The 121896-nt window shown below is 37.0% G+C and overlaps 16 protein-coding genes, 1 long non-coding RNA gene and 3 pseudogenes across 22 annotated transcripts; 9 read left to right on the top strand and 11 right to left on the bottom strand.

Annotated features, from left to right (window-relative positions):
• Positions 1-4168: 4168 nt before the first annotated feature.
• Positions 4169-5220, bottom strand: LOC110757591 (uncharacterized). The gene is made up of 3 exons (XM_088252650.1): positions 5132-5220; positions 4952-5005; positions 4169-4715 (listed from the first exon to the last, which is right to left on the bottom strand). Exons 1-3 carry the CDS (start codon positions 5215-5217, stop codon positions 4538-4540), a joined length of 318 nt encoding a protein of 105 aa, XP_088108776.1. The 5' UTR covers positions 5218-5220; the 3' UTR covers positions 4169-4537.
• A 2073-nt stretch (positions 5221-7293) lies between these two features.
• Positions 7294-7949, bottom strand: LOC148295115 (uncharacterized). Its single transcript, XM_088252803.1, has 2 exons — positions 7757-7949; positions 7294-7650 (listed from the first exon to the last, which is right to left on the bottom strand). The coding sequence occupies exons 1-2, from the start codon at positions 7849-7851 to the stop codon at positions 7440-7442; spliced, it is 306 nt and encodes a 101-aa protein (XP_088108929.1). The 5' UTR covers positions 7852-7949; the 3' UTR covers positions 7294-7439.
• A 1476-nt stretch (positions 7950-9425) lies between these two features.
• Positions 9426-14955, top strand: LOC110757564 (gamma-glutamyl hydrolase 2). Its single transcript, XM_021959218.2, has 10 exons — positions 9426-10094; positions 10605-10691; positions 11373-11462; positions 12042-12136; positions 12554-12614; positions 13047-13136; positions 13265-13327; positions 13881-13969; positions 14461-14553; positions 14644-14955. The coding sequence occupies exons 1-10, from the start codon at positions 9768-9770 to the stop codon at positions 14696-14698; spliced, it is 1050 nt and encodes a 349-aa protein (XP_021814910.2). The 5' UTR covers positions 9426-9767; the 3' UTR covers positions 14699-14955.
• Positions 14956-15336: 381 nt separating this feature from the next.
• On the top strand, positions 15337-20410 carry POLD3 (DNA-directed DNA polymerase). The gene is made up of 8 exons (XM_021959199.2): positions 15337-15551; positions 16103-16158; positions 16237-16361; positions 16854-17013; positions 17764-18197; positions 18362-18901; positions 19245-19344; positions 20010-20410. The coding sequence occupies exons 1-8, from the start codon at positions 15483-15485 to the stop codon at positions 20131-20133; spliced, it is 1608 nt and encodes a 535-aa protein (XP_021814891.2). The 5' UTR covers positions 15337-15482; the 3' UTR covers positions 20134-20410.
• A 1348-nt stretch (positions 20411-21758) lies between these two features.
• On the bottom strand, positions 21759-26238 carry LOC110757596 (uncharacterized). Its single transcript, XM_021959255.2, has 4 exons — positions 25924-26238; positions 24526-24648; positions 22485-22604; positions 21759-22027 (listed from the first exon to the last, which is right to left on the bottom strand). The coding sequence occupies exons 1-4, from the start codon at positions 25958-25960 to the stop codon at positions 21963-21965; spliced, it is 345 nt and encodes a 114-aa protein (XP_021814947.1). The 5' UTR covers positions 25961-26238; the 3' UTR covers positions 21759-21962.
• Positions 26239-28833: 2595 nt separating this feature from the next.
• LOC110757588 (NHL domain-containing protein) lies at positions 28834-33787 on the bottom strand. Of its 2 annotated transcripts, none has more exons than XM_021959248.2 (7): positions 33469-33787; positions 33062-33133; positions 32783-32950; positions 32341-32511; positions 31826-32035; positions 30225-30313; positions 28834-29753 (listed from the first exon to the last, which is right to left on the bottom strand). In XM_021959248.2, exons 1-7 carry the CDS (start codon positions 33551-33553, stop codon positions 29106-29108), a joined length of 1443 nt encoding a protein of 480 aa, XP_021814940.1. In that variant the 5' UTR covers positions 33554-33787; the 3' UTR covers positions 28834-29105. The 2 variants fall into 2 exon arrangements, with proteins under 2 accessions (XP_021814940.1, XP_021814941.1); XM_021959249.2 differs by having other exon boundaries at positions 28834-29750.
• A 1069-nt stretch (positions 33788-34856) lies between these two features.
• On the top strand, positions 34857-38105 carry LOC110757567 (uncharacterized). Its single transcript, XM_021959222.2, has 7 exons — positions 34857-35014; positions 35233-35599; positions 35933-36160; positions 36301-36655; positions 36749-36876; positions 36989-37124; positions 37445-38105. Exons 2-7 carry the CDS (start codon positions 35256-35258, stop codon positions 37682-37684), a joined length of 1431 nt encoding a protein of 476 aa, XP_021814914.1. The 5' UTR covers positions 34857-35014; positions 35233-35255; the 3' UTR covers positions 37685-38105.
• Positions 38106-43832: 5727 nt separating this feature from the next.
• Positions 43833-48723, top strand: LOC110757568 (protein GRAVITROPIC IN THE LIGHT 1). Of its 2 annotated transcripts, XM_021959224.2 has the most exons (4): positions 43833-44106; positions 44290-44361; positions 44537-44686; positions 46724-48723. In XM_021959224.2, exon 4 carries the CDS (start codon positions 46724-46726, stop codon positions 48257-48259), a length of 1536 nt encoding a protein of 511 aa, XP_021814916.2. In that variant the 5' UTR covers positions 43833-44106; positions 44290-44361; positions 44537-44686; the 3' UTR covers positions 48260-48723. The 2 variants fall into 2 exon arrangements, with proteins under 2 accessions (XP_021814916.2, XP_021814915.2); XM_021959223.2 differs by lacking the exon at positions 44290-44361.
• Positions 48724-49303: 580 nt separating this feature from the next.
• On the top strand, positions 49304-52241 carry LOC110757587 (uncharacterized; annotated as a pseudogene).
• Positions 52242-52664: 423 nt separating this feature from the next.
• On the top strand, positions 52665-54285 carry LOC110757550 (uncharacterized). The gene is made up of 2 exons (XM_021959202.2): positions 52665-52958; positions 53483-54285. The coding sequence occupies exons 1-2, from the start codon at positions 52809-52811 to the stop codon at positions 54119-54121; spliced, it is 789 nt and encodes a 262-aa protein (XP_021814894.1). The 5' UTR covers positions 52665-52808; the 3' UTR covers positions 54122-54285.
• Positions 54286-54421: 136 nt separating this feature from the next.
• Positions 54422-58083, bottom strand: LOC110757584 (F-box/LRR-repeat protein At4g14103-like). The gene is made up of 4 exons (XM_021959244.2): positions 57912-58083; positions 55722-56704; positions 55306-55452; positions 54422-54787 (listed from the first exon to the last, which is right to left on the bottom strand). The coding sequence occupies exons 2-4, from the start codon at positions 56685-56687 to the stop codon at positions 54494-54496; spliced, it is 1407 nt and encodes a 468-aa protein (XP_021814936.1). The 5' UTR covers positions 56688-56704; positions 57912-58083; the 3' UTR covers positions 54422-54493.
• A 4694-nt stretch (positions 58084-62777) lies between these two features.
• On the bottom strand, positions 62778-64484 carry LOC110757583 (F-box/LRR-repeat protein At4g14103-like; annotated as a pseudogene).
• Positions 64485-66161: 1677 nt separating this feature from the next.
• Positions 66162-70642, bottom strand: LOC110757573 (uncharacterized; annotated as a pseudogene). The gene is made up of 8 exons (XR_015835326.1): positions 70513-70642; positions 69266-70208; positions 68979-69125; positions 68573-68880; positions 68305-68451; positions 66843-67589; positions 66614-66760; positions 66162-66507 (listed from the first exon to the last, which is right to left on the bottom strand). The product of XR_015835326.1 is annotated as an uncharacterized LOC110757573 (transcript).
• A 598-nt stretch (positions 70643-71240) lies between these two features.
• Positions 71241-73715, bottom strand: LOC110757594 (F-box/LRR-repeat protein At4g14103-like). Its single transcript, XM_021959253.2, has 4 exons — positions 73556-73715; positions 72109-73093; positions 71861-72007; positions 71241-71780 (listed from the first exon to the last, which is right to left on the bottom strand). The coding sequence occupies exons 2-4, from the start codon at positions 73069-73071 to the stop codon at positions 71445-71447; spliced, it is 1446 nt and encodes a 481-aa protein (XP_021814945.1). The 5' UTR covers positions 73072-73093; positions 73556-73715; the 3' UTR covers positions 71241-71444.
• A 2383-nt stretch (positions 73716-76098) lies between these two features.
• On the bottom strand, positions 76099-78530 carry LOC110757555 (F-box/LRR-repeat protein At4g14103-like). Its single transcript, XM_021959208.2, has 4 exons — positions 78322-78530; positions 76921-77917; positions 76640-76786; positions 76099-76496 (listed from the first exon to the last, which is right to left on the bottom strand). The coding sequence occupies exons 2-4, from the start codon at positions 77896-77898 to the stop codon at positions 76185-76187; spliced, it is 1437 nt and encodes a 478-aa protein (XP_021814900.1). The 5' UTR covers positions 77899-77917; positions 78322-78530; the 3' UTR covers positions 76099-76184.
• A 12709-nt stretch (positions 78531-91239) lies between these two features.
• LOC148295114 (uncharacterized) lies at positions 91240-92477 on the top strand. The gene is made up of 3 exons (XR_015835063.1): positions 91240-91605; positions 91698-91910; positions 92010-92477. It is a non-coding gene; the product is annotated as an uncharacterized LOC148295114 (long non-coding RNA).
• A 1510-nt stretch (positions 92478-93987) lies between these two features.
• On the bottom strand, positions 93988-94852 carry LOC110757542 (uncharacterized). Its single transcript, XM_021959194.2, has 2 exons — positions 94302-94852; positions 93988-94174 (listed from the first exon to the last, which is right to left on the bottom strand). Exons 1-2 carry the CDS (start codon positions 94626-94628, stop codon positions 94148-94150), a joined length of 354 nt encoding a protein of 117 aa, XP_021814886.1. The 5' UTR covers positions 94629-94852; the 3' UTR covers positions 93988-94147.
• Positions 94853-98086: 3234 nt separating this feature from the next.
• LOC110757569 (ras-related protein RABA1b) lies at positions 98087-101144 on the top strand. Its single transcript, XM_021959225.2, has 2 exons — positions 98087-98524; positions 100452-101144. The coding sequence occupies exons 1-2, from the start codon at positions 98304-98306 to the stop codon at positions 100882-100884; spliced, it is 654 nt and encodes a 217-aa protein (XP_021814917.1). The 5' UTR covers positions 98087-98303; the 3' UTR covers positions 100885-101144.
• Positions 101145-103752: 2608 nt separating this feature from the next.
• On the top strand, positions 103753-111356 carry APC6 (anaphase promoting complex 6). The gene is made up of 16 exons (XM_021959197.2): positions 103753-104110; positions 104526-104660; positions 104976-105049; positions 105299-105338; positions 105725-105770; positions 106018-106097; positions 106265-106446; positions 106546-106671; positions 106926-107000; positions 107746-107871; positions 108690-108759; positions 109047-109129; positions 109941-110054; positions 110334-110433; positions 110662-110697; positions 111064-111356. The coding sequence occupies exons 1-16, from the start codon at positions 103865-103867 to the stop codon at positions 111148-111150; spliced, it is 1620 nt and encodes a 539-aa protein (XP_021814889.2). The 5' UTR covers positions 103753-103864; the 3' UTR covers positions 111151-111356.
• A 1755-nt stretch (positions 111357-113111) lies between these two features.
• Positions 113112-117831, bottom strand: LOC110757590 (receptor-like protein 2). 3 transcript variants are annotated; one of them, XM_088251402.1, is made up of 2 exons: positions 115798-117831; positions 113112-113393 (listed from the first exon to the last, which is right to left on the bottom strand). In XM_088251402.1, exons 1-2 carry the CDS (start codon positions 117822-117824, stop codon positions 113183-113185), a joined length of 2238 nt encoding a protein of 745 aa, XP_088107528.1. In that variant the 5' UTR covers positions 117825-117831; the 3' UTR covers positions 113112-113182. The 3 variants fall into 3 exon arrangements, with proteins under 3 accessions (XP_088107528.1, XP_088107527.1, XP_088107526.1); XM_088251401.1 differs by having other exon boundaries at positions 113113-113245; positions 115635-117831; XM_088251400.1 differs by lacking the exon at positions 113112-113393 and having other exon boundaries at positions 113397-117458; positions 117578-117768.
• Between the last annotated feature and the right edge of the window lie 4065 nt (positions 117832-121896).

The following is a 121896-nucleotide window of genomic DNA, read 5'->3' as shown; positions in this document are numbered from 1 at the left end:
TTTGTTTTCTGAAGATGTTTTCTAATTAATCTACTAGATGCATTTTCAATTCCTGAAAAATCAAATTTGTTTTCTTGTTTTCATTCTCAGAAAACGTTACCAGACGGGCCCTAATTATTTGATCTAATCGTTAGACCGTCTCTATCTTGCATGGACGTAAGATTCAATTAAGCCACAAGTCCACACTGCTATACGTATCACAACTAATATGCTGAGCCTCTTTTATATATTGTCTTGCCAATTACAACTACAATAATCTTGGAGTCTCATGACTTGGTTTATCAATTGACATTCCTCGTCCTTACATATGTCAGTATCTTAATTGTTAAAAATTATGTTATTTTTTAAAAACTATGTTAAGAATGTCCCATATTCATGATTAAAGTTTACGGTAATCGAAACTACTTTCCTCCTCCTCTCTCCTTTATCTTTTTTCCAAACCCAAACACTAAAATTCCCACACCCACTTTCTGCTCTACCTCTCCCTCCTCATCTATCACTCTCTCTCTCTCTCTCTCTCTCTCTCTCTAGCTATGGCTACATGGTCTCCAAGAAGAAGCATGATTGCTTTGTAAGTATCCTTTTCAAGAATTCAATCCCTTATTTCGTATTTGGGTTTTCATTTTTATTTTTGCAGAATCTGGGTTGGTTTGTCTCCTCTCTCCCTTTTAGAGTAAAATTTTAGGAAGACTTAGCAAATGTAAAATAAATTTTAAGAAAGTTTTTGCTCCAATCATCCAATCAATCACATACACAATCTTTATTTCAAATCATCATAAATTGACGGAATCAAGAAATACAAAGTTTATTGGCAAACAAAATGAAAAAAAAACATTAAAAAACAAACTGGGGAATTACAAAAGGATGCAAAAAAGAAAATAAAACAAGAAAGAAAGACTATTATTCTTAGCTAGTCACAGCTATTAAAAGAAGATTCCGTTACTCTGAGATTTCTGCTTGTCTTGCATGACTTGATTTTCAATTTGAGTCAGCATATTACATATCCAAATGTTCTCTTATACGGTTGAGAGTCTAAAAACTCAAAGATATATAAGATTACCATTGAATTTGTAACACAAGACTTAGATTAAAAGTCAACCAACAAGCAAGAGAACTATACCCTTAATCATATCGAGGTTCCTCAGAACTTATGCTGGAATTGGTTTCCGATCTTCTTTGAGGTACTTGATTGGTTTGTGGAGGGGGGCCTGTGGTAATACCTGGCCTGTCCTCATCCGTCACAGCGTTCGTTTTAGGTGTTTCATTGGTTTGTGGACCGGGGCCTGGAGTAAGATCTTCCCTTTTAGGTCCAGATGCACATCTTCTAAACAAAAGAAAAAGAAATGAAAGGGAATATTAGTGTAAGTAATTATATGTAAAATGGAACTTAAAGAAATGAGAATTACATATTTTGTGGTTCGAATTGGACTGGATTAGTGTGTAATGGTCACTGTTTAGTGAACTTATAAATATTGAGACTCATAAGGACTGGTTTGGACTCAACTCCAATCCAGTCCAAACGGGGTAAGAAATGTCAACCTCCTTACTCAGATGACCTTTAATTATAAATAACTGTGTAAAAAAATTATGGTTTTCCAAGCTCTAAATAAGAGGGGGAAATTCACCACCAAAAGATAAAAGAAAATATGTGGGAAAAATGACTATGTATAGGAAGACCAATCAACTTACACAGTCGTAAATTTCCATTGTATGGTCTTCAAAATGGGCATTTGGAGCATGGCCTTTGACATGAAGCCTCTAACAACAGCCATCTTAGCAAGTAATTAGAGATATACAAAGTTTGCTATATCTTCAGTTGAGCCCGAGGGGGTGATTTATAGGCTGCTACTTGGAATGATTTGTAGCAGATCTTTGGGTGGCAACTAGCCAAGGCCACTAATAAGACAACACGTAATAAATTCCCAGGACCAGGAATAGTGACTTAGTTAGTCAAGTCACAAGTCCACGCTGCTCGAAATTAATATAAGTATCACAACCAATCTGCTTATTATCAGCCTCTTTTATTTGTTGTCTTGTCAATTACAATTACAATAATCTTCGAGTCTCATCATGACTTGGTTTATAAATTCAAATGTGAATTCCTGGTCCATGACATGTGCGTGCGACTTTGATTAGTCTTTCCCAAGCTTTTTGAATCCCACAAATAGTGACTTGATTGTTAAGGAGATTAATTATATTTGATCTGATCGTTAGACCGTCTCTCTCTTGTATGGACGTACGATTCAGTCAAGCCACAAGTCCATACTGCTATATGTATCACAACTAATCTGTTGAGCCTCTTTTATATATTGTCTTGCCATTTACAACTACAATAATCTTCGAATCTCATGGCTTAGTTTTTCAAATGACATTCGTCGTTACATACGTCAGTATCTTATTTGTTAAAAATTATGTTATTTCTTCACAATTATGTTGAGAATATCCCATATTGACGATTAAAGTTTACGGTAACTAAAGAGCTTAAATATATCCTAATCCATTAATTTCCTCTTTTGTTTTCCCTTCAACTGAGTTCCTACACCAAGAACGACTTTGAAACTTTCCTATTTGTGTTAGATTACATGCTTATATATAATACATGTATGTGTGTACAGTACATATTTTGTGTCTAGCTAGCTTGATAGCTACATGCATCGAGAACTTATTATTATATTTATGCTATATATGTCATTCATATTATTTATATGATATTTCTAGAAAGCTATTATTATTATTATTATTATTATTATTATTATTATTATTATTATTATTATGTCAACAGGAAAAAGTCACTTGAGGAGTAGGTCAGACTTCTCAAATTTGGTTTCCAATCCTTTGGAGAAGTCAACAGCAACAAAGTAAATTACATATATGTAAAAGATTGTTTTAGCATTTTTCCGTTTAATATTCATATTATATATATATAGAAATTTTCTTATGCGGACATCCGGATATTATTATTGTGCGGACGCCATGTATTTTGTACTACCCCTCTCTGCTTTCCTATCTATTTACAATAGAATCCGCACGATAATAACATGCGGACATCCGGATAAGAGAATAACTGTATATATATACGTATTTTTCAATAATACTTTTATTTTTGGTACACGTTTTAAAGACTCGGTAAAATACACGTTTTAAAAAAATTAAACATACAATACACGTATTAAACACATATGTATGTATTTTTCACATTTAATACATGTATTTTTTATTATAAAATTTTGATTAATACAGACAAAAGTCACAATTATACACATATTTTTCACATATTATTAAATAAAATATTATATAGTGGCCGAACTTTGTAGTTGTATCTCTTCAAAATTTTGCCGAATAAAACACGAAACACATACTATTTTATTCGTACCTTTTCCGTTCCGTTATTTACTCATTAAACTACTAATTTTTCATTTTCATTCTTTAAAGTTAAATATGTAGAAATTGGCATGTAACTTTTCATAATTGATAGTAAGACTAATAATATTAAGACCAAGTCAACGTGTGGATGACCCTCTTTAATCCAATAATTTTTGCTTTTTGGTTTTTTGTCCGGATTAGTGGAAAACTTTTCAGAACTTTCATATTCAATGTAAACTACTGTAATACAGACCGATCCAAGTCAACATAATTAAGTTGGCATATCCCCTACGGTCCTCGTTGTTTTCCCATTGACGACCAAAGTTTTTTAAACCATGCATGGACTGGGGAACTGATTAACAGAAATTCAGTGGTAATCCTATTTATTTTTATTTATGATTATGACATACTTGCATTCCAAGGTTGCATATTATCGTTGTATATGTGTGAATTCATGATCACCAATGTGTGTGAGTTTTGTGTGGTTTGTTTTGATTAGTCTTTCCCAAGCTTTTCAAAAGCCCCATAACATTGACTTGACTGTTAAAAGATAATTAGATCTGGATCGTATCTTTGTGCATGGACGAGTCAGTCAAGTACAAAAAGTTTTTATATTCTGTGAGGGCCTCGTAAGTATGAAAATTCCGAACTTTTTTATATCAATCCTACAACGTGTTCTTCAAATAAATTTATTTCAAAAATTCCTCCATCGAAAAATTATATATCATTGAGAGAGAGGAAGTTCATTGTACTCGGCTAAAACACTTCACTAATCATATGATTATTACTTATAGGACATGCTTGCAAAGCTAATTAAAACACTTAACTCTCAAATTACAAGTAACAAATTATACGAACAGGTAAGAAAGAAGAATATATAGAACACTATATAGATTCATCATGGTCGCAGCTAGCTCGCTAGCTAGCAACCATTAAACATACAGTTATGCATACAATATGCTTTCTACCATTCATTGCCATATCCTTCTCAGACATCTTTGAGCTTCGCGTTGAGACCGGATCGAAGGAAGACTTATGCATCTTACTCACAAGCTACTCTCTTTATTAAAAAGCTAGCTATTTTAGAATGTTATATATATCCCAGTTCTTCTTTGCATAGCACGTCGGTTCTTTATTAGAAGACGGATTATCAGAAATTGTCGATAATATGTTTTCAATCGGTAGAACCAGTCTTTTTTGGAGTAGCAGTGACATCTTCTTTGCTTTTCTTGCCATCTTTCTGATCAGTCTTTGAGCTGGTGAGATCAGAAACATTCTGCTCCCTCAACCCCTTCGTCCCATTAATTTGTCCACCTCTCCCTGTGCTGATCCCTGGCCTTTCAGCTCCACATCTTATGGACCAACAATATACAATCCAAGATCAGTGATCAGTCAAATACAATAATTAACCAACAAATTAAGATGTTTATTTCTCTCTAATATAACACATATTTCCACAAATCATCATCATAATATTTATTTTATAGATAAAAGGGTCTAAGTGGAGTAATTTATTAGCGCGATGGTAACCAGGAAAAATAAAACTAAATAACTCATATATGCATGCAAATTAAGGAAACCACCGTACATTATGGAGTGACTAATATTCCTGGCATGCATACGGTCGTGGTGAGGCTGCAGCCTGCACATATATAAACCAATACAATCATAATTAGCAACACACTCAAATGATTTATATTTAATCTTTCAGAGATATAAATAAAGGTAAACGCACAAATTAGAAAACAAATTAAAGATGATCACTTACATAATCATGGCTTGATGTTGGTAGGACTTGCAACTGGGAATTGATTGGACCATGTTCATCTTTGGCATGACCATTAAGCCAGGCATACTTAGAGCATCTCCAACCGATATGTCAAAAGTGCCACATAGACATTTAACAGCTAGAAATAACATCTCACACACTCCAACCGATGTGTCAAAGCTGATGTGGAATGAAGGCTGAAGATTGAGATGTTATTTTTGACATCCCAAAAGCAAGATGTCAAATGAATATTTTATTATTTTTTCTTTTCTATTCTTTTTAATTAAAAATAAATCAACACTAAAATGTAATAAAATAATAATTTAATTTGACATATCGGGTGGAGTCTAAAGCTGTGTAAGAGCATCTCCAAGGGAGATGTCAAATACCAAACATCAAATTTAAATTTGATGGCTGATGTGGCAATTTGACATCTTACACAGCTTTACACTCCACCCGATATGTCAAATTAAATTATTATTTTATTACATTTTAGTGTTGATTTATTTTTAATTAAAAAGAATAGAAAAGAAAAAATAATAAAATATTTATTTGACATCTTGCTTTTGGGATGTCAAAAATAACATCTCAATCTTCAGCCTTCATTCCACATCAGCTTTGACACATCGGTTGGAGTGTGTGAGATGTTATTTCTAGCTGTTAAATGTCTATGTGGCACTTTTGACGTATCGGTTGGAGATGCTCTAAGATGTCAAATTGCCACATCAGCCATCAAATTTAAATTTGATGTTTGGTATTTGACATCTCCCTTGGAGATGCTCTTAGAGCCATGATCCGCGGATCGATCCATTTTTGAAGAAATTAACTCCCTATCTCTGCTGATCTTCTCAGTAATTTAGAGTGATCAGCTTACTAATTGCATGTGTATATTCTAAGTGAGAGAAAGTCTCGGATTTATAGAGAGGGCCAAAGTGAATATGCCTGGCTTCTAGTGTAGTGGTGCAATAATGGAACTTGAACTGGACCCTTCGTTCTGCTTTCCTTTCCTTTCCCTTTTTTTCCCTATTGGACACAGATAAAGATAAGGTCCTTTCTCTATGATTAAGTTGGGTGTACGTATATATTCTCCTATATATTCATGGGCCACCTCTGTTGATTAATTAACAACAATTAGGGGGCTTCCTTATTAATTATTTCAGGATTATCTTAACTTCATCATTGCCCCTGCAATGATGAACCCCCTATTGTTGGTTTTTTTTTTTACTTTTGGAAATTTATCACTATAGAATGCAATGCATGGTATATGATACATACATATTTTACCTTCTTTTGCAGAAGCAACAACTTTTAGATAATAAAGAACAAAAGAGCTAGTGCATCAATTATTTTCTCAAACTATTCATGAGAGACTAATTTTTATAGGCAAAATTTCAACAAATGGTATTTGGTATGAGCAAGTTGGGCTTGATTTTGCTTGTGATTGGAACATCGTCATGTAATGTTACATGTAAGATGTGTTATAATATGGATGGACTGATCGTGTATAAAATCACACCAGAAAATTACTTAACATAAGAAATTTCGTAGAGTGTCTGTATATATTGGTGTAGTTCATAAATAAGTTGACCATTACTTATTATGTGGTGATCAATGTTCATGAATTCTGTACTCAAGCCAGAGGCAAAAAAGAAAATGAGACAAATAGGATAGTAAACAAATATATAGGAAAGGTTGTAGGTGGTTCATTCACATTATTCACGTTGGGTAATAATAAACACATTTTATTTGTTTTAATTTGCTAATGGTGGAGACCTGTCCCCATCTGACCTGTATGATCGATTGAACTACTATCAAACATTGCTTCAGTACTACTTTTTTAACATTAAAAAAATTAACTGATTATGACATTCACGTTATGATGTTGCTGTAATCATTAGTGAATTGGGTGTAGAGGCAAGGATTGACCAACTCGACTAACACACGTTTACTCGTTTTGTAACTTCTCTGATGTGGCATCGGTTATATTTTAGTTTTTATCGTTTAGAAATTGACAAAAACAACCTTAAAATTACGATTTAAACTAGAGTGGCTCCTCTGGCTAATTAATTTGGCCCACATTTTGCTTACATGAAAACCAAATCGTTTGCACATATAGATTCATCATGGAAAGCTAAAACATAACATATTATTATTAAGAAGAACTTATATATATATATGATCAAGTACATAATGTGCTGACAAGTCACACACACTCAGCCACAAAGGCATGCTTAGCCACCATAATATTATAACTACGAACCTTCCCTGCAGATTAATTAACCTATTAATAACCCATATGCATATATTATTAATCAGTGGCATCATCAGCAGTCTTGGTTGTATTGTTAACCTCATCAACAATGGCATTTCCTTCCTTTGTTTTTTGATCTTCTCCAGTCAAGCTGCTGCTCCTGAGGCTCACCTGCTCAGCTCCCAAACTCCGGCTAGTGACGCTAAGTACCTGGTTAGTTTGCGAAGGAGGCCCTGTAGTGATTTTCCTTCTCGCCGCCGCGCATCGTCTGATAATCAAAGATTCATATTTGTTAGAAATCAAACCTAGCTTGAAAGAAGAGAGAGAGAGAGAGAGAGAGTCTAGAGGGAGATATATATTCATATATCACTCACATAATCACAATCTTATTGTGCAGGCTGCAGGGCTTGGAATTAATGGGCATTTGGAGCATGGTCTTTGGCATGATGAAGCTGTTAACCAGAGCCATGGTGAGCAAATTAATGAAGAAATATATGTATGTTTTACACCTTAATTTGCTAAGTAAATCAAATTAAGCCTGATACCCAGTAGGTTGTGAGTTCTAAAATAGGGCGCCATGGTTCAATTTATAAGCTCAGTGTGCATACGTGTGGCGGGTGACTCTTTCTTCGAGCTGGTCAAACTTAGACAGCTAGGAAACCAACACCCCGGAAAATCTTAAAAAATATGACTTCTTCCTTTTTGGTAATTTTAATGCTGAAACGAGTATCATAGTGTTGTGGACATTTGTGGTCGATTAAAAGTTGGTATATATTCCTTTCTGGCTTTTCCATGGACTTTGGGTTTGAACCTTGGGACTTGGGGAACTAATGGAGTTGCTGTTCACATGGTTTCTATTTTATAGTTGAGGATGAGCCGTAGATGTAAGACTTACTCACTTTAAAGTGCATTGCAAACTTTGACTCTGATACAACACGTCAGGGCCTTAACTTACAGATAATAGATCTTAGATTTAAACTTCTATGGCATCATTTGTGTGTGATAAATCTCACTCCCTTCTAATTTAAACTATCTCTTGTACTGAAAAAAAAAAAAATTATGAGCGAAAATAACACTACATGACATACTGACACGGTGTTACGAGTTAAAATCTCATTAATTACAATAAAATTAGAGTAAAATGACGAATATGGTTATTAAATTAAAATACATAGACCAAATTAAAAATTCGAGCAAAACACATAGATTAAAAAAAGGTATGGGTCCGATCCTTTTCTTCAAATCCATGTTATCCCATCTACCCAAAAAGGGCCAGGTTGGAGTGGACAAACCGGGCCTATGACATAATTTGTTGAGGTCCATCCATGTCCTAATGAGCAGTGCTAAGGTAAGTTGCTCCCTTGTGTGCGTTATGGGAGTCCCATCGTAACATTCTTTTTTTTGGGTCCGACCGATCGTAACATTCTTTCAAACTTTAGAAGAAGTATTTTTCTTCTCTTTTTAATGATCAGAAGCCTCTCTTTTTTTCGGTCGAAGATCAGAAGCCTTTAGTCGTGCACATACCACCTCCAGGTCGGATTTGTCCCATTTCTCTGTCTCTCCAGCATCAAACAAGCCTTGAAGAAGCATCGCGACTTTGGCCCATCTAATTTGTTCGAGTTTGGCATCATGGACGCTACAATGAGGGGTTATATTAGCGAGGGGTTGTATTGAGGGGGTCGTTAATAGTCATTCGATCAAGTACAAAGTTTTTATCGGACTAATGGATTGAACCCCCTCCAAAAGCCCCTTACTCGGAACTTCGTAAAAGCACAATGAGTAGATAAAACTTTTTAATGTTAATCAAATTTCAAGACGACAACCACTTTTATAGATGAATCTCACGTCAATTTTGTCAACTATTTTATTTATCAATATGGAAGATCTTCAAAAAAGCATAATCTAATGTATATATACATGGGATTACGGAGAGAGACTTATTTATATCTCTCGTTCGATGGAAAGTTCTTATCGTGATCGTGCGGTCAGAAATAATTCCCCCCCTGTGAAACACAATTCATAATGTGACCACTGACCATTTGCCTCCGCATTTTTCTGTTGGGTTCCTTTTCACGTAACTTCACAATCCACCCCTCTTTCTTCCTCCTCTTCTGTCTTTTCCAAATTGCCGTACTATAAAGCACTGAGCTGAGCTCCCTCGCTGCTCCTCCCGCACGTTTCAATTCAACAAACACTTCTTCAACTTAACTTCCCCCTCCTCCTCCTCCTCCATGTCAACCCCAACCTCCCCATTTCCTCTTTCCCAATATACCCTCTCATTTCCCAACTAATCCCACTTCTACCCCAACACCCAACTCCGACCACCCAACCTCCTCCTCCGACAACCTGAACGCCACCCGATCACCCAAAACGACACCTTCAGAGATGTGGAACTACCTCTGGATTCCTTTCCTGATTTCCTTGTCCAAGGAGCTCAGCTCGGCCAAGGCCCAGTCCCCGATTCTCTTGCCGAGTCAACTCGGAGTCGGCCCCTCCGACTCGTCCTCCACCAGGTGTACGGCTCTAGACCCCAAGCTCAATTACCGGCCGGTGATCGGCATCCTCAGTCATCCCGGCGACGGGGCCTCTGGTCGGCTCAGCAACGCCTCGACGGCGTCGTATATCGCTGCTTCCTATGTCAAGTTTGTTGAATCTGCTGGGGCTCGTGTTATTCCTCTCATCTACAACGAGCCTCCTGATGTTCTGTTCCAGGTGATCACCCAAAATTTTAAATTTGGAAACTTTATTTTATTTTTTCTTGACAAGAATTTGAGCTGTTTGGAGAAGTTGCTTCTGTGTTCTTTACGTTAGAATTTGTGAGAATGAACGGAACAAGAGATGTACGTTACGTTATGTGTTGAGTTAATTTTACTCTTATCTTGCAAAAGATCATAACTTTTCAAAAGCCAAAGCAAGTGCTAAAATTGGCTTTTTTTCTTCATAAGCTGGAGAAAAAAATACAAAGTAAAGGCTGTGCTTTTATGTTGGCATTGTCATCAAAAGTTAAAGATGGTCTTTGTGATATTGGGTTTTTTTTTCTTTTTCCCAAAGGCTGTGAATATTTTATATACGCTTTGTTTTGACTTTCAATAAATAGAGATGTATTACTAGCTATCATTTGCTTTAGTAATGTGAGGCTGAGTTTCTTATTTCATCACTAAGGCAATCTGCCCTCTCCCAGTGATTTTGTTATGTTGCTTACTATATACAGCTGCATTGCAGAAGCTCAATCTGGTCAATGGCGTGCTTTTCACTGGAGGCTGGGCTAAAAGTGGTTTGTACTATGACATTGTGGAGAGAATATTTCAGGTATTGATACAATCTTTGCAATATAATCATTTTAGTCCATGATATACATGGTGACTTTTGCTAAGTAAGTTTTCATGCGCATATAGTCCTGGCTTTCCAGGCGGCCCAATTAAGTCCAATTAAGTCCAACTTTTATATTTTCTGGGGCTAGTGTTCTGTTCAACAAACAGAAGACTGTACTCCTTGATGCGCTCGTAGTTGCTCATCTGGGCGCAGCATTATGCAATACTACTTTGCTACCCTTTCATGCAATATCATGGGGTGAATGGTTAAGATACCATTCGCTAAATGGATTGATCTAGATTGTTATAGGGATAAGTGTCATGATGCTTATAAGGCATTGACATGATACTGAGCTTAGTATCGTGTAACTGTCCAAGATCATCAGCATCAAGTATCATTCTCCATGTACTCTAGCCAACACTGGACAAAAGAAATTTGAGAGGTACAGGTTAGAGAGAGTGGTAACCCTAAAAGTTAAATGGGATTTTAGAGGTCAAAGTCCAGGACTGTGTATTGCAACCATGGCATAAGTTGTCATTGTTGGCTAACATCAAAGGTTTCAAGGCTGTTTTGCATCATAGAGATATCCAGTAAATTGACTTTTCCTCAGGATAGTTTCATTGCTTTCTGAAGAATACTTCCATGTTTATGAGCTATTCTGTTCCCGCTTTTGTGCAGAAAATTATAGAGAAGAATGATGCAGGGGACCATTTTCCTTTATATGCCACCTGCTTAGGTTTTGAACTTCTAACAATGATCATCAGCAAGGTAAACTTACCCCTCCCTTAATTCACTGCTTTTCCAACAGCATTCAGTCCCTTGTCATTCAAAGTGCATATTTTTTCTCCCTTTTTCAATACTTGAATGTCTAAGTAGCCACTTTCAACAATCAATGTAGTCAATTTTGTTCTTCCCAAAGGTGGTTTAAATGATTCAATTTTTAAAGGAAGTAAACTGAGATGCCATGTTATTTGGGCACATGCCCAATCAGATATTCTAACTATTGTATTGCATGTATGCTATTCCTGCTTTTTTTAATGGCCTTTCTTGGTTTTTTAGGTTGGCATACAACTTGAGACTATTATATAAACACTCTGTTAATTAGCACTGGAGATGAATTTACAACTTTGCCTTGAACATTGAATTATGGAATGATAATTCATTCTCTTTTCTTAGTTGATTACTTGTCATAGTCGCCCTTTCAATTTGAATCACCTTTCCTGTCAGTTAGAGGTAGTATTTTTTTTTTAACTCTTCAGTCTCTTATCCTTATAGATGTTTCAACAATTCCTGCTAATATAGTTGTCTCGATTTTATGATTGACGCAACTTTCTTTCTTTCTTCTAGAACAAGGAAATTCTTGAGTCTTTCAGTGCAGAAAATATGGCGTCAACTTTACAGTTTACTGAGAACACGATTATTGAAGGAACTGTGTTTCAAAGGTATATATAACATGTAATATGGTTTTCCAATTCAATTTGTATGTAATTGATGAGGACTTTAGTTCTCTTGTGTAAAAAAAAAATTCTTTTGAAGAGAGTCCTACATTTCTGTTTTATTGCCAGAGATGTATGTAATATTTTTTTTAAGAAAATTGTTCACTGAAATGGCACATTTATGAAATTTAATAAATATGATAGAAATGTATTTATATTTATCATCACTGTTTGATATTTTGGACATCTGTACTAAAGGGGTGGATGGTTGATATTCTCTGAGTTGTATAAGTTTGCCTTCTGTATCTATAGTTGTTACTTATAAGATTTATTTTGGTAGGGAAGTTTGTGTCATGTCATGTTACTGCTTATCAAAGGGTGATTTAATTCTGAAGCCACTAACGTTAGCACATTCTTTTGCAGATTTCCTCCAGACTTGCTTAAAAAGTTGAGTACAGATTGTATTGTAATGCAAAACCATCATGTAAGTTCTAATCTAAAGGCTCTTTCATTCAAGTATTAAACATAGTTATCAAATTTATCCTTCATGCTTGTAAATTGTAATCAGGCATGGCCTGATCCTGAACAATCAATTCAAAAAAAATTATTTGGTTAAATCTTACCATTGTTCATTTCTTTTTCCAAAGGCAAACCACTTCAAAACATACATCATTAGCTTCGTTTGAGAAAGTCTAGATTGTTTCATTGTGATTCTGAGGTTTGGCCAATCATCTGACAAAATTGATGAGACAAAAGGCTCCATTTTGAGAATGTCTAATATTATGCTTCTTAAACTAAGAAATTTTGGGTTAAGTCAGTTATGCTTTAATTTATGTGGTTATAATCCTTTGCGTACAAAGAGAAGAATAGGTTTTCTAATTGAACCTGAGTTTTTTTTTACGATCCAATGCAACAGTATGGTATCTCACCAGAGAGGCTGCAGGAGAATCCCAATCTGTCAAGCTTCTTTAAGATCTTGACGACTAGTACTGATAAAGATAATAAGGTACTGAATGTAACTATCTCACTTCATTATGTTTTTCATCAATTCATGACACAGTTCTCTCGTATCAAGTTTCAATCTCTATTTTCTTCCCCTGAAGATTCTAATTGTGGCAGTAACAATAATACCAGGTCTATGTCTCCACAGTGCATGCATACAGCTATCCTGTGACTGCCTTTCAATGGCATCCCGAGGTATTACTGTAATATTGTTCAGTCTTGTCTAAAAATGTTACTATTAATTTCAAATTTAGCAATACAAGCAAACAGCACAGTAAAACAATGCTTGAAAATGGAAACATCTTGAGGCTCTTATGTGAATAGGTGTCATCAAGGATCTCTGCTATAAGAGTATAACTGTATAACTCACAACCTTGTGAAGGATAAGCTGTTATTGTGGAATCATGAACAAATGGTTTTGCTTTATTATCCATCTTTATATGAAAGATTTAAGACAAAGACCACAATAACTATTTCCACTTAAGACATTTGTAATGTTAATATATTTGTGGTCTAAGAAATTTTTTTGATAATTATTTCCATAAACTTGTAAAAGAAGTTGTATTGCACAGAAATATTTAGCCACATTCTACAGATTAAGTGAAGAATGGTAAATGAAGAAAAATTGAAAAGCAAAAAGACTAGAGTTTGCATAGAAAAAAAGTCATCTAGGACTGGGTGTATTGTGCCTTTTGCCAATTTCAATGGATCTGTTTCTAATTGGGAAGACTAACCAAATGCGATGCAGAAAAATGTTTTTGAATGGGGCTCACCAATGATTCCGCACTCAGAAGATGCCATTCAAGTAACCCAGCACATCGCAAACTTTTTGGTCAGGTTTGCGCTGATGCTTTACCCTTCTGTATCTGTTTCTTTTAGCTCCAAGTGAACCACTATGGTTTTTGAATTGAACTTTGGCTGAAATGTTGAGGAGCACTAAAAAAAAACTCTTTGGGAGGGCGAAGATATTGCAAAGTTAGGCTCAGAGAATCGCATTATTCCTTTATTCAACATTTTGGTATTATGTCTAACAACTTTCAAAGGTGTCATATTTTAGAATAGGGTGATGATTTTCCCACTCCCCTTTTGTCCACTTACACTCCCTTTTTTTATATTAATAGTTTTTACTATAACAAAAAGGTGAGTGTACGTGGACAAAAAAGGAGTGGGAACACACAATTTTTAACAAAGGGAGTGTAAGTGGACAAAAGAGGAGTGGGAAAATCAGCTCCCTTTTAGAATATACCTCTAAAACTTACCCCACAAAGTTTATTCAACAAGAATGATAGCGAAGCCTAAACTTACTCCAAATTGAATTTGTGGTGCAGTGAGGCAAGGAAGTCATTAAACAGGCCACCTGTTCGTAAAGTCCTTGACAATCTCATCTACAATTACAGTCCAACTTTCTGTGGGAAGGCTGGGTAAGCCTGAAGTGCCTTTGAGACTACATTAATATTTTGGATTTGTGCATGAACTTATTAGCTTAATTGTGACATGCTTTCTTACTGTAGGACGGGATTCGATGAAGTTTACATCTTTACTCAACCGTCACTCGCTCATCTGTAAATCAAACATGTACATGGAAGATTGTTTATGGAGATTGGGTAAAGAATGTTTGAAATGTAAACATATTGTATTTATAAGACAGTGGCGCTCTCATGAGTCTAAATCTGTCTGTGCTTTTGTCCGGCGTTGTCTGCAAGGCTCTTGCACAGCTTTCATTTAGAATTGGCACCTTTTCTTGTGCTATCTTCCCCATTCTATTTCAGCTTTGTAAACATATAATACTTGGAATGAAGAAAATAAGCATCTGTTTAGCGTCATATTATTGGAAGACCTGTTCATTTTTATTCTATTCAATGGAGATGAGGCAAGAGCTAAATTCTTGCCCATAAATGTGAAGGTAAATGTTTTACCTTTGAAGCTTACAAGTTCTGGCTTAACAAAAATGGTAAAATAACATGGGATATTTCTTGACAAACACCATCGATCATTTTTTTTTTTTTTAAAGTATAAGTAAATTGGAATTTTCATGACCTAAAAATGAAGAGGAAAAAAAAAAGGAACTTTGCATGATTGCATCAATCGAAGCAGAGTAGGGAAGGAAGAAGAAAAAAAAAAAGAAAAAAAAGGAGAGCAAACCCTGATTATGGCTTCCCAAATAAGCACGTGCCTATGTGACCTACATAACATAAGTTATAGCTTGTAAGTTGTAAGTGTAACCACTCAGAGAATGGCGGGAAAAGAGGTGAGCTTTGGGAGGGAAAGCCATTGAAGATCTATTTTTCACGGGCTCTTATTGTTATTCGTAGAGAAAATTAACGACCTAAGTTTTTCCTTTTTTAAAAAAATGACCCAAATCGAAACCCTAGGAATCATCCAAGACATCGAAACCCTCGTCTCCGATCAACTTCAAGTGGTAACAATCCATCCTTTCTCAACCTCTCGTTTTTCTTCTTGTTTTTCACAATTTTGTAACTATTATCTTAATTCACTGTGATATTGATACAGCCCATCATTTTTGCAATATGAATTTCACTTCGAGTTTCTTTGATTTAGTATTTTTTGCTGCTGAATTACTCTGTTATTATGGAGCTCTGACAAGGGTTTTGCTGAATTTCTCTTTGTTTCAACTAGTTTACTGTTATCTTGCTATAAGTGCCTATATTGATGTCTGCTGCTATACGAATCTTGTACTTGCCTCAGCAAGCTGAAAAAAGTTTACTTTTTTAAGATTTTTTTTAAGGATATGGTAATGGGTTGTTGCAGAATGAAATAAGCTAGAAACCCTCTCATTTTGATTTGGAGATTGAACTGTGACTTGCATGTTTAGTTGAAAATAGATAATCCTGAAGTTTGTTAAAGATGAACAAAGAAAATTTCTCACTAGAACTTGAGTTGAGATTTGTGGAACCTCATAGGAATTCATAATATTGTCTAAAGAAATCTACTTTCAATGCTGATGGGTAGGTTTCCTACAAATGGCTGAGTCGGAATTACTTGGTGTCTTCCAATGCTGCGAAGAGGTAGGAACTGTCTTAACAGCTTCTGGGTTGCTTTTTTTTTTTATAGGTTTACATGTGATTGACAGTTTGTGTATATAGGTTACTCCATGAGTTTGTTGAAAAACATGGAAATGGGTTGGAAGTGGTGTATGTTTTGGCTGGCTGGTTGAAGAGCAATCCTTTGAGCTACCATATAAGGCTTGTTTCTGGGCCTAAACTTGCAGGTAACATTTAATTATAGAATAGTGTGTACATATACTTATGCTGATATCTTTTTCACTCTATGTCAGAGAGGAGCAGAAAGAATATTATGTTTTTAAATCACTGGAGTTCATCCTGGTCTTATTCGATGCAACATGGGAGAGAGAGAGAGAGAGAGAGAGAGAGAGAGAGAGATTTCCAATAGGATGTTTTGTACTTTTTCCGCAAACCTTATAACTAGTACACGCTTAGAATTATATACGCAGCATATGTACTTGAGCTATGGTTCCGCAGTTTGGAATAGATGCTATTATATCTTTTGAACTTATTCATTCTTTCATGAGCAATATACCAACATTGGTTTCACTTTTTAAAAAATATTTGTAATTGTTGAATCTAATATAACTGTTCCGTCTGTGTCTCATCATCTTTTTAATAAGACTTGGTCTGTCTTGTTATTAAACATCAGGTAAGTGGAAATATTATGGAACTCATGTCTCTCAGCTTTTATGCAGAAGCAAAAGAAGAATTTGAAGGCAACTGTTCAGTTGAGGTTTATAGTGTGCAAGCTTGCATCCCAAAGGATCCAGCTGCATTGTGGAATGCTGAATTTGTACAAGCAGAGGAGCTCTTCAAGCAGGCTCCATCGGTTGAAAATTGCTTGAGGGATAACAGGTATATTTCCTTTCATTGTACATCTGTATATAAAACGTATGCTTTTTCTTTCTGAAAATTTAGGAAGTTCCAGTGCTGTAAAGCACTAAGTCTGGTGAATCTGAACAGATTTTTTTTATAATTCTTCTGCTCAGTAATGATTACTTAATAGTTTGACCGTTTATTCATTGGAACCTTTTCTAGAAAGTGCAGAAAGATGAAGAAAAGTGAATGAAAAAGATCTCACTCTGAGTTTTTAATTTATTTGACTGATTTTCTGCTTATTAACAATATTGCATTTTAGTTATCATATAGAAAAGGCTCAGATTAGTAGTTCAAAATGATCTATCACTGTATGCTCTTAGATTCAGACCCAAAAAAAAAATTTCTCTTAGATTTTAAAAGATGAAATTGTTCATCTCAAGGTAACAGAGAGAACTTAATCAAATTTTGTTCTTTTTCTCTCTGATGGGAAATTACAAAACTGCATTTTTTGTTTTGCATCAGATGTTCCTAAAATTCTGAAAATTCTAGGAGAGGACATTTGGCTTTTATACTTTGCAAAATACTAGAGTTTATGTTTTCAGCACTCATGCATGGTAGTGTACTCAGCTGAGAGGGAACTGTTCCGTTCATATTTTTGTTTTCTTTGCTAGAATTTAATGTATTATTTTCACAGGACTTTAATCTATTTGAGAGATATAAGACATATTTATACAACTATATATGTGATATTTGGCTTCCTTGATTTTCGATGCTCCTCTTCTTCAGGTTTTGTGGGATTTCCAATTCCTTTGTTAAGCGTAATGTGGAGGGAGCGCCATTGAGCATTGAAGCTCCACAACTTAAAACCAAAGCAGTCGTAGGGCCATCTGAAAGCAGTTTAGCTCATCAAAATATTGCATTTCCAAAACATGTCCAGAATAAAGGACAACAATCTAGCCCAAAAGTTGGTTTACAGGCTCCCAATGTGGTAAAAGATGTCAAAAGTGAAAGCAATGGAACGGGAGCTTTTGATCAGGCTAACAAACCACCAGCAGTCAAAGATAAAGTTCCTCCTGTGCCTGCTAACAAAAAGAAAGTCCAAAATGATAAAAGCTCTTCTGCTTCTGGAGGTTCATTGGCAAATTTGTGGGGTCGTGCATCTGTCAAGCCAAAGTCAAATACTCTATCAGAAAATAATAATTCTATTCCTAATGATACTGGTTGGTTTCATTTTGCTTTATCTTTTTACCTCTTGCCATGATGGATAAGTTGGGAATTTAAAATTCTCTGAGAAACATTTTAGATGCAATAGGGGTGGTTTTGTTTTGCTAAAAAAATGTATTGCTGGCTGAAATGTATCTTTGTGTCCTTCCTCCCATGTCAGGAGCTAGTGCAGACGCTCAAGTTTGTGCCCAAGAAGCAGTAGCCAGTGTCAGCAGCGACGATGATGGTCACGAAGTCAATTTCAAGAGAGCTTCCAATGGGGAAGGCACTAGGAAAAGGAGGGTTGTCTTTGATTTCTCAGATGATGATGAAGATGAAGATGCAGTTAATTTAGCATCACCAGATAATCCAAAAGCGCAATCATGCCAAGATCTGAAAGAAAGTAGCAAAGTTTTGGTTCTGGAGGGAACCAGTTTGAACTTTGACGAGCAGGTAGAAGATAAACCCAAGGTAGAAGATAAACCCATGGTTAAGGAAGAGGTTTCAGTTGATCGAAAATCTAACCAATCTTTCCGAGAAGATTCTTCAGTTTCAGGCATCAGCAAAGGGATAAATGCTGGGATTATCCTGAAAGAGAAGACACATAGCTGTATTCCCGAAAAAGATCTTAACAAAATGGATAAACCGAACAACGCTGCTTCAAGTTCACCTAAAAGAAGAAAAGTTTTGAAGACAGTGATTGATGAACGTGGAAGAGAAGGTACGCTGTGGTTTAGATGCCTCAGTTTTCAAAGAGTCCCATTTGCAGTATGTTACTTGGCAAATTAGCATGGCTGTTTCTGCTGTAAAATTTAACCTTTGCTCTTATTTAACCAAATATAGTAAATTACGATGGACTTCATAGTAACTGTTTGTAAGTAATTTTCCTATGTAATTAAGTTTTTCTTTTGCAACTTATGGTAACTGTTTAATATATAGTTGAAATCAATCAAAATTAAATATTTTCTCACTGTGTGAGGTAATCTTCTCCTGTATCACTTTGAACAAGACATTTATGTCTATTTTTATCTATTACTAATTTACTTTTAATCTGATTTATACAGTGACTGAGGTAATCTGGGAGGGTGAGGAGACAGAAGCAAAGAAAGCCGACACTAGTATAACTAAGAAAGCTGATAAAACAGTTGCCAGTGCTGTCAACAGGTTAGTTTAATTCGTTATAATTACTATTACGATTATTACTATTATTATTGGTATTATTATTTCTGTTTTATCCATGTTACTTGTGTTATTTATAAGGACCAGTCTGCTTAACTTGCAAGTTTATCCATGTTACTTGTCTAGGATGCTTGTAAAGAAAAAACATCTTCTCTGGTTTTCAAGCTCAATTCTTTTTCACATCATGTGAATTCTTGATCAGTGGGATTACAAACATACCAAAAAAGTTCACATCGTATTCAACTGTGCCGATTCCAACTCCCTGTAAATTTGTGGGTTGAAATAATGTGGCAAATGTCATTGGCTTGTGTTAGGGACGGTTAATTGCATCTGATGTTGCAACCAGGTAGTGCAGGCTTAAACAGCTAGAATATTGAATAATCATTTTCTGGAGATACTGCATCAAATAGTGAGATGTTAGAACAACATGTAGATCCGATGCCGTATATCTCAATTGTTTTGAATTCTGATCATCACAGTTGGCCTTGTATACTTGTACTAGTAATTGAGGCATTCATGTGGTTTCTTCTACTTCCTAGCTTGGATTATACTTCGTTTGTGCCAAAACATTTCATTTCGTTGACTTTTTTTTGCTGAAGTTTTAGCTTGTGCCTGGTGCCTGAACTCTAATGTTGGATTTGTTAATCCAGGCCTCCTGCAGCTAAGAAGTCAGTGGTAAACACTGCTCCAACAAATGGCAAAGCAGGAAGCAAAAAGGGTGGAAACAAGGACCCTAAGCAAGGCAATATTCTTTCATTCTTCAAGAAGGCCTAAGCCCTTTTTCAAACCCCAAGTATCCCTGCAGCAGTGTTTGATTATAATGGTTCTTACATCTTGTTATATTTTCAAAGATGACAGAGAGAAGAGTGTTTGCTTTTCTTCTCTGCTGCTAATCGAGGGCTCGAATGTGTATATTCTCTTCTTTCGGATTTATACTCTTGATTTTCAGCATTAAACCATCATGGTTTATTTTTGTACTAGCAGAGTGCAGACATGGGGCCATTTGGATAGTCTGATTACTTCAAATTTAAATGTGCCTGTGTTCATATTCTACCTTGGATCATGAATGCAGGTAGGGATGACATATTCTACGTTGTGGTTGACCGGCCATTCAAGTTTACCATCTACATAAATGAAAATTTTATTTATTAAGAATATGACCACCATATGAAAGATTTGTTGAAGTGAACCATTTAACTTCATCACATTGAATAAACTGTTTCGACTCCAACTGAAGGTATTTTTTTTATTTGGGCAGCTAGACCCCAACAGAAGCTAGAACAAATAGTATTTGCCTTGTTTCTTTATAACCAAAAACCAAAATTGGGATTTTCGGCGTACCTTAACTACAAGCAGAGATTCTTTGACACAATCACGTCACTCATGTATGTACCTTAACTACTACAAGCAGAGATTCTTTCCTTAACTACAAGCAGAGATTGATTCTTTGACACAATCACGTCACTCATCTGGTCGCACACAAAAAGGGGGATCTTTGCCTTGAGTGGGACCATTGTGCTCCCTCTTATTTAGTGTGTGAACCGACGAGTGATATGCTTCACCCCTCTAATTCAAGAATTTATCTTGAAGTTAGAAAGGTGTGTCGCCCAGCTTACTAGGGTGCCACCTTTTTAAGTTTTTTATTTTTTGCCACCTTTTTAAGTTTGCTTTGGCTTTTCAATGTTTTCGGTTTCAAAATTTCTTTACATGATGCCAAAGGGCATACTTTTCTTGTCCCAATAGCTCTAATAACGGCTAGTTTTGGGGATAAAAGTAATGATGACTTAGCCAAATATGTAGAATTGGACTGAACATGGCTGAGTATTTTGCAGGTTCATTGGTCTACAGACTTCGTTATTTGTAACAATTTGGGCAATGTTGTTATAACTTTTTTTTTTAAAATAAAAAATAAAAAAAGATTTTTTTTTTTCGGTGACAATAAAAAAAGATTTTGAGCAAAGTAAATAATGAAGCATCAACAACAAAGTTACAGAAGTGAAAATAGAAGGGTGCACTCAAGTAACATCATGATTATCTGTTTTTTGGGCTTAACTATATTTTGGTCATTATTGGGTACTTATAAAAGCAGCAATGATCTCTCCTCATGGGGTTCACTCACACTATTCATTGAATTGAATTCATGTAAAAGGAACTCATAATGACACAATTTGAAGCAGTAAACGAAAGCAAATTTCAAATACAAAGCATGGCGCTAAAGCCTAATAACCTTTGGCTTATGACAGCGTAGAGCTCCAACAAGAGTCCATTGAGTCTTAACTACTTATAGAAAATGAAATTTTGAATATCACAAAATATGTTTATCTGCATCTTGTTGGCTCCAAAGATTTGGTACAAGCTAGGGGTTTTCTTTCGGGGGGAGGGGGGGAGAGAGAGCGATGGAGAAGGAAAGAGTGAGATAAAATAAGTCCAAGCATTCCTGTCCAACTGAAGATTACAGCAAACTAGGAAGAATCCAAGTGAATGCAAATGGAAAAGCATAAAAAGTGACCGACTCTATTAAAGATATGGAAGAGAATGAGAGAAAAATATACATGATTTACATTCAATCTTGTGAACAAAGTTTGTCATATCTTCTCCTTCAGTCAACTCTCTCGAATCAAGTTGGTTGGCTCACTCAAAACATACTTGGGTAGTTCATATTTTGCACCTGCGAGAAGTCATGTAAGGGGGCAAGCCAAGAGGATTTGAAAATAAAGAGAACTTGTGAAGGTAAATTTGGCCATTATATAAAGATGTAACAAGTTTGTCCAAAATTCATCCACAAGCGCACACCCCAACACCTACACACACAACATAAAGCAGTACAAGGCATACTCATACTGGATACTGATACGTCTACCGCTCAAGTACCCTAAGTCAAACACCAATAAGGTAGAAAAATATAAGATACCCACACACACTCGCCCGCCCAGAGACATAAGCATACGCGCCCATACACAGCACAAAGTACTGATAATTTTAGCCCTTCAGCACCACTGAATCCTAACAACCTTGAAAATATACAGTTTTGGTAATTTTTAAAAATAAAAAATAAAACCTGCATAGATAGGAGTGTTTTGGAGGCAGCAAAAAATTGTGAAGACAAATGCGAATTGGATAAGTACCTCTTTCATCATAGCAAATTGTCAAATCAGCACTTTGAACAATGACCCCAGCACTGTCCACAATCGCTTGTGCAAGGCTTAGATCTGCTTCAGCAGCAGCTCGAAGTGCATCCCAAATCTCTAAAGTCCAGTATAAGTGAAATTTATGGTTCAGATATAACATGTGTGAAGAATGAGACTTCAAAAAGAGGAGGAAAAAAAAAAAAACCCCCCACTGTAGCAATGCAAAGTCAAATAAGAACTTGATCACAATAATCACTTTTTTTTGAAAAGACCCTTCTTTATTTTTCTATCAGAAGCGTGAGCCTACAACACCACTTCCTATTACAAAAACAAACACATCAAAATATAGGGAATTGTTTTTTTAGAAGACTTGTGTGAACCATCGCTGGGTGGCATGTGATCATTGATAATATTTGCAACATTCTGATATTACATTGGTAAGGTGATATTTGAGGTCAGAGGTGCCCACTAGTGAAGAACTTATTCAACTAAATACAAATCCCACCCTTAGATATTTGGACAAGACGCTAATCTTTTTTAAATCTGGATAAGATGAAGCATAATCCTTTTCAACCATAGTACCCCATATAGGTTGTATTTTATTTAATAATAAGCCATCATGTCCTTCCCATGACAACCAACACTCTTTTAACCTTCCTATGATGTTGTAGTTTGTCCAATTCACAATCCATATTGATGCAGCCATTAGCTACCATTGCATTCACATGATGTGATCATCTCCAATCTTGGTTCTCCCTTATTCCTACCCTGGTTTGCATTCATTTAACAATTTATCCTCACTCGTCTTGACCTTATCCACTAACAAACTATCATTTAAGTTACAAGACCTTCTATAGAAAAGTTCCTGGGTTACTCAGTATACCTTACACTAAAATTACCCCCAAAAACAAACACCTTCTATCCAATTAAGACATTTCTTAGGCAAATACTAGTTCTGAATAAAACAGATAGAGCCATCATAGGATCTCCAAACTGAACTAGAAGTTTAATCTTTAGAATGGTGAGAGAAACTCCAAACTGTCATAGGAACAACACTTTAAAGGGATAAACTCCACCCACCCCTCTTTCAAACTGAAAAGGGAAACACAGCCAGCACAAGACTAAAGCATGCTTAATTATACAGATAATAATACAAACATGCTTGGAGCGCTGCTCCAGAGCACACAACAGTACATGAAAATCAGATTCCCCTATACTATTAAGAATGCTCAGGGTCAATACCAAGATTCGGGTATCTTTACTATTCATTTCTATACAGAACTCATGAATTATTCAGGATGATCATAAACTTACAAAAAATTTATCGTTTAAAATCTTGTAATCAAGTTCTCTAGAACATTTATGCACCTTAATGGTCATTCAATCTCAAATGAGTGCATATAATGGTAGAATTGATACATCAACAGACAATTAGAATAAAAGCTAAGAGTACTACAATTTAGTTTGTGGATTGAATTCAAACAACTGAAAGGAAACCCGTCTCAAACCAATTGTTGAATATCTAAAGGTAACTACAAAAGCAATAAAGTATAGTTTTCGTCCTGTTTTCTCAAGTCAATGTTCGCATGATAAGAGCTTCTATTACCCTTCTTACTGTGTGTGTATACAATCAAGCTCACTAATCATTACTGATAGGTTTAAGAAAATGGCTGTCCTGATTAATTAAATATGGTGGATCATGATGAAAGATATAATTATAAATTGCAAAGATTTCCAGATATCTTCCCTGGTTTTCCATATATGAACACATTCTGTTGTTCCTTTGTTTAGTTGCCACCCCTTGGTTTTCTTATGATTTTCACAAACGTGAAAGAACTGTTTGTGTTATAGAAAAATATTATCTTAGTAGGAACTTAAAAAATGTAAAAATAAAAAACACTATGACTAAGTAATTTCATACCAGGTAAGCTTAACCTTAGGTAGACCCCAAAATTCAATCCAAAGAAAACAAAAAGAACCCCAAAGATTTTCTGTAATTATTAATTGTCATTATATATACATTCAGAGGAAATATTACCTTTCCTGCCTCCATAGTGAGGAGCAGTGTCCCAAAACTCTTCACGCATCTGCAAGAGCTGAGACTTTGTTAATGGCTGAGGATGCTTCCAAGGTTTTGGCTTCCGAACCTTTTTCAAAGCCCCTGTTTAATATACAAGTTCTAATTATTGCCTCTGAAATTACGAGTGCCTTTAAACTCCAACGATCAACCACTTTTTCAGCGCATTGAAAATGATCAGAATATAATCAAGGATTTATTAGTAGAAAGAACAACAAAACAGTGACAACTTTATTCCATCAACTGAAGCCCCCAACAGATGAACCTACTTCTTTCCTTTCCCTTATTTTCTTCTGTGAACTAAAAAGAAATACTTAAGCAATATAACCACAAAACCCCATCCAATAATAACCTAAAGTAGTTCAATAAACTAGTCTAGAAAAGGAAAACTCATGATTTTTTCTGGATTATGCATGCCTTCCAACTATGACATTCATAAGTTCAATAAGACCTAAATTCTCTTTCCAGTAGTACTTCACAATGTAACAGATGGCATAATAAACTAAAATTTTATCTAACGCATATCATTGCACAACTTTCAGCTTGTGATCAATAAAGAAAACGCAGATCACACAGATGCATTCAGGAACATGCAGACATGGGCATGAACACAAGGGTAAGAGAGAAGAGGAAGATATATACTAGACTTTCTGAATTTGGGGCTAAACTAATAAAACCACCTAATGCTTTTCATTTATGATCACATAAACGTACAACATACAGGCTGGAAACTAATGCCAACACGCACACATCGATGTTAAGATCAGAAAGATAATAACAGTAACAAAATTGTCTGAATCAAAGAATGCCCAATACCATCTTCGGCATAAATTCTAAGTCTGGCTTTTCAATGCACAGCTTGATGGTTGAAAGCACATTTAAAGGCCTAAATCGATCTCTACAACCTCAAATTTCAGATGTTTGATTCTTCAGCTAAACGGAATGCCAGTGCTTAATCCTCTTTCTAACTCTTATCTATCAAAATGCAAGAAGGTTCCCTGTTCTTTTTCTCAAAAGAATTCCACTGCTTCATCCTTTCCAGCATTGGTTGTCAAACAAGAAAGCATATGAATCTTGCAAACCATATTAGAAATTGATTGTTGAAGTTAAAATAACAATAATTCATAAACCCCAATTGCATGAACAAAATTTCAGGGAAAACAAAGAATTCAACAGTTTGACTCAGCTCAGCTCAGCTAAGCTCAACCTTTCTCTGTAAATCATATCATTATTTTACAATCACTTCAAAGATTTCAACTTTCGTTTCCTGCGTTTTCCAAGCAGCCAAACGGAAGCCAAAGCATCAAACCTAAAAGAAAAACGAAAAAACTGAGGCAGAGAATGATAAAGTGACCTCACCGTCTCCTTTGGTCTGTGACGATCCAGCACAACCCATTCTACAGAGAGAGAGAAAAACGGAAACGAGAGAAATTGAGAGCTCCGAAAGAAGCAGAAGAAGAAGCAAGCAAGCAGCTTTGAGCTTTGAGCTTCGAGCTTCAGCTTCGTGAAGACGCAAAGTCAAAAGTGGAGAGACCCGACCCGACCTGACTTCCGGCGAGAGAGCCTGCGGTTTTTCCGGTGACAGATCGAGAGTTGTAATAGTAAAAGTCGGAGGCTTTATTAGATTTTTTAAGATTTTTTTTTATGTATTTATGATTTAATTAATCATTGCTCAATTATATACGAATGACAGGAAACATCTTATACTTTTTCTTTATTTTACTTTTTAAAAATATTTTAATATTTTTCTACAAATAGAGTATTAGTTGGGTTGGTCTCGGTTTTTGGTGTAGTGATGATTCAGAGAAATACTTCCATGAAACGCGAATGTCACTATTTTGATGTCTCACGCCAATAACATTATGACACAAGTAATAATACTTTCATGTGACATAGCATTATTGACCGATAATAGTAAAATAGTGTTATTCTCATTTCAACTAAATTTTTTTCCTATAATATTTGTGTGTGTGGTTTCTCCTTTTCTTTCTAATTTTGGCAAAAATTTTTTTTTTTTTTTTTATATATTTTTTGGTGTCTAAAAAGAAAGGACTAAGGGACATTTTGACATTGTTGTGCTGTGAAAATAATCGCTGTCAAAATTGCTGTGAGAGAAAGCAGTTTGGCGTTGGTAAACTTTTTGTTAAAAGTGTTGTTGGTACTGATTCCCGCATAATCAGAAAATGATTGTCGCGTAATCATTAAACCCAGTGTTTCTTCAAAATTGATTCCTGCATAATTAGAAAATGAAAGCACTTCATTAGTTGTTTTCCCTTATGGCTTTCTCTCACAGCAATTTTTAATAATAAGTAATTTTCTCATAGTTTACCAAACAGGTTGGGCTTCAGTGATTTTTTAAAAAAATCACTTATCACCTCAAATAAGCAATGCCAAACTTCACTAAGAGTTTAGTAAGAGAGTAGTGGTGAGTGGTTCCCTCTTGTTTGGTAATTGTGGAGTTGTAAAGGGTGTTATTTTTCCTTCTTTGGAGTGGCCATGTATGGCAACGCTCCAAAATACTTATCAAAATTAGAATTTTTATTTGAGCATCTCCAAGGGAGCATGCAAATGAAACAGGCAAAATTATACTATAATAATTTAGGTGGCATGTTGCCTACCTATTTGCCTCATGAAAAAAGTTAGTCACTCCAAGGGACTAGGCAATGCAAGTCTACAAACCATTATTATATTATTTATTTTTATCTTTTACATTTACTATTATATTTTATTATAAAAAGCAAGTAGAGCTCAATATACCTCTTCATTTTGAAGTAGGCATTATTATCTTGTTGGAGAGAGTATGTATATTTTGTCTACCCATTTGCCTCTTCTCTTAGAGCATGAAAATACTGATATAGCAAGACAAATGAAATTTGCTTACTTTTTGCATCTTCCCTTTAGAGATGCTCTGTATAAATAAATAAATAAATAAATAACCAATTGGTAGTTACTATCGACCCAATGAATTCTCATTTCTTTTTTACTCGTATTTATCATTCTGCTTATTTCATCTCTCACTCACTATGTCAATCGTGTTCCCAAACTTTTTTCATTTAGTATTTATATTAGGTGAGTCTCAAAAATAAATATATTATATATGTGGTATACATATTAATAGTTATATGTGCTATTTTTTAGTTGTGTATTGGTAAACTATAATGTAGCATCTGAATGTAATGTATTGTGCTTGTATTTCTGGTGACATTCAACATTTTATTTTCATTTTTAAGAGAGAGGCATCACCGTCTATTTAGACGAAATATTCAAAGAAGTTAATGAGTTCGGGCCGGAAATATTTTTTATGTATTTTGTACGATAATTCAATATTTAAATCAACATTGCACTATGCCACTATCTAATCTCCCTCTTCTATTTGCTGCTTGAATAACTCTCGATGCTTCTAATCTATCTACCTATCTATCTACATCTATCTCAAGGTGACTTGTGAGGTTGACAGGAATGTTTAGAAACCAAACCAGCGGGCTGTGGGGACTTTTTGTTGTTCAAGACTTTTCGTTTTCATCTTTAAATCCTTCAACAGTGGCCTTTTGTCATTCTAAATAGACCTTCACCTTTCTAGAGCCAAATCAATCCTTGAAACCTTTTTCTTTCTGTTTTTCTGATCATGTAAAAATAGTTTTTAGGTTTACCTACATACTCATCCTACTGGTAATTGGTTCAGTGAACAATAATTTATTTTGGTTTGGTTGTTTCCTAGTTTCCTTTCAATACAGCCCATCTATCATCAACTTTTTTTCATTAAGGGCTCATTTGAAAATGATTCTGGATAGGCCAACATGCACTTCTATGGAGAATCACTTCTCTATATATTCACTTTAAGTGGTTTTAAGTGATTTTATGAAGAAACACCTCTTCTCTCCATAAGTGATTTTGGCATATCCAGAATCACTCAGACCAGTAGTCTCATGGTGTGAGAATACCCCCCTCCCCTTTCCTAACTTTAGCAACAACAAAAATTTATGTCCAGATCTCTTTCCAAATCAGACCTCCTTTGAAAGACACCCTTTCAGATTTTTTTTTAGGTCGACACCCTTTCAGGTTGAATGCATCTATCCATCACCGTTCTACCAATATCCACCCACCTATTATAAATGTATGATTATGACACCCTATGCCTAGAAGGCAATTTCACTAATACATTTACTATTTTTCGAAATACTTGCAAATTTATTAATTTTTAACGATATCAACCTGATTAGCGTATGAGTTTCCAACCAGTGACCATATTATGCAAAACAAAAGAAGAAATTAGAAAATATGCAAAACCATTCTGCATGTCGAGTTTCTCATTAACTTCCTAACAAAATGACAGCCGTGTTATGGTCCCTAAACTAGAGAGTCATATGTAAGATAGTGCTTGTTACACCATTGTTGAGTGTCAGCTAAGCCATCTGTATTTTTCTCTTTAAAACACATCTTCGGTTACAGACTAGTTCAAAATGAAATACAGGATGCACATTCAAGATAGGGCAAAAACTAGCTGAAATTTGAAGGGCAGCAATCACTAGGTCACAGTTTGATCAAAAGCGGTACGAGCTATCAGGTCCGTACCTGCTCCTGATATTGTAATTTTCAAACTTCGGATTGTCATAACCTGCTGGCTTTATATCCATGGGTTTTGGTTCTGTCCCAGCTCCAAAAACTACCTCGCCACTCTTATCTCGTTGGCGGTGCCTTGGTCTTTCTTTCTGGCTCTTAGACCTGCTATAAGAAGAAACCTCACCAGATCCATAGAATTCTGCAGAATCCTGTCGCTTTGAAGACCGGTGCTTGCTTGACAAAGAGGGATCTTTAAAACTAGCTGACTTCATCTTTGGTGGCTTCATTTCTGAATATTTCTCACTTGCATTGGGAGTATGGGCCTGTCGAGTCTCAGATAGAGGAGCAGGAGCACTTTGTCTCTGAACTAATGGGGTCTCAGCTTCATCTTCAGGCATCCTAAGAGCATCTTTTAATGGTGTGAGGCCTTTCTGGGAGCCACCAGGCATAAAACGGGAGGGGATGAAGTGAACAAATATGCCAGCCAATGCTTCAAGCCCAAGCTTGGATAGATCAATGATGAGCTGTCCAAAAGATGGCCATCCTGGTTCCTCTTTCATGCTCTCCACCATTGGAGAAGATTTCCCATTGCTTGGATGCTCTTTAATTTCACTCTTTAAAGGTGGCTGCTACACAAGTTATGCATTATGTTAAGCGAGGAACACAACGTGCACCAAACAGAATTTACCACAATGGGAAGCATGCACAGCTCTATTACATTGCAATAAAGAAAAAGATGGATTGACTTGGCAAGACCAAGGAAAAACTTTTACAAATGGTAAAACCACAGAAGCATACTTTTCCTTTCCATGAGAAAAGGCGACTTCAGAGATTAGCGAATGCTTTGAAAGAAAAAAGAAAAAGGAAAAAGAAAGAGAGAATTGTGAATACTGAAGCATGCACAAGCAGTAATGAAAAAAAATAAGGGCAGAAATATTTGACTAAATAACATGTTTTGCTTGTAATGCATTTATTAGCTGAGATGGGTGGAAAATGAATCAAATTTTGGTAAAATTCATGACTAGATCAAATTTTGGTAAAATTCAAGGACAAGCTTTGAAATACAATGTTTCTGCATTAGTAGATCATAAGAGGTATACCGTTCTTGAGAAGAAAGAAGGTCCGTATCCCTGCTGAAGCATGCATGTAGCATACCCTACCAAGACAGCACCAACAACCATAAGCAAATCTGCCAAAAAGACCCACAAATGTCAGTCAGAAAGAGGCAGCACAATCTGAAGTAGAATTTGAAGCTCTCGTCATCATGAAACATCATAAATATCAGATATTTTAATGCCGCATATAATGCAGGATTATAACAAGCTTATTAGAAACACTCAAAGAGAAGCAAATCATTAACAAAATCTGTGTCTTTGAAAGAAACTGAACACACTACATATATCTTGTGCAAAAAGGAGAATGTCAAACAGAATCATATCCTCTATACTGGTTGCACAATACAGTGGTCTCAAATAGGTTTCCCGATTAGTGCTTCCTCCTTACATATACATATAATGTCTATATTTGTTTCACACAATGTAAAAACTTGATGTCTATTTGCGGTTAAGTTACACAATATGAACATAATTTTGAATTTGATAATGTTTAATGATAGCATTTGCTGAACTGTAGCTCTATGTCAGTCCATTTTAATCTGTTCAAAACTTCAAACCAACCATAACCCTTCATTTCCACCCATACTTACATATTCACATGTCACATGTGCCATGGGATCTAAATATGCACCAGGAAATATGATTGAAATTGCAACCTGATATGATGCTGGGCCAAGGAAGTGTCTGATTTCCAAAGCCCCCTACCATCAGTACAATAAAAGCTGAGTGTATGACATTGATGAAGATGATGAGTATAATGTTATATGAGCAACGGTCTAGACACCAGTAAACTACTTCTCTAAGCTCATGCCCTATTTCATTTGGCTTCTACTAGCATAGTGATGCTTATTCCTAGCTTAGAAATGAATTTACTTTCTTAATATCCATATAACTGTCTGCAAAGGAAACAATTTTAACAAACATATAGAGACATCCTACACATCAAGAATTACAATGAAGTGAACACCCAATCTTCATAAAGAGTATTCCTCAATCCAGATTACATCCAGCCGACACAAGAATTCATCAAATTGAACTTTTAATTTTATGTCAACAAATGTCAAATGGCTGCTATATCTCTGCTATTTTATGTCCCCATTGATCAGTTAATGGCCATATACTACATTTGAGCTGATAGGGCAACTTATGGGCCATCATCTTCCACACATTCTGCTTCTTAATAATAAGAACTTTAAAGTTTGACCATAACAGCATGGTTTTTCTTTGGATACTCCAAGACATAGACCTTCTATTTGACATCTCTCTCATTTACAGTATCAAATTAAATATTACACAATGATAAGCATTTGTCAGCAAAGCTAACTGATCAAATCATTGTGCATGTTCATCATAAAGTAGAATATGTGAAATCACACTTGCATAAACTAAAAGGAAAAACAGCTATGCATATCCTATGCAAATTCTAGGGATAGTACATATGCACATGAAGATCAGTGAGTATGCCTTCCTAGACACATTGCATGGTGTAGCTATTTCCATTTCCATAACAGCCAAAACATGAGTTATAGAGCTTTTATGTCATCATTAATGAATGAAAAGTAAACATAAGCAACATCGGATCAAACCTGTCGCAGAAATTGAACTGTACTGATAATCACAATCCTCCTGGTTGAGAGAGATCTGCCGGAGAGCAGCATTTCCTCTATCAACAACTAGCAAGGAACAAGTGGATTGAACATATACCACATCAAAATCATTTGAGAACATCGCATCTTCACTGGGCCCATCCCTGTAGCCTGCAACATTTGATTTCCCACCCGCAATGGTTGTCACACCTGCAAAAAGTTTGTATAAGAATGTGAACAATATAATTTATACAAAATCCACTCAATCTTTTTATTGGAATTTGTAAATAAGGTTTTCAATAAAAAGAATCTAGAAAACTTCGGAATTTTTACAGTTTACATTCCCGTGTACAAGTTATATTTCCATACTTTAGTTTTGCTAATTCAACATAAATACACGCCATACATACATAAAGAAATTTGATATTTTTCCTTAGTTCACTTGTTGCCAGCATACATCTGTATAAGCTTCTAACTAACTATGAAAGTAACAAGAACTACATGTACTGATGTACCAGCATCTCCAATCTTTCTTATGGCGTGATTCACGGTATCAGCAACATATACATTCCCTTGATCATCCATAGTTACACCTTTGGGATGATTGAAACGAGCATCACTTGGCTTTCCATCAACATGTCCTGTGTAACCCTGAAATGACCCAGCAACCAATCTTCCCCTACTATCTGCAGTCATGAAATGTTCATATTACTCTAAAACTCAACGATATTGAATTCCACAGTCAAACCACCCTCTACAACAATATAAAAACGAGCAAAAGTAAAAGAAAATATGAGCATCAAATTTATTGATACCGAAAACTTTCATCTGGCCAAAAGAAACAAAACTGAAATAGAAAAATGTCAAAAAAGTAAAAATGGAAATTTAAATATCAAGTTAGGGAAAAGAAGGGAACAATCTCAAATACGGTAAAACAGCATAAGTATTGTTGCATACATTGGGACAAAGGCGGAGTAATCCGCATAATGTTGCTGTTAACGGAGTCCACGGCAAAGAGTTCGCCATCCTCTGAGATGCGGATTTTGTAAGGAACTACTCCAATGTCGTTACCTTCCAAAACAGTCTCAACTAAGTACCCATTCTCAAATTGAAGAACATTCCCATCTGCAATACAACAAAGTGATGAACCATAAAAGACTTGTACAGAAATTATGCCAATTAAGCATAAAGTTCAAGAAAAAGAACCAAATATTCTAATAAGTCACTTCAAATTACCTGATTGCGGTGTTTTGGAGGATATTTCCCTGGTCCACTTGAGAAGAGAAGACAAGTGTTTTATTAATGGCCCTGAGCAAACAGTTCATTCAAAACCATATCATAAGTGAAGTAATAGTAAGAAACTAAAAAACCCATGATGTATATATGCAGATCACAGGAAGCCAACATATTATCATTACCATGTGTATGAGTGAGAGAAAGCTATTTGGGAATATCAGAATAAAGAGAACAAATTTAGTAGAATCAAGAAAACTAAGAACTGGGTATCTAATTATCTATATAATAACGCTATACATTCATAAGAGAAGCAAGTGAGGAAACAAAGCATACCCAGTAACCCAACAGATCAAACACAGAACCCAAAGCATGAGAGAGAGTTAGAGAAGTTGGTGAGTAATAGTTACCTGCAGGAGCAGCGTGAGCTTGGAATTGGAGGGAGTAAGCGACAGTGAGTGTTAGGAGAGTGAGAAAGAAAAGTGAATTTCTCATTGCACTGAGGAAGAGAGATGAGCAAGTTGGTTTGAATTTTCAAGTACAAGTAGGTTTACGAGGAAATCATGACTTTGATTTGAATTGCAGAGCAGCTGCGTTTTGTAAATTTTGGGTTTTGGAAGCAAAGTACCAACTGGGGCTCCGTGTTTTTGCTCAGTACTTGGGGAGCTTGATTATGGTGACTGACAGGCGGTACGCACCTCTCTCTCCTTGGATCTTTTTAGTGTTTTTCACGCTCTCTCTCTCCTTGGATCTTTTTTAATCTCTACGCTTTCTCGTTTTTCTTTTTTTTTCCTTTTCACTTTTTCGGAAAGTGAGTTTTTTCTAGGGAGGAAAAAATAATTACTGGGATAATTATCTTCTACTTTAATTGAGAACAAATTTTTTTTTTACCAATGCTCCATGAAACTTTGAACTTTGTTTAACTTTTCGAACTTTTAATTTGATTTGAGCCCCAAAACTTTCAGTTTATGCCAGTATTCACCTAACCGTCAATTATGTCACAGTTTTGTGTTTGATTTCATCGTATGTAATTTATAACTAACTTTAAGGGGTATATAAGTTAACTGGCGATGTAACCAAGCATTTACCCCAATTTTGGATCTTATGAATAATTTTTGGTCCAACGTTTAGGAATCTAATTGAGCAGCAAAAGTGGGATGAAAAATGTTAAGGCTCGGTGATTCATGGATTAGAGTCATGGGAATAAATAGGTATAAGAAATCATTCTCATGTTTGGTAAAACCGTTGTTAGGAATTTTAATATCTTGTACATTTAGGGTATGGTGAAAGTAGGTCAAAGTAAGTATGAACTTGAATGAGCGAAAATGACCCTCAATTTAACAAAATAATTGACATAACGAATCACATCAGGACATTTGGCACGAATTGAAAGTTTAGGGGAGCTCATAACCAAATTGAAAGTTTAGAGGCAGAGTAGAATAAGATCTATAACTTCTTACGAGGTATTGTTAAATTTTGCCATAATCAGCCTTGTTTATTTGAGACTGTCTTGAGAAGGAGAAATTCTAAAACATTACCCTATTATGTGGAATTATCAATTCGTGAAAGGCTTTAAAAAAAAAAAACTAAAATCTATCAGCATTATGGACTAATGTATAAAAAGAGAAAATGAACCGTTATAATTTTTTTTTTTTTTTGGGAATGATCCATCTTTAAAATACAGTTCCAAATTCTGTTTCTGTATGGTATCTTTTCCCACGTCATTTATACAGACACGTGTCCATCATTGATTGGCTTTGACCTCGTGGCGACCAAGTCCCACTTTCACAAGCAGGCCACCTTTATTTGTAACGCCCAAGCCTTTGAAGTCCATTTCTCGTTTTCAGCTTCGGGTCGAGATCCAAAATCCGATAATAGCTCTCTCAGATCGGATTTTCCCACCAGAGAAGAAAACCCATTTCTGGGGTTTCGAGCTCCCAAATTGGGGTTTGCACGGTCAGTCTCTTAACCTGAAATTGATCTTTGTTTGGATCTGATGTAATTGTGTGTGACTGTAGGTGATATGCATGTGTGTGATTGTGTTTCTATTTCTGAATTTCATAAGAATCAGCTGGATCTAAATCACCACAAGCATAATGCCCAGATTTTCCAAACCAATTTTGTTTTTTGATTCAAAATTTTTTGACCTGGTCTCAAATGGTGTTTTGGATTAGGTGATTAGCCTTGACGAAGCAACATGGGAGGTGGATTTCGAGTTCTTCATTTGGTCAGGCCCTTTCTTTCGTTTTTGCCAGAAGTTCAGAGCGCTGACAGGAAAGTCCCATTCAGAGAGAAGGTGATATACACCGTGATCTCGCTCTTCATTTTCTTGGTTTGCAGCCAGCTTCCTCTGTATGGCATACACTCCACCACTGGTGCAGATCCCTTCTATTGGATGCGTGTTATTCTCGCTTCCAATCGAGGGACTGTCATGGAGCTTGGGATCACCCCAATTGTCACATCTGGGCTGGTCATGCAACTCCTTGCTGGGTCTAAGATTATTGAAGTGGACAACAATGTACGCGAAGATCGTGCTCTTTTGTAAGTATATATCTTGAGGCCTTCGAATTTAATTTGGGTTAATATGTATTGATTTGTTCGTTTGCGTACTATTTGGAATCAATGCAGCCCAAAGGGTGTTCATAACAGGCTGGAAAGCTGGAAAAGTTATTGTTTTTAGAATATGTTTTTAGTTTTGGGTTAAGAAATTGTAGTGCCATTGTTGTACTGCTTTCTAAAAACTGTATTTGGAAATATTTTGGAAACTAAGCCTAAGAAAAATGGCGCATGTTAATTGTGATCACTATGGGTGGCTTTAATATTTAGCATATTGCTATTTGTATTCCATGTGATGATTTCCATTTTTCTTCCCAGGAATGGAGCACAGAAGTTATTGGGCATCCTGATAGCTATTGGTGAGGCAGTTGCCTATGTTCTCTCAGGCATGTATGGTAGTGTTGGCCAACTTGGAGTTGGAAATGCCATTCTCATTATCATTCAGCTCTGCTTTGCTGGTATAATTGTGATATGTTTGGATGAACTACTTCAGAAGGGATATGGTCTAGGCTCTGGAATTTCCCTTTTCATTGCCACCAATATCTGGTGAGTGAGTTTGTAATCCTTTCTTGCCTAGTTATGATCTTTTGCATAACAACTTACAGTCTGTTCATTCTTTTGTGGAAATTTTCTGATATGCTACTTCAAATTTTGAGTACTTAAAAAGTTATATAATTCCTTTTCAGTGAAAACATTATCTGGAAAGCGTTTAGTCCCACCACTATCAACAGTGGGCGAGGAGCTGAATTTGAAGGTGCTGTTATTGCCCTGTTCCATCTGCTGATAACTCGAACAGATAAGGTTCGAGCTCTTCGTGAGGCCTTTTACCGGCAGAATCTTCCAAATGTGACAAATCTGCTTGCGACAGTGTTGATCTTCCTAATAGTAATCTACTTCCAAGGGTTCCGTGTGGTTCTACCTGTGAGATCAAAGAATGCTCGTGGACAGCAGGGTTCCTATCCTATCAAGCTGTTCTACACTTCCAACATGCCCATCATTTTGCAGTCTGCACTTGTCTCCAACCTTTACTTCATCTCCCAGGTACTGGAGATTTAAATGTTTGTGTGGGCAGTTTGGGGACTTTCTTCTAATGTATATTATTGTAACGATGCTTTTTCAAATGTTTACGTACAGTTGCTGTACAGGAGGTACAGTGGAAATTTCCTTGTGAATCTTTTGGGTAAGTGGAAGGAGTCTGAATATTCAGGTGGACAATTCGTTCCTGTCGGTGGTCTTGCATATTATATCACTGCACCTTCAAGGTAATTTAGAATGTTTTCCTTTATTTACTCTGCCTCATAAAGCTTGCAATTTTGTTGGTAAACCTGATGATTATGTGTGCTTCAATTGATATGTTGCTATAATGTTTTGCAGCTTAGCTGATATGGCAGCCAATCCTTTCCATGCACTTTTCTATCTTGTGTTCATGTTGTCAGCCTGTGCACTTTTCTCGAAAACATGGATTGAAGTTTCTGGATCCTCTGCCAAGGATGTTGCCAAGCAGCTCAAGGTATTAAATCTGAATAGTTTAGTTATGTATTCTCTAATAGATCAAAGAAAGTTTTTATATTTTTGTTGAGATCTCTTTCTTGCAAATGAGGGGGTTAGTGTGGCTAGATACCTACCCTTTATGTATTGTCTAATATATTTCTTATGATTTGTTTCACTTTATGCTCTTGAGTTTAATGACCAGATCATCCTCAAATTATATTCATACCGGATGCACTATTTATATAATAAAGATGCTTTTGAACAATTCTTCAATCAGAACTTTACGGATTATACACAGAGCTAAGCATCATGCTAACAATATCCCTTTCTAATTTGCAGGAACAACAAATGGTGATGCCTGGTCATCGTGAATCAAACTTGCAGAAGGAGTTGAACCGCTACATTCCCACAGCTGCTGCTTTTGGAGGCATGTGCATCGGTGCACTGACAGTGTTGGCCGATTTCATGGGTGCAATTGGTTCAGGAACAGGAATTCTGCTTGCAGTGACAATCATCTATCAGTACTTCGAGACATTCGAGAAAGAAAGAGCCAGTGAGCTTGGTTTCTTTGGTTTCTAGGCAATTTGTTGCCAGTAATAGTTGGTCTCCCTGACAATTTTGGTGTGCTGAGAGATGTAAGTAGGTTTTAACAGCGAAGTTCAAGATATTAGGCTAATCTCTTATCACTCCTTTGAAGAAAATACAAAAGCAATGCAATCCTCTAAACATAGTGTTATATGGTTTCATTTCCCTTTCGCATTTCCTCCACTCCTGTGTTTCATTGTCAAGTATCGTTGGATCTATGTAAACACTGTAAGGTCCTCGATCTTTATAATTTACATGTTTGAAATCTTTAAGGACACCTTTTGAGAAGTAGCTGGCAGGATTTTCCTCATGCTCAAGACAGTGTTAGAAATTCCCTTGTTAATTATGTTTCTGTAATTCTGTTACACAATTGACTTTGCCTTTGCCTAAAAACTAATTATCATTGTTTACAGAATGCCTGCTTGGGTATGCAATTCTAATCTTTTATGTCATAAAAAAGCCTATAGTCCCCATCTAAATTGTGTTGTTCTACCTTTTACAGTTGTTAACATCACAAGAACTTACTGTTGATTTTGTCATGGGGTTCATTTACATGTTGGTTGATTGAGATGTGACTGTGATGTGTGCTATTGTCTCCAGTTCCAGCCTGCAATTATGTTTAGCTACCTTAAGTGAACACATGCCAAATGGAGAGGCTCGAGCTATGATGGAAATGCAGTCTCTTTTTCTTTTTGGATTTGCCAAAAGAAATTGCAATACATTTCGTAAACATAGAACAAATTTCATTGACTAGCCAGCAGTGATGGTTTTATACGCCTATTGTATACACGTCTATTTCGGTTTCGGCCCGTCTTTAACAACAGTGATATAAGACATATAAGAAAGTTAAAATGCAGGTACAATGGCATCCCCAGCCAATCACACACCCGAGCAACTCAAACTGCCATGCCCACTGCACCGAGTTTCTTTTTCCTCATGTCAAACTTCATGTTGGGTCTGGTTAGCAAATTCGTGTCTCTCCATAGAATTTGCACATTTGTGAAGTGAATAATTATAAGTTTGCCCAATTGGGCCTTCCCTAGCTAATATTCTTATAACTTTGTTTTTTACGACATTTTCTATTGAAATGGACAGTACCATATTAAATTCGCACACATTACACGGATGTTAGGACTCGAACTCAAAATCTTTCCTGGAGAAGTATTTACTCCAAACCACTGCCAGTGGGTCCTTTGCAATGTAACTTAAGTTGCCTAGCCACGCCAAAAACCTAGCAAATATCTAATTTTCATTTGCATATAGTTGTAGCATAGTGGTCATCTTGTAAGATATATTCTAAGTTAAATATTGTTGTTTAATATAAGTACAATACAAGCAAACTATTAGCTGAGGCTTCTAAATCTCATACTATTTTAAGTCATGCGACTTCTTCATGTCTTTATATATTTATATTAATTAAGAGCATCCACAATGAGTTCTCTAAATCACCCCATTAAATAAATTTTAGAGAGAAATTGGAAACATTCAACTCCAATCATGCTCCCTATCCACCTCCTAAAATAGGGAAACCTCTAGGAGCTCCTAAATCTGAGGAGAGAGAGAAACCTCTTTGTTTTATGCATAGTTTAAATTCTTAATTGATACTAAATATTTTTTTTATATCAATTTTTATAGAGATGGACCAATCGTATTAAATGATAAAATAACTATAGTATTTATGACCCCTTAAACTAGGGAGTATGATTGGAGTTCAAATTTTATAAAGAGCTTCTAAAATAATTTGTGTGTATTTTTAGCTAAATTTTAACTACAAAATAGGGAGCATGATTGTAAATGCTCTAAAAGAGAACAACAACGACATCATTTTCCAGGCATGGTGCACACACTAGCAATTCTTCCTTTTAACCACCAACCTTGTAGGCGAATGTAATTAATTAGCGCACATTTTAGGTAGGTTGGTTTATATATAGGCTAATTAGTTATCATGAAAGCTGGGCTATTAGGTTTATATATAGGTTAATTAATTATCATGAAAGCTACTACCGTTGAAGATGCTCTAATTCTTTATAACCAGAGAGGAATGATTCCAGTTTGGGATCTCGTTCAATATTGGAAATAAAAGTATGACTAAACCAAAAACTAAGTAATATATTTGTTTAATCACACAACAATTATAGGCTCGGTGGTTAGGTTACTCTCCCCAAAGATTCCTTTTTTAAAACGGAATAGTAATAGGGGTAAGATTTTAAGTTGCCCTCATTTTCATTTTGATGATTAATAAAGTTTCCTTCGTATCATATCATAGAGGTTCTTTAAAAAAAAGAGGAATAGTAATAGTAATAGTAGTTACAAATTTCTACTTGTTATGTTGCTGCATGCATGCACGCACGCACGCACGCACGCAAAAATATTTAATCTTTTGAACAAGATAAATGAGAAGTAAAACGTATGGATATATAATCATCATTGTATTTTATTTTATATAGAAAAGAAATCATATATCGCATTCATGCATTTTCACAACATTTTTATATGGATGGAATTGAATCATGTTCTCCACCACCAGTGGTTCCACCAAGGAAAAAGTTGATGCAATGCAAACCATATTAGTGGTGCATATAAATTGATTGATCTTCAACTTATTTAAAGTCAGTCATTGTGTTGTCTTGATATGTCTTCAACATAAAAGCAAATACATCATTTTTGTTATAGAATTCAATAATAAATAAGTTGAAGACTTCTAGTTATGATTTATTTTCCTTCTTTTAACAAGGGAAATCTTTAAATTATGTTGTCGTGATGAGTTGCAATAGATTACCAATAAAAATATGTTCACGCGATATAATAGATGAATCACGCATACTGTGTAATTTTTTTTTGGAGATATTATTGACACTTCAAAAAAAATGTTCCATGGGATATCGGGCACTTAAATAAATGCTATTAATCATTTGAGTTACTAATGCGTTACTCATGCTATTGGTCGGTCGCTCGAGTTACAAATGCATTATAGAATATAGTTGACATTTTGTTTATCATATTTAACAAGAAGTAGGAAACTATGATAATTATGTTTGTAATATAAGATAGATTGTAGGGCATAGTTATTATTTTCATTCACGTTCTTCACTCATCATCTTGCACTTCTGCGGACACCAAACATGAAATTACAAGCTGCTAGCTGCAATGATTTAAGAATAATATTTAGACTTTCATTTCCCCCAAACAAGTCGTCCAATCCAATCATTTTCAAAACCTTAATGCATTGCAATCATCATCATACTTGCAATCAGTCACTCACATCCATGGTGAGTCATGACAAATTCCATTAAAATAAATAAACCAATGGAAGAATTAAAATGACACTAAAAACAAAAGCTGATAGATCCTCGCGATTTCCTTGCTTCACTGATCTGTCATCTTCAAAACGATTTTCCAAAGAAACGTTGCTCTATGAGTTTAGAATAAATGGCCAATTAATCTTTTTTAATCAGAATAAATGAGCTAATATCACTATTATATTTTGAGATAATCCCGACGGAACTATGGAAACTTTATTAATAAATTAATTAATATCATTATTATATTAATTGAGTGTGTCTGGCTTAATTTTATGGGACCCTAGTTGCATGAATAATGACGTGAAAGAAAAAGACTGCTAAATTCCTATTCAAAGCCACCAGCCAGATTTGTGGTCTTGGCTTGGCCAAATTGAAATTGTCTGAGATTTTATAGGAATCACATTTCAAAATCATTAATTTTGCTCCAATGCATGTTCCAACCAGCCATTCAATCTAGGGGTGGACGACTGTGATTTCGACTCATCACCTAAAACCCAAATTTAATTGTTTTTATTTGATTTCTTTGGTGTTTAACCAAAATCTAGTTTGCTGGGCTCATTTGGGATTGCTTCTTTAGGAAGCACTTCTGCTCATAAGCGCTTATAATAAAAACGTTTTTATTATAAGTTGTTGAAAATTTCATAAAACATCTTGGGAGTGCTTCTTCAAGAAGCACATGGCAGGTGCTTCTCAAGAAAGCGTTTCTATGGCCCAAAAACACTTCTAAATTTTTCTGCCAAACGCCTTCTAAACTTTTCTGCCAAATGCCATCAAAAGTGTTTTCGATTGTCAGAAAGCACTTTTATCCCTTCCTGAAGCACTCCCAAACGAGCCCCAAACAACGTCCAACCCAGAACAAACTAAATGTGGCTGTTTTACTTGTTAATGAAATTCCACCATCTTACTTTTATTTTATTTTATTTTATTTTAATGGAAGTTGCTTTTGCTTTCATCCCAAATATTTTATCAACAATTCTTTCCCAATCCAATTATAGAATTTTTTTTATAAAAAAAAAGGATTTTATCTCAACCCATGTGTCATAGTATCAAATGCCTAACTAGCAGTACAAAACAACGCGTAAATAAAGTTATTAAAATGAATAATTAAATTTAAAATCACATGGCTAATCGACTACACATCAAATTAATATTTGATTAGACAAACCAACGAATTAGAGTAGCAAATAGAAATGTTTGGTAAAAAAAGAGAAAGTAGCAATAGAAATCAAACACAACTATTGTTTTAAAAATAGTTCAAACAACTCACAATAATTATCATTTAATGTAGTGAGACCAACTAGCTATTAGTTTAGTAATACTTCTTAATTTTGAAAGAAATCTCAAATTCGAAACTTCATATCTATATATAAAAAGAAATGTAATGAGAAAATTATATTTATAGGTCTATATTAATTAAGGACAATATAACCAATATAATTTACTAGGTCACCACAATGTTCAACTTTGACATGACGAGGAAGATTATTATACTAAATTGTACTAGTTTTAGTCTAATTTTTCATGTGTTTGTGGTAATTTGTTCATGTATTTGGCCTTTTCAACTCTTATATTCTCTTTCTTTCCCATTTATAGAGTTTTGAATGAACATTGATTGATTATGACTAAAAAAAAATAATAATAAATAAATAGAACTATTTAATTATTCCTTACCAAGTAAAAATGAAAAAAAAAATAAAGGGGAAAAGAAAGATGAATAATTATCGAAAAATGGTTATACAAGTGGGCGAATTTTAGCTGGCTTCAGTGAGGTCCAGCGTTCGAATCCCACCTTGTGAAAAACACCCCCTGAGGAGAGTCAAATCCGTTCAAGTCTACGACTCGGAGTGGTTGCTCACTTGCTATTACCAAAAAAAAAAAAATGGTTATACAAGATAGGGCAAGCACATAATATATATCTAGAAACATGTAAAAATGATTTTTTATATACATAATAAGAATGAAAAATACCTACAAAGTAAGTAAAACGAAGGAAAATAATTTGGAAGTTGATATTGACACTCCAAAATAGTCATTGTGTGTATTCATCTGGTATATATAAAAAAGGAAACAATTATGTTTAGTAATTATTCAAAACCTTGTTCCTTTGGAAATTTTCCACTTTACCTTCACTAAATATTAATTCCTTTAGACAAATATGCTTCGTCACTAGATGGTTTGTCTTCATGGTGTGGGAATCCTCTCGATATCATTCAAGATGTTCTCTTTGAAGATCTTTTGTAATATTTCTTTGATTGAATGTATCGCTATATTTATTTAAAAAAACACTTGGACTTAAAACCGATATAAAGTTAAGTAAAGAAAAAAACTAACGGGTGACAAAATTGTATTAGTTTTATTCTCGTTTTCACATCTCTCTTCTTGATGGAATCTTCCTCCATTTTGTATGAATTCATGTGCTTCCAAGTTGCTTCCTTTCTTGAAAACATTTTCGCACACACATTGATTCTAGAACGAGATTTTTCATATTTGACTATGCACTTAATGAATATTGTTAATTTGGCAAGAGGTGACAAATGGCGGCATGCTTATCCACCCACACCAAAATTTGGTCTCAGCGTAATACACACAAGACCAATTCCAACAATCAACACACACCGTGCATTTTCCCAAAGTCTCCACCTGCGTCCGACGTAAGATCTGCCAGTCTTACACATCAGATTCCTCCTCCGAATCCCCAAACTACCCTCCCCGATCTCAAAATCTCCACCCACAACGGATCAGTAAATACCACCAAACCCAAAGGGGTACATCCGTCATTCACAAATTCGAAAGCGACCCAACCATGAGAGCCCTTTTTAATTCCCAATGCCCGTCTTGTCAGACCCTTCCCCAAAACGTGTCCTCTTTCGTCATTTCCCCGCGCTCGTCCCTCCTCTGTTCTCCAGGCTCAGCTCTGCGTTTATTTTTTTCAAAGCTCTAGCCTTTCCTTCTCCGAAAACCCATTTCCATAATTTCCATCTCCGTCTCCAAGAGCCAATTTTCACGAGCTAAAAAGGGTAAAATAATCGAACCGAAAACGTTGAACCCATTGAATAGTTCGATTTGAATACGTAAACATTCAACCCTTCAGAAAATATCAAGTTTCCTCCAAAGGTAAGCTCTAAGCTGAGAGTTAGGCGCTCATTAAACTTCTGAACAACCCTCTCATTCTCTTCCATTGTTGGTCTATTTTCTGATTTGTTTTAACAATAGAAGTTTAATAAATGCACCCATATTTAGGATTTTCGAAACGGTTTTTAATCTTATTGTTTTTCTCTTTTGAGCTTTTAATTACAGGTAAAGGTCGGTGCTTTTTTGATATATATCTTGTTTATAGATAGAATTTGTGTCTCGAAATCAAAACGCTTTGTAAGTTTTCTTTTCTTTTCTTTGTTTTGCTTCTGGGTTTCTTCTGGGAACACTTGTTTTTCTGTTATTGGGTAAGAAAAAAAGACAAAGTAAGTTGCTTTTGTTTTTTGGGTGTCCAGAAAAGCAATTTATTTATTTATTTTCAGTGGTTCTGATTTCTGGGTTTTTGTTTTAGGGGCTTTGGCTCTGCTGTTGTCGCCGCCATTAGGAAGACTTCATTTCTTCTTCTCCGGTGTGGTGTTGTCGTTCTGTTTGCTTGAGATTTACGTTACAATGAAGAGAATCTGAAACATATCATACTGCGATTTCTCGTGATATTTCGAAGGTATGTTGAATTGTATTCCACGTAATATTGTTTAGTTGAACGGGTAGTGGTCAAATTGAGGTTTGGTTTATGATAATAGTATGATTAACTGCTTGGGGCTTTTTGGGCCATGATTATGTGCCTGGTTTTACTAAAGTCTCTGCAGGACCAGCATAATGGTCCTGAACCCCTGGTCCATATTTACTTAGTGATGATATGGTTTCTGCGCAATGACTTGGTTGGGTGTATTTTGTGGGACCCCTTTGTTTGCAATTTCATTGGTAAGAATCGTTCAGATTTGTGGTGTCCGGTTTGTGGGGCTACATGCAAGATCTAATAAGAGAAAGTGTACACACGGTTCTGCATTATATAATTCACGTTCATCTTTAACTCTTTTTTGGCATCCATGTGAGGTCTAGATTTCGTGTTGAAAATAGTGTCTTTGTTTGAAACTTTACTCGCATTCATATTTCAAAAAGTATGATTTTGAGTAAAATTACCACATTTACTGATCATGTTACTGTCTTTGGGTCTCGCTTCTAGCTTATAAGAGATGTGGTCGGCAATATAATCCGTAAAACACAGTGTAGCGAAATTAAGGTTTAAATAAAAAACATTGTTAAACGTGACATTGAAACTTGAGATTTCTAAGTAGTAGAATCTGATTTACACTAGAGACCTGGATGATACATCGTTTTGTTAACATAAAAAAACTTCACAGCATTGGAGCTTTTTTGGGTTAATGCAATGTGTCTCTAACTTTACACATGTGGGGTTGGAATGCAAAAATTGAGGGGGTGAGGTTTGTCAGTATATGGGGAGCAGGAGAATGGCAGTGAGAATCAAATTTTTGCCCGTTGGGTTAGAATAGTGCATGGTTTGTAAATTTGGCTCAGATCTCTATACGTTTTCTGTACTCTGAAGTATCCAAGGGGGTGATGTGTAATAAAAAGTGTTTTATGATGGTGTGATTCATGAGGGTGGCTGGACAATGAGAAAGAATCCACCGCTTTGGCTTTGTACAAAAAAAATTATGATTGTGCTGTGCAGATGATCCAAAATTCCTAATCAGATTTTCACTATGATGGGTCCCTTTCAGTTCAGATTTCTGATTTTGCAGAGAGTGCTTTTAGGACCTTACTGTTGTTTTAAGTGGGCTGCCTCAGGGAATCCAAGGGATGTTGGGTTTTTCAAAATTAATTTTCTTTATTTATAATATTTATAAATTTCTGTTTTTTAAATTCATATTTGGTTATAACATCTAATTGTCTACCCCAATAAACACTTTAGACCTTGCTTGAGGAAGGAAGGCTAATTGAGAATGTGTTTTTCACATTTTGATTTTGGACTTGGAGAAAACTCTGTGGGTCCCCCACACATCAACATTTTAGACCCTTTTTATTTTCTACTCTTTCTTACCTAAATTTTGTTGACTTGAATAGTAGGAATGACCTGACTATAGAGTTGGGGAACAGCATGATAAGAGAATATTAAGCACTGGAATCACCAGCAGTAACCATGTCCTCCAAATTGTTATTAATATTTCGTTAGAATTATATCAATTCTTAATCATTGATGTTTGGTTTGATTGGATTTAATAACATCTATAATGCATGTGTCATGCTAACCGAGCTTCCTAGTGTTCCAGAGATTTGCATTCTGAATTTTTATTTAGACGCGCCTTTTGAGCCTCTACTCTGAATATTTCTTCCAAAGCTTCTCCATCTTCCTGTTCTTCTCTCTGCCTCACTTTCTCTTTTTCCCGCGTTTTAAATCTACTTTTCTTACACTTTCAAAGGAAAGCAAATCAGAAACTCTTAAAGTTTAAAAAGAGCAAACAAAAAAAAAAAATTCCATCCTCCATCAATGGCCTTGGTCTAAGTGTTAAAGCAAATTGCTTTTTAGCTTTCCTTCAACACTCTCATTATAGTCATCATTTTCGTCCCATATCTTTATTCCTTTAGTTCTTTAAATTTGCTTTTTTTTAGATAGAATCTCTTAGATTTTCATCACTCTCTCTATCATCCCTCTCCATCATTTGTAATCTTTGTTTTGCAGATGGATTCGGTGAAACACTCAGCAGTGACTCCATCTAAGAGTAAATTGGCGCGTACTTTTGCTAAAGTTCTTCATCTTCGAGCTGCGACAGGCATTGCCCCGGTCGATGGGATTCAGAGGGTTAAGTCCCAAGAATTCGGTATTCCGAAGGTCAAGTCTCAAGAATTTGGAACTCAGAAGGGAAACTCCCAAGAATTTGGAAGTCAGAAGTTTAGCTCCCAAGACAGTGGAATTCAGAAGGTGAAATCCCAAGAAATTGGGATTCAGAAAGTCAAGTCCCTAGAAAAGGTCAAGGATGGATGGAATGCTGGTAAGGTTCGGGTTGATCGGTCTCAGTCATTTGACAAGAACAATGAGAAGCTTCAGGAAAGAGCTGCCCTGGAAGCTCTTCTTGCAAAACTGTTTGCCAGCGTTTCATCTGTTAAAGCTGCTTATGCCCAGCTACAGTATGCTCAGTCTCCTTACGATGGCGAAGGAATTCAAGTTGCTGATAAAGTGGTAGTCTCCGAGTTGCAGAACTTGTCTGAGTTGAAGCGGCGTTTCTTAAAAAAGCAGTTTGATCCTTCACCAGAACGTACGCTGGTGCTAGCTGAGATTGAGGAGCAGAAGAGTGTCCTAAAAACCTATGAAATTATGGGGAAAAAGTTGGAATCTCAGGTGAGGCTTAAGGACTCTGAACTTGTATTTCTTGGAGAAAAGTTAGAGGAAGCCAAGAGTCAGAATAAGTTGCTTGAAAAGAGATTAAACCAAAGTGGGCAGCTACATGTGTTTGATAATCTTCAATTATCTGGTTTAAGTCCTAGCCATTTCATTACAGTTCTTCGACACATGGTCAAGTACATCCGGAGTTTTGTTAGGATGATGATGGATGAAATGAAATCTTCTGGTTGGGATATTCATGCAGCAGCTAAAGCTATTGATCCGGATGTGGTTTATTGGAAAGAAGACCACAAATGTTTTGCATTTGAATACTTTGTTTGCAGGGAAATGTTTGATGCGTTTCAATACCCCAACTTCTCACTTCCAAATGAATCGTTGCCAGATAAAAAGAAACAACAGCAACAGCTCTTTTTTGTGAGATTCACTGAACTCAAATCCATGAAAGCAAAGGAGTATCTTGCCCAGAATCCTGGATCAGCATTTGCCAAATTCTGCCGTGTCAAGTACTTACGAGTGGTTCATCCCAAGATGGAAACATCGTTTTTCGGTAATCTGAATCAAAGAAACCTGGTTAATGCAGGAGAGTTTCCAAGCTCTAATTTCTTTGCTTCGTTTGCTGAAATGGCTAAGAGGGTCTGGCTCCTGCATTGCTTGGCCTTCTCCTTCAACCCCGAGGCTGCAATCTTTCAAGTAAGCAAGGGATGCCGATTTTCAGAAGTCTACATGGAAAGCTTAGCTGAGGAAGCGTTCCTTTCAACAGCATCTGAACCACAAGTGGGGTTCACAGTTGTTCCGGGATTCAAACTTGGTAAAACTGTTATTCAATGCCAAGTTTATCTCTCTAAGTCACAATCAACTCCAAGAAAGCGAAGGTAATCCATTGATCAATGATCATTCACCAATCACCGAATCGAAGGTTGATCATCGGCTAAACCCGGGCCCACAACATCTGGTTTATCACATAATGAACTTGTGAGGCCATTTTATCATTTGATTTTACTGATTTCAACTTGGTGAGGGAGAGGGAAATGGTCTGTCTGGTTGGTTGGTTTTGCTGTGGGGACTTCCAACTTGGTCACATTGGAGATTTCTTAATCCATTTGTTTTTCTTGCACCATTTTGAAAAAAGAAAAGCGCGTGGACCGTTGTGTTGGAAGCTAGCTTTTGAATCTTTCTTTAGTTTTATTATTTCTTCCAAGGACATCCCACAATTTTGTTAATATTAGGTCAGTGACAGAGGGATTGTCTAGCTGTTCTGCATCATTGTTACCGGACATGGCATGCTTTAATAATGTAAATAATAATTTATAGGTGGAATTTTTTATGTTCCTATTCTTTTACTTGTCTCTGCTTTTCTTTTCCACCAAAAGGTGTCTAGTCTAGCATGTTGAATGGTCCACTAGGTTGGCCCTGTAGTACGATCCACATCCATCAACAGTTTACAATCGTCCAATCCTTTATTATTGTAAAATTCATATTCATCAACAATTCATAACTGCTCTTTTAAAAAGCGATAATTTAAACCACTCTCATACAGAAAGATTTACAGTTGCCGTTCATTGTAAATCCATATTCGTCAACGATTAATAAATCGTGCGTTTAAAAAAGCGATATTTTAAACCACTCTAATCTAGAAGGAGGGTAAAAAGAAACAGACAAACTTGCCTAACCTATTAGACTTTTTGGAGCCGAGTGTGATGCTCACTTGTTACTATTTATGCATTGAAAGTTGAGGTCACTTTCATTGAACTGCGCTTTAACTTATTGGTCTGCACTCTGCAATGTGGAATATGCATGCATGATGCACATTGGGTCTATAATCAACAAATAAAAGAGAAAAAAAATATGTACATTTTCGGGTCCCAAAGAGTACGCCTACTTTATTTATTCTGTGTTCATGGTCGGTGATGGTGGGTCATTATGGGAAATGACAAGCTATTAGCACATTCGTCTTCCTCTGCCAAAAGGGTAACATGGCATTGTTTAGAGCCTCTCATCACGCTCTGTGTTCCCATATGAAGAAAAAAAATATCTGCGATTCATTTAATTTCAAGAGAGCCACATTATTTGGTTGTGGGAAAATGATGGAATTTAGATAGGCAGTTGTTGTAGCTTTAACTACAGGAGACATAATGACACGCTTCAAAGAGAAGAGAGTGAAATTTCAGGTGATCCTTTATTGCTTCCTTATCCCTTTACAATCCAACCACATGGTTGTTATATATATATACACAAAATGGGTTTTGATCTTTCAATTCCTGGTTACTTGGATCATGGTGTTTGGTTCATGTTTGGTTCATGGATGTCTCATATCACATGGTGAGGATTTTTGTTTCTGATCATCCCTTGTCATATATTACGTTTGAATTTTAAGATGAGATGTGCTAAGTAAATCATCCATAACGGGATGTTTTGTTAACCAATCGTTGATGTATGTGGAACTCATAATTGGTCATGCGCTTGTGGAAAACTGACATTTGCAAAACATTTCTTCCCCATTCTAATATCTTATGGTGTTTTTCGGTGCTTAATTTGGACACCTGCTCATGGGCGGCTAAAGTAAACGATAGATGGAAATCTGGAGACAGAGAAAAAGAACAAAGAAGATAGAAAACCTTTCGATTGAGGAATTGTAAAATGTGCAACTTTATTAGGCTAAATTACATTTTTGATCTTCGTAGTATGACTCATTTTTCGTTTTAGTCTTCATCATTTTAAATTGATAATTTAATTTAGTTATGTAATTTTGTTTAGGTAGCAATCAAGTCCAACAACTGTAAATTTGTAAGAAAAATGGACGAAACTATCACGTTTTAGGTTGATTGCAAATATTTTGTAGAGATAAAGTTTCCTTTACATGTTGTATAGCTGCATATTGCGCATCGAATTTCAAGAAGTAACTAGACATATTTACGATTTGGACTCTATTGCAAGCCAAATGAAACTACATGACTCCAAATGCTAAAACTGAAATTATATAGGGACTAAAGTGAAAAATTAGTCACACTATGGGGACAAAAAAATGTGACTAAGCCAATTTATTATAGGAAGGTGAAGATGATATGTTTCTTGAGTGTATATTTGGACTTAATAGTCTTTTTCTTCCTTACAAGGCCTTGTTTTCTTCATAAAGCTATTTTTATTTATTTAAAAAGAACTATATTAAGTTCAATGTATTTGAAATGTTCTTCATTTGATATGATTATATGCGACCAATTATTTGAAATCCCTTTGTTTTCTTCCTCTCCTTTTTTTTTCTCTTGTCCAAATCTTAGATGATATTATATGTTTCTAACCAAATAATTATACCTTATAATGTCATCTAAATAGAGATTCCGAGTCCTCCATCCAAATGTAGCCTAACATACTTTATCTAGTCATTGATAATGTAAAATCTTGGTTGAATTAATTTTCGCATTCTGACAATATAGCATGTCAGCATTTGACAAGAGAACATTATTATTCACGAACAAACATATATATAGATGCAATGGCGGACCTATTAAGGTGTAAACCATTGTAGGTGCTTCAAATTACCCCTTTGCTCAGCTGGTGGTGGTGCACTCCAGGTGTTCGACAAAATGACTCACCCAAAGTCTTTGTTGCCCTGCGCGTCTAATTTTGTTTTTGTTTTTTAAAAGTCCTGGCCAAAACGACTAGGAAAAAAGAAAAGAAAAGAGGAGGAAACCAGACCGCAATTCATGGGCTTTCAACAATTAGGCCTGTATTTTGTGGGCTTTAAAAAGTCTTTAAACATGTTTTTCTTTCTTATTTAAACAAGGATTACAAAATGATTTTAAAAGGAAGGAAATCAATTGGCATGTTATTGCTGTGTTTTTATCCTTCTTCACCAAAAGTAAATATGATGTGCTGCGTTTTTTTTTCCTTCTTGACCAAAAGCCAATTAGTTTCTTCTTCTTTTTTTCGTTTCTCTTTTTCCCCTTTTTTCTGATTTGACTCTTATGATCAGTATTCAGTAGCAAACTCTACACGACTTGAGGTGTGATCAATTACAATTTGTTTATTTTATTCAATTATTTTTTTATAAAGCTTTTAGCCTTTCAAAATTGCACATCCGCTAAAAAATTCATGGTTCCACGAGTGTATAGATGTATCATGTCTGCACTAATTGTTTCTTAAACAGGTTGCTGCTGAGCACTATGAACAAGCAATTGGAACTGATGTGAGTGAATCCCAGCTGCAGCGTGTAATGCCGCATACTCGGGTTTGATATGCCCACACGCCATTAGGCATTGCAGACGATGAAGTAATAGCCTTTTGGTAGGGGGTGAAGATTCAGATGACTTGGTGACTATCGCCCAAGCTGTGCAATGGTGGTTTGACCTACCAAAGTTTTACAATATTGTTTCGCGTCTTTTGAAGAAGCCAGGAGGTGTATTTGCTGTTTGCTGCTACAATGACATTGAAGTTGGTCCAACACTTGATCCTATTTCATGACACATTCCCTTCTGGGACAAGATCAACACTATTTGATGGCTACAAGACGCTTCCATTTCTTTTTGAAAGTGTCGGTTTTGCATCCGATTGCCACTGGACATTCCAAAGAAGCTTTCATTTGAAGGGTTTGAAGTCTCTGGAAAGGTGGTTAAAGAGTTTGAAAGTGCTTGGGGTGGCTCCAAATGGGTCAGGTCTGTCAGCTACAAGGCTTTTATATATATGCTTGCTGGAAAAGTTAGGCTATGAAGCCTGTGATAGGGGTGTTTAGGAGAGTTTCTTAAAGCACGTAAATTCTTATATGTATATATGTGTGTGTGTGTATGTATACTTAAAAAATAGTGAGTGCTTGAACATTCCTTTTGGGTAAGAAATCATAATCACCTAGAAATAGTTTGATTCAGTTGAATTTCCAACTTGCAATCAAATGAAAATATCGACAATGTTGATTTCTTGGACTGCAGTCATCATTGGAATAGGTTCAGAAAAAACAAAGTTCTGTGGGAGCTTCACAAATAAAAAATATATAAAATAAAAACAACCTTTTGACTGATATTAACCTTGTCCAATCAGCAATAAGTAGTCCAAAATTATGAATGGTGCAGCAAACACACTAACATAAAAAACGGTAGTCAAATTCAGCAAATATATTTGATGCTGTCTTGGTATCAATCAACTGTGAGACTTTAAATTATTGATGAGGTGGGCCTTGATTTTTAGACTACTAGTCGAAGAGAAAATAAAATTGCTTTTGCTTTCTCTTGCAACCCTTCAAATTCATTAGTTGAAACGAAATTGGACTTGGCTTCTACCCTTTCATTAGTTGAAAAGAAAAAGCTTAGGAGTCAGGAGAGGAAGATGACATATGTCTATGCGTCAGCTTTAGTGAGTTAAAAGATGCCTCATCTTCTTCTCTTGTTTCATTATTTCATACAGAGAGAGAGAGAGAGAGCGAGAGAGAGTGAAAGAAATGGCAGGTTTGTTTGACAAACAAGCAGATGTGTACTTGGATGGAAGGCCAACTTATCCCAAGGAATGGTATTCCAAGTTAGCAGCTCTCACCCCTCACCACACTCTAGCCTGGGATGTTGGAACAGGCAATGGCCAAGCCGCCATAAGTGTTAGTATTACAATATAATATACTACCCCCTCCCCCTCCTCTTCTTCTTCTTCTTCTCTCTCTCTTTGGAGCATGGCTAAAACCTATAGATTAAATTGAAGGAAAAACCTCAAAAAGGGGGCAGTTATCCTATTTTTAAGTTGAGTGATGTGTGAAATACGATTACCATTCTTGCAAAGTTGAGTATTGTAAGGTTTTTTCTGAACTTTAGACCATATTTGTGGGCTTATATGTGAAACTCTCTTTTGTTATTCAAGACTTCCTAAGACCACATAGAATAGAAGAACAAAATAGAAAATCAAGTTCTTACCTCAAACATAAATTTTGTAATTAAGACAGACAAATAAAACTGACCATTGATCACATCAAATCTTGGTTGAATTTTTTGTCTAGATGTGCAGTCTGACAACATATATAGCATGTTAACATATTTATTCAGACAAAGAGAGCGAAGTGAACGTTGTCATTCGCGAACAAAGATATATATATATATAGATTTATGCACTAAATTGTTTCTTAAACAGGTTGCTCAGCACTATGAACAAGTGATCGGAACCGATGTGAGTGAATCCCAGCTGCAGCATGGAATACCGCATCCTCGGGTTCGATATGCCCACACGCCATTGAACATTACAGACGAGGAAGTAATAGCCTTGGTAGGTGGTGAAGATTCAGTTGACTTGGTGACTGTGGCTACAGCTGTGCACTGGTTCGACCTACCAAAGTTTTACAATCTTGTTTCACGTCTTTTGAAAAAGCCAGGAGGTGTATTGGCTGTTTGGACCTACGGCGGTGGCATTGAAGTAAGTCCAACATTTGATCCTGTTATGAAGCGATTTCATGACACAACACTTCCCTTTTGCGACAATAGAGCTCAGTATGCGTTTGATGGCTATAAGACACTTCCATTTCCTTTTGAAAGTGTCGCGGGTTTCGGATGCGAGGGGAACCCGTTGCCACTGGACATTCCGGCAAAGCTGTCATTTGAAGGGTTTTTGAAGTTTCTGAGGTCATGGTCTGCATTCACTACAGCCAAGGACCAAGGTGTGGATTTGTTACCTGAAAAGGTGGTTAAAGAGTTTGAAGCTGCTTGGGGTGATTCTAAATTGGTCAGGTCTGTCAGCTACAAGGCTTTTATGCTTGCTGGAAAAGTTAAGCTGTGAAGCCTGTGATATTATTATTACGCATATTGAATTTGAAACAGAGAGTGGGAAAGTGGGGATTGATAAGGGTACGTAGGAGTTGCTTAAATAAAACATGTAGTTTGATTTTCTGTTGAGTTTCCGACTTCATTGCAACAAATAAAAATATCGCACCCTCAAGAATATCTATGACATCAGGTCCTGAATTTTTTAAGTCCTAGGAATATCTGTCACAAAAAAATTTCAGCGAACTCAAAAACAATATCCTCCATAAAAACAATGTCTGCGTCCTCAACCCAAGAGATTTAACGCACACTTTAGCAAAAGAAAGACTTCAAGAGTTACAGAAGCAAAGCTGTTCATAGCAAACAAAAGGATCTCCTTCCACAACTTTCAATTGAAACATTGAATTTCACAAGTGTTTGAAGCCCTTGGGAACAATATAATTTCCATCAATACCTCTAACGCGTTATCAAACTCCATATCGAAAGTCAAAACTTTCAACTCATTGAGGAGCTGACCGTGCTCCAACAAATACTCTACCATCTCCATCTCATCTGACCCTCCCTTGAATCCCGATATGCAAATAGTCTTGAGGCATGAAGACAAACAAACAGGCACAAGCTCGGGTGGAGACCATTTATGTTCCAACTCATCTTCATCATGAGCAGCATCGCATTTAATGTTCTAAAGATAGTTCAAAATATGAGTAAAAATCCTTGAAAACTGAATACACATATATTTGAGGGACATCTTGTAGGACCCTCCACTTGTATTTCAATTATTCGAACTGTCAATTTTCTAGGTATTTCCTCAAAGATCATGTTTACAAAAAATCAGTTAAATCTCCAACCAACCACTCAATTAAATATTGTTTTATTGGTCACAATTAGAGATGTCTTAATGGTTTTCAATTTGTCTAATTTTTTGCGATGATGGTATTTTAATGAACACTTAAAAAAATAGACACGGTATACTTAGGACCATGTATATTTATATATATATATAGTTATTCTCTTATCCGGATGTCCGCACGTTATTATCGTGCGGATCCTATTGTAAACAGGCAAGAAAACAGAGAGGAGTAATACAAAATACACGGTGTCCGCACGATAATAACGTCCGGATGTCCGCATAAGAGAATTTCTGTATATTATATATCCAGACCATATATTTAGCGTAAAGGTAAATCCACTTAGACTTACAATTGCAAAGAGAAGATGTTCCAAATTGGGCGTTATCTTGAGCATGTTTGTCAGTGATTTCCATGAGCAGCATGCTAAGTGATTTAGCTCCAACTGGTTCAAATGATTGAATGTTGGCAAAGAACATTGATATTCGATGTGAGGATCCTGCATGGAACAATAAGTATATTAGGTCATTTACCTCAGAAATTAAATATTTCGTCAGCATAATATATACAATATCAATACAATATAATGCTATTTGAACCACATTTATTGACCACCTTTCTAATGAAGGTAGGCTCCATTTGTATTATACAATATGTTCAGTAAATATAGTACAAATAACATCATTTCATACAACATTAACATTGACAAATTCTAGCAATTGAAAAGGCAACAGACCAGTAAGAGAACAAGTTGAGTATACAGTTTACCCCCAAAACTGGAACTACAAGTGACAATTGTTTAACATTGCTGATTTCTGCAAAAAGCCTCTGCACACGATCAACATCAGCAAGGACATCGGCAGGGTGGCCTTCATCCTCCTCACGCATTACGCTGAAATCAATCTTGGCGTTGGTCAAGGATTTTGCACCCTTCAAACAATAGCTCGCCAAGAAGTTCTCCGTGAGATCCAAGTCTTCAAGACTTGGAACATCCGCGTTAACAAAAATCTTGTTCTCCCCTAGTGTCATAGCATGAGCAAACAAGTATATTTTTAGTCTTTTTAGTTTCGGTGCGGAGATCGTTACATTCAAAACTTGATTCTCTTCAAGCCATCCAAGATCTCCATCTACAACCAAATCTTCGAGCGCAGGGCAGCAGGAAAAGAGCGTCTCGATTTGCTCGACATATTTTGGAAAATCGAATGTAATGTGGAGGGACTTGAGCCTTGGGAAACAGTTTGATGCGAGAGGAGCAACGGCAGTAACATGCTCTCCCAGACTCAGCTTCAAAGTCTCCAAAGTCTTGCACACGAAAAGATCTTGAGGCAACACAAGAAATTCGTGCGAATCGTCCCTCTCATCAAACTCAAGGTGGAGCTCAACAACATTACGCCTAAGGGCAGTGCAAATCCATCCATTGATACGACCAACTATGCCGTTGAGATCGACACAGCAAAGATGAAATTTGTGAATGTTTGATGATCCGCGAAAGAGAAGGTATCGATCCACATACGCTGCAGTACCACCTGAATCCCATGCAGTTGACAACACAATTAGCTCTACAGTGGGAACAAGAGTCCACATATTCTTCCATCGATTTGATAAAAAGCAGGTCGTTACAGCATCTGATGTTGGAAGGAAGGAAAGAATGTGGCAAATGATTGCATCTGGCAATGCACTGATCCTATCTTCAGTGCGTGCTTTGGGACACATTGACTTTGAGTTCGAATCCATTTCCAATGATATGTTTTCTGAGGGAAAAAAAAAAACATAATGTGGTAAGGGAGAAAACCCTTTGACAAAAAAAGAAGAAGAAGGTGAAAACCCAAACAACCATGTGATTTCGGTGGCTTTACAAGCATTGTACGCTTGTTTTAGTACCCATAGAAAATAAAAATTATTTGGTTTATGTCCTTGGGACATTGCTTGTAAAGGGAGAAATTATAGAACAGTTTCACAAATATGCAAAAATAATTCACAAAAAGAAAAATTTATGTACACATGTCAAACGAAGTAGAGGTTTATACTTTCACGGGAATGAGGAAAGTATTTTTTGAAGAAAAAAAGATTATATGCATAAACCAATGAAACTCGGGAAATTGTATCCATGAAGCTAGAGAAAATTTGCTCCATAAAATTCTACACTTAAAAATTCAGTAAAAACTCTGCAAATTCTCAAATAATTTTTTTCACTAATCTTTTCTAGACCTGTCAATGGATCCGGTTTTAATCCGAATCCAATACATATCAGAATCCAATAATCATTAACCTAACAAATCATTAAATATTTACAGTTGGTATGCTCAGATAATAATCCGACCAACTTAAGAAAATATTTAATATAATTTAATATAAATTTTACATGTGTGTGCAAGAGTAATTTGTGTTTTATATACATTTAGAACACACTTAAACTATTTATTTATACTCCAACAAAAAAAAAACTAGTTATTTACAATAAAGTATCAATATTCGAAAAGAGAGATAAACACTATAAAAGAACGATATTACTAATGAGATTTTGATTTATTTTTTTTCTAGGTCTTAAACTAAATATGATCCCGCGCTAACGGGGTATTGTCCAGTGGAAAATGGCTTTGATTTACAGACCAGTGGTCTCAAGTTTGAATTCCCATGACACCTTGATAGTGTATGTATGTGAGAAACCATCTTCCCTTTGTAATTTAGACTATCACATTAAAAATAATAAAAAATGAATATGATCCCATCTTAATCCAACACTCATCAAATATGGATTGAAAGGTTCAATCCACTGATCCAAATCAAATCTAAATCTTTAGATCAGTCCGATCTGTTAGTCCAACCCGAGTTGTATGTGGGTTTCTATTGACATTATACTACAAGGTATTAAATCATTTAGTTTTTTTTGGGTATCCAAACAGAGGGTATATAACATAACAAGAGCTAATAGAAATTATATCAGAAAATGAAAAATACCTTATATGGTTTTGGTTTGCCGAAGGCAATTCTAGTTTTAGGGTGTCGCCGTGCCGATGAACTTTGTTTGGCTGCTGATAAACAACGGGAAAACAAATGAAGATGAGAAGTTGGGCTACTTCCCCATGGAGGCGTTGATGGGAATATGGAGGGTATTAAATATTTATGTTGACGAAAATATCGAGGTTCCAAAAACATGAACGCAAAAATGGAAATATTTTTTTTGGGTATGAATATAAATGGAAATATCGATAGCAATACATTATCGAAAAATGCAAGTTAATAGAAAATATGAAAATTTTGAATAAATTCTATCAAATATTTGTGGTTTTCCCCAAAAGAAAGTATTAAAAGCAAATATGAGTTAAGCTAGTTGGTCAAGACAGTGAGCTCGCTTCTTTTGCACTAAAAGTTTGAATTCCACAAAACCCAAAAAAGCTCTCTCTCTCTCTCTCTCTCTCTCTCTCTCTCTCTGATAACCCCAAGCCCTCTTTCAGCTAGGGGGAGGTGGGGACCGCCCATCCTCCCCCTCCCCTCTTCTCATCTTCCCTCATCCCCTTCCTCTTTCCCCTCTTTATCCTTCCCTTTCAACCCCCCTCTTTCTCTCTCCACTTTCCTGGGGTGTCTCTTACTGCCCCTTCTTAGGTTTTATGGCTAGATCTATTAGGACAAATTTTATGGTTAGATCTATTAGGATATAGGATTTGTTAGTTGGTTTTGTTTTTGTTTTTTTGTGTAGGGTCTTGGTGGTCAAGGAGGATGCAGCAGTGTTGACATCGATGGGTTTAGCAGCCACCCCGAAACACCATTGTCTCCATGATATAGTTGTCGTTTTGGCCCATATATACACGGATTTGGCTCCAGTTCAGATTTTAGAGTTACAAAAATGGAAGTTGTTGTATTGTGTGGGTTGGGGTTTAGCCGGTGTGGCACTAAGGCCATCTCCACCCAATGGACTAAAAGCCTTTTTTTTTTTTGTTTTTAGCCTGAAATCCATCTTCAACCCATGTATTGCAGGTGGCTAAATACCAATCGAGGCAATAAGTTGGGCTATATTTCGCCTGATGTTTTGCCTGGACTTTAAAGAGTGGAGCCCATGGAAAGAGCAAAAAGCGCCCACGTGAGGAGAAATAATGCTGGACCTTCGAGTTATTTTTCTAACTTGAAGCGGGGCCCGCCAGTTGTGTAATTCCAACCCACATGTTTTGTTTTGGGTTAATCGTTTTATTAATCCTTGAATTTAGATCCGATTTGCATTTGAGTCCCTTAATTTCCAAAATCGTTTCCGTGGTCCTTTAACTTCACTTTCGTTAGGACAAATGGTCCTACCGTGAATTTTGTTAACTTTTTCTATTAAATGCAGGGTCAAAATGGTATTTTTATATTAAAACAAACAAAATGAATAAAAAATCATATCTTTAAAATAACAATAAAAGAAAATTTTGAAAAAAAAGAAAAAAAAAAGAAGAAAAATCAAGTTTGAGGGGAGTAGAAATCGGGATAGAGGGGGAGAGAGAGCTTAATTTTAATTTTTTATTCATATTTTAATCAATTTAATACAAAAATACCATTTTACCCTTGCATTTAATAGAAAAGTTAACAAAATTGACGGCAGGACCATTTGTCCTAACGAAACTGAAGTTGAAGGACCACGGGAACGATTTTGAAAATTGAGGGACTCAAATACAAATCAGGTCTAAATTTAGGGACTAATAAAATGATTAACCCTTTTGTTTTTGACAGAGGTGATGTTCTGGCGTTTGAAATCCAATGGCAAAGAATTTGCTTGCGTTCAATTTGTTAAAATCTATGCTTAGCCGCCACCTCTCATCAAACAGCCATGGGTCTTTTTTGTTTTTTTTTTTTTGGGTGACTAAATCTAACTTTAAAACAAAATCCAACAATCCAAAATGAAATCCAACGGTCAAAATATTAATATTAATTAATCTAACCCAAATCTCATCCTAAATTATATAAATATCCACTTATTTGTTCATAATTTGTGTGGTTTCCTTTTATATTTATGAATTAAGATTTTGTTTTTGAATTTTGAATTTTTTTAGATTAGAATGTTTAGAAAAATAAATCATGATGTTATAAAAAAAAAATAATGACAAAAAAAATTAAGGGTTAATCATTCTTAAACAATTTAACAAAATTGCGGACTCAAATTTTGAGTCTGCATAGTTAGAAGAAAAACTATTTGAGTCGAGGCAATACATGAATAGTTGTATTTTGAAGGGGGAAAATTTAGGTTTAGCCCCATTTGGGTTGGAGATGGCCTAAGGGTTTAGCCAGTATGGCATTGTGAGTCTTTTCAGTTGCCAGAGAGTATGTGGAGCCGTGATCCTGTTTCTTTGTTTGTTTTATTCTAGTAATTCTCAGGAACTCTTTAGGAGTTTGATGTGTTTTGTATTTTAGTTGTGGTTTTCGATATGGATTTACCTTTTCTGCTGTTGAATCTATATTGTAAGTCTGAGTACAAGTGTTTTTGGCTGTTGAATCGGGGATTTAAGTGTCTTTTGCTTAAGGCGTAATTCTTTTTAGATCAAATCAACATGTTGTTGTATTTGGTCCTTGGAGACATTGTACCCATATCCAGCATTATGGCTGCTTTGTACTTTCCTATGTTTCATCAATAATTACTATCATTTTTTCTCAACAAAAAAAAGTTTGTGCCCCCTTCCCATTGATTAGATTAATTTAGAGTCTTTAGAGACTATCACTTGTATTAAAAAAAATTATTAAAAGACAATAAGTTTGGATGATTTGGTTTGACTATTCTACACATTGACACGTTAATGTTTAGAGCATCTTCAAGGTAGATGTCAAATACCAAACATCAAATTTAAGTTTGATGACTGATGTGGAAATTTGACATCTTACACAATTTTACACTCCACGTGACGTGTCATATTGAATTATTATTTTATTACAATTTAGTGTTTTTTTATTTATTACTTCTTCGTCGGACTCTAAATCAACAAGATTCCAAAAAGTGCTCATCTAGAGAATCAGAAGATGAATCGGAAAGTGATGAGTCATGTTGGGGTTCTTCACTATAACCCTCCGTTTGGATGCGGGAAAATAACTCAGAATTTAGCTAAAAGTCGGGAATTTAAGAGAAGAAATTGACAATTCCCTTGTTTGGCAACTTAAGCGCGGAATTTATTAAATGACGCGCGGAAAAAATCATGGAAATTGAGGCATCAAATTCCCGAGTTTAATTTCCACCAAAATAGACGTCATTTCACAATTTCCGTAGTGCGGGAATTCATATTTTCCGTGGAGCCAAAACTTAAATAAATAAAAAAAGGCCAAACTTTTGATAAATAAAAAAAGTCATTAATCACTCTGTAGTTGTTTGCTAGCTTTATCACTTTGTGTTATCGCCTTGCTCTGTAGTTGTTAACTTCATATACAACAAGTCATTAATACCCTCATAATCTTAATCGTTTATTCCTATCCTTTTGTCTGCAACTTTTTAATCGAAGCCCTTTTAATTTCTCTGGTCATTGGTCTTTTGGCAAGTGAAAAAGAAGTATCAGGGTCTTGATTGCTTCTAGTTCTAATTCCATAGGTACCGGAGAAGTGTCTGCGCATGAAAATATTGAATTAAAGCTGATTGATGATATTAATTCAGCAATACCTTGTGTATCAAATTCTACTGATGAAGTTATGACTCATACTGATAAAGTTGATTATATTGATTTCGATGGTGATACACAAGATTTAGAAGATATTCATGTTATTGATGATATTTCACCAACATCAACAAATGGTCAAAAGAGAAGATATTCATCTTCGAAATATTTAATTTTTGTCATTTATAATTTACATGAGATATCCAAACATTGAAAATTTCAATTTCTGTCATTTACAAAATCCGACATACATAAATCCAAACACTGAAATCTTCAATTGCCAGAAATTGAAATGACGGAAATCTAAATTCCGTCATTTTAAATTCTATGTAATTGGCAATTCCTTCATCCAAACGGAGCATAAAAGAAAAGGAAAATTTTTGGTATAAAAGAGGAATTGTGTTTGAGCACAAGTTCATTTTTGTTTTTGTTTTTCTAAAGAAATAGAAATTAAAGAGATGTATTTATAAAAAATTTAAAAATTAAAAATTAAACGTACAATAGGAGGAAAAGGGTTGTGCGTTTAAAAAAAATTGTTTAACTAGAAAAAAGTTGGAAAGAGAAAGAAGAAAAAAATTTGTAATGGCCAAATCATTCAAGATAAAGAAGGAAAAAATATAACAAGAAAATAATAAATGAAAGAAGAGGAAATGGGAGAAAAGGCTACACCAGTAACTCTGGTGTAAGCACGTATTTATACTACTGTATTGATAATTTACAATTCAAAATACATGAGCTGTTCCAATAAACAAGGGATCAGCTCAATTACAAAATAACATTATCAGCATATCAACTATTCAAATTCAAATCCACAACTGACTTATCAATAACAATCTGCTCGTGACTTGGACTTGGTCTAACAATAACAGCCAATTGTTTTTAAAAAATAATAATAATAATTTCACATATGGTTGGTTGGTATCCAAATTCAAACAGAGAATATCCGAAAGAGTAAAGAAGTAATACAAAAGATGATTCAGAAAAGGGAAAATGCCTCATATGGTTCGAGATTGGTTGAGCCCAATTATAGTTCTAATGCACTGCTTTATTCTGTTTGCTTGCTGAGAAACGGGGAAAGTATCTGGATTCTATAATATTTTGGCCATTAAATCAAAAATTTATAGCGCATGCTAAAACAGTAGAAGAAATCTATATCATGCAAAATATATAGCACATAGTTTTGCATGAACTTATGTTGAATTTCTTTGCCATGATTGAATATTTAAGGAAGAGCTAAAAACCCCTATCTATGAGTTGCACAAGTTCAATTTGGCAAGTCTTTGAAACCCTTGGGAAATCTACAAACTCCTGCTGCCACTCCATCTGTTTTTCTGCTGAGATATTTCTAGCATAAACTGTCACTTTGTTTAAAGCTTCACCGTGCTTCAGCATGTACTTCACCGCTTCCATCTCGTATGACTGCCATCTGAATCCCCGTACGCAAACAGTCTTGAGGCTTGAGAACAAACAAGTAGGCACAGTCTCTGGTTGACACCATTGATCATTCTTGTCATGCTGAACAGTCTCGAGGCTTGGGAACAAACAAATAGGCACAGTCTCTGGTTGACACCATTGATCATTCTTGTCATGATCGGCATGACACTTGATGTTCTAATAAGGATCATTTAAAACAAATTAGTTCAATAAAAACTTTTGAAAAGAACTGTATATAAGACCCATTTAGTGCAGAGGCTAAACCTATTTTTATATACTTACATTTTCAAAGACAAGATTCTCCAGATTGGGTGATATCTCGAGCAACTTTGTCAGTGATTTCCAGGAGGAGCAGGTTTTAAGACGTACCTCCAAGTGGTTCAAATTATAGAACTTAGGCAGCGGACCTTGAAATTCGAGGCAAGGATTCTCCAAGAAAGACAAAGCAAATAGGCATATCAAAGACTTAATCACATATTGTCATTGATAAATTTCATCATGTAATTAAAAAGGCTTTTGGAAACTAAAGAGAACAAGTTAGAGATTACTTACTGTCAAAATGGGAGCTGCAAGAGACAGAGATTTAACATTGATAATTCCTGCAAAAAGCCTATGCGTGCGATGAGCATAATCGATGAGCATAATCAATTCCAGGATCAGCGTGATATGCCCTATACACTTGGACATCAACCTTGGCTTTGCTTAGGGTTTTTGAATTCTTCAAAGAATAGGTGGCAAAAAAATTCTCCATGAGATCCAACGTTTCAAGCTGTGGAGCATTGACTGTGATAGAAACATTCCTCATCCAACTGCCCTTCAAACTTATTTGTAGTATTTTTAGTTTGGGTGCAGAAACATTTAATCTCAAGACAGAATCAGCGTCTCCGGGGATTTTCTCAACATGTCCATCTATAATCAAATCTTCAAGTGCAGGGCAACAAGAAAAGAGCTTCTTCATTGAGTCCGCATCCGGAAAGCAGACTGAAACGTGGAGGAACTTGAGATTTGGGAAACAATCCGAGTTCGGTGGGATGGCAACGATATTGAATTGCAGCCTCAACTTCAAAACCACCAGCGTCTTGCACATGAAAAGGGTTCTAGGCAACTCATAACGCTGCCATGGATTTGGGAACAACGAAAGATGGAGTTCGACGACATTAATGGCAGTGCAAATCCACTCATCAAGATGAGAAAAATATTTGTGTGCCACATAACAATTAAGATGGAACCGATGAATTCTTGACGAGCCACGAGATGAAAGTACTCGATCCACAAATCCTGGACAACATGTGTAGTCAGATTTTGGTGAACATATAAGCAACTTTAGATTGGGAACCGAAGCCCACAAATTCTTCCATCTGTGTGATAAGACGCAGGTTTTTACAGCTGTGATTGTGTAAAGGAAGGAAAGAATGTGGCAAAGAACTTCATCCGGTAATCCACTGATCCTGTCTTCATCAATGCATGCTTGATGAGGCTTTGAGTTCGAAGCCATTTACGTTTCCTGAGAAGTGTAATGCCAATTACGGTTCAAATCAAACAACCATGTAACTTTCTGACACATTCAAATGATAGCCTAATTAGGATCAGTGGATTGAGATAGCTTTAAAGTTTTATTGATATGAATATAGGGATAACAATACCAATACTACCTCAAGTCCTAGAAACTCTTATTAAAAAACAAAAGCAGAGTAAATTCCAAAATCATTTTTAAAACTTAAAAGATTGTTTTAAGTTAGCAATCATCAGCGTAAAAAGCCCATATATATGTCACATCAAAGCGGTGAGTTGCACTCGTCTTGCCGTTCTTGACATGCTGTGTTGTTTTTGCGGTCAAACTGTTTCTCGATCATCTAGATGTTCTACGCCACTTTAGTTGCTTAAGAAGCACTTTAGTGTATCCAATTGATCCATAATAAAGGGAGAAACAAAGGATTATTCACCTATGGTTGGTACCTATTAAACTAGAGAAAATTTTCTCCATAACAATCTTTACACTCCAAACTAATGGAAAACTCTCCTTAACACTCATTTAAAAGCAATTCCGATAAAATATTTTCACTTTAACTTCCATAAACAGCAGAATTACTTGACCAAAAAAACAAATAGCAGAATTAAAATTGGCACTATGTTTTCTTTTCGTTTGCCTGCGTGTTAACTTGGTATCCAAACAGAGGATAAGAAGAAAGATTAAAAAGAAGATATTTCAGAAAACGGAAAAATACCTGATATGGTTCTCGGTTGGTAGAACCCAATTGTAGTTTTATTGCCCTGCTTTACTCTGTTTGCTTGCTGAGAAACAGCAGGAAAATAAAGTAACATCAGAACAGGGGAAACACCTAGATTCCATAATATTGAATATTCATCTCTTATAATAAACAAAATATAATCCCCTTCCCGTAGACTAGATTAAATTAAAGTAGAATATCACTTGTATAAATAAATAAATAAATAAATAAATAAATATATATATATATATATATATAGCACAGTCCTGGTATGTTAGGGCTGTATCATATAAGACGCGATCACCAAGTAACCTGATATGATTAGACTTACTATCATTATGTATACAGAGGAGATAATCAACTCAGGTTGAGTTTTATCACTTCATGTGACAGATAATGAGTTCATTAGTTATTTACCAGATTAATTGATATAACTAGTACACAAAATTAAGCTTGCTAGCAATAACCAAAATAAATGGTCCCTTCAACACTTTTTTTTTTCACGGACATGCTTCTAATAACATGACAAAGTGCTAGGGCAAATAAGAACGATGAGGGCTTAAATCTGTTTTATGTGCATGTATATGCATGGTTGCAATGCTTTATTAGAAATCGAGGGCTCTAAATATGGGTCTCTAATATTGGAGATGTTCTTGATACACAGTTCCTATGTATTTCTTAAATAATGTTAACTGTTGTAGATTTTATTGTTCACGAATCACATAGTTTCGCTATTTACTTGTCTATGCGTTTGAATAGTTTTCGTCCGAAATCTTTATTTTGTTTCCCAAATTATTTTATCTTCGGATCGTATACCATAAACATGTTTTTGGTGAATTTCTTTGCAAAACTGATTATCTATAATAAAGCCATACGCCAATTCCTCCAAAACTGCTAATAAATTCACGTTTCATCGAAAAAGAAAGTACCCTATTCACAAATGTTGTAATGGGGTTCCACATATATGATATATCATAAGACCTAGGACTTGAGTTCCAAAAGTTCAACTTGGCAAGTCTTTGAACCCCTTGGGAACTTCGAAAGTTCCTGCAGTAACCTCATCTCTTCTGCTACAACCAAATCATTGGTATAACAAATTGTCACCTTAGTCAAAACCTCGCCGTGCTTCAGCAAATACTTTGCCACCTCCATCTCGGATGGCCGCCCGTAGAATCCCCGTATGCAAATAGTTTTGAGGCTGGACAACAAGCAAACAGGCACAGATTCTGGTGGACGCCACTTATGTGCTACCAGATAACCCTCAGCATGTTTCCAACACCACTGTATGTTCTAGAGATTATTCAAAATTAAGGAGTTAAATAACATGTTTCGAAATTGTATATTGGTAACCGTTTTAACAAAAGGGTTATAATTTATAAACGTTACGTATACTTACCTTTTTGAACACCAGATGTTCCAGTTTGGGGGACACGTCGAGCCACTTTGTCAATGACTTCCAGGCACAGCAAGTTTGAAGATGTAGCTTCAAGTGGTTCAAATTATGAAACTTAGGCAGACGATATCGATGAATAACGTCAGGACCCTTCAGGCAATGATCAAGTAGAAATAAGTCAATCAAGGACGCATATATAAAAGAAAAGATGCTAATATTAGAGCTTACTTACCTCCGAAATTGGAGCTGAAAATGACAAATATGTAACCTTGTTAATTCCTGCTAAAAGGCTACTTAATTGATCAGCATAATGAGGCAATTGCCGTAAGTACGTATCTCCGGGGTAACCCGTTGCAGGCACTCGGAGAGCGATTTTCGCTTTGCTGAGTGATTCTGCATTCTTCCAAAATTTATCCTCCGGATTCCAACCATTAGGATGATTACATTTTCTGTCCAGAATGACATACAAATTTATTTCTAGTCTTTTCAGTTTAGGCGCAAAGACATTAAATAGAAAAGCTGGTTTATGGTGAACAAATCCATCTATAATCAAATCTTCAAGTACAGGACAACAAGAAAAGAGGTTCCGAGTTGAGTCATAAAAAGTACGGTAGAGTGTTGAGCTATAAAAAGGACGGTAGAGTGTGACATGCATAAACTTGAGACTAGGGAAACAATTTGATGTTGGAGGCTTGGTAATCAGATTTGATTTCACCCTCAGTCTCAAAACCTCCAATGTGTTGCACATAAAAAGGCTTCTAGGCAACTCAAAACTACTCTGGTGCGAATACGAGAGCAAGCAAAGATCAAGTTCCACAACTTTACGCGAAATAGCAGTGCAAATCCAAGCATCAATCCGGGAAAAATAATCCTCGATATCAGCACACTCGAGCCGCAATCTATGAATGTATGAGGAGCCACCAAGGGCAAGTACTCGATCCACGAACCCCGCGCAACGATCTGAGACCATATTTGGTGACTGAACACAGAAGTCAAAGCTAGAAACAGAAGCCAACACATTTTTCCATCTGTGTGATAAAATGCTGGTCTTCGCAGCTTCCTTTGTGTAAAGGAAAGAAAGTATGTGGCAAAGAATTTCATCTGGCAATCCACTGATCCGATCTTCCATGCATGTATTCCAACCCATTTATGATGCGATTTGTTTTCTCAAAAAAATAATGGGGGGTGCTGGTTCATGTCCTCTTGGCTATATAGGTTGTGCTTTTCTGAATTTGTTGTTATTTAAAAGCAAAATAATTCCTAAGAAAGAATTTTTAATTACTTGTTGTGATAGTTCTATAATTCTTATTCAAGATGAAGTATATAGAAACACTAATTAAGTAAGTACATAACAAAGTGTTAGGGGGAAGATAAGAATGATTAGGGCAGTGTAGCATTTTAATTGGAAGACGAAATCTACAATCCTCTGTCAGGTTGCCAAAGTTGAATCGGAGTTGGATAGTTTATTACTACTAACTTACGAATTTATACTTAGATTAATAAATAATATTTATCATAAATGGATTGGTAACCCAATATGATTAGACTTCTTTACATAGAGATTTACCACAAATTATGTTTTAGAGAGTCTAGAGATAATATCATAATAAAAAACCTATAATTATTTTATAATTAATTATGAAGTTACTGATGCCAAACTTTGTTTTTTGGTGTGTGTTTAGCTGGGCCTCAACCTTGCTCGAAATACCAGTAACAACTCGTATACTTTTTCTGTACCAATTTCCTTTGTACATTACAGAAAAAAGGTTACCAGATATTTGTGTCTGAGTTTTCTCACTAGCAAACTCACAACTTAGTTTCAGAGACGAAGCTAATTCATACTATTACGCCACAATTCAATTGAGTTAGAAACATAAAGTACTCCAAATACATTCATGTTTTATCGACAAAGAAAGGATCCATTCACAACCTTGGAAATGGAAACCATATAATTAAAACCTAGAAGTTCTCAGTGCACACCTTCGGGAATATAATTTCGCACGTCTGTGAAACCCTCGGGAACTTCTGAACTTCATCCCATAACTTCTTCTCTTCTCTTAAATATGTAGCTCTAGTACAGAATATCATGTAATCCAAAACCTCACTGTGCTTCAACAAGTACTCTGCCACTTTCATCTCATCTGACCGCCGACGGATCTTTGCATTCGAACAGTCTTCAGGTGTGACAACAAACAAATAGGAACAGACTCAGGTGGAGTCCATTCATGTACTAATTCATCCTTGTCGTGCTGTTTGAGACATTTGGCGTGCTAAAGATTATTCAGAACAAACGAGTTAAATTAAAGTATACTTGAAAAATTGTATTTATGGATAACATTTAGCGTAGGGTACATCCACATAAACTAACCTTATTGAAGGTAAGAGATTCCAGATTGGGCGATGCATAGAGAAAGTTTATCAATGATTGCCAAGAGCAGCAACTCTGGAAAAGTAGCACCAGGCGTTTTAAATTATTCAACATAGGTAGACGATAGCGATATACAATGCGGGGATCCTTCACAAATGACAAGTATTGATCAATCAAAGACTAGAAAAATCAAATATTTCCTCAGGGTAATATAGCATTACAATTGATAAATCGAAGCGTGTAAAAAGGCTGTGAGACACTAAGGGAACCAGTTAGAGCATACTTACCCCAAAAATAGGTGCTGAAACCACCAGATATTCGACGTTGCCAATTCCTGCAAAATGCCTGTGTAAAAGCTCAGCAGCATCAGATCCCGCATGCAGGCCCTCAAAATTATTCTTGGCTATCTTTAGGGATTTTGCATCCTTTGAAGAAAAGACTGCCAAAACATTGCCGTCGAAACTGAACTTTTCAAGATTTGGAGTATTGGCATTAATAAAAGTCTTGTAATCATAATATTCACCAATTATACAGAGTAACACATTCATACGCAGTCTCTTTAAATGTGGTGCAGAAATATTTACATTCAAAACGGAACCTCCATCAGGTTCTGCCTCAATAGTCAAATCTTCAAGTACAGGGCAACAAGTAAAGAGCTTCCCCATTGAGTCAGCAGCATCAGGACATGCTACATTAACATGGAGGAACTTGAGACTTGGGAAACAATCGGAGTGAGGAGCAAAGGTAATAATTGAGGGCAGCTTCAGCTTCAAAACCACCAATGTTTTACACATGTAAAGGCTTCTTGGCAACTCAAAAGGTTTGGATGAAAATGAGTCCCGAGCAAGATCAACATCGAGTTCAACAACATTATGGGTAATGGCAGTGCAAATCCAATCATCCAACCATGGAAATTCTGCCATGTACTTAGTATGCAGACGGAATCTATGAATGCTCGAGTTGCCCCGTGAGGAAAGTACATGATCCACAAACCCTGCAAAACGCTCCTGATCAAATTCTTCTATATCGTCACATAGGTCGATATTGGGAACAGAAGCCCACACATGGTTCCATCTATGTGATAAAATGGTGGTCCTAACAGCCTGGACTGTTGGAAGGAAGGAAAGAATGTGGCAAAGAATTTCATCTGGTAATCCACTGATTCTATCTTCAGTGCATGCTGGACTTTGAAGTTTTGAATTCGAACGCATTGTCGATTTCTCACGTTTTCTGTAAAAATCCAAAGACCAATTTGGCTTCTAAGAGAGTTATCTATGGATACCCATTAAACTGGAGAAATCAAAAGTTGAATTCCAAGAAATCCCCAAATAACATTTTCACGAAATTTCTTTGATGTGCCAGTTTCCACATTGAAAAAAAAAACACAGATGATATATATATATATATACACACACAAGAATAACGATAATCAAAAGTTTCTTTCTGGGTTTTTCATGGCATGCAGACAGAGAATATATACACACAAGAATAACGATATGACAAACGAAATAATACTTCAGAAAATGAAAAATACCTCATATGAGTGAGGACTCGTGGAGCCTAGCGAACTGGTTCTGTTTGGTTGCTGACAAACCACGGGAAAAGAAAGGAAGATGAGAAAGCGGCCAGTTCTATACCTTTCTCTTCGGAATGTGAGATTTGGGGCCAACGCTTGCGCGGGATTTTAATTTTTAGGTACTCAGAAAGCCAATTTTGTTGAAATTTGGGCTTAAAATTGGGTTTTGAGGTCTACAATTGAAAGACCTTGCTCATGCATCCTGGCCCAAATTCATTAGCTACCTAATCTTTCGGCCCAGCCAAGTTCCTTTTGTTTCGGTAACCATAGAAAAAGAATTTTATCTTGAGAAAAAATTTAAAAAAAAACCTGCTAAATTTAAACCGACTAATTTCATTAGAAAACTCTATTGGGTACTTTGCGCTAATAGTTTTTTGCCTTCTTCAACAATATTTTTCCAACTATTTTAGATGAAATCCTATTATTGGGGGAAAAGTATGAAAAACGGAAAACCGAAAAAAGATTTTTGAATATAAGCGATAATCTAAACTACAAAAAGGGGAGGGGGTTTCTAACACACACACTTACCAATGCAGGTGTCATTAGTCTGCAAATTAATGTCATTTTCCACACTACATTGGCATACAAATTTAAAAAATAAAAGAAAAAAGGGTTTGACATGAGGGTATTGCTTGTGTTGCGGGTTTGACTTTGCTCATACTAACAACGAGAATTGAGAATAGCACTAGAGCAAGCAATGACTAATTTGTTTTTATTTAGTTTCCTTGGTTATGTGCAATAACCATAATCTAATTCCTCCAAAGTGAAAAGGAGCTAAAACAAAGAATACAAGAAGAGTTGAAAGCAATATATACAGCAAAATAAATACATGTTCTTATCAACATAGAAATGATCCACTCGATAATCCCAAACAGAGTTCATATGAAACCTCATTTGAGTTTGGGAAATACAATTTGACAAGTCTTTGAAGCCCTTGGGAACTTTGAAATTGTCTGCAACAACTTTACCTCTTCTCTCAGACCTAGCAAAGGGAACTTCATCTCTTTTTCTTCACAGAAATACTCAAGGGTACAAATTGTCATGGTGTTCACAACAGCACCGTACTTTAACAAGTACTCCACCACTTCCATCTCATCCGGCAGCCCCTGGAATCCCCGTATGCGAATAGTCTTGAGGTGTGACAACAAACAAGCAGGCACAAAATCTGGTGGACTCCATTCATGTACTGACTCGTCCACGAAATGGCACACATAACAGTGGATGCTCTAAAAACGGTTTAAAATATAAATGAGTTGAATGAACATCTTAAAAGATTGAATATAAGTACAGTCTAGCGTGTACTTACATTCTCAAAGACTAGATGTTCCAATTTGGGAGATATCTGCAGAAAATTTGTGACCGATCGCAACGAGCAGCAATTTTGAAGAAGTAACTCCAACTGGTTCAAATTGTTAAATGTTGGGAGATGATATTGATACACGCTGCAGGGACCCTTCACAAATGATAAAAGTAAATATATTTGCATCCCATTCATAAACTCCAGCACGTAAAAAAGTTATCAGTCACTTAGGGAACAAGTTAGAGCATCATTACCCCGAAAACTGGAGCTGAAAGTGACAGAAATTTAACATTGCGAATTTCGGCAAAGAGCCATTGTATGTGATCGGCAGAATCACGGACAGTGCCAAACTTCTCCCCAGAATGCAGGTTTACCAAATCAATCTTGGCCCTGCTTAGGGAATGTGCATTATTCAGGGAATAGTTTGCCAAAATATTCTCCTGCAGATTAAACTCTTCCAGGCTTGGAACATTAGCATTAATAAAAACTTTTCGATCATAATTTCGATGAAATGGAACGATATACCAACTTATTCTTAATCTTTTTAGTTTCGGTGCAGAGACTTCAAAAGTCAGCACTGAATCATATCCAGGTTCTCCCTCTATAACCAAATCTTCAAGAGCAGGGCAACATGAAAAGAGCTTCTCCATTGAGTCAGCATCAGGAAGCACGACATCAACATGGAGGAACTTGAGACTTGGGAAACAATCTGAGGCAGGTGCAAGGGCAATAAAATTTGATTGCAGCCTCAGCTTCAAAACCACCAGTGTTTTGCACATGAAAAGGCTTCTAGGCAACACGAAAGGCTGCGGTGGATTCGAGTACTCGTACAGCTCAAGGTCGAGTTCGACAACATTACGCATAATGGCAGTGCGAATCCAAGCATCAATACGAGAAAAATCCTTCATTTCCAGACACAAAAGGCGGAATCTATGAATGCTGGAGGAGCCACGAAAGAAAAGTACCCGATCCACAAACCCGGAGAAGCCATCTGGATCAGATTTTTTCAAACGTCTTTCTAATGGATAATATTCTCTGTCACGCAAGTACAGATTTGGAACAGAAGTCCACTGATTCTTCCACCTGTGTGATAAAACACTGGTCCTCACAGCCTCTCTTGTCAAAAGGAAGGAGAGAATATGGGAAATGATTGCATCTGGTAATCCACTGATCCTATCTTCATGGCATGCTTCACGAGACTTTGAATTCGAACCCATTTTCGATCATGTGATACGTTTCCTGAAAACCCAAAAAAATATAAATTAATCTGCTACTCTGAATTTGAACCCAAACATACAAACAACCACTTTAATCATTGCATGTGTGTATGCAACAAGCTTAATATAATATAATGGGGTTCATGTTTTCTTTGCCATACGAGAAAACATTCCTGAGAAAGTTTCCTTAAGAGAGACAAGATTTGAAATAAAAGTCAACACCAGAGTTTCAGGGGAAAATCTCCTTAGAAATGATTTCAAACAAAATCCCACAAGATAAAAAATTCAGGAGAGCTTTTTCCCTCAATTTCTGTGTTGTTCACAACAGAAAAATAGTAAGATTTATGAAAACAGAGGATATACAAATCAGAAAAACAAGAACACAGAGGATATACAGATAATTCCAATACAAGAAAAGAGAGGAGATTTTTTTTTTTTTTTTGGTAACAAAACAGAGGAGATATTCAGAAAAGGGAAAGTGAACCTGATGATGAGATTCTCCATTGGTTTAATCTGTTTTCTCTGTTTGCTTGCTGAGAAAAATGAGGAAAAGAAAGGAAGATGAGAGACGAGGTCACTTCACTTTCAGTGTTCCACCACGTTTATCTCCGGGAAGACTGGAAATTGTGTGGTATGTGTGAGACTGTGACAGCTGACCAAACACGAACCGAAGCTGAAAGTACTAAATGACAAAACAACAAGGTTTTACAATTTAGTGCCCGTTTGGCATTGCTTATTTGGGGTGATAAGTGATTTTTTAAACTTTTGGGAAGTCCAACCCGTTTGGTAAACTGTGAGAAAATCAATTATTGTTAAAAATTACAGTAAGAGAAAGCTATAAGGGAAAGCAGCTAATGAGGTGCTTTCATTTTCTGATTATGTAGGAATGAGTTTCGAAGAGGCGCTGGGTTTAATGATTATGCGGCAATCATTTTCTGATTATGCTGGAATTAGTACCAATAATACTTTTATAACAAAAAGTTTACCAAACGCCAAACTGCTTTCTCTCACAGCTGATTTCTCTCACAGCAAATCTGACAGCAATTATTTTTGCAGCACAGCAATGCTAAACTGGCCCTTACTTTCTTTCTCTCACACCCTTTTCTCTGGTCCATCTTTTATTCCTCCCTAGTGTTTTTTTTATTTTTCGTTCTTTGGACAAAATGATTACTTCTCTACCCCGAGCTAAAAAACTTATCTATAACGGAGATAACAGTGTTTTGCTAGTTCCGCCCAATAACACAATGACACGTGAAAAAGTTATCCTACGTAGCACTGCATTATTGACTGGGAATAGTAAAAAGTGCTATCCCTATTACATGAGAGTTTCTCTCCTTGCTAAGTACAATAATTGGGTAATGACGTGATCCATTATGTTACAAATACATGTCATTGTAAATTAGGCATACTTCTACATCACTCCCTTGACGTCTTGATTGGTTAGATTGATACTTTATGTCTCACTTTATTTTACAGTCTGTCGAATATGGTTAGTTCGACAAAATATCGGTTAAAAAGCCCCTCTTTGCTCAAATCAGATTTAAAAAATTATATTAAAAATTTGCTAATTCAACTAAAAAATTTAAAAAACAAAACTTGTCAGTGATGAGCAGCAAGTGTGAAGAAAACTCCAAGTGGTTCAAATTATTTATAAATGTAGGCAGATGATAATATTGACGCACGCTGTAGGGACAAAAAATGACACAAGTGTAGCTTAATCATAGACTGGAGCAAATTAAATATTCCTTGGCATGTTATAGAATTTCCATCGATTCCCAGCTAGGGTATATGCATTCGTTGGATTCATGTTATAGTGTCGCGAAGTAAATCTTTAAGATGTCACAGAGAAAGATTTCTGCATGAAGCCTTGTTTCATAACCATTTCAATTTTAGTTTGAAAACGGAATCCACAAAAAACCTAGATACCACTATTTTGGAAATTAAATTTGACAAGTCTCTGAAGCCATGGGGAACATTGAAATCTCCTGGCATAACTCCATCTCGTCTTCTATAGTGAAATCATGAGTTCATCTGGTAATCCATTTGGTTCTGATTTCCATCTCTGTGATAAAATGCTGGTCTTTACAGCCACGTCTGTTCCAAGGAACGAAAGAATGTGGCAAAGAATTTCATCTGGTAATCCACTGATCCTATCCTCAGTGCATGCTTTCAATCGACCTTTTGAATCCGAACCCATATACGAATTTCCAACACTTTCTGTTAAAACCCCCTAAGAAAGAACATTTAACTTTTAAGAGAGTTTCCTAGGGAGAAAAAATAAACCTAAATTTCTTTCTTGTTTCACTTCTCATTGGAAAATAAAGCTGCTTTGTTTTTGGGTGTGATTAAACAGCACATACTATAAGGTTATGCCCTACCCTAAGTTTTCTTCTTTTTTAGTTTTCTGGATTTTCTTGGTATCCAAACAGAAGACATAAGGAATTAACAAAGAAGATATTTCGGAAAAAGGAAAAATGCCTGATATAGTTCTGGATTGGAGGAGCCAACTCTAGTTTCAGCTTACCGGTTTACTGTGTTTGGTTGCTGAGAAACAGCAGGAAAAGAAGGGAAAATGACTGAGAGTGCTCTCTTTCTACTTCTATATTTTCTCTTCCAGCCAAAGACAAAACGAAGCTGGAAATGTCTTAAACGACACGGTGCAGCAGCGATGAGGATGGAGAAGTCTGGGCCTACTCTAGGGAGGCTGGGATGAGATTTTAGGATGGGCTATGGACTGTTTGGCTATGAACACCCAACTCCTAAGTTTTCTACTCACAAATGCCAAATTTTGCATATTGTGGTGCAGATGAATTACCAAATTTTGCATTTGTTCCAAAATTCCAAGAAAAAGATTTTCATTAGGTATATTTAACATTCCAATAACAATTGCTCCCCAGAAAAGGTCTAGGTTCGAGTCCTAGCATCCGTATAATATGTTAGTTTAGTATTATCGCCCCTCTCAATAGGTAAAGTCCTAAAAAACAAAAAAAATCCAATAACAATGCAGATTTTATATAGAGAATAAAATTTTAAAAACACAATGCAAGTTATTATTATTTTTTATTACGAAGAGCCATCCATTTACAAGTTTGAAAATGGAGTTTATATAAAGCCTAGGATTTGATTTTCATAACTTCAATTTGACAAGTCCTTGAACCCTTCGGGAACATAGACAGTTTCTGCCTTAGCTTCATCTCTTCTTCTGAATGAAAGTAAGAAGGATAAATTTTCACCATATTCAATACTTCACCGTGCTTCAATAAGTACTTCACCACTTCTATCTCATCTGGCCACGCATGGAATCCCTGTATGCAAATTTTCTTGAGGCTTGACAACAAACAGATAGGCACAAAATCTGGCTGACTCCATTGACCTACTGCAAACTCACTCTCACGGTTTTCCAGTTTCGCAGAGTAGCTGATGTGCTAAAATTCATTAAAACGTAAATGAGTTAGACTGAACTCTATGAAACATTGAACATTGCACAGTGGTACTATTTAGCATAAGTGTAAATCCATGTGTTACTTACAATTGTGTAGACAAGATATTCCCTAAACCTTAAACTTACAATTGTGAAGACAAGATATTCCAGATTGGGCGATATATTTAGCAACTTTGTCAAAAGCTGCCACGAGAAGCAGGGTTCAAGATGTAGCTCCAAGCGGTTCAAAATATTAAATGTAGGTAGATGATATCGATCTCGAGTGAAACGATCCTACACAAATGATAAAGTATACATGTCAGCGAAATGCTCCAGAAAAATTATATATGTCCTCACCATAATAAAGCATTTCCAATATAAAGAACAAGTACGTAAAACGCTAATGGAACAAGTTAGAGCATACTTACCCCATAAACTGGAGATGAAAGTGATAAATATGTAACATTGTGAATTCCTGCAAAAAGCCTATGCATACGATCGGCAGAGTCACGGGCAAAGTCAGGGTCCTCTAATGTATACAGGCGCCCCAAATCAATCATGGCTTTGCTTAGGGATTTTGCATTGTTCAAAGAATAGCTCGCCAAGAAATTATCCTCGAGATTGAACTCTTCAAGATTCGGAGCATCAGCATTAATGTAAATTCTTTTGCACTTGTATTCTAACATTTTGTAATCACCTTCATCCCAACGGACTAGATCCATGGACAAACGCATTCGAAGTCTTTTTAGTTTAGGTGCAGAGACATTAATATTCACAACTGAATCATGTTTAAGGTGTCCCTCTATAATCAAATCTTCGAGTACGGGGCAGCAAGTAAGGAGTTTCTCCAATGAGCGACCACCAGGATACTGGAGTGTAACATGGAGGAACTTAAGACTTGGGAAACAATCTGAGGGAGGATTGATGATAATATCTTTATGATTCAGAGTCAGCTTCAAAACCTCCAATGTGTTGCACATCAAAAGCCTTCTAGGCAACTCATAACCCTCGTATCTGTGTGACTTTGAGTCCACATCCACTTCGAGGTCAAATTCAAATTCGACAACATTACGCCTAACAGCAGTGTAAATCCAGGGATCAATACGACAAAAATCCTCCTCGATTACAGAACAACGAAGCTGGAAGGTATGAATGTTTGACGAGCCACGAAAGAAAAGTACACGGTCCACAAACTGGGCAAAAGGTTCAAATGCTGCCTGTGAACGCAGAGTTAAGTTTATCTTGGGAACAGAAGTCCACACATCGAACCATCTATGTGACAAAACGCTGGTCTTCACAGCATCTTCTGTTGTAAGGAAAGAAAGAATGTGGCTAAGAATTGCATCTGGCAATCCACTGATCCTATCTCCTATGCATGGTTTACAACACCTTGAGTTCGATCCCATTTACGATTCGATACACTTTCTGTATAAATAAAAAAAACAACAAAACACCATTTTCTAAGAGAGTTTCCTATTGAGACCCAAAAAAAAATAAAAGAATCCCTTAAACAGTTTCACATGAAAATTTGTTCTCCATAAAAATCTATCCAAATTCTGGGAAAATTCTCCTGACAAATGATTCATAAGAAAATATTTTCAGTAAACATCTACACCAACTAAGGACTAGACTTTTTGTTACTGTCAAATCAATCCTAAAGTGACAAAATAAATAAATAATTAACAAACAATCCGCTGATCTTGAATTTTTCTCTATAAGGTTTGGCACTATGTATGTTTTCTTTTTGTGATTTTGGGTTTACTTGGTATCCAAACAGAGCATTATACAAAATATTGATATTTCAGAAGAAAAAGAAAAGGGAAAAATACCTGATATTGTTTCTGGATTGGTTTGTTAGAGTCAATTCTAGCTTCAGGGGACCGCTTTACTCTGTTTGGTTGCTGAGAAACAACAGGAAAAGAGAGGAAAATTGAGACCCTCGATCACTTCTTCAACATTCTCTCAAACATTCTCTCTGCTGGAAATGGTGGAGAGCACAGACTGGTGACACCGCGAGACTTGTGAGCTTCTTACCGAAACTGAAAATGTACTATAAATAAAAAGGTGGGCTGGGCTAAATTTCGGGATGCGTTACACAATTTTTTTGTCGTCTTCTCTTGGCTTGGATTGCTGAGGTGGGATTTTTGGGTGGGCTTTGGTTTTGGGGACTGGGTTTCTTTTTTCTGTTGTGATTGTAGGACCCAATGACTAATATTTTGCTCAATAATGACAACAAAAAATAATAATAATAATTCCCTTCTTTTTTTATTTTTTATTTTTTGAAATGAAATTACTACCATGAACAAAACTTTAATACAAATTAATCTATATATATAAAGCAAAAGGCAGAGAATGGTGAAACATTCAAAATACCAGAAAATGCCCTTGGTTAATGCAAACATTAAGAATTGAAATTATTAATTAAATGAGGATAATATGGTAAATTCACACCTTTTTCATATTTAAAAAAATTAAAATTAAAAGAAAAATATGATAATGGCCTATTTTTATGGAACACAACTACCCATTTTCTTTTTTAATTCTAAAATAAATGTTAATTTTTTAAAAAAAAGCCTCTCGCAGGCGCGGAAGCGCGTGTGGAGAGGCTAGTTTAATTAAAACAATAAGAAAACCTAAAGAAGAAGAAGAAAAAAAACACGATCATGAGGACCAAAAAAGAGAGGATAAGGAAATCGCAACTAAGAAACCAAAAACAAAAAAGATGTTTATGCATGTGCGCGCATCTTCAAAAGTGAATGCAGCACCAACGAAAGAAGGTGTGGCTAGCTCCTCGCTTTTTTTTTTCCTTATACTTTTGAGCTTTTGGCTTCGAGGAAATAAAATGTAATTTTAGTAACTTTTAGTACCAAAAAATTTCAATTAAAATGTAACTTTTAGAGCACTTCCACCCTTGCAGCCCAGTACGGGCGGAAGGCCCCCCAACCCATAAAAACGAAGTCCAGTGGTGAAGGCCAGCCTGAGCAAGGAGTGGGATCCATCAACCTGGGCAAGTCCAAACGCAAGATTTGTCTGGGCTGTTGCTTGGGAAAGCTGACCTAATACTGACGTCATTGTGACGTCAGCAACTAATTTAAATAACAAAAAAAATTGCAAGGGCATGCACCATTCACGTGAATAGCAACAGCCCTTACCCCCCCTACTTTTTGTCATGAGAGCAATTCCAGCGGAGCCCCCAACCCAAGGCTAGGGGGAGAAAAACAAAAACTCTTGTTCCAGCGGTCAACCCAAGCCCGGGCAAGGAGTGGGTCCCACGAACTTAGGTTGGCTCGAAAGCCAGTTCAGCCCGAGGTCCAACTCGCGTGTTGGGGGATGTCAGCGCTACAGTGCCGCTAAAGTCCACGTGTCGCGCTCTGGGCTCTCCGATCAGATTTTTTACTCCAATCCAACGGCAGCCAATTTTTGTGCAATAAAAAAATCCAATTTTTTTAATAAAAAAATTACTGATTTTTTTTCTTTCTATAAATGCCAAAATTTTATCCGATTGAGATATGAAATTTATAATAAATATTGACACATACGAACCCGGAAATCTTATTCGAAAATATTATCCAAATTAATTATTGAGGTAAAACAATTTGTATAAAAAAAAAACAAAAAAATGAATAGTAATTGCCCTTAGCCATGGCAACGGGTGGAAACACAAAATACTATTTGCAAGGGCAACCACTATTCACATGAATAGTGGCTGCTCTAGCTCCCCCTTGCCATGGCTAAGGGCAAATGGGTGGAGTTGCTTTGACAAATGGGTGGAAATGCAAGGGTTAATTTTGGTATGTTTGTAAATGTGACTTTCAAAATTTTAAAATTTGAGAATAAGTGTCATGTGATCATTTTTGGGCTAGCCTAGGCTGAGCTATATAAACTTAGACCAACCATGGTATGAGTGTCAAATATATTGCTCTTAAAATAAAATCCTACAATTTTCCATAATCATATCCCTCCAAAGTTAAAAGAATCTGAAAGGAGAAGATGAGCAAAGTTAACAACACAAGTTTATTATACATATGCTATATCATAACACAAGTTTGAGTGTCTTCGTTACATCATGTTGACATTATATCATATACATTTTATAATTCATCGCCATCAAAAGAGAAACAAAATGAAACATAACTAATATATATTCCGTAACTTAAAAAGTAGTGAGGAGACTATTGCTATATCTGAATCCCCAAGAGTTTTTTTTCTTTCCCTTTTGGTAAGCAAGGTGAACTATATAACTAGCTCAAACACAAGTAGTGTACTAATTATGGCCAACTCCCGGGCTCGGGACTGCCTCCCGTAGAATCCGATCGCGATCGGCGTTAACAGAATGAAGTTGATCATGAAGAGTCATGGCCAACTGCGTTTCAACATTAATTTTACTTGGTACTGCATGGTGATGTTCATGCTCACCCAGATGATCAGAAAGCTCATCACCCTTTGCATTGTTTTCAACTGTCAGTAGCCTTCTGGCTTCAAAAGAGGGGATGCAGAAAGCTAGAGCAAAGAGGAGGACAAGAAATAATGTTACACATAAACGAGCCATAATGCATAACAAAATTGTGACCATATCGTCAAGCTATTAGCATGTATATATACACAAGTGCTGAGAGATAGAGACGTGGGGTCAAGCAAAATTGATCATCAACATGTTTGAAAGTGATCAAAAGATGGAATGTTTTGGGACATATATCCTTTTACGAAAAATACAGATAGTGGATAGGTATCTTTTTGAGTTAGGTGCATTTGAACTACAGGGCATAGTCACGCCGGCCTCCATTATTGGCATTATATAGTTCTGTCCTGTGACTCTGTGAGTATATATTCCACTCAAATATTATTCATGGCTCCAAGTCTTCAGCTACCTAGAAAGTTAGAAAAGCTTGAAGAAAGCTAGCTACAGCATTTCATCATGACTTTCCATTCGTTGGTTCCTGCACTGCAACAATGCATGAGACTAAGACGTCCTTCTTTTTTGGGATGCATACACATCATCAGTATTATGTGAGAAGGTATAAAGTTGTTGAAAATTATTGGATCCAGTAAAAAAGAGATCGTCTTAGTTCAATGAATCAACTTACTGTTTTCATGAGCATGACAACACATGTTGTTTTCGTGCAAGAATAAATACACAGAATAACAGGGTTATTGATGGTGATTGTCACTTCGGAAAATGCAAACGATATAAGTATAGAGTGGCAAAGACCCACTAGTGTAGTGGTTTGGAGCAATTGCTCCTTCAGGAAAGGTCCTGGGTTCGAGTCCTAGCATTCGTATAGTATGTGTGTGTGTAAATTTAGTATATTATCGCCCCTCTCAATAAAAAAGGTCCTAAAAAAAATATAAATATAAAGTGATGTTATTTGTACCACATTTACTGACACACTGTTGACAACCTCTCTAATATATGTGAGTCCCACATAAACAAAGCACTGCTGCCCCCAACTATCTTTCCTCTGCAAGGCACTCTGTTCATGTTCAGCAGGGGATGCTTGCACATTGTTGACACGTGACATGAAGCTTTTTGCTGCCCTAAATTTCCTTCCCCTTTCAGTAGTTGATTGGTTCCCAGTAATGCTAGAGGACCATTGTCAATGCCTGGCGTGAAGATGCACCATTGTTATTATCTCAAGCAACATCGCTTGCTTTCTATCCAAGCCCCGAAAGTTATTATCTCCATTATCATCACAGACATCCATATTGTCTCCAAGCATGATCTCCTTCTCTTTCCTATCTCCATGTTTTCTTTTCTTTTCGGATTCCTCAATTTTCCAAGTATATATACACAGACCAATTCAAGCATGATCCACTTCTACTTCTTTGTACTTACTTATACTGACATGATATTTTTCTTTCTTGAAAAAATTATGATTTACAAGCCTGAAACATATGAGTAGGATCAAGTAATATTAATAAAGCTTTTGCACAGGCTATATACTACATATATAACAAAATAAATCTTTAAACTTTAATTGACCACATTAGTAGTTACTTGTAACTAGTTAATTTAAACTAAACACGTGATTAAATTACTTGGTAGATTTCTAATTAGTAAAAATTACTAATATATCTAGTAAAATAAAGTAAATTGAAATTAATAATTATATTTACAAAAAAAAATCATATTAATTCTATATTATTGAAAAATATAATTTCTTTCTCACACTTATTAACATGTTCAACAAACTCAACCTCTTTTCTTCCTAACACCAGGCAATGCAATGGGTGTGAGTGGATAAGTATCGTATATTTATTACATCATCACAATTCCATCCCAATGAAAGCCTCCAACTCTTAACTCTCAATGTATAGATTTCAAGAAGATTTTTTGTTTGAATCAAACAGCTTTATGGGTTTTCGTTGCCGATTCTTCCCAACAATTTCTTCACACATTTTTGGTACCTGGGAGAGTGTTCTTTTTCTTGTTGTGAGTATAAGAGAGTCTTGTGAATCCAATATCGATCAAAGCATAGCAACAAAAAGCTCATATGGTTTTTTGTTGCTTCACTTTTCTTCTGCTGTGGAGGTCACTTATGATGGAAGAAGAGCCTTGAAAATTGAGGGTCATAGAAAAATCTTCATTTTTTTATGTTCTTTTTGTGTAGTATGATTTCTCAGAAAATATGAACTAGTGGGATTCTTGAAGACCATCCAAGATCATGGCTTCTATGTTGTTCTTGAATTGGCCCATATGTTTGTGCAGAGTGGAATTATGGGTAACTTAAATTTTCTACGCTTTAATGATTTTTCTATAATTACATATATTTTAATCACATATTTTCTTAAACCTTTGCTAGCCAAGGTCTTCCTGTGTGGCTGCATAACATAACAGGCGCCAAGTTGAGGACAAATAATCCTGTGTTCAAGGTTAAGTTCTGACATTAACTCATTGGTTTGTTTTATTTATTCAGTTAATTAATCTTCCAATAATATATCTTAAATTTATCTTCAAAATGAGATGCAAACTTCACAACTCTGACATGATGAAGTATATGATATATTTTTTTTCTTCACAATGGGAAACGCAGGTTTGTAACTATTCTATAGCTAACTAATTGTTTTGCTTCTAATTTCGGTGATTTCAAACTGTGCGAATATAATTAGCTGAATATATTTTTTTGTTGATAGATTGAAAATGAGTATGGGAATGTTATTCAGTACTATTAGGACGAAGGAAAGTCACATTTACAATGGGTGTGCTTGGTTGGCTGAATATTTCAAGATATTTTCTTTTGGTCTCTGAAATATGTCAAGATTGATGTGCCTTGATTGTGGAGCAACATCAATCTTCAGCCAACCCAGCACACTATTGTAAATATTTCTTTCCATTCATCCCAGAGTATAACATTCCCATATTCATTTTCAATCTATCAAAAACGAAAACAAAAATTCAGGTTACAGTTATTCACTTAGTTTTGCAATTATCGATAATAGTTTTGCTAGACTTCTCCATTACTGTAGAATAGTTACAAACCCGAGCCGGCAGATATGATGGGTCCCCTTGTTAAGCAAAAAGATCTCACATCATGTCCACTATTAGAGTCGTAAAGTTTGCCATTTCATTCTGAAAGTAAATTTAAGATGTATTATTACGTTAATTAAATTGAATAAATGAAACAAACCAATGAGTTAATGCCATATTTTTCATAACTTTTACCTTGAACAGAGGTATGTTATGCAGCCACAGCAAGACCTCTGCAAGAAAGGGTTCAAGACATGTGGATATATATGGAATTATATAGAATAATCAAACATAAAGTGTTAAGTACAGAAAACTAAAAGTTATCCATAATTACACTCTGCACAAACATATGGGCCAATTCCAAGAACAGCATAGAGCCCTTGCTCTTGGATGGTCTTAATGAATTTCACTAGGTCCAGATTTTGTGAGAAATCATACTACACAAAAAGACATAGAGGTTCATGTGCATTCTAGAAGACATAATTTAACTCAATGATCTGTGTTTCTTTACTTTATAAATATAAATTTTTATCACAGGTTTAAGGATTGGGGCTTGCAAGATCCACATAGGACTGCTGAGGATCTTGCTTTCTCTGTTGCACGTTTTTTCCAATATGGTTGAACTTTCCAAAACTATTATATGGTAATTAAGCACTTTAATTGGTATCTAAGCTCATTTACTGACATGTTAGTCATTTAAGTTGAACTTAGAACATTAACTGTGTTTACCACTCCTTATGCTTGTAGTACCATGGAGGCACCAATTTCGGTCGTGTAGCTGGAGGTCCTTACATCACCACATCATATGATTATGATGCACCATTGGATGAATATGGTAATTAAAGATGTTCAAATTGAAGTAATTAGCTTCTGTTTTTGTATTCAGCTTTGTTGATGCTCAAAATGGTTGGGCCATTATTGAGTCCAACTTAGTGATGAGGTGTGATGGATGATGGGTGAAGGTTTGGACCTTCAGCATGTATGTGAGGACTTGGCCAATTTATGAGTATACAAAAGACAAGATATATGTGGTTCACCCTTAATGAATGGGCTACGTCCACAGAGAAGATGTTCTCATTATGATATTGTTTACATTTGTACAAGGGGATTAGACCCAAAGATAACTGGAAGAAGGCCTAGGGCCTAAGGTACAAAGTTAGGAGTCTGGAGCCCAGGTGTCAAGTCCCCGGGTCTGGAGACCCAGGACTCGGAGGCCAGACTAATAGGAGAGTCCTGAAGAGGGAACCCAGCTCAGTTTCGGATCCTCTCTTAAGTGGAGAGTGGTATGCTTTTATAGGTGAGAGGGAGCCTTCACTTCTTGTTGTTTTCCGATGTGGGACTCCTCTTGCTTTGCTTAGAGTTCCTTCTAGTCTTCTAGTTGCTTGGTCAGTTATGGTGTCAACAGTAGTCCCCCAAGTTCGCGAGTAAGAAGGTACTTCTTGCTTGGGGATTTGTAATCTTAAGTGCACTGGCCGAGCAACACCGTAGTTTGTCTTCCAAGTCGTATAGTGCACTATCCCCAGTCCCCCAAGTCCCCGGGTAAGAAGAACTTTGGAGGGAGAGAAGTTTCAACAAAAAAAAAACCAAAGTGGTTTGGAGGGAGAGAAGGTTTTTTTTTTTTTTTTTTTTTTTTTTTTTTTGGGCTAGGTCAGCCAAAAATTGGCAAGTCCCCATTTTACCTTCTGCATGCTTCCTGCCGTTCGGCAGTTTTTTTTTTTTTTTTTTTTTTTTTTTTTTTTTTTTTTTGGAGGGCTAGGTCAGCCAAGTAGCTAGCCAAGTAGGCATTTTCACTTCCCAAATTCCTTCTGCATGTTGCCTACCGTTCGGCAGGTGCATTTTTTTTTTTTTTTTTTTTTTTTTTTTTTTTTTTTTTGGTGGCTAGGTCAGCCAAATAGCTAGCCAAGTGGGCAATTTCACTTCCCAAATTCCTTCTGCATGTTGCCTCCCGTTCGGCAGGTGCAAAATTTTTTTTTTTTTTTTTTTTTTTTTTTTTTTTTTTTGTGGGTTGGCTGGAGCCAAGGAGCCAAGTCCTCCTCAAGTTGATTCTGCATGACACCTTCGGCAGGTTCAAATTTTTTTTTTTTTTTTATTTTTTTTTTTTATTTTTTTTTTTTTGAGGGCTAGGTCAGCCAAGTAGCTAGCCAAGTGGGCAATTTCACTTCCCAAATTCCTTCTGCATGTTGCCTACCGTTCGGCAGGTGCATTTTTTTTTTTTTTTTTTTTTTTTTTTTGGTGGCTAGGTCAGCCAAATAGCTAGCCAAGTGGGCAATTTCACTTCCCAAATTCCTTCTGCATGTTGCCTCCCGTTCGGCAGGTGCAAAATTTTTTTTTTTTTTTTTTTTTTTTTTTTTTTTTTTTTGTGGGTTGGCTGGAGCCAAGGAGCCAAGTCCTCCTCAAGTTGATTCTGCATGACACCTTCGGCAGGTTCAAATTTTTTTATTATTATTTTTTTTTTTAATTTTTTTTTTTTTTTTGAGGGCTAGGTCAGCCAAGTAGCTAGCCAAGTGGGCAATTTCACTTCCCAAATTCCTTCTGCATGTTGCCTACCGTTCGGCAGGTGCAAATTTTTTTTTTTTTGGTGGCTAGGTCAGCCAAATAGCTAGCCAAGTGGGCAATTTCACTTCCCAAATTCCTTCTGCATGTTGCCTACCGTTCGGCAGGTGCAAATTTTTTTTTTTTGGTGGCTAGGTGAGCCAAGTGCTTCAGTAAGGGAGCAAAGCTTGAGGGTTTAGCTTCCTTGCCGAACGGTAGGGAGCGTGGAGGGAAAAATAGAGTCCCACACGGGCTTGACTTTTGAGGCTTCGGCATGGATTTGGAGCCAACATCAAGAGCTGGCCTTTTGGATGCTAGGTCTGGGCTTGGCTCCTAGCATACTTTGGAGCTCTTGAAGATAAGGAGAAGGTTTGAGGGGGCTGGGCCCGTGCTCATTTTTTACAAGGGAGCCAAGGGGGGCCCTAGGCTTAGGCAAGGAAGCGGTGAGGGCCTTGGTGTTTCAACTCAAGTGGGCTTCGGCAACCCTTGGGGCTGGGCTCTTATACTTGGGTAAGGCTTTGCGAGGCAAGGGGCTGGGCCATTTGAGTTAGGTATTTTTTGGAGCTAGGTCTCAATTTGCTTTGGTAAGGAAGCAAAGCTTGAGCCCATTTTGTCGATCCTAGCTTCCTTGCCGAACGGCAAGGAGCGTGGAGGAGAAAATAAAGGCCCATCCTTGCTTCAAAATGGAGAAGAGAGCATGGGTCGGGGCTGGGCCCGAGTTGGGGTTCGGTAAGGCATGGGGGCTGTGAGCTGGGCCCTGGAAGGCATTGTTGGGGCTTCGTCGAAACCCATTGGCAATTAAAAGGGTGCTCAGCTTCATGGCTTATCTTCGGCAGATCTTAGTGAACTGGAGCTGGGCCCTTAGGATTTTGGATAAAAGGTCAGTCGTAAGGGGTTTGGGAGAAGAGAGACTTGAGTCCCCCATGCGCCGTTTCCTTTAGTGCCATAGTTGGAGCTAGGGTTTAGAAGGAATCATACATGCCGCCAAGGGTGTCTTTGAGAAGAGGTTGCAAATTTGGCTAAGCCTGAGTCTTGGGCTAGGCGGGGGCCAAGGTGCCGATCGGCAAGGGCCATCTACGGCTTGTATTGAGCTTGTTTTGCACAAGATAGGGCTAGGCAAGGGCTAGGCTTGAGTACTGAGCTTGGCCTTAGGAGTTTGTTCTAGGCCTGAGCCTTCGAAAGGGGGCTAGGTCCCTTGGATATTGGCATAATTTGGAGCTGGGCTCTGGAAGAAAGAGAAGGAACCTTCAGCCGGGCCTGGGTGTGTTTGGGCTAGGCACGTGTTCAACAAGTGGCCATGTGGGCTTGGGTTGAGCCTAGAGTGCTAGGCTAAGCTAGGCAAGGAGCCAAGGTGTCGGTCGGCAAGGGGGGGATGCCGAAGGCAAAGGGGATGCTAAAGGCACAAGGGCGCCGAAGGCAGAGGGGTTTGCCAAATACATAAGCTTGTATGTCACAAGGAAATGTGCCTAGGCACGGGGGTGCCGAAGGTGGGCTTAGGCATGGGGGTGCCGAAGGTGAGCTTAGGCAAAGGGGTGTCAAAGCTTGGATGTTGCCAAGCATGGAGGTGCCAAAAGTGGGCCTAGGCACGGAGATGCCGAAGGTGAGCTTAGGTACTGGGGCGCAAAAGGTGGACTTAGGCACGGGGGCGCCGATGGTGAACTTAGGCACGGGGGTGCCAAAGGTGGGCTTAGGCACGGGGGTGCCGAAGGTGAAGCTAGGCACGAGGGTGCCGAAGGCAAATGAGATGCCAAAGGTGACACAAAGCTTGCATGTGGCAAGGCAATGTGCCTAGGCACGGGGGTGCCGAAGGTGAGCTTAGGCATGGGGGCGCAAAAGGTGGACTTAGGCACGGGGGCGCCGATGGTGAGCTTAGGCACGGGGGTGCCAAATGTGGGTTTAGGCACGGGGGTGCCGAAGGCATAAGACTTGCTTGTCGCAATATAAAATGCCGGAGGGCATGGGGTGCCGAAGGTGCCAAGCTTGCATGTCGCAAGAGGAAAGGGGCTAGGCATGAGGATGCCGAAGGCAGAAGACTTGCGTGTCGCAATATAAAATGTCGGAGGGCATGGGGTGCCGAAGGTGCCAAGCTTGCATGTCGCAAGAGGAAGGGGCTAGGCACGGGGGTGCCGAAGGCATAAGACTTGCTTGTCGCAATATAAAATGCCGGAGGGCATGGGGTGCCGAAGGTGCCAAGCTTGCATGTCGCAAGAGGAAGGGGCTAGGCATGAGGATGCCGAAGGCAGAAGACTTGCTTGTCGCAATATAAAATGCCGAAGGGCACGGGGTGCCGAAGGTGCCAAGCTTGCACGTCGCAAGAGGAAGGTGGCCGGGCATGATGGTGCCGAATGCATAAGACTTGCATGTCGCAAGGCGATGTGGCTGGGCACGAGGGTGCCGAAGGCGACACAAAGCTTGCGTGTCGCAAGGCGATGTGGCCTGGGCACGAGGGTGCCGAAGGCGACACAAAGCTTGCGTGTCGCAAGGCGATGTGGCCTGGGCACGAGGGTGCCGAAGGGAAGGAATGCATATGTACAATTTTTATTATTATTTAAAGAATTTGGGTACCTTGTGGACATTTGAGCTTGTGGCATGTCCTTGGAGCTGGGCCTTCAAAGCTTCGGCAAGGGCTTGTCCTTCGGCGAGAAGAATGAGGGGCTTGATCCCGCAAGTTTCCAAGTTCTTGGTTGGTGGGCCTCATGAGCTGGGCTTTGGCGAAGGCCTGGGGTTTGTGCTCTGTGGAGCTGGGCTTCAGCGGGGGCTGGGGGCTTCCAGATTTGGCGAGGGTGTCTTGGGGAGCACCTTACGAGCTGGGTCCATGGGGGTCCGAGTGTTCGTTTAGTAGAAAGGCCAAGGTGGCGCGGAGGTGTGTTTGAAACTTCAGCAATGGAGTTCTATGCGATGTTGGGCTTGAGCAATGGCCTTGGGGCCGGGTTCCAAAGCTGGGCTTCGGCAAGCCTCCTTGACCCAGGTGGTGGCTAGGGTTTTGAGGGTAGATTCGAATTTTTAGAGGCTGGGTCCTTCCGTTTTTGAAATGTAGCTGGGGCCTTTTTGTAGCTGGGCCCTTGTGCTTTTATAGCTAGGGTTTTTATACCTTCGGTAAGGGAGTCCAAAGATTGGAGATAAGGGCCAGGGTTTGGGGAGAGGAGGTGCAAGTCCCCTATTAGCTTAAGACATGTCGTCACCTTTTAGCTTGAGGGGCTGGGTCAGCCAAAAATTGATAAGTCACCCCTTCACCTTCTGCATGCTCCCTGCCGTTCGGCAGGGAAGCTAGGCTCCAAAATATATTCGGAGCTGGGTCCGTAGTTCAGCTCGGAGGAGGTGCCGACCGGCAAGAGATATTCGAAGGTATTTTGGTGAGGGGCTGATCTGTCTTCGGCGAAGAGTGGGTCTAAGTGCCTAGTTTTTGCATCGAGTTGGAGCTGGGTCCGTGGTGTCGTTCATCATTTGTTCGTGGAGGGGGGTTCATCCAATCTAGGACCGTCTAGGGTCTGGGTCCTTGACTGACGGCAAGGAAGTGATTGGAGCCTTTCGATCCTTCTGAAGTGTGGGCAAAGTTTTTAGCTGGTCCTTCAAGGCGTTCGCGATTTCTCTTGGCTTCAATTGGTGCCGTGAGGTTTCAACTGCTTTTGCCAGAGCTGGGGTGTCTTTGGCAAGAGCTTTTGAAAGATAGATAGATGGCTGCAAGGGTTTTTGCAAGGAGAAGACTCAAGTTCGTTCGGCAAGCTCCGACTGATAGACCTTCGGAGCTAAGGCTGGGGTCTCTTGTACTGTTGTAAGGAACCTGGGTCAGCCAAGCAAGGGTGTCGTGACCATGGCAAGGGTATGGTGGGGTGCCGAAGGCAGCGCACGCCGAATGATGGAGCTTGTGGGACAAGCTCAAGTCCCCATATTTTTACTCTTCAAAGAAGTGTCGGTCGGTACTTTGAACTGAGATGTTGGGTTGGCCCTGCAAGCCATGCAAAGTATAGCCACACTGATTGGCTTTTTCTTAAAATATCATCTTCTGCAATTTGTTGACCTGGCATTCAAGGTGGCTCCAGTAAGGCATTGCCTAACGGCAGCCTAGGTGATGTTGATTGTATGGGTGCCGAAGAGTACTGGAGAAGGGGAGAACGACAGAAGCCTTTTGTGTCAATTCCCACAGACGGCGCCAAACTGTTGATGCTCAAAATGGTTGGGCCATTATTGAGTCCAACTTAGTGATGAGGTGTGATGGATGATGGGTGAAGGTTTGGACCTTCAGCATGTATGTGAGGACTTGGCCAATTTATGAGTATACAAAAGACAAGATATATGTGGTTCACCCTTAATGAATGGGCTACGTCCACAGAGAAGATGTTCTCATTATGATATTGTTTACATTTGTACAAGGGGATTAGACCCAAAGATAACTGGAAGAAGGCCTAGGGCCTAAGGTACAAAGTTAGGAGTCTGGAGCCCAGGTGTCAAGTCCCCGGGTCTGGAGACCCAGGACTCGGAGGCCAGACTAATAGGAGAGTCCTGAAGAGGGAACCCAGCTCAGTTTCGGATCCTCTCTTAAGTGGAGAGTGGTATGCTTTTATAGGTGAGAGGGAGCCTTCACTTCTTGTTGTTTTCCGATGTGGGACTCCTCTTGCTTTGCTTAGAGTTCCTTCTAGTCTTCTAGTTGCTTGGTCAGTTATGGTGTCAACAAGCTTTGTATTTGTTTTTCCAATTGATCCTCTTTAATAACAACGCCAATACGTAATTTGAAGCAACCCAAGTGGGGACATCTTCAAAAGCTTCATGTTCTCATTAGATCATTGGAGAGGACACTGAATTATGGCTCTGTAAGAAAAATTGATTATGGAAACATGATGGAGGTGAGACTTAATGGCTATTGAATTTATAGAAGAAAAAGAGATATATGATTACTACCCTGTGAGGCTAACTTATATTCCATACACTAAAACATATTCTTCTTTTCAGTGTTGCAGGCATCAGAATATAATTTTAATGGAACTAGAGTCTGTTTCTTTGGTAATGCAAATGAAACAAAAAATGCCATTATTAATTTGCCAATAAAAGGTATAGGGTTCCTGCTTGGTCTGTCAGTATTCTTCCAGATTGCAACACTGAAGCCTACAACACTGCAAAGGTAAATGTGATGTACTTCACATAACAGTTTTGCTAGACTTTACAGAGATATTGATTATAAACGATATCGATAATTTTTTGAATTTTATGTAGGTTAATACCCAAATATCAGTAATGGAGAAGAGGCGAAATGAAGCTGATGATGGTGAGGAGCCTTACTCATTAAAGTGGAGTTAGAAGCCTGAGCACTTTACACACATCAAGAAAAAATGGCTCAGTTCTGCATAGCAATCTGACTGCTAATGAGCTTCTTGATCAGAAAATAGTAACAAATGACACCAGTGATTACTTGTGGTATATTACAAGGTAAAGCTTTCTTTTCTGATGGTTTTTTTTTACCATGTTCTATCACCTCAATTAAAAGGTAGCTTAGTTGCTGACTGTTTATGAAAAAATTTGTGCTAGTCTGGATCACAATGCAGCTGATCCCATTTGGGGTAACAAATAGATTACACTACGAGTGAATACCAGTGGCCACACACTTCATGCTTTTGTTAATGGAAAACACATAGGTAACCTTGATTTCAATTTGTTACTATCAGTTCTCTTTTTATGTTTCTTTCATCTAATTCTCTCACATCAAATTTCAAGGACTAAAGCTGCTCAAAATGGACAGTTCAACTTTACCTTTGAAAGCAAGTTAGGTAGTTATTTGTGTATATAACCTCTTTTTTTTCTTTTTCTTTTTAATCTGTTTGAGTTAGATATAGTTCATCTCTAGGTGGGCTTTATGCTTAGAATTAAATCTTTGTTATAAATATCAACTTTGGAATCAGTTAATTCTTCCCTTAAATTAATATATCTTGGTTTCAACTTCTTGTGATGTTTATGTATGCATGTGTTGGGTCTAAACTTGATCCATATTTGTCATATCACATTATAGCCTTAAACCACTGTGCTCTTTACTCAAGTACACCTAGTTTTCTTCAGTTTTCTTCTTTTGTTTGCAAAACTCTAAGAGATCAATGTGACCCTCCTAGAGAGATGCCAAATGCAAACCAACTGCACACTAGACAAAAACCAAGTCTCTGCAACTCCAAACCAAACGTTAGGCAGAGTTGAGCAGCAGGCAGCAGGAGTCCAAGCTGCAGCAAAACCGAATAAAAAGCCGGCTTAACTAGAACCAGCAAATCCATTAAGGTCATCTAAGCATGACTGCAAATTCAAAATAATAGACCAACTGCACCAGCAACCTAGAAACCAATATGCTATTGAAGGCAAAGCCATTGCTAAAAAATCAAACAAAAGAGTGGACTAATTAACCATGCATTACCAGTAAACCAAAACCCAGCAGGGCATGGGGACAGTCTGCCAAACCAGTGAATGGTCAAGCTCAAGCCAATCCACAAGTTCAAATCAAAATACAACACCTGAAGATATTTTATTTTGCAAAAAATAAAAAATAAAAACCAAGGAAAAGCTACTTTATCGAGATCTGAGTATCAGTTAAAAATTCCACTTAAAACTGAGAGTGTTAGTATCACTAAGCAAATAATAAATTTGGGGATTGCTTGAAGTTTAATTAGGCCTTAATTCTGTCAGCTTAATTTGCTTTTGTAGGGTGACTTTTAAGTGTTCAAGCCTGTTAGATGGCTCTTAATTATGCTACTCCTTCTAGTTCGAACCCTTATGGCACCTCGATAGTGTGCGTGAGAGAAATCCCCCTCCCCCTTTAGTTTAGGCTATCGTGTGTATTACAAAGAAAAAAGCTATGCTGCTCCTTCATGATTTTATATAAAACACAAACTCGATTGCAATTTACTCTAAGACGTTCATTTTTTCTAGTCAGCGAAACATGTGCATAAAGAGTTTAATTAAGATTAAAATATATTGATAGACAGGCAAAAAAAGTAAAAGGGAACAAGAAGAAGGAGAAGAAAAGGCAAAGCAGAAGATCTGTCTGACTGTTCTGGCACACGTTGTAAGAAAGAGCATCTATCTATATACCTTAGTTCCATTAGCAAGGAAGGACCAAATCTGATCAACCCCAAAAGTAAGGGAAGGAAGGGAATCTATTTCAAGTTTTTTTTATAAAGAAAGAGCCGTTAATAATTTTGTGCTGCAGTCTGCAGAGTCCTCAAGACCCAAAAGCAAACCTGTGGCCTCAGCACAAGACACATGCAGTGCAGGCCTGAAATTCCTGTTGCTAGCATGAAGTGCAGCCCATGTCTGGTTGATGGGTCACTGTATCATTCAAATCTTGCTACCAAGACATATGACTTTTTCCATTAATAAATTTCGAAGCACCCTGCACCTATTTCTAAAGGATAGAACATTCAAACGGTCAAGTATTTTTTTTTTCTTCATGTATATGTATAATGTATACACAATTGTGTATTTATACACATTGTGTATACAAAATCTAAGAAAAGTGGTATATATATTGTACAAGGATTGGAAGCATCCAGTGGCAAAAATCAATAACTATAAAAGCAAAAATAAATAGTACATATCAAGATATATCTGGTGATGATAAATCATAAGTTGTACAAGAACAACCAAAAATCAATAACTATTGTAATTAACATGGAGAGAGTATCAAGCTATTGCCTTGGGGAGCACCATAAGGCCTGCAACAAGAAATAAAACAACATATGATCAAGAAATATAAGGCAAATAATTTTATGTATTGAAATAAAAAAGAAACAAGAAAAGTATCTGCACACAAATAGAGATCAGAGAAAGCAAAGAACTTACAGTGATCAAACAGAAGAAGCGTCTAGGCCAAGCCATCTTGGCATTTTTGAGTTTGTTGTAGCAGAACATTTCTTCCTCTTCACAACATGATATGATTATATTGCCCGGTGAGTCCAAGAACACACTCCGGCGCAATGGAGGAGACCACAGGCCACTCTGCTCATAATCAAAATCGTATTGGGAGGCATCAAAGAACTTCCCCAGTAGCCTTTCGGATACCGACTTCGAAACCATTTGAATACTTGGAGTAGTACTGGCACTGCTTGAAGAATCTGCAGTGCTGTCCAAGTTTGATGAGGCAGGTGAAGAAGGGTCAGACATGGACATTGAGAAAGTAGAAGAAGCACACCAGAGAGAGACAGAGAGAGAGAGAGGGCTATGAGGCTTTTAGAAGTTTCTGAGATGGAAAAACATAGGATGGGGATTGGGGAAGAGAAGGGACATGCAATTATGGTGGGACATGAGTAGTATGGTTTGAGTTTGAGGGTCTCATTTGGTTTTGGGGTTCACAGATTGGTTTAAAAAGCATTTGATATTTGTGGCATAAAAAAGTTAAAGTTTGGTGTACGCAAATGAAGACCATATAGAATTCGGGGATTCTCAGTATTATATTTAAAAGTACAAAGATATCTCAACTCCATACTAACGTCACGTGATGTTATCGTCAAATATAAAAATTTCTCGTGTTATGCATAAACTTTATTGGATATTTTGACCCAACACAACATAGATATATACATGTGTCCTTTTCATGCTGAACCGATTCGTCTCCTTGAATTTTTTCTTCTTCTTTTGTGTTTAAGAACCAGTAATATAGATGTGTTTAACAAGACTGGACAATTCGAATTTTGAAATGACTAAAGTGCAAATGGTTAGAGATGGGTCCATTCCATAGGTCTCTAAACGGAAACAAACAATACATCCTTAGTCACACAAAAAAGGTAATGATTCGTTTCTTGGACAACACATTCGCATCTATAACATATATTGTAAAAGACATTTGTCATCACAACTTTCTGTAACTTCATGAATTATTATGAGTAGCACTTAACTAAAGCTTGCCTTGTCTTGTCGACCACATTATCTTAGTTTCAAACAGCTTTAAATTATGCAAGTTACATGGATTACATCTACCTAAACAATTTTGTGGATCGAAAAACAGTGAAAAGAGCAAAAAGAATATGGACCTAATTTAAGACTTAAAAAGTTGGATTAATTACTGTAGACGTCCGTGAACTATGGCCCCAATTGCAATTGGGTCTGCGAACTAATTTTTGTGCCAATTACATCCTTTAATTAGACAATTAGTTGCAATTGGGTCCTACCGTCCAACTCTGTCAATTTATCTGTCAAAATGAGGGGTAAAAGCGTCCTTTCGCTCTGTCTCTCCCTCTCTCTTTCGCTGTCTCTCCCTCTCTTTCGCTCTGTCTCCAAACCATCGTCTACCGACCACCACCTACCTATCAAATGTTTTTCTTTCTCCTCTGCTCAGTTCATGTATATAAAATAGCCATTGATTAATTAATTGAAGAAAATAGTGGCTATTAAATTTTGTACATCAATACTTAATTTGAGAACTCAATCAAGGAAAGTGTATAGATCTTTCGATCCAAATCTGAGGCAAATCCTACATCACGCCAAATTTGGAAGAGGTAATTTGAGACCTCTACCTTCCGCTCTCGCCCAGCCCCCAACTCCCTCCAAACCCGACACCCATTCCCACCCCAACCATAGATCCAGCCCCACCCCTTTGCCCCAAAAAATATAAAACCCAGCCCCACCCCAAACACTAGCCAACCTCCCTCTCTCCAGATCCGACGAGCCCCACACTAGATTCGTCATCTTCATCTTCGTTGCCAAGGCCACACCACCCTCTTCGTCAAGGCCACGCCGTCATCTTCTTCACCAAGTTCGTCACCTGCCGTAACCCACATCCATCCGCACCAAGTCTATCGAGAGAGAGAGAGAGAGAGAGAGAGAGAGAGACGAAGGTAAAAAAAAAACTTTTAAAAAAAACCTGCAATTGCAATTGGATTTGGGTTTTGAGGGGGTGGACTAAGGAGGAGGGGGAATGGGTTGCAGGAGAGAGGGATAGACAGAGAGGAAGAGCTGAGAGAGAGAGGAATTTGGATTTGGATTTTTTATTTTTAAGTTTATTTATTTATTTATTTATTATTATTATTTTTCAGTTTTTTTAGTTTTTCTTTTCAGTTTTACAAACTGTATATTATTTATTTAACCCGAAAGGATGCTTTTACCCCTCATTTTAACGGATAAATTAACAGAATTGGACGGTAGGACCCAATTGCAACTAATTGTCTAATTAAATGATGTAATTGGCACAAAAATTAGTTCGCGGACCCAATTGCAACTGGGGCCATAGTTCACGGACGTCTACAGTAATTAACCCTTAAAACTTTTAGTCTTACAAAAGCTCTTATAAAAAAGAGTGTACAAGTCACTTTTGGTTCTTATAGTTTGGCACTTCAATCACTTTTGACCCTGTAGTTTCAATTCCGTTAATTTTGCCATTGTAGTTTTGTATTTGTAGCAATTCAAGGACAAGTTTTTTGACGGTGCAAGGGGCAATTTCATCAACCCAAAACCCTTGAGCATAAAAGCTTGTTTGAAACTCTCCCCATTTCATATTAGGGCTCGAAATTCAACTACTAATCCCAATTTTTGAAGAACCCTAAACCCAAATAGTCAATTTCAAGCTTTAATATGAAATTAGGAGAGTTTCACATGAGCTTTTATGCTCAAGGGTTTTGGGTTGACGAAATTATCCTTTGCACCGTCAAAGAAATTGACGGGAATACTAACTTGTCCTTGAATTGCTACAAATATGAAACTACATGATCAAAATTGACGGAATTGAAATTACAGGGTCAAAAGTAGTTGAAGTGCCAAACTATAAGGACCAAAAGTGACTTTTAGCCTAATTTAAATCATCTACCTCACCACTCAACATAATACGCTTAACAAGAAGTATTAGTTTCATAAAATAAAATAAAATTTTCAAAAACAAAAAAGAGCAATTATAAGGGTGGATATGGTGTGGTTTAGGCCTCAATCTGCAAACTGAAAAAATCTACTACTACAATGCGAATTAGTTCGATTTAGGCCTCAACCAATCCATTTAGGGAGCATTTTAGTTGGGTCGATTTCACTTTACATATATAAGTTGGAATTCCATAACGAGAATTGAATAAAAATTTCATAGTAAAGAAGAGAAATAACATACATGGCTTAATCAAATTGACTAGAGCGGATGTGCTCTTCATTCTGCACTCGAGTTCGAATTCCCCTTTCCGTAGTTTAGATTTTATTAAAGTAGAATATCGCTTGTATAATATATATATATATTCTACTACAGTGCGAATTAGTTCGATTTAGGCCTCAACCAATCCATTAGTGAGCATTTTAGTTGGGTCGATTTCACTTTACATATATAAATTGGAATTCCATAACGAGAATTGAACAACAGTCAAGAAAATTTCATACTAAAGAAGAGAAATAACATACTATATATATATATATATATATATAATTAAAAAAAATATTTTAAATATTAAATGGTTAATATAAAAGTGCAAGATTAAAAAAAAAAGTTGTGATAATTAATAAGAAAATGAACATAGGCGGTCCGGTTTAGCGTGTTTTCAAAAAGGCCAAACAAACCATCGAACCGCAGATTGTGATTTAATTCGATTCAATCCACAACTGTTCTCTTTGAAGTCTGACAAACATAATCAAAATATCCAACCCGGTTTCATCGCTAGTAATTGTTGTGGTGTGAACGAGGAGCTCATGTTATTTACATGGAGGTGCCCTCACTGTACAACTTCCTTTGTCATCAAGTTTCTGGCGCTTTTTTTAATTAAAAACACTTTCTTACTTCCCACTTCACTGTGCACCGAAAGCTCCAGCTCTCAGCAAACCTCTCTCTCTCTTTCTCTCTCTCTTTTCTAATTTTAACAGCAAAAGTTAAAAACTGCAACAATGGCTGGGTACAGAGCTGATGACGACTATGATTATCTCTTCAAGGTGGTCTTGATTGGCGACTCAGGGGTGGGCAAGTCCAATCTGCTCTCCAGGTTCACCAAGAATGAGTTCAACCTCGAGTCCAAATCCACCATTGGGGTTGAGTTCGCTACCAGGACCTTGAACGTTGATGGAAAGGTCATCAAAGCTCAGATTTGGGACACTGCTGGCCAAGAAAGGTCCTCTCTCTTCTTCTTCTATGCCTTTTTTCTTCTGGGTCTTTCCTGTTTTCCGATTTGCTCTCTGGGTTTGTGAAGGTTGATTTCTGTCTTCGGGTACATTTGGTTACTTGCGCAGTTGGGATTACATGGATTTGTGGGTTTTGGTGAATTTCAGGGACAGATTTGGGTGTTTATTGTTTTATGTAGTTATATTTAGCTCAGATTTGTTCAATTATGGTTGCTCTGTGTTTGTTCCGTTTGAAATTTGTGTGCTTGGGAAGGTTTGGGCTCTCTCTTGTTAGTGCAAAGGCTCGTTGATCTTGATTTTCTTTATGGTTTGCTTGATATTTGAATGGTAGGTGGGTTTTAGATAGATCTTGGTTTGTTCAATTTAGTTGAGATCCATGCCTAAAACAAAAAGAGAAGCTGTGTTAATGGTTGTCAGTCCCAGCCGACAATATCTTTGTGGTGGTAGGTGCTAAGGCTTTGTTCTTAACTTTATTTGAGATACGGCAAAAGAATGCTTCATACTACTCTGCAGATTGGGGAGGTTCCAGCTTCAGCGGTGGCAGATCTTCTTGAATTGTTTTCTATTTTTTGACTGAGATTTCTTGAATTCAGTGATTAAGTGTCAGACCTGAATTACTAAAAAAGTAAACAAATGCTTCATTTTGAAGCTTTTGACATGCCCTTTTATGTAAATCAAATGCCAGTTAACAAGGGATTAGCACAACACATAAAACTTACCGAGCAAATGAATTATGAATGCGAGTTTTTACACAAAGTCGTCAGTGAAAATAGGAAAGAAAAAGAAAGGAGAAAAGAGAGATTTATGCACAACCAAATATAGAACAATGGCAATTGGAAAAAATTGACCACACCTAGTGCTGCAACATTTTACTAGGAACCTCCTACCACCTCACCTTCATCCTTTCCCCATATCACATTCCCTACCCATGGCTGATTTTCCCCACTGAGGTCAATCAAATCTTCACTGTAGCATCACAACCAAATTGATTTAGTTACCCTTGAGTTACTTGCCAAATAGTAACTTCCCCTTTAGTGCTTGCTAAGCATTGAATCAAAGAGAGAGGTATTTAATTCTGGACTGGAGTTTCTGGTGGTGGCTACAACACGTTACAAGGGTGGGTTTTAAGGGTTGACAGAGAAGGATAGACTAGAAGAAGCAGGACCAAGCCAACACATCTGTCCACATTTATTTAACAGTGAGAATCTAAGGACTAAAAACTGGAGGGTGCAGAGTGTTTTTTTCTTTTGATATTTCCATTTGATCCTCAGGCATAGTTGTTGGTGTTAACTAGTTGAGAGGCAATACTAGGGAATCAATTATAAAAAACATAAGCAATTTCATTTTTCGTGGTAAGTTCGAAGTGGTTAAACTGCAATGAGTCGGCCCATATGAATGACAACTTGTTATATGACTGAGATTTGATGCAGTGTGAGGGCTATTGCTAACTATGCTTATTTGCTTCTTGTTATTAGTCTCACTTTGTTGACATTTTATCTGGTGGTTATGGTAGTTCATATGCTATTTCAGAAAAGGAATACTATAAGCTCATGAGTATTGCTTTCCAACCCAAAAAAGACGTTAATGGATATTGCTTTTCTTGTTTCTTGGCATTGTAGTTGGTGGTGCTACTTATTAAAGCCTGATTTTATATTTTATAAACTTGGAGCATCATTATATTAATCAAACTACTTTTGCTAATAGTAAATTTCCAGCAATATTTTAATAATTAGATTGTGGCTTGCAATCAACTCTGGCAAAAAAATATTTCCCCTTAGCTGAAGATTCAAGTTCTTCATACTAGCTTATGAAGTCTGCTTATGGTATTCCATCTTAGTGATGCCTTTGTTATATGTTTTTATTTTTATGCAAAGCTTATCATACGTGTCGCTCAAGTCTTCCTTCTTGGTTTCATAGGTACCGTGCTATCACTAGTGCTTACTATCGCGGGGCTGTGGGTGCACTCCTTGTGTATGATGTTACTCGCCATGCGACATTTGAGAATGTTGACAGATGGCTGAAAGAATTGAGGAACCACACGGATTCCAACATTGTTGTGATGCTTGTTGGGAACAAATCAGATCTTCGCCACCTTGTAGCTGTCTCAACTGAAGATGGAAAGTCCTATGCTGAGAAGGAGTCACTCTACTTCATGGAAACATCCGCACTGGAAGCAAAGAATGTGGAAAATTCCTTTGCTGAAGTTCTGACTCAAATCTACCATATTGTGAGCAAGAAGGCGGTCGAAGGAGGAGAAAATGGAACAGCTTCTGTCCCAGCAAAAGGAGAGAAAATAAATATAAAGGATGATGTGTCTGCTTTGAAGAGAGTTGGGTGCTGCTCAAGCTAGGCCTGGTAAACAAAACTTGATTGAATGAATATGGCTTCTCTGTACTGTGTAATATTTTTCAGAGGGATACAAACTAGCGGATACCAAAACACGAAATTTTTCCCTGAGTAAGCTTAGCTCATATTATCCACAATTAGCAACAATCCAGTGGATGCTGATTAGCACATTTAAATCGCCTTTCAGCATCATCTATGCTTTTAAATCTATTTTTACCCAGGATATATATTTGATAAATTTCAATATCGGAAATGATTGCTTCAGCCTCGTTCTTTACCGTATGCGATTGAGGGGATTCAAGTATTCTTTTGCAAGTCTAGTTGGAAGAAGTGTGCTATAAATTGATCATTCTATAGTACTCAAGTGTGAGTTTCAGGTAGATTCGGTGCTTTGGTTATCTGCGCATCTCATTTATGTGCTTGTTTAGTCGATGAGTCTGCATTAAACAAGTCAAGGGAATATATATTAGGTAGTGTTTGGTTGGCTAAAATGGAATCTGAAATTATCGTTATGGAAAGGGCATTACCCGCATAACGGATGGGCATTCTCATGCCCCCGACATAGTGGAATGGGCATTACCAAATTAAGGTTATTAATGTCCATTCCACTCTACTACCTACTTAACCCTAGAAGAACTTAAGGCTCCAAACATTAAAGTGGAATGGGCATTACCAAATTAAGGTTATTAACGTCCATTCCACTCTACTACCTACTTAACCCTAGAAGAACTTAAGGCTCCAAACATTAAAGTTAAACCTTGGACTTGATTCCCATACTTGGAAACAATGACCCTAAGAGCATCCACAATGGGAGGGTGTATATGGGGGTGTATGTTAAATATACACCCCTTGTCACCGGAATCGTCTTTAATGGGGAGATGTAAAAGGTTGTAAATATACATCACCACCATGGAGATGTAAAATAAAATGTACATTTAGAGCATTCACAGTGCGGGGCGGGGGGGTGTAAATTCGGGGGTGTAAAGCCACTTTTACATCCCCTTTACACCTCCGGGGGGTGTAAATATGTTTTTTGCTCCAGTGGGGGGGTGTAAATTCGGGGGTGTAGCCGTGGGTCCCAGCCTTTTATGTTGACTTTTCTTCATTTTTCTTCTCTTTTCTCAGGTGGGTCCCGCCTGCAAGGGATGTAAAAATAGATGTAAATATACATTTTATTTTACATCCCCATGGTGGTGATGTATATTTACATTAATTTACATCTCCTCATTGGAGACGATTCCGGTGACTCGGGGTGTATATTTAACATACACCCCCATATACACCCCCCCACTGTGGATGCTCTTACATCTATTTTTACATCTTTTGCAGGCGGGACCCACCCGAGAAAGGAGAAGAAAAATGAAGAAAAAGTGGCTTTACATCTTTTACATCTTTTCCCACTGGAGCAAAAAAAACGTATTTACACCCCCGGAGGTGTAAAAGGAATGTAAAAGTGGCTTTACACCCCCGAATTTACACCCCCCCCACTGTGGATGCTCTAACGGAGTAGAGATTCTTACCTACCACTGTGGATATACATCCCCATGAGTCTAGAGTATCGATACATTTCTTATGTCTACCTTGTTTTTCTTGATTCATGAATTGTGATTCTTGAATCATGAACCCAAGACTTAAGACACATGATATGACATTGGGACCTAGGACCAGTGACTACAAACCACATACATGTAATAGCGTAGCACAATGGTTAGAAGGATGAGTTGGAACCAACTGTAAACTCATAGGTCAGATGTTCGAATCTTACTGTTGTTGTGCGAGTTCCTGTGGAGCCGGAAGTGTGTTGGGCTAGTAGTTTTGGTACGGCTTTTGTTCGAGTTAGTTTTGCTTTTAGTATGTTAGTTTGTTTCCCTCTTGAGATTGGTACTTTATGAAGGAAGTTGAGGTTCCACTCTAAAACCAATCGGCAATGGGGGGAGTAGTTCAACTCCTTATAAGTCATTGCTAGGTTTCTAAACTTTCTAATGTGGGACATTTTTCATTTCACATTCTCACACGCCCCCGCATGTGTGGCGAATTTTCAAGCCTAACACGTGGACAACACATTTTGGGTGACGTAAAGCACGTGTGGCTGTTGAGCTTTCATATGTGGACTAACCCGCTCTAATACCATGAAGGAAGTTGAGATTCCACCCATTGCCAATTGGTTTTGGGGTGGAACCTCAACTTCCCTCTAGGTAGCTAGAATTGAATTCTTGTATTCTTATCTAATTTCTGATATCTTTGTATAGGTGATAAGTTCTTATCATGTTATCATGTATTTTAGTTGTTATTTCCTACTCAAGTAGGATTTTTTGTAAGTTCTCTATTAAAGTCAATACACACGTACAACCTTAATCATTAATTGAGGCAAATCATAATCTATCTCTTTAGATGTCTTGTTGATGTATTTGATTGTACCGTTGAAGTTTCTCTTTGATGAAAATAAAAATAAATCACACTTTGCTTACCTTCTTGAAACTGGCTGCGTTACGCTGAGTGGCTAAATTTCAAGTAGTTTACTTATTTAATTGGTGGTTGTCTTTAGGCACTTTTTGTATTTTTTTTTTAATAAAAAAATGTATAATTTGAAAAAAAAAGTAAATAATTTTTTTATTAGGACATATAACATAAGAAAATCGTACTTTATTTCATCATTTTATTTATTTATGATGACTTAATATACAACATCATATGTGAAATATTACTTTATAAGCTAAACAACCACATTTTTGTGTTTCAAAAAAAAAAAAAAAAACCCAATTTTGTTTTCCTTTGGGTCAAAACAAAGCCTAACAAGACCCAAACCAGGCCAATGAGACCCATAGGCTGAAGCCCATCATGTACCTCTAAAACCTCCCCGGCTCCCGCTCAATTCAAGCAAATCCCACCCTCCCCAAAACCCTCTCTCTCTCTCTCTCTCTCTCTCTCTCGCTCAAACCCAAATTCCAATTGAAGCAGACCAAAGCAAACCCCTTTTGGCGAAAATGAGAGAAGAAGAGATAGAAAAGCTTCGCGGGGTAGTGAGGGACTGCGTGACCAAGCACCTCTACTCCTCCGCCATATTCTTCGCTGATAAAGTCGCTGCCTTTACCAATGACCCTGCTGATATCTACATGCAGGCTCAGGCTCTCTTTCTCGGCCGCCATTATCGACGAGCCTACCACCTCCTCAATGCCTCCCAGATCGTTCTCCGTGACCTTCGATTTCGTTACCTCGCTGCAAAGTGCCTTGTAAGTCTCTTGCTGTTGAAATCAGGAAATGGGTTCTCTTTGTTTGCTGATTTAGTTCAATGTTTTTGCTTGTTATGGGGTTTCCATTTGTGGGTTGTGGGTTTCATAGTTGGGTTTTGTTTCACTTTGGTATGTGGTTGTAGAAGAAACGAAAAATGGATTTACCTCCCTCTTTTCAGCGCATTGTATCAGTAAAATAATCTCTCTTTTCAGTTCACCTCTCTCTCTCTCTCTCTCTTTCTCACACACACACGCGCACTCTCTCTCTCCACATGTTTTCTTTTTTCCTTTTCATTATCTTTTCGGACAGTTACGACAAATTGACAGTCTTCAGCTCTAAATTTGGCTCCATGAAGTCGTTTTCTAGGTTAATAGGACTGACTAGTCCATTTCTTTCATGTCCGTGTTTAATCAGGAGGAGCTGAAGGAGTGGGATCAATGCATATTAATGCTTGACGATGCCAAAGTGGATGAACATGGGAATCTGAATGACACAAAGGATTCAAATATCATGTACTTGGATAAAGATGGCGAAGATCATGAGATCAATGTAAGATTCTCTCTCTTTCTCTCTCTCTCTCCCCCTCACCCCTTTGTTAACATTGCAATATGAAAACTTGGCTGGCAACAGTTTTTAATGGTCTACCTTTAGACACTACTATGGGTTTATTGTACTACTATCTTTGTCTCTAAATTGGTTTCATTGTAGTATTTATCTGCTTAATTCATTTGCCATACTGGGTATCTACAGTTGGAGTCTATGAATATCTGAGTTTTCATTGTTGATGGCATGTTTCATGCTCTTGAACATTTATGCTTGTATAAGTTTCTAGTCATGAAATGTGTTATTCCTATCTTGCAACAGATATCTTCTGCAATATGCTTTTTACGAGGTAAGGCATATGAAGCATTGGAAAACCGTGTCCAGGCCCGGCATTGGTAAGTTGTTTCTGTGACTTGGCCTTATCATGTAATGTCTTAAGGGGTGTGTGTCTGTTTCAGTGTGTTTTTGGGTAAAATTAATGATATCCTCTCTAGTTTTTAACTTGACGAGTTGTAAAAATCAAACTAAATGTTGATCTTATGGATAGAGAATAATATGATTTCTGTAGGTGTGACATCTATTGAGAAAAGCATATATTTGGAACGGATCCTTTAACGTGTTCTTTTTGCTCTAATTCTTTCAAGGTACAAAGCTGCTATCAAAGCTGATCCCTTATGTTATGAGGTATGTATTCGATCTATTAGCCTACCAAAATAATTTCTTGTCTTCTCTAACATTTATGGCCACCAAAAGCGGGGAGGGGAAATAGCATTCCCTACAAAAGGATTAAAATTTCTAAAGTAACAAATTAAGAAACTGTTTTATCATTCCAAACATGCTTACAATAATGGAATCTTCTATCACTTGATTTTTTTAAAGGTTTTGCAGTAATTCACTTATGGAAGCATTACTCACAAGTTAGATAGAATCATTTTTGTATGGGGAAACAAATTTCATCTGGAAAATAGAGAGACCCACGTGAGAGCGTTAGGAAAAACGTTGAGCTCTATAGCATTTTCATTGTCATCCTTCAAACATTTTTCTAATCTCTTTATTTTTTCCTTTTTCAGGCATTGGAATGTCTTATTGAAAATCACATGCTTACATATGAGGAAGGTTAGAATCACCAAAATAATACTTATCTTTTAATCATGTGTGCTTGTTATTGAAGTAAGTAACATCATGGATTTTGATACTATTTCTATGTAATTGCCGAAATCTAATTTAGGCTTCTGGTACTTTTATATTTTTGTTGATCCATAGATTGGATTGTAGTGTTTCCTCTGCATTTCTTAAAAAATTTATTCCACTAAGGATGGGATGGTTCCCTTCTTAAACCTTTTGATTTGCTGCTGAGTTTCAGAGGCAAGTCTACTTGCGTCATTACAATTTGGTCCTGAAGATGGATGGCTCTCATCATTCTATTCATGCTTAATTAAAAAGGTAAACAGAAAGCCATTTCAATATGTCAGACTTCAAATATCGAACATAGAGAAGACATCTTACATCTGAATAATTTTTTATTATTAATATAGATCACTGTACAAACATAAAGTAACAATATCTTTTCCTGTGCTCTCATCAGTCTTTCTCCTTTTTGTGTTTTCCAGTACGACAAAGAAAATGTTGTAGAAGCAAAATTCAGAGAACTTGAAAAAGAGAAGTGTAATAGTAACACTTCTGATCCATCCTTCTTTCGTACTCTGAAAACCAACACTGACCTTCTTGCCTGCAAAGCTGAATACTACCATCAGTGTGGTGAATATCAAAAATGCTTTGAGCTAACTTCTGTGTAAGTTGGCAACTGGTTTGGAACAAATTACAATAACAACCCACACATTAGATGCTATTTTCCCCCAATAATTTATGTGTTTCATTTTTGATTTAACAGACTACTTGAAAAAGACCCTTTCCATCTGAAGAGTACATTGGTGCATCTAGCAGCTGCTATGGAACTTGGGCATTCAAATGAGCTCTATCTTATGGCATGCAATTTAGTGAAGGACTATCCTCAAAAGTGAGAGTGGTTGAAACACTTATTAATTGAGTTACTACCGTACAATTTGAATGTACATCCATAAATGCATGCACATATTTTATGGTATGTGGACATGCAATCTGGATTGCAGTTACCAGGGGTTTGGGGGATCTGGTAACTCTGATTTGAGATGCCACTTGAAAGATTGATTTTGGATTTTTTTAAGAATCTATGTTTTGTTGCTTGTGCAATTCATCTAGTTCATTACTTTATCAGGTTTATTCTCTTGCTAGGGCCTTATCATGGTTTGCCGTTGGATGTTACTATTATTGTATAAAAAAGTATGCTGAGTCACACCGTTATTTCAGGTAACTTCATCACGATTAGTAATGCTGTTAAAAACGAAATGTATACACTTAACTGTATTTCTAGTTGCTCATTTTCTCCGATGTTGAATTGTGATATTTTGGTATTGAGTGGTTTAAAGTTTCTGCATTTACTGGTTTAAGATCCTTTGATTGGGACATATTATTTTTTCTATATATTTTGAAGGCTTTGTTATGTAGTTATGTTGTGTATATGAGAAATTAGGTTATGATCATTCTTTTCCCTCAGCTTCCCCTGATATTCAAATGTTGTTCAAGGTGGAGTTCTTACTAAGTTCAAAACCTTGTTGCCTGATAAATAGCCTTCACGTCATAATGGATGCTTTAGATTACTTAATGTGGATTCTGTTGGACTATATAGGGATTGCATTTAGTTAGGCTCATAAACTCATTTAACCCCATACCAGTTGTTACCACATTGATTTTTAAATATCTTTATGCTGGTTATCTTACTGCAAATATTTACATTGCTTTGTGTCATTCATCTATTAATAGGCCCTTTATAACTTTAGACTGTGGACCAAATCCTGGTTTAAATTTGATTTAGTCCTGCCTGAACATGGGCTGCTGCTTGCTCCTTCATTTGGTGACAGACATTTGGAGCAATTATCTGGAACCATAATATACTTAAAAATCATTTGAAATGATAACTGTAGCAAGGATTTTTGTTACTTATGTGCTGCAATATTTTGAATCATTACTGATCTCTTTTGGCTCTATACTATAGCAAGGCTACCAGTCTAGATGGGACCTTTCCACCTGCTTGGATTGGATATGGGAATGCTTATGCTGCTAAAGAAGAGGGTGATCAAGCAATGTCAGCTTATCGCACTGCTGCTCGTTTGTTTCCAGGGTAATTTATGTGTCTTCCGGTCTCTTATGGTTTTCTGTTACCTTGAATTTTCTTCTTCTTCTTCCACTTGGAAATATAAGAAAGGATATATGATCATGTCATGTACATTACCTGTGCTTGATTATTTTCTAAAGAGAACCTTTGGATATTTCTTTATCTGTATCATTCTCTTTTATATTGTTTGTATTCTTGGTTACTTGTGGTATTGTTTGTGTATGCTTTTTCTACCATGCCCACTTCTAGAATTGCTTTGCGAGTAACCAAGAAAACATCAATAAAGAATGAAACTATGAACCATCACCTAATTTCTATGTTTATCTCTTGCTCTCTCTCTATCTCTATATATATACCTACCTGTGCACATTTGTTAATGGCATCGGAGTGAAAATGTATTACAAGAAAAAGGATAAGAGCACAGCAAAGGTATAGGTGTTGAGAGTTCAAAAATTTCAAAATGAATTTCTAATGATCTTAATCATAATATTTTGAATGAAACTTTTCACATGTTTTGCAGTTAGATCTGAAACATATTTTGTGTGTATAATATTTATAAGCATGTTTTCATTTTTTCATTCAGATATCAGATTTTGCCACAATTTAACTTTTACAAGAGTAAAAGAAAAGATCTTAGCACTAACTTTGGTGTATTCATTGCCTCTCTGTTAAACTCATTGTCTTATGTTATATGGTCGTTATCATGGCTGCAAACCTACCTAGTATAGTACTTCATCTCTCTCTTTTGTCCAATGGTCCATAGTTTAAGTTCTCTTATTATGTATGAATTGTCTTTTACAGGTCTTGATATTCTCTTATTCCAGGTGTCATTTACCAACTTTGTACATTGGGATGGAGTACATGCGAACCAACAGCTTTAAGCTTGCTGAGCAGGTAACTTACAGTTCTGTAAACCATTTACTTGTTGCAGTTTGTGATCTTGACTTTGGTCCAGAAATGTGAAATAATCCACATCTATATCATCATACAAGGGAAGCCCTGAATTTTGGTGGCACATTTATTTCATGAGTTTCTACCTTATCTCTTACCCATTAAGTCTCAAAAACAATTCTTTATATTAAATGATTATACATTTCCCACCTAAAAACAATGGATTCTGTAACTTGGTATTTTGCTTTATCATACTATAAAAGTACTGATATTGCCTCTTTGCTTTTTAGTTTTTTATGCAGGCGAAGACCACTTGCCCATCAGATCCACTAGTATATAATGAACTTGGTGTTGTTGCTTATCATTTGAAGGAGTAAGTACAGCGCGCTAAAAAATGCAACCTTAAACAATGAATATTAGAGATAAGTTTGAAATGACATTCCAAAAGGCTGACCATGTATTTCTAATTGTTTACAAATAAGGACCATACGGGCAAAATTTTCTTGTGTAACAAATAAAATGTGATATTCTGTTGCAAATTACTATAACTCTACCATGCTATAACCATGCTATAACAGTGGGATAAGTAATCAAGTGGCCCAAAGTGGTATAGTTATCTGGAGGACTAGTGCTTCGTTTTTCTCATTGTCATATTTATTCTCTTATGACTATATGTAAGTTGTAGCTTGCTGAACAGATTGTGGTGATAATTGGTTGTTTCTTATCATACCCACACTGTTAATTTTTGGGTGCGATCCTTAAAATTTCATAAGTGGTCCTATGATGGATCCAGAAAGAATAGGTAAATTAAAGCTGCCTGCGAATAGACATATCAAATTCTAATTAGCCCAAACAGGATTTCCAGAAGGGTAAGTAGTGTTGATAATTTAAAGAAAGGGAAATAGTGATCACTAGCATAGTGTCATTTGACTTGTGAACTTTTAAAATTTGGGGCCCTTATGTTGTATAATCATTGTTTAGCTCATCTATATTACTACAGCATGAAGTTTATGATATTCTGTCATTTATGTGGACTATTAGGTTGTATTATCGAATCTTTTGCATGTTCTTTAACCTTTTTAGACTGTTCTGTTTGCTGACCATTTGTCATAAATATTCCTTTAAGCCATACCTGTCTCATTTGTACTAAGTGATTTTTGATGAATCTCTGTCTTTTCATACAGGTATAACAAAGCTGTGTGGTGGTTTGAGAAAACTTTGGCTCAAATTCCTTCCCCTTTAAGCGAAATGTGGGAACCAACTGTGGTTAATCTCGCTCATGCATACAGAAAACTGAAGTACGTCTTTTATTTGATTATAGTTTCTAGCATTTCTTTTGTTGGCTCCTTCTGAGGGCTTGAGGATATACGGTGTCTTTAATTCTTTTCTGCTCCAATTTTTTTATTTTTAGTAGGAGATTATTGTATCTTTGATTTGTGGGGTTGAGAGAATGTTGTATGGTTGCTTTGATTCTTTGTAGCTTTTTAATATAGATGTCTACTATTTATCTTGGTGCTTTTAATTTCCTACAAAGAATATTTCCTTTGGCCTAATTAGATAAACCTACTCTTTCTCAGGATGTACAATGAAGCTATTTCATACTATGAGAAAGCACTTGCATTGTCAACCAGAAGTGTGAGTACTTATGCAGGTCTTGCATATGCTTACCATTTACAGGTATCTAAAGTTATCAATTACTTTATGTATTATTAGAGAAGAATTCTTTCATTTGAAGTGGATTGTGAAAAACTGATGTCCCACTTTCTGACTCAGCTTATACTCAGGTTATAAGCTTGTGTTCAAACACTGAAATGTGAAAAAGAGCGTATATGTGCCTTTCATCCCCGTCCATTATGGTCACAATACTTGATGTTTCTTTTCTTTCTTGTTTTCACTGTTGTGCAGGATAATTTTACTGCAGCGATTACATACTATCATAAAGTGAGTAATTATTCTCTCTCCTAAAAGTTGAATGACTCTGTATCTGGTTAAGTGAATAGGAAAATAGATGTGTTGCTTTAAGAATCTTAAAAGGATTTTTTTTGTTGTGTATATTTTTGCATAATTTGTGATGTTCATAATATTTATGTGGTTTATGCTCCATGATAATAAACTTTAAATGCACGGAGCCATTAAAATTTCTGTAGGATGCCATCATGCCCAAAGATGCTTTGACGGGCCTGGAGTGCATCTCCTTTTCAGATGCTTATAGTGTTTGAGTTATATGAAATTCTTCTAATTGCAGGAAGAAAGTACGATAATGGCATAGGTATTAATCTGTTTTCCTTTGTTCATTTTCCTGAGCAGGCTCTATGGCTACAACCAGATGATCATTTTTGCACTGAAATGTTAAGTTTGGCATTAGCAGATGAAGCTCGTGGACCACAGAACTGAGTTTCAATGGAATTAGGCGTAATTATGTTTAGTGATACTCGTACTTAAGCGTGTGTATTGTATGTGCAATAGATACCCCAATGCCTTGGATTAGATTAGGTGATGTAATATCTTAATTTTATTTCTTGTATCAACGTAATGTCAGCTGGGACCTGTAATTAATCAACAGTTGATAGTTGAAAAATAGGTTCATGGGAGTTTATTCATGATTTTGGCCAAGTCTTAAGTTTATTCGTGGAGTTGTATTTGTTGATTGCAAAAGGTTGGGCATTGAAATCGCATCCGAAAAAGAAGACATGATTATATCTGAAGACGCTATGCCTTACATCAGAAACACACAGGAAAAAAAGACAAGCAAACTGAAAATCTGAAATAAAAAGTAGAACAATATATCTAGTCTCTAAGCCTTCTCTTCATCCTGCTGATTTGCATTGTCGTCATCACACAGATACTGTCTTGTTCATTGTCTGCGAATTGGAAATATGCATATCTCTACGTCTTAAGAATTAAAGAAGCAGACTCCCCAAAATCCTACAATGAATCCTAGCAGAACAGAAATATGAAAACATGGAAGTTGGTGCCCATTGTCCACATCTCGGTTGTTCTTATCTGGATCAATGCCTCTAATTCAGATTGTTCACAGGTTTATATATACATGAGCAACTAGAGTATAGAGAAGAAGCGAATCTAAAAGAAGTGTTGCTTCATAAATTAATCGACAAATCATCATTGGTCTCATGAAGATGGCAAACAACCTAAGCTACCTAATGACACAACACAAATTAATTTTTCTAAACCCCTCAATGCATGTGGATTTTCCACTAATGAAACCAAAGCGAAAACCTCAATGGTCTCACGAGGGCGCACTTCACCCATCTTGTAGCCAATGATAATTATTAACTAAGGAAAAGGAGTGTGAATTGGCCAAGTATTGGTCTTCGTTTTGGTTTCATAGTGGAAATCTCTCTTTCACGTGCCAGATTTTGGAAAATGTTTATCGTGTGGTTAATTACAATGGTTGTTTATTTGCTAATTTCTTTGTTTGTAATGATGATTGTGGTATGATGAGTTTGCAAAAATGATGGTGTATTGCATGGTCATATTAAATTAATTAATTAGTCGGACATCTTCAAGAATTAGAATTGTTATAATTTCGCCTGACTAAAAGATCAATGAGCATGGATATTTTGGTGTCCACAAAAGGGGTTTGTATTGACACTTTTGGCGCCCAACACTATAAGTGCCAACATAAACTTTTTTGTGGGCACAAATGTCGATACAAACCCCCTTTGGGGACACCTATCCTATACCCCAATGCCCATTCATCCTGTTTTTAGTGCCTAATGGGGCTCCCTAGTCATAATTAGTTTCCTGATTTTGTGTCTTTTATTTTTCCTCTGATTTTATGTAGCTTCTGTTTGAGGGGTAGGTCATTTTTGTAAATTGGTGTATATATTCTATACTTTTCCAATAATTTTCTTTCTGAAAAGATATAATTATTAGAAAAGGATTATTGAAAATTGAATGAACTAACATATTGGACTTATGCATGACCATGATAATAATGCTTTGTCATACATGCATGGAGATGGATGGAGCATCAAAAGTTCTGTAGGAAGGCTTCATACCCAAACACTCTTAGAGGTGCCTGAAATATATATCTTTTTAGATGGTTATAGGGTTTGAGTTATATAAAACATATATGGTTCTAATTGCAGGTATGTTTCCTTTTCCATGCAGACTCTATGGCTAAAACCAGACGATCAATTTCTGCACTAAAATGTTAAGTTTCGCTTATGAAAGCCGTTGCGCTGTTGACCCCATAATTGAATTTCGATAGGTTCATGGCAATAATTCATGATTTTGGCCAAATTCAGTAGAGTTTTCCAATCGCATGCAAAATATATATATGTAGCTGAAGTTGTATTTGTTGCTTGCAAAAGGTATCCGAAAAATATAACGCAATAATAACTGTCCCTTATTACATCACGAACACATAAGAAAAGCAAACAAAAAGTACAGCAAGATACATCTAGCCTCGAAGCCTTCTCTTCATCCTGTTCATGCTCACTGTCATCATCACATAGAGCCTATTCTGTACATTGTCTATGAATCCAAAATATGCATACCTCCATCTCTTCTTAATAATTAAAGAACCACAAACTCCCCAAAATCCCACTATGAACCCTAGCACAATAGAAGAAATATAAAACCATGGAAGTTGATGTTGATGCCCATAGCCCGCATGTTTGTTGTTCTTACCATCTGCATCAGTGGCGTTATTTGTTTCGCACTTATTTCGACTTGGGGCACCACAAAGCTTTGGGTTCCCTTCAAATGCAGAAGCATCGAAGCTTTGGATCTGACCACAAGACCTTCACCTTGAGAGACTCCATCGAAACGTTGAACCATTCTGTCATGTGTCAGGATGTCTTGCATGACCTCTTCATACTTCAAGGTTCCCTTCCCGAACATAAGCGTCGTGCGAAAGTGTTTATAAGACGGTGGCAAGGATGTCAACAACATCACGGCCTTGTCTTCCGACTTATAAACCTCATCCATTCTCTGCAAGTCAGCAATACACCTATTAAAGGCGCTTACGTGCTCCATCATGCTTGCGTCCTCCTCCATCTTAAGAGAGTGAAGCTCTTCCTTCAAGAAAAGCTTGTTGGACAATGATTTTGACGCAAACATCTCTTCTAGCTTTTCCCATGTTTGCTTTGCGGTGTCTTCCATCGCATTACACAACACCTCATCGGTTAGATGTTGTTCGATGGATCCTCTAGCAAGCTCGTCTAGGTCATCCCACTCTGCATCTGTCATGGTTACCGGCTTCTTTTCCTTGCCTTCCAAAACTTTGCTGAGACCTTGCTGCTTAAGAACATGCTTCATTCTTCTTTGCCAAAGCGTGAAGTTCTCCTTGCCGGTGAATGAATTTAACTCCACCTTTGTGCTTGATACCCGTTGTGACTTAGTATCGGAACATTCTTCGTCCTTGTCGCCTGCCATCTTCAACACACCGCCGCTCTTAAAGTTATAAGAGCACTTGAGCATAAACCAATGCCCGCCTCAACCTGGCTCTGATACCACTTGTTGTGAGAAAACACTTCCAAGACCTTGTCGTTGATGGACTACGCAACAATCACAACACAAGCTACGCAAAGATAAATCGCACATGAAACCACAAAAGCAAACACACACAAGAACACACAAGAATTTATAGAGGTTCGGCGTCATGCCTATGTCCTCTCTGGTGATCCCCGAGAAAATTCACTAGTATGAGAAAAATCCCTTTGGTTACAATAAAGAACTCCCTTTGATCTCTCTCTCTCTAGATCTCTTTTTCTCTCACCCTAGGTTTGTATATCTTGAATCTCTTCTAAATCCTAGTCTAAAGTACCTATTTATATGTATAGGCCTTTAGCACAATCATAGAAGGAATAGGAAACTAAAAAACCTCCCAAAACTAGGCAAAAAACCGACCTGTTTTCAAACAGGAAATCGCAATCCGCTCGAGCGCCTACAGGTCCGCTCGAGCGCCTGCGCCAATATGCCTTTGCCGCTCAAGCGCCTGAAGTTTCCGCTCGAGCGCCTGCATGCTGGGCTGCTTCCTTCTTTCCTTCGTTTAGTCGAGCCAACTCCAACAAGTCTTAGCGTATTTCCTTTGCACACCGGTTCCGAGGGAGCGTTAACTTTCTTTCATATAGCCATAGCCGCAGACACTTTATATCCTACAAGTTATACACTTGTACCAGCACCATTAAAATATGATATGATATCACATTCACATTAAAATCACCAACAGTATAGCCTCTCTCATTTTACTCTTTGAGACAAGATTATTTTCTATATCTTAAAATATTTAGCCTGAACATTATCTGAAATTTTTGCTTAAGAGAGTCATCTGTAGTACTGCTAAAATTCTATGGAACAAAACCTGCATTCGTAAGGAACCTTGCCGAAACTTTAATTTCAGAGACAAAGAAGATTATTGTAATGTCCTCCTGTCAAATTAAGTTCGTTTCACTCAGTTCTTTGCATCCATAAACATTTAGACTGACCTGGAAAGCCAAATTGAGTGACTTGATTCTGTAACATCGTGAGATGGGGACTACACCAATACTGGGCAATTCACACGACTAGGTTATGTCTCCTTTTTCTTATTCCAGACGGCACATAGTACTTCCAATTATCATTGGCTATATAATATATGGAATTGTTATTAGCATTCCGAAATAGTCATCATGCACTCTTTCTTTGATTTATGTATTTTCATTCATTTGGGATGAGTGCATGATGAATACTTTGTTGTTCCAAAAACAGCTTTTTATTCTATAGTATATTCTATATGGAATATGTTCTGTTTGGCGAGAGAACATGTCCCTACATATATACAGAGTCTTGTTGCAAAAGAAAAATGAACGTGTAAATAAAAGTACAATCTAGCCTCTAAGCCTTCTTCTCATGTGCACTATCATCATCACATAGAGCCTATCTTGTATATTGTCTACGAATTGAAAATACGCATATCTCCATGTCTTCTTAATAATTAAAGAACCACAGACTCCCCAAAATCCTACAATGAAACCTAGCGAGACAAAAATATAAAACCATGGAATTTGATGCTCATTGTCCAAACCTAGGTGGTTCTTATTATCTACATCGATGCCCTTGTTTAGACACTCATTTGGAAGTGGAGAACCACAAAGTTTTGAGTTCCCCTCAAATTCAGAAGCATTCAAAGTTTGGAGCTGAGTGCTTGTTGGGATTGGTCCTTCGAGATCATTGTATGAGACATTAAAAGATTTTAAGAAACTGAGGCTCGCCAATGATGACGGGATTTGTCCAGAGAAATGATTCATAGAGAGGCTCAAATTCTCTAAATTTTTTAGGTTGGATATTTCGTCTGGAATGTTGCCGGAGAAGTTGTTGATGCTAAGATCCAACTTGTGGAGAAGACGCATTTGGCCGATCTCAGAAGGTATTCTGCCATTAATGTGATTGAGAGATAGGTCTATTGTTGGTGCGAAGTTAGACAACCTGTGAGGGTAAAAAATTGGATTTTGGTCTGCAGCAGTGAAGATAGGCAATTCAAGATAATCGTCTACTACTTGAGCTGCAGTAGGTTCATGCACCAACCTTGGCAGTCCACAAAGTTCTTTTGGAAATTCACCTGAAATTAGGTTGTCAGCCAAGCTTATGCAAAAGAGTTTTGGAAGAGTCCCCAAAGAACTAGGAATTGGCCCTGTAATTCGACTACCCTTCAGAATCAAGATCTCTAGATTCTTGAGTTTGGATAACCAAAGAGGCATTTGACCAGTGAACTCACAATAATACAAACTCAGAAATCGAAGATTTTGGAATCCATCAAAATCAACCATACCACCATCAGCTGGCATTTCCTCGCCTTTAAACGAATACGAGAAGAGGAGTGTTTGAAGACTCTTGCAACGCATTAATATCTTCATTGCCCCAGTGACATTGGTTAAGCCGCCAAGCGAGAGTAAGGACAAGGATTTCAATGAAAGAATCTCAGGTTGTATCTGTCCTTCTATATGATTTGCACTCAATCGAATTGCTTTTAGCGACCGGCATGAGTAAAGGCTTATTGGCAAGGTACCGATGAACTGATTCCTAAGTAGGTCAAGCTTACTAAGTTGACTAAGTTTGGAGAAATTAAGAGTGGAGATATCTCCTTCCAAGTTGTTGGCTGCCATATGTATTTCTATAAGGTTTGTGCAATTCATCAAAGACAGAGGCAAAGAACCTTCTAGATTGTTGTAATCAAGAGCCATGAGTTTCAACTTGGAGAGCTTCCCAAAATGGTGAGGGAGCACGCCACTCAATTGATTAAAGGAGAGGTCAAGGATTTTGAGGTTGGTGAGGTTGGCAATTCTATCACTAATGGCTCCATATAGTGAATTAGAAGGTAATGAAATTTCTTCAAGTTTTGTAGCATTGTAGATATCTTTTGGAAGTAAACCTGAGAGATTATTATTACCAGCACGAAAATTTTGCAGTTCAGAACACTCTCTGAGCAGACTAGAAATGTTACCGCTGAATTCATTGGAGGAAAAATCCAATACCTTAATCAAGTGAGAAGATTGGAGACAAATAGAGGATGGGATAGACCCCGACAAGGTATTGTTGCTGACATTGAAACTAGTCAAACTCCAAGCTTTTTGGAAGAATGAAGATGGAATTGCTCCATGAAAGTGATTGCTTGATAAATCCAGTTTCTGGATATTGCTAGATGGTAGATAAAGTGGTAGCTCTCCAGAAAGAAGATTATAGCTCAAATCAAGGATCTCAAGACGATTCAAGGACAAAAACAATTCAGTTAGTGATCCATAAAGTGAATTGTGAGAGAGATTCAAGTGGGTGAGATGTGTGAGATTTCCAAGTGATGATGATGAATGAAAAATACCTCCTTTGAGCTCTTTCGAGGGTAAGAGCAAATGGGTGACCCAACCATCATGATTACAAGTGATGCCTTTCCATTGACAACAGTTTACTGATGAAGTCCAGTTTAAGGGAGAAGAAGATAGAGTGAGGGTGAAGGACAGGAGAGAGTTGCGCTCAATTTGGTTGCATGCATGAATATTCGTAGAGATAATGGAAGAGAACAAAAGGATAGGAAGGAAGATATGTGCCATTGGGTTATAAGGCTTCATGGCAATAGTTTTTGTTTCTTCTTGTGTTTACATTGCTTACAGGTTTGGATATATATAGACATGAGTAAGTTAAGGTTCTTTCCTTCTTTTTAGCCTGAAAATGAAATCTTAATCAAAAGGCAAATCATTAAATTGAAAAACGAGAATTGGGCAAACAACCATACCCACACAACACAAATATCCAAACCCTTATGTACGTGGAAGAGAGATTTCCACACCCTTATGTACGTGGAAGAGAGGTTTCCCCTAATGAAACCAAAGCGAAGACCTTGTTATTTTAAAGTCTAGCATTGACTCCAAAGTAGTTTCGTCCTCAAGCTATAGCACTAATTTTATATAGGAAAATGCTAGGGAGACCAACTTGGGAGACCAACTTGGGATACCAACTCTCTAATAGAGCGTGGGACCCATTGTATTGGTGGGCTCCACCTCTATTAGAGAGTTGGTACCCAAGTTGGTCTCCCAAGTTGGTCTCCCTAGCATGACCCTTTTATATATATTGTCATATTGTGATGATGATGTGTACTTGCAGATGCTTTCGGCTATTTATTTTGGTAGTTGGCTGATTGGCAGACATTGGGAAAGCAAAGATTGGTTGCGAATCCTTTTGGTGTTTTGACATTAATGGTGCCATCCTAGATACGTCGAAGAGAGAGGTTCCAACTAATGTAGCCAAATTGTAGACCACATTAGGTCTAAAGAGGTAGAAAAACTTGTATGAAACAAGGATAACACTATTTTGTTATCCCGGCCAATCACAGTCTGCCACGTGGAAAAGTTATCTCGTGTGGCATATCGTGATTGGCCGGGAATAGCAAAATAGTTTATCCCCGTTTCATATAAGTGTTTCTCCTAAAGAGGGGTCATGACGAGAAACACTAGTGTGAAATCGGGATATCATTGTTTTGCTATCACCAGTCAATTACGGCATGTCATGCGTGGTAACTTTTCATGTGGCAGTCTGTGATTGGTTGGGAATAGCAAAACAATGCTATCTCCGTTTTAGACAAGCTTTTCTGCAGGATGAGAGGATCAGATCAGATCTCCTTATTCCAAAGCATGTGCGACGACTCCAAGCACTTTGCCCCAGTGGAAGGCAACCACTACGCTGAAAAAGTTTGAAGATTGTCATAGATTACCGTCCTTTTCTTCTTCCTGAAGGGTTATTTAATACTATCCAATATCGCAATCTTCAAGCAGTTCTATTTTTGGTCAAAAGAGCTTATTCTGAGTTCTAATTCCCCGAATTCTATAAGCTTGCTTGGTCTACTTTGTTCTGATTAAGTGTCGTATATACGACATGCCCGACATGGCCTCAGATTGACAAGAGCCATGCCTGATCTCAACATTAATGTTATGTAATATTCATTGCATTTGCTGAACCTGAACGCTTATATCGAATTCGTTCAATAGGATCAGGACTCACTGGCTACCGTCTGTCAACTGAATCTTGGACTGGAGTGAAATGTCTCAAGTCTGTTTTTATCAGTCTATAGTTTAATTTGAAGAATATATGGTATGATGAAGACTTAAGAATATAATATAGGATATGATATCACATTCACATTAGAATCACCAACAGTATAGCCATGGATGAAAATATCGGCGATACAGATATTATCGGGCCTTCAATTTACAGATATTATAGGGGATATATTGATGTCGTTTTTGGTATCGAGGAAAATCGACAAAAACCACAGATATTGGCTTAAAAACACGGAATTTTGAAGTGAAACTTTCATAGATATTAAGCACATTATCAATGAATGTATTGAACAAATAAAATTCAAAATATACCAAGTATAAGATATGCATATGATGAAATGTACGTATATATAATGTGCGATGAAAATCTTGAAAATAAATACAATTAGACTTAACACAACAAAGACAACATTATTCAAACATAACCCAACCCAACCCATTAATACATAACCCAATAACATTATATTACAAGAGTCAGACTTAATGATAAAGCAAATGAGAGATAGAAGATCAAGTGAAAAATAAAATCAAACACACAAGAAACCGAGCAACCAGAGAAAGGAGAGGAAGAGCCAAAGATAGCAGAAATGACTGAGAAGAGAAGAAAGGAGAAGCTACTAAGTATTAGAGCTTGGTTTTTGACATTGATTCAGTAGATGGGACCTATGATTACTTTCAAAACTGAAGATACAGTTCTAGGTTTTTTGTCTGGTATCAGAAAATATCGGTAAATATCGAGGATATTGGGAGTTATTGGGGATCTATCGCCGATAAGGGGAAAGAAATAGGCTCACCCCTTGTATTTGTATCGACACCTAAAAAAAAGGAACACTATCTTAAAATAGTTATTGAGACAAGATTATTTAATATCTTAAAATATTTAACCTGAAAACTATCTGAAATTTTTGTTTAAGAGGGTCATCTGTAGTTCTGCTAAAATTCTATGGAACAAAACCTGCACTCGTAGTTTTGTTGTTTCTTGGCTTTGGGCCTGCCCGTGTCTTTTGAGTTTCTATCTAAAGCAATTTTCAACAACAAAGAACAGAAATGATTAGAAATTAGATAGACAACAGGGCCTGTCGGATTAGATGACGTAGTTAGTTTTTTTTGTCAAAGATAGGGAAAATTTATTAAAAGCGAATAGAACAGTTAACATCCTTGGCTAGGCAATTAAACAGCCAATCAGGACAAACAATATCCCAGCTGTGCCTGCCACCAAAACGAAAAACATGAGCTGCCACCAAATGTGCAGCTTGATTACAAGTTCGCGGAGTATGCAAAAACTCCACCTTATGAAGCTGTTGAGTCATACAAATAATGTCAAAAAGAATCCCTTCAATCTCCACGTCCTGGCTAGTTTCCTGATTTAACATATTAATCAAGCTAAGTGAATCTGATTCCACCACCACCTTATCATACCCAAGTTCCAAGCAACGGATTAGAGCTTCTCGCACCGCCTCCGCCTCCACCATTAAGGCCGACACACACCGTAAATCCCCTGTACCACCAGCACAAAGGAAGCAGCCAATGCCATCCCGAAGTACCCACCCCACCCCCCCTTGGCCTGCTTTTGTCGCCCAAGCACCATCACAATTGAGCTTGACAGAACCTGGGGGAGGACAAGTCCAGGTCGGAGTGATGGTGACTCCAGGTGCATCCAGAGCATTCTGCGGAGATGACGTAGTTAGTTGGGTGACTCACGTCTCTTCATTCCATTTACTTTGGATGAGGACTACTTGAGCCAGACATTTAGTCAAGCACCAGATGAGATTGATGGTATCTTTGGTGAATTTAATTTAGTGGGATTAAAAGAAGGATTAAATTAATTTAGGGGTGTTAATTTAATTTAGTGGACGATCACTTTTATCGTCAGGGACATTTTCTAATTACCATTTATTTACTTTTCTGTCATTAATTTAGGGGCTAGTGCTCATTCCAATTACTACTCGTAAAAGTAAGTTCTTAAAATAGATTGGAGACATTGATTCTTTATTTTATTTTAATTGTCATTAATTACAGTTCTATTCACCTGTATGTCGGATTGGACGACATTTTAGGTTAGATTTTTCCCACCTCACCCAGCGAAAGTAAAAAATGAAAAGAATTTCACCAAGTGCTTGTACACGATATCCACTCTGGACTTTTTGCTTGTATACTCCATCACTTCCATAATCCACCACTTATTCCTAATTAAGCTTTGTTGGCTATAGAGTTTGTTCGAGTTTAATTTGTCCAACTTGGAAAAGTTAAGAGTGGCATGGAGGTCTTTATAAGACTCAGGGCTCATTTGGTACACTGTATTAGACTCTGGATATGAGTATTTATGTCAATTGTTTTGTGTCAACTTGTATTATTTAATTACCTGACTATTTTAAACGGATTGGGCTTTTAATACTCTCATTACCTGACTAACTAGTACAACTCACGCACCCTCGTTTAGATAATACATGCTTAATTATACGGTTAGGGAAAAAGAGCATACACGTTCACGTGAAAAATTCTATTTTTGATCTTCTTCTCCCTAGGGTTCTTCTCTGCTATCTTCTTCACAGGTTATTCTCTTCACTCTTCTCCAAGTATCCATCTC

Source organism: Prunus avium, chromosome 4 (genome assembly GCF_965620075.1).
Source record: "Prunus avium chromosome 4, drPruAviu1.hap1.1, whole genome shotgun sequence".
Taxonomy (NCBI): Eukaryota; Viridiplantae; Streptophyta; class Magnoliopsida; order Rosales; family Rosaceae; genus Prunus; species Prunus avium.
The sequence above is the reverse complement of the archived record's forward strand: the minus strand, read 5'-3'. Positions and strand labels throughout refer to the sequence as shown.

Excerpts from the sequence above, each read along its gene's own strand:
- LOC110757567 (XM_021959222.2), top strand. The coding sequence starts at position 35,256 with ATGGGAGGTGGATTTCGAGTTCTTCATTTGGTCAGGCCCTTTCTTTCG. Across the intron at positions 35,600-35,932 it reads CGCGAAGATCGTGCTCTTTT|GAATGGAGCACAGAAGTTAT; the intron begins GTAAGTATATAT and ends TTTTCTTCCCAG. Across the intron at positions 37,125-37,444 it reads ATGTTGCCAAGCAGCTCAAG|GAACAACAAATGGTGATGCC; the intron begins GTATTAAATCTG and ends TCTAATTTGCAG.
- LOC110757588 (XM_021959248.2), bottom strand. The coding sequence starts at position 33,553 with ATGAGAAATTCACTTTTCTTTCTCACTCTCCTAACACTCACTGTCGCT. Across the intron at positions 32,951-33,061 it reads CTCCAAAACACCGCAATCAG|ATGGGAATGTTCTTCAATTT; the intron begins GTAATTTGAAGT and ends GTTGTATTGCAG. Across the intron at positions 32,036-32,340 it reads AAGAAAGATTGGAGATGCTG|GTGTGACAACCATTGCGGGT; the intron begins GTACATCAGTAC and ends AACTTTTTGCAG.
- LOC110757564 (XM_021959218.2), top strand. The coding sequence starts at position 9,768 with ATGTGGAACTACCTCTGGATTCCTTTCCTGATTTCCTTGTCCAAGGAG. Across the intron at positions 11,463-12,041 it reads TAACAATGATCATCAGCAAG|AACAAGGAAATTCTTGAGTC; the intron begins GTAAACTTACCC and ends TCTTTCTTCTAG. Across the intron at positions 12,137-12,553 it reads GAAGGAACTGTGTTTCAAAG|ATTTCCTCCAGACTTGCTTA; the intron begins GTATATATAACA and ends ATTCTTTTGCAG.
- POLD3 (XM_021959199.2), top strand. The coding sequence starts at position 15,483 with ATGACCCAAATCGAAACCCTAGGAATCATCCAAGACATCGAAACCCTC. Across the intron at positions 18,902-19,244 it reads TGATGAACGTGGAAGAGAAG|TGACTGAGGTAATCTGGGAG; the intron begins GTACGCTGTGGT and ends TGATTTATACAG. Across the intron at positions 19,345-20,009 it reads GTTGCCAGTGCTGTCAACAG|GCCTCCTGCAGCTAAGAAGT; the intron begins GTTAGTTTAATT and ends TTGTTAATCCAG.
- LOC110757555 (XM_021959208.2), bottom strand. The coding sequence starts at position 77,898 with ATGGGATCGAACTCAAGGTGTTGTAAACCATGCATAGGAGATAGGATC. Across the intron at positions 76,787-76,920 it reads TTTCATCTCCAGTTTATGGG|GATCGTTTCACTCGAGATCG; the intron begins GTAAGTATGCTC and ends TCATTTGTGTAG. Across the intron at positions 76,497-76,639 it reads AATATCTTGTCTTCACAATT|CACATCAGCTACTCTGCGAA; the intron begins GTAAGTTTAAGG and ends AATGAATTTTAG.
- LOC110757550 (XM_021959202.2), top strand. The coding sequence starts at position 52,809 with ATGGCAGGTTTGTTTGACAAACAAGCAGATGTGTACTTGGATGGAAGG. Across the intron at positions 52,959-53,482 it reads ATGGCCAAGCCGCCATAAGT|GTTGCTCAGCACTATGAACA; the intron begins GTTAGTATTACA and ends TTTCTTAAACAG.
- LOC110757596 (XM_021959255.2), bottom strand. The coding sequence starts at position 25,960 with ATGGGTTGTGCTGGATCGTCACAGACCAAAGGAGACG. Across the intron at positions 22,605-24,525 it reads TCACTATGGAGGCAGGAAAG|AGATTTGGGATGCACTTCGA; the intron begins GTAATATTTCCT and ends ACTGGACTTTAG. Across the intron at positions 22,028-22,484 it reads AATTTGCTATGATGAAAGAG|GTGCAAAATATGAACTACCC; the intron begins GTACTTATCCAA and ends GACTTCTCGCAG.
- LOC110757569 (XM_021959225.2), top strand. The coding sequence starts at position 98,304 with ATGGCTGGGTACAGAGCTGATGACGACTATGATTATCTCTTCAAGGTG. Across the intron at positions 98,525-100,451 it reads GACACTGCTGGCCAAGAAAG|GTACCGTGCTATCACTAGTG; the intron begins GTCCTCTCTCTT and ends TTGGTTTCATAG.
- APC6 (XM_021959197.2), top strand. The coding sequence starts at position 103,865 with ATGAGAGAAGAAGAGATAGAAAAGCTTCGCGGGGTAGTGAGGGACTGC. Across the intron at positions 105,771-106,017 it reads CATGCTTACATATGAGGAAG|AGGCAAGTCTACTTGCGTCA; the intron begins GTTAGAATCACC and ends GCTGAGTTTCAG. Across the intron at positions 110,698-111,063 it reads CGATTACATACTATCATAAA|GCTCTATGGCTACAACCAGA; the intron begins GTGAGTAATTAT and ends TTTCCTGAGCAG.
- LOC110757590 (XM_088251401.1), bottom strand. The coding sequence starts at position 117,824 with ATGAAGCCTTATAACCCAATGGCACATATCTTCCTTCCTATCCTTTTG. Across the intron at positions 113,246-115,634 it reads ATATACAAGATAGGCTCTAT|AATAGGCTCTATGTGATGAT; the intron begins GTGATGATGATA and ends GACAATGTACAG.
- LOC110757542 (XM_021959194.2), bottom strand. The coding sequence starts at position 94,628 with ATGTCCATGTCTGACCCTTCTTCACCTGCCTCATCAAACTTGGACAGC. Across the intron at positions 94,175-94,301 it reads GCTTCTTCTGTTTGATCACT|GCCTTATGGTGCTCCCCAAG; the intron begins GTAAGTTCTTTG and ends TTCTTGTTGCAG.
- LOC110757584 (XM_021959244.2), bottom strand. The coding sequence starts at position 56,687 with ATGGATTCGAACTCAAAGTCAATGTGTCCCAAAGCACGCACTGAAGAT. Across the intron at positions 55,453-55,721 it reads TTGTAGTTCCAGTTTTGGGG|GATCCTCACATCGAATATCA; the intron begins GTAAACTGTATA and ends TGTTCCATGCAG. Across the intron at positions 54,788-55,305 it reads AACATCTTCTCTTTGCAATT|AACATTAAATGCGATGCTGC; the intron begins GTAAGTCTAAGT and ends AACTATCTTTAG.
- LOC110757568 (XM_021959223.2), top strand. The coding sequence starts at position 46,724 with ATGGATTCGGTGAAACACTCAGCAGTGACTCCATCTAAGAGTAAATTG.
- LOC148295115 (XM_088252803.1), bottom strand. The coding sequence starts at position 7,851 with ATGGCTCTGGTTAACAGCTTCATCATGCCAAAGACCATGCTCCAAATG. Across the intron at positions 7,651-7,756 it reads CACAATAAGATTGTGATTAT|ACGATGCGCGGCGGCGAGAA; the intron begins GTGAGTGATATA and ends TTTGATTATCAG.
- LOC110757594 (XM_021959253.2), bottom strand. The coding sequence starts at position 73,071 with ATGGGTTCGAATTCAAAGTCTCGTGAAGCATGCCATGAAGATAGGATC. Across the intron at positions 72,008-72,108 it reads TTTCAGCTCCAGTTTTCGGG|GGTCCCTGCAGCGTGTATCA; the intron begins GTAATGATGCTC and ends TCATTTGTGAAG. Across the intron at positions 71,781-71,860 it reads AACATCTAGTCTTTGAGAAT|AGCATCCACTGTTATGTGTG; the intron begins GTAAGTACACGC and ends AACCGTTTTTAG.
- LOC110757591 (XM_088252650.1), bottom strand. The coding sequence starts at position 5,217 with ATGCCTGGCTTAATGGTCATGCCAAAGATGAACATGGTCCAATCAATT. Across the intron at positions 5,006-5,131 it reads CAACATCAAGCCATGATTAT|GCTGCAGCCTCACCACGACC; the intron begins GTAAGTGATCAT and ends ATATATGTGCAG. Across the intron at positions 4,716-4,951 it reads AATATTAGTCACTCCATAAT|ATGTGGAGCTGAAAGGCCAG; the intron begins GTACGGTGGTTT and ends TTGGTCCATAAG.